This window comes from Biomphalaria glabrata, chromosome 2 (assembly GCF_947242115.1).
Source record: "Biomphalaria glabrata chromosome 2, xgBioGlab47.1, whole genome shotgun sequence".
Lineage (NCBI taxonomy): Eukaryota > Metazoa > Mollusca > Gastropoda > Planorbidae > Biomphalaria > Biomphalaria glabrata.
This window is the reverse complement of record NC_074712.1, coordinates 723,204-867,382: the sequence shown is the minus strand read 5'-3', so window position 1 is coordinate 867,382 and position 144,179 is coordinate 723,204. Positions and strand designations below refer to the sequence as shown.

Here is a 144,179-nt window from a genome sequence, read left to right as displayed (position 1 = left end):
TCAGTCAAAGGTCTTTTAAACATCAATCAATAAGATGTCACAGGTCTGTCAGTCAAAGATCTTTTAAACATCAATCAATAAGATGTCACCGGTCTGTCAGTCAAAGATCTTTTAAACATCAATCAATAAGATATCACCAGTCTGTCAGTCAAAGATCTTTTAAACATCAATCAATAAGAAATCACTGGTCTGTCAGTCAAAGATCTTTTAAACATCAATCAATAAGATATCACTGGTCTGTCAGTCAAAGATCTTTTAAACATCAATCAATAAGATATGACCGGTCTGTCAGTCAAAGATCTTTTAAACATCAATCAATAAGATGTCACGGGTCTGTCAGTCAAAGATCTTTTAAACATCAATCAATAAGATGTCACGGGTCTGTCAGTCAAAGATCTTTCAAACATCAATCAATAATATGTCACCGGTCTGTCAGTCAAAGATCTTTCAAACATCAATCAATAAGATGTCACCGGTTTGTCAGTCAAAGATCTTTTAAACATCAATCAATAAGATGTCACCGGTCTGTCAGTCAAAGATCTTTTAAACATCAATCAATAAGATATCACAGGTCTGTCAGTCAAAGGTCTTTTAAACATCAATCAATAAGACTTCACAGGTCTGTCAGTCAAAGATCTTTTAAACATCAATCAATAAGATGTCACAGGTCTGTCAGTCAAAGATCTTTTAAACATCAATCAATAAGATGTCACTGGTCTGTCAGTCAAAGGTCTTTTAAACATCAATCAATAAGATGTCACCGGTCTGTCAGTCAAAGATCTTTTAAACATCAATCAATAAGATGTCACTGGTCTGTCAGTCAAAGATCTTTTAAACATCAATCAATAAGATGCCACGGGTCTGTCAGTCAAAGGTCTTTTAAACATCAATCAATAAGATGTCACCGGTCTGTCAGTCAAATGTCTTTTAAACATCAATCAATAAGATGTCACCAGTCTGTCAGTCAAAGATCTGTTTGTTAACAATATATCGATGTTGTCTTTTTTTCTAAAAAGATTTTTTTACGATATCAACTACGGTACTAATTAGATGAATAGATAAGAGGTTGCATATATTGTATGCAGTCTACATCTTGGAAAAATAATTCATATTCTTATAAACCAAAACTGTGAACTATTCCAGTAAGTATAAGGTAAGACAATACTGAATGGACAGAGTGCAACATGAACATTATGAGATCAAGACACAAACATTGCAAGTAGGTGCGGAAAAAAAAGACAAACTAAAGTAAAAATGAGAATCACTGGAAATTTATTTCAAGAAAAGATTAATGGGGGCATTGATGAATAGTCAGTTAGTTGGAATTTAGTCTTTCAGTTCATGTCAATATTAATAAACCTATTTAAGTGGATTGATATATTCAAGTCTAATAAACCATTCAAACAAACCTAGCTCACATTTATTACATTGAAACATGGATGTTCTTAAGCATCTCAACGAAATAACTTTAAACTAACAGCACACATCTGCACACCATTCCACACGGTATTTAATTGCCTCAACCATAACAATAGCAAGATGGCCGAGTGATTATGCAGTATACGCTCTGGACTGTCATCTCAAAGATCCTGGGTTCAAACCCTACTTGTCACCTTCCCTAGCGTGTTGCAGGAGGTATGGGCTAGGATATACATTTCTTCTGAAGGAAAGTCCAAAGCATACAAACAAACAATAGACATATGATGTGACTGGTTTTAAACTTTCTAAAAGTGAAAACAGGACGTTGGGTTATAATTAATATTATTAGAAACACAAGTTACAAGTGGACACATTTTTCTATTATGTCACTTCAACAAAATAAAACAAATTCAAGGCACACACACAAAAAAAACAATCTCTGTTGAACTTGTCACTTGTATACAAATCTCCTCAATAAGCATTCAATAATTCAATAGCTCTAAAATGTTTACAAAAATTAGTAGCAGATAAAACCATTTCTACCCAAGATATGGGAGCATTTGGTAGTTTTTAACTAATTAACAGCACTGGTCACAGAACAAAGTACAATGGCATTAAGTGGTAAAGAATATTATAAACAAATACTACAGAATGTCATGGTTACATTAATGACATAATTCTTTCTTTCATAAGTAGTTTGTACAAGTTATTATCCCCCTTGCCCGGGGCTACAAAATGCATTGTACCGGTATAAAAAAAAAATTTACATGCACTGGTATCAACAGAAGAAAAGTTTATCAGATTACTTCATTCTGTGGGCTTGGATAAATAAAGGGGTATGTCACTTAGAAATATCACAAATAATATATATATATATGACACCTTCAATCTAAAGAAACAAATTGATTGGATCAGGTATGGTAATGTAGTATAGAGATAAGCTAAACAAAATTTTTATAAATATATATAATAATAATTTACATCAACTCCAAAATGTAATATTCATAGTAACAAATGTTGTAACTCTGTTTTCATTTCAACATTAGTAAAAAAAAAGATGTCAAATTTTTTTTTTTTGACATACCGGTATTAAAAGAAAATATACTAACCCCCATGGTATTATCAACAAATCATTCACATGTGTTTCATGAGAATCATACTTAATGGGGATTACTTAGAAAACTAAATGCATTCTTCGCTACTCAAAATTTATTTATATTCAGAGAACATAAACATTTCAGGCTTGCAAACAGCTTGAGACATTGTCTACTAGGTTTTAAATGAAAGCATTTCATAGAATACAAAAAAAAAAAAAAAATATGACAAAAATATGACCAAAATATGGAGTTTTAATGTGTGTTTTATAGGTTACGCTCAAGTATTTGGGGGTTAACATCATTTGAAAATAGGTCGACAACCAAAAATGGCAGCTGAATAAAAAGAGTTTTATTGTGATTAAGTGGTAACAATAGCTGTAGTTGGATTTATTTCTCTGGTGTGACCCAGATCTTGTATAGATTTAAATTGATGAAAAAAAATTGATTTAAAAAATTTTAGAATCTGGATCTAGCTAGAGTATACAATGGATAATAAGACGGATCTAATCCTAAATGATGGCAGTAGGTCCCCTCGAAAACTATCATACATGGCAGACAACAGTATTAGTGAACATTTTTGTTCATGTAAAAGACAAGAACTGTTTTTATTGTCACTAGGAGTCGTTGAGAAAGCAGACGAAAGAAGAAATATTGAACAGAAGCAATGTTAGGATTAGAAGGACGTATTCATGTAGCAGATTGTAGGATGGGACCTGTCCGAAGAAGAATATGAGAAAGACAAAGTAAAGAAACTTAAGAGAGAGTTGCAAAGAGATGTGTATGAAACTAAATGAACCTAACACTGTAGAAAAAAACAAAAACAAGTTTCATGGGACACTGCATTAGTGCACAAGGCATAAGACCTCACATGAAGAAGATAAAAGTTTTTCTCGACCTGCAGAAACCAGGAAAGAGTAAGGAAGTGAGAAAAATGTGTGGAATGGTGCAGAATTTGTCATAAATTTTTTTTTTTAAATCTAGACAATGTGTCTCAACCATTAAGAGAATCAAAGATTGCAATATGGAATTGACTAAAAATTGTTAAGAGACTTTGAACAAGTTAAAAACTATGATAACAACTACTACAGTCCTTATATTCTTAAAAATATTCAAGTATCAAATAAAAACAAGGCATGCATAATTGATATATACAATGTCATAAGCATCATTGATCATAAAACGTTTCAAAATATTTTTTTTTTAGAAAATACAGAAACAAATTTAATATTTGACTAATCTGCCAAAGGAAAAGACAATGCAACTTTCATATTTTCTTAATCAAACTCTATCACCGTTTCAATGCAAAAACAAAAAATTGCTTAGAGTTTAAAGAAGGGCTTTTTGCCCACTTTACCCTAGTAAAGAGCTTAGACTAAAGTACAATTGTAAGGATCAGTAATTATTGTAATAGGCTAGCCATGGGCAGCCATGTACACTTTACTAGAGGCTTGTAATTCTTTGCACTATAAATTGGTGTGAAATACTCTATGCAACATCAGTTACTGACATAATGTTTTCATTTACACATAATCATGCAAGTAAGCTAAGCCCTAGATAAATAATTGTTGCCTAAGAGGAGAAATCCTTGCCGGTTGTGAAAGTTTCTTAGAACAAGAGTGATGAGTGCAAGGTCCTCAAGGTTAATATATTTACATCTTGCGGAGCTGAGGTCGGTGTTAGTGCTCGATAAAATGAATGCTACACACAACCGCCAGTCTACGAAGGGAGAAGATATAAGAAAGTTCTTCACATGCTCTCTTTCATTTGAATCGACAGAGTACTGGGAGCAGAAAGAAACCTAAATATTAGCAGGAGCATCATGAATTAACTTCTTTTGCATGGTCTGTTGCTAATGCAGTCAGAAACCTTGCAGACTGCCTGCCAAGAAGCAGATATTGACTTCTACATTAAAACAGACAGAATGGATGATTCTGTGAAATTCAGGCTGCTGACAGAATCATAAAAATCTCCAGAGAATTACAAATTCCAAGCTGATTCAGTACTCACTGTGGCTGGCTTACTCTTCTCTCTTGAAAGGCCCACAATACTTAACAATTGTGCAGTTTCCTCAAGTCAGTTCACTATGGGTTGCAAGGCAATTTTATCATTACCATGTGCACAAAATATTACATCTTCTATGAATGTGCAAGAAATCGCATGACATTGTTGTGGCATAAAGGTTTTATCAAAGATGCTGCCAATTTACAAAGGACATGTCAGAAGCCAGAAACATCTGTAATTCCACTACTGAATGCACAAGGTAGTATGCTTTTGTCTAGCTCTTTGTACTAAAGGCACTTAGCTTAAAATATGCTGTTAAAACAGCTTTTCTCCTACAACTGGTACCCTTTTTAATTAGTTTCATACTATCATATTTTGCGTTTTGGTTTAATTTCAGACAATTGCTTAAAACTTTGGCATTGTTTCATAAAGCTATTGCAAGCCCTGTAATGCAATACAAAAAAAATATCCCACAAATGATATGGCACTATATATATAAAATAACCAAAAATGACCTTGGTTGAGGAAATACCAAACACCGTTCCTTTAAATAAGAAACGAAACAAAAGATTTAATTTCATCTTTACAAAAAGCTAAGCATTGAAACAAACTGAAGTAATCAAGGTCTGGTGTAGAGCTGTTAATACAGAAGGTGGACTTAATGTCACACCTAATAGACAGAACTACACTATAACATATTGATGACTCCTACTTGGGCAGCATAAATTTGATGTCAACTGTAAATGCTACAAGCTTTTTATTTTATTGACCAAATCGTTTCTACTCTCTTTTTTAAGAGCCTCAACAATTTTAGTTTTGGGTTCCATATGGCGTACCGAGTCCTCCCAGTGCCTGAGTGCTCGATGTATAACTTCCTTGATATCCCGAGGATAATCACTTCTGAGCCCGTCTAGAACATCATCATTAACACCCAGGCGACGCAAGACATGAAAAGCATCTCTGCCAAGATTGTCTTCTAAAACTTGAAAGATGTCTCGTAAACCTAGATTCAAGAGGCCAACACAAAAATAACATTTTAAATCAATGATTGCAGCTAACAATATGTTGTGATCTAACATTTAAAAATTGCATATCCTTTCAGTATAAATTTTCAAAATTAGCAATTTATGAGCATTTGACAAAACATTTAAAGATATCTTTCCAACAGCTTTTTATTCTGTTGCAACCTTTAATAGTCTTTATGTTTTGCTTTAATTTTTAACAATTTTACATACAGTACAACAGTAATAGTGGTTGACAGAATTATACCAATAACCCTCATATTTATAAAAAAAAAAAAAAAAAAAGAAACAGTGTATGTAATCCTAATGATAATGTCCAGTCTCTAGTAAATTTTTATAAGTAAACAGTACACTGTAAACCTAAGCATTCTCTTTATAAGAACTCTTTTAAAATTGTGCTTGTCTGCCTGTTGATACATATCTCTAAAAACTTTTAGTGACTACAGTTTATAAAGATTTCTGAAAACCAACTTATAATTAATTTAAACTGGGATTTTTTGTTTGTGTGTAATAATAAAATATACAATAAAAGAAAGATATTTTCTTGCTAACTATTAAATTTAGTTTACATCAAAGGATATTTACATCATTTAAAAAAAAAACATACAACAAAAAAATAACAGGCTGATGTGAATCTTTTTGGGGTTTAGGTTTTGATTAAAATAAAATTCAGGAGCATCCTACTGACAGAGTAACATTTGAATGACTAAGAATATTATGAACGAAATCTACTTAAAATAAAACTGTAAAGCTAGACAGGTGTGAAATAATAAATGAAGCTGTTAAAAACCCTACCTGATTCTTGCATTGGGTGTGTATCGATATCCATTGCCTGCTGTATGCACTGGTTGACGATCCGAACATTTCCCCTCTCAAAGTTCTCCACTATAAGTAAGACATCTTCACGTTTATTACATCCAGTTTTTAACAAGTGTTTTAAAAATTCAAGATTTGCGGCTGATAGTTTATTTCTCTCTTCGAGGGCTTCAAAAAGATGAAGCGAGGTGGCCAGGCTGTCCCTCACTCTGTTTGGGATTATCTCTTTACACAAAAACTTCATGCTGCCTAATTCTTTGTCTGTAAGTTTTGATGACAGTTCTACAATCATTGCTCTATAAGCAATCTGTCTGTCTTCTGTTCCCATTCTCTTCAGTTGATGGCACTCAATATCAGCTCAGTCGCTTGCTTTTTAGTTTGGCTAATCAAGAAAGAAAGCAATAAAATTAGAGCATCCATTAATTAGAATAATTTGTTCAACAGTTAAGATAGATAAACACAAACAAATGAAAAATTATTTGATGATTAAATATTTTTCTCAACATTTTAAGTAAACACACATTATAATACATACTAATGCTGCCTTCTTTTTGAGATGTAAAACTATGTTATTTATGCATATATGCTATCCCATTATTAAACTTGCAATGTACAAAAGCACTGGTCAGAACAGTTTGACATCATTTCAGCTAGAACTCTATATCAATTCCTTTAATCCCAGATTATCACATTTTTTCAATAGTAAAAATTTCAAAAATTATATCTCCATATTTACTTAATTATACTTGTACAAAGATAAATTCAAATTATTATACTATGTCACTGATAAAATAGTAATCTTCATTATATTTAATGCAAAAACTCATTTGTTCCTTATTCGATCAGGCTATATCTGGAAACATGAAAAGGACCAAGATGCCTGAATGAACTGTTTATGTTGTGTATGTTCTATTTATGTGTATGTTTCTGTTGTGTTGTCTTTGAGAAAAGAGTCCTTGTAATCACAACAAATTTCCATAAGGATCAATAAAGCTGTCTTAGTCTTAGTCTTAATATGAATTTTTAAAAACAGATTGAACATGTGAACACTTAGTTGTTGTTATTGACCTCCTTCAGTCATAAAGACTAGGGTTCATCTCATAGAACACTTTTTCATGTGACTGTGGAGCCCTATTTTGAAATGACACTCCCATTAATCATTTATCGCAGGTTAAGGTGGCTTTTGTTTTGGTGGTATATAAACCAGCCATTTTTTGTTAGGCATGCTTTTCTTTCAGAGCTGAGGCTCATTTTTTTTTTACTGTCCATAGCTTACTTGGCCGCCATGTCATTCCACACAGTGCAGTGTCTTCTCAGTAGACAGTATCAATATTCACCACTTTGCAATCGTCCTCCATCCAGCAAACATGACCAAGCCAATGCTCTACATTTGAGCTTATAACTAGTGGCTGCCACTACCAGTGTTTGGCAGATGCCAAAAGTGAAACTGGAGTATCCTCTCCAGTTTTTGAGGTTAGGGCTTTGAATAAGCAAGATCAAAGCCTGGGCATCATTTATGGTTGGAATGATGTCACCCATACAGCTGTTCACCCCTCTCCACGCAGCTGATGTGAATGCAGTGAACACTAGTTATGAAATTACAGAAGTACAAGTGAAAGGTAGAACTAGGAAGTTGAACAAAGAGTCAGTTGTAGATTTCAGTCAGTTAACATAAGACCCACGTAGAGCCATGTAACTGTTAAGATTTTACTAAGTATCTTTAGAATCACAGAGTGAAGACAATATGAACTCTTTCTCTCCTAACCAACAATATCATCGTTGATTTTATCCCATTATGCAGCCTAATCAACGATATTATTGTCTACGCTTAAAAGTCAGTTTTGTTATCTTTCCTTACAAAATGCTTTTAATTGCTTATAAATAAATCTTGAGTAGTTTCTCTTTGGAAAAAATACTGATTTTTTTCATTTTGATTATGTTTCTACAGAAAAAACGATGTTTTTAAAGAGTGGGGGCTAAAAAAGGCTCTATTTTTCTATATTAATTTTTATAGGGAGTGTGACAATGGGATAGTGATCTCAAGACAATTAATATGTTTTATATATGTTATATATTAAGTTTTGTGAGAATATAAATAAATAAATAAAAATTCTTTTTATTTAATTTGGATCATAAAATATTGCCTGAATCTAGTCGAGATCTAGTTTTAAGGGAGACTTGTCCACAGTCAATAAGTTGAAACTTTTGAAGTTTCACAATCCAAAATAAACTTTAATTTTCGTTTTATAAACATCAATATAATTTATCTAACAAGGGTGTGCATTTTACTTTAATTGTATACACCAAATATAACATTTTCTGATAATAAACAAAAAAGTTATTAAAGTTTAATCATAACAGGGTAGTGGAATATATATGAATAAAATGAATAATTCCGTCGGAACGTGGAAAATAATTACGGAGAGAAAGAGTTAAAACATGGATTATACATACTGATATTATTATGCCACCAATTGTTTGTGTCACATTCATTTTGGTAGATTAGTGTCTATTGTAATAAACACACACACATCTATATATATATATATTAGATCTATATATAATAATAATATGTTTACAAGAACAAGAGCTATCGAGCTATTCATTGATTTACAATAACTAGATTCTATTTCTAGATTAATCTAGATGTAGTTCTAGAATCTAGATGATGTAGACAATGTAGATTGTAGATCTAGACTCTAGATTCTACTATAACTATTAATTCTACTTCTAGTGAAGAACTTCTAAGTTCTAGATCTAGATGATGATCTAATCATAATAATAAATCATCTAGTCTAGGTAGATCTATCACTACTTACTACTATCAGCTATCTTAGTATCTAATCTACACTGTAACTGTAGTAACTATCTAGTCTAGTGAATCTAGTGACTTAAAAGTCAATTAAGTGACTTACATAAGTTACAAATGGGCAGACTAATTAGATCTATGTTTATCATACATTTTATTAATCAGTAATGAACACAGTTAGAATTGTAGATCTAGTCTAGTGTAAATCATGTTTAATTGAATGTTGTTTTGCATTTCTTTTTGATTGTTTAGATTTTTTACATCTAGATGTAGATTCTAGATCTATGGGAAAGGACCAATGGCGAACGCTTTTGTGCCAGTTTTTAGTTTAGAATTTATAACTCTGCAATGGTTAAACTTATTAAAAAAATGAAAACATCTGCGGACTCCTCAGCTATTGGGCGATAAAACTAAATTTGAATCTTTTTTCCATATCAGCTATTAAATTTATAATTCAAGTCAACTTGCGGTAGGGGTCGGACCTAATCAGCGAACGCAATTTTCGCGGGAGTCATAATGAGCGAAAGGCCGTAAAAAATAGCGAAATAGCATGTTAAAATATAGGAAATTATGCTTCAATTAGTTCTATCATCTAACTTCTTCCATGAAACATTATAACTATTGTCCTCCTTGTGACATTAGGCTTAAATTTGTTTTCACTTTTCTCGTGCTCCACATCTCCTTTCTCTGCTTGGAACTGATGTCTATATAGCCTACGAAACTTGCGATCAAATATTTTTCTTTTAGAGAAAGAAAGAAACTAGAAAATTCTATTTCGCCTCCTCCCTATAGGCTAGTCCACGTCATTTTACTCCCCATTTCATAAACTCTCGTTACTGTGACTATTTTTTTAAGAACACATGTTCAGTGCACTTAATTTAATAAACATCAACTCGACCACCCCCCCCCCCCCCCCGCTCGCTGATTGACCCAAAGGCAGATCCCGAATGCGATGGATTGATGATGTATGGGAGGTAGATCTACAACTTGGGTTTCGGACATGAAGACGAAAGGCTCAGGAGAGATCTTGTAATTTTATACATGTATATTATATGGTAATTCTTATATTTATTACTAAATATATAGATAGCGTTTTTTTTCCGCTCCTGAAATCGAATATTTTCTCCTGGAAAACTCTTTGAAATCCTAATCTCAGAATGGTGGGGGAACCCAGTGAAAATGAATTCTGATCTTCTTTTAAACATCTATACACATATTAATATCATTAATTAGTAACAAGAGGTTAACCAGCCAGTTAAAAAAAAGGAGGACGGCAAAACAGAGGTCCCCCCCCCCCCCGTATAAACCGTATAGGCCTAAGCGCTGTTAAGATCAAATGATGCGTCATTTCACCCTCACTGGCATAGAGGAAAGTAACTGCCAGCATATGACTGTTGGAGAGAGAGGTGTGAGTCAAACATTTTAGACGGAAAGAAAATGCGGGAAAATATGCTGGTCACAACTGGGCGTAGACATGTGAAACATGTAGGCTACTGCACTCATCCTTAATCTTCGAAATCGAAGACATTGGGTTAAGGTTAAAAATAGGCCTATTATTTTAATATTTCAGTTTACAAACAATAACGATAGATAAGACAAAAAGAAGAACAGATTAAATCGGTAACTAAATTATTATTAATGGCTTTTTAAGCTTATAATAGGGGTTTCGCTGAATAGGGTTTCAGTTAAAAAGGTCATTTTGAGCGAACACCCCATAATATTTTTTTTTCAACGGAATGAATAGCCTTAGCTATTCTAGCTAACTATTTCCTCATCTATTTAGAAGCATAATAGGCGATTTTTTTTCGGCCAATGTCCATTGGTACTTTAAAATCGCCTTAAGTTCGGACCTATTCTCGTTTATCCGGAAACGTTTTGAGAATGAAATTTCCATGCATGTCAACTTTGACCTTCAGCTATGCTTTATTTTATGAGGAAAAACGAAAGTGAATATGTGGGAAATGTAGAAAAATGGAGTCTTTGTAATACCATTTTAATAGTTCTGCAGTTACTTTTGAAATAAATAAGAATGGATAAAAATTACGGGGAGGTGTTCGCTTTATATGCCATTTCGCTGATGGGCCTTTCCTATAAATCTGCTTGTAACAGGAAATAGTGTTAACAGAACTGGCCTATATTTTCATGGCAAAGAAAATAAGGGCATATGGGTCATCCCAAGACCTATATATACTATATCTATTTTCCTCGATAAATATAGGGGCGAGATGACGACTTAAGCTAAAAAGATGAGTAACAAATTCATTAAATTAATGTAACTGACCTTGCAGACATATTCGAAGCCCTAGGCATTCCTAAGAGGAACCATATTACCTGTCACAGGGCAGTACTGCTGCAGACCTGCCACATCGTAAGAATTCTCTCAGTGAATTTTGTTTCTCTTTAACGAAGCTCGACCCTGACAGTGCCAGAGAATAAATCTGAATGAGCATTAATTAATTTAAATAATAATAATAATCTTTATTGTCAGCGAGGAAATTTGTTTTACAATTGTTCATTACAAAAAAAAAACAATAAATAATTAGAGCAAATAATTTGTTTGATATTTGGGGTTTTGGCACATCGACACAATTTAGGCCATGTCGTGCCCCAAGTAATTTAAATTGTAAGAAAGCACACAAAATATATATACATTCAAACCCAAATGTTTCTCTCATACATAAATATGAACTGAGTGTAGGCCTACGTCATTCGTATCTTATCTTATATAATACAGACGTTACTTCAAAAAAGAAGATGATTACGTCCTACGCGTATTGCATTCAATCACTGGTTTTCCTGGCTAGCTCAGGCAACCCATTCCATGCTCTAATTCAAAAGTTGTGCTTTATATATTTATATATTAGTAGTTTGTGTACAGCCATAAATTGATTTTTAAAAAAAAAAAGTCGAAGAGATAACAAGATTGAAATTGGCTATTGTAAGAACAGGAGTATGAACAAATTCTTCTTCTTATAGATTATAGCCTACAGACGATACTTCAAAAAAAAAAAATATATATATATAATTATATATATATAAGTATCAGCTGACAGATCTATATCAATATGTGTCAGTGACATTAACAAAATACTCGAGTAACGTCCCTTGAACCATCTAGATCTATACAGTATTTGTTATATTCATATTGTAATGTTGTAGAGCTAGATCTAGATAATTCTAGATCATTTAGATTTTATAAAGAGTCACAAAGTTCTAGAATTAAATTTAAGTCTATTAATAATTATTTTTCTTATCCAAGACAAGCTGCTTAGGTTAAGTAAGTAGTCTTAGTTTAGTAAGTCTAAGACTCTAAACTAAACTGACTGACTAAGTAAGAGTAAGACTAAGTCTAAGTCAGTGACAGTCTGAGTCTAACTTAGACGTCAAGTCGACTCAAGTGAATTAATGAGTTGCACACAGTTGGAGTTGGAGAGACTTGTCACTTTCACTCTTCACCATTGACATTGAATCGATTTCAAAGAGATTACAAAGTATTACTAGACTATTACCAGCACTACCGAACTGCTGTAACTGTAGCAGTGGGCAGTGGCATTAATTAGCTTTCCTTTGCTTTGTTTGCAGTTGCAGCCTACGAATAATATATTACTGTATTATTAGGAATATGTTTTCTATTGCATCTAAAACAGTACCTTCAGTACCATTAGTGGTGATGTTGTTTTTGTATGTTATTGTAACACAACTTATAGGATTCAGTAATTGCAAAATCAACAAATACTCAGAAGAAGCCAATGCACAATTTTTAGATCTAAGTGATAACAATTTGAAAGAACATGAAAATCCATTTCGGATGAAAAAAGTTAATGCACTGTGGACAAAAGCTAAAAACGTAAGTTGCTTTCAAGGTTTATCTTAAAATTGTAAAGCTTTAAGTTAGCATCTAGATAGATTATTCTAGATCTAGTTTATTAGACCAGCAAACTTTCTGTTTCAGCTTGTCTGATTCTGTAAGTTTTAAATGTTTTAAACTAGGTTAATATATATGCCATATGCTATACATGTCAAGTGGGTTGCGTCTCTAGATCAATGAGTAGTCATCTTCAATTTTTCAAGTAATATGTCATTGTAGTCTGTGTCTACATAGATATGTGGCCAGCACACCTTCAAAAACCAGCCTAAATCCAACATCATTTAATAAATCAAATTCCCACCATTAGCCTACATATGTAAAATACCCTTCCTTGTTCTTATAGCCTTAAGAGGATGTAATTATCTTCTTTTTTTTTAAGGAAAATCTGTAACTGGTAAAAATAAGATTTTTATATTTTAGAGATGTTCTGTGATTCTTATTTTTCATATTTATGCGAATAACTTTTTCTAGTCATTTGATGAATAGAACTAGAAAGACTCAGGAACATCATCAATCTCATATATTTAGTAAATATTTTAAATTTTTGAATTATTCACACGCGTTCCATTACTAATTTTTAGTCTAAAACTTGAATCAAGGTTCTTAAAGTGATGTCTCAGTGGTAATGGAAGTAAAGTTCAGCAATATTCACCTCAAATGTTATGTATGTTATTAAATGTCTGTATCACAATGACTTAGAAGTTGGGTGTAGATCTATTTTCTCTCTCTCAAAAAATATTATAAGTATATGTCACCGTTATACTTACTTCACTTTGATTGATATTATTTTCACATTTAAGGGGACTGAGGAAAATCTTAAAATGTCATTTCAAAATAGGATTCAAACCCTGTAAGATTCAGCTTGATAGCTCAGCTTTCTACTACTGAGTACTATATCCTCTAGTTCAAACCTAGATCTTAGATCTATAGCAGTGTTTCTCAAACTGTGTGCCGCGGCACACTAGTGTGCCGCCGAAGATTTGCAGGTGTGCCGCGGGAGTTTTCAGAACGCCACACGTGCAGCGTTACACAGGTCTGCCTACTATTACATTTTTATTTTACGTTGCGATGACATCCCCACTTGCAACGACCAGTAATAGTAGCCATAGCAGACGCACAGCAGTTCTTAAATTGGTAACGATAATAATAAGCGATGTGTTTCATGTAAATTTTTTAGGTGTATGCTAATAATAACAAATTATTACTAAGCATTATTCATTGTTATCCATTGAGAAATACGTTAGTAAGAATGAAACTGCGAAAGTGTTCAATGAAAAGCAAGGAACACAACGAAGGTAGAAAGAAGATACCATCGGATATGGTTTCATATCTTCTGGACCTGAAGATGCTCCATTGCTATTCTGTCTGATCTGCAATGCAACTCTATCGAATGAGGCGCTTGTTGAAGAGATAGTTGGAAACAAAATATCCAGCTGTAAAAGCGCAACCGAAGGAATACTTTGAAAACATCAGGGCACAACAAAATAAACAAGCTAAGAAACTTACGAACTACCTAAAGCTGCCAGAAAAGGGATTGATTGCAAGTTATAAGGTTGCTCAGTTATTAGCAAAACGCAAGAAAGCAAACACAGAGGCTGAATCAGTCATTGCACCAGCTTTAGCAATAGTTGCTGAAAAATCCATGGACCCGATGCCGCCGAAAAAGTTAAAAAAGTTCCTTTGTCAAAGGATACTATCTCGCGCAGTCTTATCGTCAGATTTACAAGATCAAATCTGCGAACACTTCAACGTGACTGATGATGAAGTGTCTCTGCTGTTGTCTATTAAAGTTGATGAATCCACTGACGTTAGTGGCAAAGCCCAGATGCTAGCTTTTATTCGGTTCATAAAGGATGAAAAATGTGTCAACGAATTCTTTTTTTTGCAAAGACTTACCAACTACGACCAAAGGCGAAAATATTTTCAAAGTGGTGAACGAAAACATTTTGCTATTCAAATTACAGTGGAGAAAGTGTGTCAGCGTTTGCACCTATGGCTGTCCTTCCATGCAGGGAAATAGAAAGGGATTTGTCACTCTTGTGCGTCCAGAAAATCCAAATGTATTAGTTGTTCTCTGCATAATCCACAGAGAAGCTCTTGCCTTCAAATCTTTGCTGAAAGAGTTGATGTCTGTTCTGGATCAAGTTATTGAAGTTGTAAACTTCATCGAATCTCGACCGCTTGCATCCCGACTTTTCTCAGAGCTTTGTGAAGCAATGGATTCAGACTACAAATGTCTCCTGTATCACACCAACGTTCGTTGGCTCTCCAGGGTAAAAGTGTTAAAGGTGTCGTCCAACTCAAGGCTGAGCTGATTTCATTCTTGGAGGCTGAAAAAAAAAGACTTTGGATTTTCTATTCTTGACGAGATCTGGTAGGTTAAAGTGACATTTCTCTCTGATTTATTTGACAAATTAAATTCATTGAATTTAAGTCTTAAAGGACCATTGAAAACCATCATCACTGCATCCTCAAAATTGAAGTCATTTGGTGAAAAATTGTCTTTGTGGCAAAGTAAGATTTCGAAAGGAGTCTTCAACTGCTTTCCTACTTACAATGAATGTGCTTCAAATAAAGAAATCCTCCCCCCCCCCCCCCCCCCCCCCCCCGAAATTATGGCCACTTTGACACACCTGCAGTCAGCAGTTTGAAATAATAAGTATGGATGGGTCAGCTCTCCATTTGGAAACAATGAAGCTACAAATCTTACAAAAAGAAGAAGAAGAGCAGCTCATTGATTTAAAAAATGATGCAGTTCTAAAGTCAAATTTTTGGGGAAAACAGACTGTTGCTCTTCGTGGTGTGCCGCGAAATTTTTGTAGTTTTTTTACTGTGCCGGCAGACAAAAAAGTTTGAGAAACACTGATCTATTGGAATCTTGTCATGGATTTCAATTATATACCAGAAGTATGATTGCTAAAACGTTTTGTTTTCATACTTTGCCTAATATTTCATACCTATCACTGCAATAACAAAGCATTTAGTAAGTAGTTCAACTATATATCGACAGTGAGAAGTACATATTCTACACACCAAAAATAAAACTAGTCATAAAGTTCTCAACTGAAGAGCTTCCAACATTTGGCTTTGCTATGGATAAATCAAAAGGACCTTGACAGAATGACTTTGTTAAAATGACATATTAAAACATTATGATACATTGCATCATAGATTGCAGTTCCTTTATAGTTCTCTCAATTTGTTGAATCCTATCTTATATAATACAGACGCTACTTCAAAAAAGAAGATGATTATGTCCTACGCGTTATGCATTCAGTCATGCTGTTACAAATGAAATGAGTTTGCTTGTAAGAGTACCCCATGTTACATATTAATGGGGATTGATTCTAAAAGGGCTTTGTAATGACTGAAATTAAGGTTTTTTTTAATGAAGCCATAGAGTGAAATTTAAATGTATTGGATCACTTCTGTTGTATTGTACATGTATAGAAAACCTATATATATATAGTTTATGTTGTATATAAAATTGTCTATTGTTTTGTTTGTGTATTGCAATATTATTTTGCAGAGAGTGTCAGGTCCGCATTTGGCAGAACTTTTTGCTGATCTCAAAGTTCATGACAAATATGAATTGCAATTGAAAAAGATGAAAGCAGAAAATTCAGATAAAGATGGATCATATGAAGCCATGGTTTTAAAAAACTATCTCAGTAAAATTTTCTTCTGAAATTTTTTTCTTCTTAACTCTAGTTTCTAGTATATTTGTATCAAATTTATTAATTCTGTTTTCATCAAATCTTCAGGAATTATATATGTATATAATATATATGTTATGTATATATATATATATACATTGGAAATTCTTTCTTTGTGCCCCACTTTAGAAATAATCAAACAATATGATCTGGAAAATGTCTACTTTGGCAATGATGTCACATCTGCGGACAAAAGAACAGATGTTGAGTTTACTGACAGCAAACTAAAGTCTCTGTGGAACAAAGCACAGATGGCAGGATTCTCTGGTACAGTTGATCATATTTTTAGAAACAGCTTTTGTTCTGTGCACAATCCATTATCACTGCATGCTCTTATCTCTGTAACCTTCGAATGTAACTATTCACTTTATTAACAAAGCATTAAAATGCCTACTACTTATTTTGTGTTTCAGTTGCCACAGTTAAAATATAAGCATGATTATCCTTTGTGATATTGACATAACAGGGCAAGCAGATTACTCTGTGATGTCTGACTTGCAGGACAAGCATGTACTCTTAGTCAGTGCTTGATTATCTGGGATAAATTCAAGTTGAAATTCTTCGGAAATAATAACCAAATGATAAAAAATAATTTGAAAAAGTGTAAAAGTGTGTATCCTAATTCAATGAAATAATCTTTCTGCTACCAACATAAAACATCCTTTCAATATGTCTAATTATCTAACTTTTTTTTTTTTTTCTGAATAATTGACAGTTTAAAAAATTGTTAATAATATTTTGTTACTTCTGCATATGAAGTGATAGTGGGACTAGGACTATGATGTTAGTTGATTAGTAACTGAGTAACTGGGATGATAGAGAGAAAAATCTCCTTTGTATGATTCCTTGCCAGGAACTATTAAAAAACCAATAAAAATTTAAATATGAGATTAAATCATACTTGATGTCATCAAGGCAGTAAATGTGGTCATCAAAATGAAACGAGTTTAGTATTTAATAAGGCTAAATAGAAAAAAGCTATCAGGAAGAGAGTTGGCTTTGATGACTAAAAGTTGTGGTCAAAATGTCATCAAAATGAAACGAGTTTAGTATTTAATAAGGCTAAATAGAAAAAAGCTATCAGGAAGAGAGTTGGCTTTGATGACTAAAAGTTGTGGTCAAAATGTCATCAAAATGAAACGAGTTTAGTATTTAATAAGGCTAAATAGAAAAAAGCTATCATGAAGAGAGTTGGCTTTGATGACTAAAAGTTGTGGTCAAAATGTCATCAAAATGAAACGAGTTTAGTATTTAATAAGGCTAAATAGAAAAAAGCTATCAGGAAGAGAGTTGGCTTTGATGACTAAAAGTTGTGGTCAAAATGTCATCAAAATGAAACGAGTTTAGTATTTAATAAGGCTAAATAGAAAAAAGCTATCAGGAAGAGAGTTGGCTTTGATGACTAAAAGTTGTGGTCAAAATGTCATCAAAATGAAACGAGTTTAGTATTTAATAAGGCTAAATAGAAAAAAGCTATCAGGAAGAGAGTTGGCTTTGATGACTAAAAGCTGTGATCATAGCGCAGAGACTGAGCTTTCAAGTACATAACTATAAATACAATTCTCACTTATCTTTTCAAACTCCTGATCATTAAGTTGGCATATTTTGGTTGTTATTTTTTAGTTTATAAAAATTCTGTTTCTGTTTGTTTTACATGTTTCGGATGTTCCTTCAGAGTTGAAGATAGTTTACTTCCTAGTCCAAACCTCCCGCAGGACGACGGGGGATGGGAGCGGGCAGGGTTTGAACCCTCGACCGTTGATAAATCCGAACGACAGTCCAGCGCGCAAACCGCACGACCAGGCAGCCATCATTGAACAAAAGACTGTAAGAAGCTTAATACTAAAAGAAAAGAATTTTTCTGTTTGCTACTCAAACTTTTATTTTGGAGATAGTATGTTTATACAACAAAGTTGCTGCAGTTTGAAGGAATGTGTTATTCAGTTAGTCCTTACTTTTTTTTCGTTTTTCTTTTGACAATGGAATAATACATCAGTATGTGCTGTTGACTAATGTATTTAATATATTCATTTAAAAAAAATCTAAACACACATTTACAGGTTTTACCAATTTGATTGAAGGTTAATGTAGTTTAATTTCCCAATTTCAATTCATGTGCTGTTATTTCATTGTAAATACATTTCTGTGTGTCAGCCCTGACCAGCAGAAGATATTAGTGTTTCTATCTCAGAAGTTTGTCTTTTAACCCATTAGCTCCTTCTGCAGTTGGAAACATTGTCCCGTTTTTGTCTTAACCCTTTGTAGAACGTTTCTAAAATCCCCTTTTTAAAATACTTGCTTTAAACTTTTTTAAAAGAAGATTTCTTCTAGTCTCGTTGCAAGCGTGATTACAAATCATTGTGGAGATTACCCATCAATATCATCAATATGTGCTGTTGACTAATGTATTTAATATATTCATTAAAAAAAAAAATCAAAATACACATTTACAAGTTTTACCAATTTGATTGAAGGTCTGTCTTTTTAATCCATTAGCTCCTTCTGCAGTTGGAAACATTGTCCCGTTTTTGTCTTAACCCTTTGTAGAACGTTTCTAAAATCCCCTATTTAATATACTTGCTTTAAACTTTTTTAAAAGAAGATTTCTTCTAGTCTCGTTGCAAGCGTGATTACATATCATTGTGGAGATTACCCATTCCATTTTGTAATCGGGAAGATTTTTATTGTTTAAATAATTTTTCAAACACAGGACCATGGCCCCAGTGTATAAGCCCCCATGTGGGAAAATTGGTATTTTTAAGCTTATTTATATTCTAATGGTATTAAAAGTATATATTTTTTGAAACTAGACATATCATTCTTTTTTTTTAAGTTGTTTGTTTGTTTATATGTATTAGATCTTAAATTTGATTATTTTTTCAAAATAAATATTTTTTAGGATTTTTTTTAATTCGGGGTTATCCCTCTTTGCTTAGGGCCTGAGAAGGGTTTTTCCTAACCAGAAATAGGAGCTATTTGGTTAAAGTTAAGCTGAACAAAATGTTTTTTTGTTTTTTTCTTAACATTCATGAAATATTATTTGACCAATGTTGTAATTATTAAATCATTATCAATCCTCTGATAAATATCCTAATTAATTTCTATTTATAAGCTGAAGATCTGTCTACATTAAAAGATGAGTTTTGGCATCAACAAATGAAAATTCAGGAATTAGAATTTATGAAAAGTCAAAAAAATGATATTCCTGGTAAGTTATAATTTAACTAAGTTTAAGTTGTTCTTTTGTTTCTTATAAACACAGCTGTAACTCTATCTGCCTATTACATCCAATATGCCTACTCGTCATTATGGCAATATGGGTATCATTTAATAATGTTCCTGTCAGTTCTAGTACACTGTGGATCTATAGGCATCACCCCACCATACTTGACCAACTCTAACTTTTCACGTGGGAGAGCAGATGTAGATTTCTGGAGAAATGACATAAATTGTGTAATTATTTAATCATTGAAGATTTTATGTTATTTATTGAATTGTTTTATTGGACTTTATATCTGTCCCAAAGACACTGGTACCGTAATTTGATCTTCATATAAAAGTAAAGTACTCCTTGCAGACCTTGCAATCTATAGGGCCAATGATGTAAAGGTCATCAGTTTCTACGGCTGACGGTTAAGGTTAGTCATCGAGTCCCAAACAGAGATTAATTGATTGTGATTGTGAAATCTCTATCAAAGGCTCATGATATTTGTCAGTTTATTGAAGTTTGTCTGTATTGTAATAACTTAAGTGAGGCAAACTCAACGAGGCACATCGATGTTTATTTACAGGACATCACAAATACATGTAGAACAACCTGGCTTGAGCACAGCATCTTTACATCAGCTTTCACTTGGGCGGAAATCGTTCCCTCTCCTCTCTTCCTAATGTTGACATCCTTCTCAGTCTAGTTTATCACAGTGCGCACCTTCTAGCTTAGATGGCGGTGCGCATGGCAGAGTTATAACAGTATGATATAGTCTTTAGTTATTGGTTTAACATAAGATGAATAGAGGTGATCACAACTTTTTGCTTGTCTTTGTCATTCATTCTTGGCTTGTATTTAGATTATCAAGATACAGGTATTCAACATGTATTATATAATGTTATGACCCTGCATTGCGCACTGCCATTCAGCATTAGATTGTGCACCATGAGACACAAGAGAGAGATTGATAAAAGATAGAGGAAGTGAAAAACAGAGGGTCTTGAGGATGTAAACTTTTTTTGCAGTATTTTCTTATTTATTATTAAACTAGTTGTTGTTATATATTTGTTTTGTTGAGGTTATTTGGTTTAGCTGTTGGTTAGATTACAGCAATGTTAATGGCACCGTTGAACATAATTGTACAGTTTCAGATTTGAAAATAGTAACAGGTGTTATGTGTTGACATATACTAACCTAAAGATAATGAATTTCTTTCTAATGTTTATATGAATTGTTTCACAGATCCTGCAGATAATTCAGTTGACACTAATGAACAAGTTTCCAACATTAAAAAAAGCAAAACAGAAATTAAGGACGGCTACTTGCGACTAGAAGAACTTGTCTCTTCACTGCCTAAAAATGACCCTTTGTTTAAAGATTCTAGAGTTCATCAGTTGTGGGCTCTGGCTAAAAAGACCAATTGGTCAGAAGATGAATTGAACAGTTTTAAGGCAAGTTTTTTTATTTGTATAATAGCTTATGAGTTTGTGGACATCCTCCCTTTTTATTAGTATAGCTTTTATATAGCGCTACTTTGATGCTTATAGCATGCTCAGATCGCTTTTGGTCCGATCTCATTTGTGGACCAGTGGGATCGGTATCTAGGAGTTGGTTTTATGTGTTGCCTTTAGGCGCTCAGTAAAAACAACTCTGCCCGAGTCGGGGTGTCGAACCTCGAGCCCCATTCTAGGTAGCCAAGTTCAAGCGCACTTGGCCTCTCGACCACGCTTCTCCCTTCAAGTTTGTTTCTTCTTTTAGTTTAAAAGGAAATTGAAACTTAGTTTTGGCATAATTGAAATAACAAATGAAACCAACGAGCTAGATTCGGCCATACTTGAAGTTTTCTTTAATTTTAACTATTCCTAACTTGGTCTCAGTATCCTTTCTAATGCATTGTAACATTTCAATATTCATCTTTGCCTATCTTTTTGGAATCCAATAAACAAGGACACAAATTAGTTTTTTTATGAACAAATGTGATGAACAAATTCCATCTCTGTAGTAGTGGTTTTAAATGTTGTTTTTAAATCACTCTCGCATTATATAACATTAAAGTGACATTCATCCCTAACATGCTAAGATGTTTTTCTGTAAATTATGCCATGTACATATCATCTTATCTATCATGACATGTACATCTACCACCAAAGTGAAAGCTGCCTTAACCTGCGATGTATGTGGATGGGAGTCTCTCTTAAATAAGGCTCCACAGCCACATGAAAAAGTGTTCAAGATGAACCATAGCTGTTCTACGACTGAACGAGGCCTGATGATACTGGGCTTTGTCCGGGAGGTGGGGCTCTCTACGAAGATTTGATTTGTGAAATAGTGAACATATAATATTTACAAAAGATTTTTACTAAATTATTAAATTTTTACTAACTTTACTATTTTAACTGTGAATAGACCTTGCTTTTAATAATCTAACTGTACGGAATTTCGCCCTTGTGATATAAAAGGGAGAGTAATCCTTGATGGACTACGGGCACAACATGGCCTAAATTGTGCCGATGTGCCAAAAAACTCAAAACTCTGACCCTGATGATACCATGTACAAATTGCCTATCATGACATGTACGATGGAAACCACTCATGACCTGTGGGATGGAAACACCTTTTGTAAAGATGACCTATAATGACCTGTGGGATGGGAACCACTCTTGTGAAGATGACCTATCATGACTTATGCAGTTGGAACCATTCTTGTAAATAAGACCTATCATGACCCATGGGATAAAAGCACCTCTTGTAAATCATGAGGCACTGTTGCACAAAGTAAAGCCTACTGCTATAACCTTCTCTAATCATTTGTAATATATTTTACTGACAGGAAGAATTGCTTCATTTTGAAAATCGACTGACTAAGCAATCATTTTATAAAGAGCAACTAGATATGTCTGCACAGAAAATAGAGTCAGATCTGAAAGATGACAACTATTTGGACAGACACAGACAACTAGAGGAGAAACATGAGGTTATCTATAAAAACGTGAGAATCTCTTTCTATGGTGTGACTACTTTCATTTTGAATTCCATTAACTAAACATTTTTATACTATGTACAGTTTCTCTAAGCACCTTCATAAGTAACTTTTTCTCAGCTTTAAGTAGAGTAAGTTAAATTAATATTGCAATTTTATATGATAATATCAAAAATGTACTACCGGTAATGTTAAAAAAAAAACATTATTTCATAACCAGTGAACTAAAATGTTTGTTTTGTAAAATGTTTTACATGTTTCTGATGTTCCTTCAGAGTTGAAGATAATTACTTCCTAGTCCAAACCTCCCGCAGGACGACGGGGGATGGGAGCGGGCAGGGTTTGAACCCAGGACCATCGATAAATCTGAATGACAGTCCAACGTGCAAACCGCACGACCAGGCAGCCATCCTGACGCAGACAACTTTCCTTTCCTAATGAAACTCTGCTTTGAAAGCAAAATGTTGCATTTAACTTTATCTATTATTTTATGTTTAACGATTTTTCTAATTGCATCTCTAATTATATCTATACTTGTGTGTTTTCTCAACAGATCAAGAAACTCCACACTGAGTTGAAGACCAAAGTGACAAAAGCTCTAAAACATTTAGAGTTGTAATTACGTTTTATTTAACATGTCTATTCCATTGACTTGTGGCTGGTTTAACTTATCTGGTGGTTTGATACACTATCAAAAAACAATCTTATGTCAATGTTTTTTTAATTTTCTTTTTTCATTGTTGAGTATCTCCTGATAAAACTACACAGACACCCAGCTGCCTTTTCTTCTTTATGGGCTATGATTGATGTTTCTTTTTGAGTCCCTTCCCCTCAACAGATGTAAACATAATCTCCAAAACATGTTGTCTCTATAACAAATTAAGATGGCTGATTGGATTTCTAGGTAGAAGCAAAATAATATGTAATGATTGACCTCTGTGCTTATTATTAGGTTGTGGAATGTCCTAACTGTAGAATGCATGTCTTACTTACATGTTATAAATGTATGATTATATTTCTATGAAATTTTACAACTGTTGTTGAAAGAAATCACTGGTAATTGATGTAGTACTTTGTAAAAGTAAGTAATGTTCCCCTTTTAGACCTTGCAATCTATGGGGCAGATGATGTATCTGTTTCTGTGGCTCACAACGATAAACCCCCTTTATTTTCACTAGCTAATGTCAGGTACTCGTTAGAGCTGGGTGGAATCAGAGGTGCACTAGATCCCAAAATTAAAAAATCCCAGTCTTCACCATGATTTGAACCCAGGACCCCTCGGTTTGAAAGCCAAGCATTTTACCACTAAGCCTCCATAATAGTGTGCGCATGTTGATATTTAAGATTATCATTTCATGAATGTAATGTTGTATTCATATTACATTGAAATAATGTGCTGGAAGCCTTTTCAATTCTCAAATCACACACACAGCGTACGGTAATGTAGAGAAATCCCACATTGTAGGGAAGTATTTTCCTCATTAACAAGAACAATGTGGGGTTGGAGATGGACTAGTTGGCAGCAAGTGTGCAATGGGGTTGGTAAGTCATGGGAGCTCAAATTTGGCTGGGAAATTTCTCTCTTCTTCTTCTTCTAGCCAGCTTTATTGCTGCTGAGCTGTGAGCTCTTTTGCAGACTGCCAAGGAAAAAAAAGTTCTGTTTTGTTCAGTTGTTCAGCACTGCAGTACAAGGTGTTGGTTATGTTGGGCTGTAGTGGAAGTAGGGAGGGGCATTCAAAGAGGATATGGTTTTGGTTTCAAAGGGGTGGGCGCAGTGTCTGCAAAGGGAGAGTTGTGTGGAGTTTATTTTGTTCAGGTGGTAATTTAATAGTGGTGTGTGTCCTGTCTTAGTTGGAAAATTGTAGATTGTGCTTTGCGGGAGAGGAAGTTAATACTGTCCAGTTTGTTAGGTGTAGTCATTTCTTTGTACATGGCTCTGCCTGTGTTTCCTGATGCCCATTGGTTGAGCCACTCCTCTTTGTGATTGTTGGAAATTTCTCTCTCAAGTTTTCATTCAAGAAGTCGGAAGGAAATACACAGGTCAAGTCGTACTTTTTTTTCCTGCATTTTTCGTATAAATGTCACGATTTGTAACCTCCGTTTGTTATCCTATGTGATCTTCAACACGTGTCAGATTCTAAAAGTATTAAGTTGAATCTCTTTTCCTTAACACAGTATACTGTATATAAAATATATATAATAAAGGTAAACCCATTAGCATTGTTATTTAATGTTATTTACATTGTAATCAAATTTCCATGCCTAAAGCATTAGATTATATTCTTCCTTGCCATGCAGTAGGACTATGCATTTAATATTATGCTTTGTAAAACTATGATGATGAATAAAAAAATGATTTCTATAAAAAGAGAGATAACTTTTGTTAACTGTTTCACTATATAACCAAAAGATTACACAACTAGAGGTATGGCCTCCTTCAGGGTCATAGGCATATTTCCTTTTTGGGCAGGGCAAGTACTGGGTATTTTTTTTTAATTAAAAAAATTTGTGTTTATCTGCTGCAAACAGTACTTGTACTACTGAGTGCTACTGTAGTCATATTCTTCTTCTTCTAGCCAGCTTTATTGCTGCTGAGCTGTGAGCTCTTTTGCAGACTGTGCCAAGGAAAAATAGTGTGCTGTTTGTCTAGTCATCTATAATGAATCTAATGACCCTGGAACTAATTCTTTCTTTTAAATATTCAAAACTTACTTTGGGGAGGGGATGTGCAGAGAATCAAACAAAATTGAATTTCAAAAATAAAAATATAAAAAATACTTTGTTGAAAAGACAATAAATGTACCTCCTTTTAAATCCTTTATACAAACAGAGTGACTATTTTGCTCTTAATAACTAAAGAACAATTATTTTGCTCTTAATAAATAAATGTTAAAAGATTTTTAAAAAAATGAAACTTTTTTTTTACCACTCCCTGAGAAAAATTCCTGATTAAAGCAAATGTATTAATCTACTTGTCTTTATAATACTCCAATAATAGGCTTTTATATCTAGACCTAGACGACTGCAAAAATGTTCTTAACATTAATTTATTAAACTCTTTAATGAATAGGGCTGTGGAATAAGGGCCCCACATGCGGAAATACCGGTACCCTAAGAGTAGTCTGTTCAAGATAAATATTTTCTAGTCCTCTGAGCCAAATTTAAAATTCATCTTTTTTTTTATACTTAGAAAAATTATAATGGTCAAACTTGAGTTTTTCCAGTGTGACAAACAAGCTAGTTATTTTTTCCTAATGAAAATCGTTGTAGCCGTTTTCGAAAAATCCTGTCCACCCACCCATGTCCCACTCTGAAAGTGTGACATGATAAAGGTATTGTAATAATGATAGATAACTCATGTCAAGGAAATCCTGTTCCAAGCAATTGTAGTAATAATAATAATAATAATAATTTTATTTATAAAGCGCTGTTAACAAACAAAATGTAGGCTCAAGGCGCTGTAATAACATTACAAACAAAAAACACGAGAGCTAAAATTACAGTTAATCTAAAAAAGTTTTAAACAGATAGGTCTTAATGTTCTTCTTAAAAGTGGTGTAGCATGTTGTCTGTCTGAGATCAATGGGGAGTGAGTTCCAAACCTTTGGTCCGTGAACTGAAAAAGCACGCAGACCGTAGCTTTTGAGAGAAACGAGGCACTACTAAAAGCGTTGAGTCCATTGAGCGCAGGGCTCTTTGGGGGACATATGGAGTAATCAGTTCTCTAAGGTAGTAAAACATTTTAGATTTTTTTTCTTTTGGTTACCATGTAATGCTACTTTTGGTCTAGTAAAGTAATGTACATGGCATTTGTAGATTACTATTGTGTCATGAAGTAAATATGATACTAGAGTCTAGTTACAAACTTGGTGTAGACTCCTTTAAATTCTGCTTATCAAAGTTAACCTTACTTCGAAAAATTATCAATCAATCCTGAACATTAAAAGGTACCCTTTCAGCTTAGGGTATCCTTTATCCTAATGAAGATTTTTATACAAGGTAGAAAACCTATTCTGTGGCATTTTACGTCTCGAGAGACGATCTTTTCCCTTTGCAACTTCTTGTGTGACTAAAGAGGCCAATCCTTGATACACACAGCTGCGATCGCAGGTTGGGCATATATAATCACCAGGCGCCGTTGCATTTTCACCCTTCATTCTGCTTCTGTTGTGTATGACATCTGCAATCTGTGACCCTTCCTTTATGCACTCTCTCCATGTGGAGATTTTTATACAAGGTAGAAAACCTATTAATAGCAAGCCGTTTGGTGTATCCAGTATACAAATAAGGATGTGTTGCTAAGGTATTTGTTTAAATAAGTTATTTTTAAGTTAATTTTAGCACTGCGGAATCTTTTTAATATTTTTTTAAAAGAGCTCTTCTGTTCGCAACTTTCAATTTGTTGGCTATTCTGAAGTTCAATTAAGCATCCTTGACATCGTTTAGTTTAGTGTGATCAATATCAGTGTGATCTGTCATCATTTATCTATAGTTTATTGTGATCATCAATATCAGTGTGATCTGTCATGTATCTATAGTTTATTGTGATCATCAATATCAGTGTGATCTGTCATCATGTATCTATAGTTTATTGTGATCATCAATATCAGTGTGATCTGTCATCATTTAAATATAGTTTATTTTGATCATCAATGTCAGTGTGATCTGTCATCATGTATCTATAGTTTATTGTGATCATCAATATCAGTGTGATCTGTCATCATTTAAATATAGTTTATTTTGATCATCAATATCAGTGTGATCTGTCATCATGTATCTATAGTTTATTGTGATCATCAATATCAGTGTGATCTGTCATCATGTATCTATTGGTTGTAGAAAGTCCCAATATGTAATGTTTCTAAATGAGGCAGCAAATTTTGTCAATATTTTAGTTTGCCATGCCATTTTTTGTTTGTTGTTTAAATGCTACTTACAGGATTATCCATATTAACTGTAGTATTAGGAGACAATAAATCAAAAGTGTCACTTTTATCATTAGATAGGAAAATGCAAAATTTTATGCCTATTTCTGTACATTTTTGTTGGATATTCAGAGAGTTGTCAAAGGTGTCATACAGCCAGTACAACAACCAAACGCCTTTAATTTCCTAAAGTAAATCATCCACTATGCCCCATTACAAAATTATTTGTACTTCTTGATATTTGAATTGGTACACAATTAGGTACTAAAGTGTTTTTTCCCCCCTAGAGATTGTACTTTAACAGTTTGAGGAAAAGCAGTTTCTTACTTTTTGAACCCATGAAAAGTATACAAGGAATTGTTTAAAAAAAAAAAAAAAAAAAGTTTAGTAAAAAAAAAAAAAATATCAGCCAATTATGTGAGGTAATTTTAGTTACATTTATTAGGACAATACAGAAAAAATATTTTACAGATTCATATTGGCCACCAGTTACAGCTCTAAAATGTTATTATTGCAGTAAGCACAAGTGTTCAAGGTTAAAATGAAGCATTTCAATATTATTTACATTTTTTTTAAAAGCTCATTATCCTCGATATTTTAAAAAAAGAGAAGAAAAAAAAAATGAACTATGGTAACTAAAGACTTGTATATACGCTGGAACTAGTCAGTATAATAGGTATAAACATTTACATTTCATAAGAAGTACCAGTACAAATGAAAAAAGAAAAAAAACAACAACAGAATGTTTTTGCTTTACTTGTTTATTTATTTATTTTATTTTTTTTTTGAATGTTTTCAAAATGTCATTAAGACCTTGTCTCTCCCCCTTCAAGCCTTGGCAACAACCAATAAGATGAAGAAGACCAAATGTTTTTGTTATAGTTTCAAACTCTGGCTGAGTCAAAGAAAGATCAATGTCACAGCTCAACTCTTTGTTCATGTCTCACACTGAGCTGCTGTAGCAAGTGGACTATACTCATACACTTGGACATTCAAAGGGAAATAATTCTCTGGATGAAAAAAAGGAAATAAAAAAAAAACAAAAAAAAAAACTAAGTCTGGCAGGTGAATGTCTTTTTTTTTTGTTTGAATAAAGAGAAAACTAAAAGTGCAGACCCAAGAAGTTCGACTGCTAGTTCATTCAGTCCAAGTTTGCCAATTCTGCAAGAAATAAAACAGTTGCAACAGTTAGACCATCTACATTGTCCTAATACTAGAGGGATTGAAAAACTCAATCTTTACTGGGCTCACAAGAGGGTACTTACAAACGATCACTGTGCATCAATACTAAATACATAGCAAATATACTATGAACTGAATCTAAAAAAACTCCAACTTTCATGAAGTTACACATTTATTTTTTATGTAGAAACACTGTGACAGCAAACAAACATAAACATCTGTCCTCTTCTACTCCAAGATAACAACTCCCCCTGTCATACAACAAACTAAGCTCACAGTTCACATTCATACACTAGGACTATATAAATATACACAAGGATATAACTTTCATACCTAAATAACAACAAAGGAACAATCCTAACACACAAGCCACTGACATAATCTCAAAGGCAAAATACAAGAAACTAAAATGGATGACATAAATTAAGATATATATATATGTATTTGTAGCATGATGCATTTATACTGGTAGAGGTCGTATTGATACTTAGAAATCCATTCAAACAGTTACCTCCAAATCATTTCGGTCAGATGGAGCTGATGTCATTGCAGTATTCCACAGATGACTTTGAGAGTCCCCTGCAGCACCCTTGGGAGGAAACATTGGACCCACATGGTAAGGCCCATTGCTGTACATCCCTTGCACCATCATTCTTGGAACCTAAATCAAATGTCACAAAACTACAATCGCAGACAAACTGAAACCCAGTAGGACAGGATGTAAATAAAACAAAATACATACTCCCAGACCTTTCCTCCTAGTCCTATTTCAAAATGATGTTTTGCTCTTTGTGCCAGTGCAGACCTGCCTACCGTTACGCAAAATATGTATTCGTTACGCAAAATCTCCCAAAAATGACTGTCAGTACACAAATACGCATTTAACCCGTCACGTATTTCATATCCTCCCCCTCCCCTCTCTTGCCTAGCTTACCATCGGTCACGGAGGTCACGCTAAGCCGTCCTGTTGAGGGGGAGGGAGAGCAGAAAAGGTGGGGGAACACATTGTGTCCAGATCTATACGTTGATTGGTTCTTAAAAGCAATTAGATTTAGTCTAGAAATGAAGAACGCGAGAGTGAGGGAGTGGCGGGTTGGTACCAGGTTGGTACCGTCAGTTAGCTGATACACCAACGTGACTTTTTTTTTTTGTAAGTTCATTAGTAGAAAATAATTATGTTGAATCCCTGATTCCCGTATTCATTTGTATAGAAAAAAAATATCGAAGTGCTATCAATTCAAAACACATTGAGTGACATTGTAGATATCTAGTCTAGATCTAGATCTGGATTCTAGATCTAGATAACTTGTTATACAGGAATAGATCTATCTAGACATTACGATTGATGATTACGTTATGTCATGAGTCTCTACATTACTCTACAATCTAGATACAATTTAGTTGCAGTATGATTTAGATTGACTAGATCTAGATCGATAACATCTACTACCATCTAGTCTAGATCTAGACTAGATTAAATTCTTAGTCTTAGTATAGAATAGATCAAGGATGAAGGTAGGCTTACGAAAGTTTGGAGTAGACCTACGTTTGTAGCGGATCCACGGCATCGGTAACACTCTTGAGCCCTGATCTAGAGTAGATTATATTCATTATATAGACATAGATCTAGATCCAAATCTAGTCTAGATATCATCTCTATTGTCGTATTGATTTAGATTGTAGATCTAATCATGACATCTAGATCTAATATTATATATATGACAAAATAGTGGTTCGCGTAAGTGTTACGCATTCTGGTGCCAAAATAGGCATTTTGACCATCAGCGTTACGCATTTTGGTGCCAAAATAGGCATTTTGACCATCAGCGTTACGCATTTGGACTTTTTTTGGTAGGCAGGTCTGCCAGTGCTTTTTAGAATGATCCACTTTATTAAGCACACATTCCACCCCCAGTTCCTTGAAACTGTTTCATGCATCTATTTTTTCCCTCTTGAAATGGAATCATAATGGGATATTTGGGAAAAGCATAACATGGGAGAAAAACCTCATGATGCAAGCAGGTCAGACAATACATTTTTAATGATCTCCACAATTTGATTATGGAAGGATGGTCATAGCTTGCAGCCAATGAAACAATATAAACATGACCCACTGAACTGTTTCCCATTTTGACATGTCTAAAATAGAATGCAACTTACTTGTGAACCATGGTCGCCATCACTACCAGGCAGTACACCAGAGTCATTATATGGTACTTGACTACTTGACATGCTACTATAGTCTTCTTCAGGTTCAGACAGTCTCTGATAGCTTAGAGGAGTACCTGCATATTTTATAATAAAAAGTTACAACAGAACACATTTCTAAGAACATGTTTTTAACTACAAAAAATTATTTTCGCTATATACATTTAAAATAGTACAAATGTTTATTAAATCCCTTGTTGCATTTTATGTCTCAAGAGACGTTCTTTTCCCTTTGCAAATTAAAAACTTGACTGGTAACTAATTTTAAAGGTAAATATTTTTTGTTTTATTTCTTAACAAAAAAAAAAAGCTATTTAAAAAGATTTAAATTGATGTAGATCTGGATGTAAAACAGAGATACATAATTCTGCAACTTGTTTGAATTTTTGTGAAAATACAACTTATATATATATATATATACATTTTTTGAGAGCTTAAACTACGTATTTTGTATCATTACTAGTATAGCAACAACAAAGGATTTAAATTTGCACTATTTTCACTCTAAATTATCGAAAAATGTTTCATGACTCAAATTTTCTATATGGGAACAATGTATTAAAATAAAATATTTATTAAAAAAAAAAAAAAAGTATTGAGTTGCTTTTTATTTAAATCTTTAAAAAAAAATGTTAATTTTTTAATTTACTTTACTAACCTGAATTAGTATAGCTCCAGAGATTAGCATTATAAACATTTGGACCCGGCCGTCCTGGGCCTTTCTTTCGTTCACCTCCAATAGGCTGAAGAAGCTTAATTTGTTCCCCTGAAGCACTTCGTACTGACATTGGCGAACCACTTCTTGGACCACTCAGAAGCCCAGCTTCTGAAATATAGATTTTGGTGGTATACTACTTTTAGAACTAAGAAAAAATTGTCAACTTTGATTCGCTATATATTGTGCTATGGACAAGACTACAAAAGTGTTGTAGAGCTGACCTTGCTGAACAGATGGTGCACTGTTTGGACGACCAGCTAAGTTCTGCAATGGAGACTGTGCTCTCTGTTGCTGAGATTGACCCATAAAACTTGGACCACCCGGTGACAAGCCTTGAGGAGGTGAGCTATGGGAGAGGGTATTGGCGCTGTTGGTGGACGCTAGACGCTGGCCACTAAGTTGTGGCGGACTGCCTCCAGCGTTCACATTAGCCATACTTGCTTGAAGTAAAAGATAGTGCATCATATCAGAGGTCATCACGGTTGGTACGGCAGGACCTGCACAAACAGTGGTAAAGAGTTGAATGGCACCAAATTTAGGAGAGAAATTTATTCTAAAAAAAAAAAAAAAAAAAATTTTATGCACTTCGTATAATTTCAAATTTGGGAAATGTTTTAAATGATGTGATGTAAGTCTCTGTGAGTTAATGTTAGCAGGGAAAATTTGCACTTAATTAGAGGAAATTATTTGGTAGTTTGACTCTTTCAAAGCTAGTTTTTAGCTTGACAGGTTCTCATGTTGTACACATTTAGTAATAAAACTAAAAATATTAGAAGATAAACAAAAACAAAACCAGTAAAATCATTAGTAAAAAGTCTGTATCAGCATGGAAGACTTAATGTGGAATAAATAAATATTTATCTTCTTTTTAATATTTAAAACAAATTTCAAGTTGTTTCTAATCTAAATATTCCATAAAAAATTTAAAAAAAAAAATAAGACTAATCTCGATAACAATGGTAATATGACATATTTGTCTCAAGAAGCATAATCTACTAACTGGAATAGTTTATAATGATTTAGATATTGCTATTTCAATGATGAAACCACTTAATGATTTCATGCAAATTCATGATACAGTTGTTTCCAGTGATTTTCAGATTAAGAAGCTTATATTAATAAATACAAAGTCTTTGTCTTTTCTGTTGTCCAGAAAGATGTAAAAGCACTTATTACAATTTATTCTAGTGTACAAGTAGCAAACATGATAATATTTAGTTTTGCTTTGAAATTTATAGCTTTGATATTGACATTTTTCTGATACTTTTGCAGAGCACAAATAATTGTCAAATTTGGACACAGTAAAAGCACAAATTTTAACCAATTTCTATGCTCATTAGAAATATGCATACATGGTGCTATTTTAACCCATTGAGGAAATTAATATTTTAAGTTCATGTACAAATTTAAAGAACACAGAAATGGATAAATCAACCAATTGATAAGCTAGAAAATTCTACGTATGTACACCACAGGAGATAAAGGTTTTCATCTATAAAAACTATATAATGTAAATTTATGTTCAGTTATGGATTGAAAAATGAAAAAGAAAAGAGATATAAACAACAGTAGTTATCTTTCATTAATTTATTATTTAGCCTACAAAACTATCTCATTTTGTATATAAATATATCCTATAAATTATAACAAAATAAATTAAAAATACATTGCACAAAAAAGGGGTGCATTTTGAAAGCATCAAGATTTTTGTTTAATACATTATGACATCCAGCTTATGGTTTAGAGCATTTTGAAAAAAAATTGATATTGTGCTGTGCCAACAAATGGCTAATTGATATTAATTTTTATTTTTACCATAAAAAAAAACAACAGATTCCCATAACAATGATTTTTTATTTTAATCAGTTCCTTTTCAAAAATTCACACTATTTTTCCCATCATTTTAGACATACAGTTCCACAGATGAGCTTCATTTCTAATCTGTTGTTTAAACATATTTAAAAGGCTCTGTGTTCTAGAATATTTAAAAAAACATTACAAACCACCATATCAATACAATTAATGAAGTTAAGGTTAGTACCAGCACCATTAGTATGTAGAATTTTAATTAATAAACTAAATGATGACTGAAATAAAATAATGTCAGATTCTTAAATTTGAAAAATGCAGTTGCATGAGTTTACATGTATACGACATCACAAACAAACAATCTTTCTGTTTCAGTCAAAGTTTCAGTTTATTTTGTTTACTTTGAATAACTTGCTAAATGAAAAGTGTAAGACATAACTTTTATGAACTGTTAGGAAGAATTGAGTTAAATTTGATAATTAAGTCAGTAGTACTGAAGAGAGAAAATGTGAACTTACCAGCTAGATTTGGTAATCCAACTCCAGGATTAGGACTTGCATTTGGACTGGACACATCAGTAGCTGGTCTTGCATCGACCATAGCCATTCCCATCATCCCACCAAACATATTGGCAGATCTGTCAAAACCATTGGTTAAATGAGGACCTGTACTCGGAAGTTGGAATTCTGGAGCATTGGGATTGAGAGCTCCCTTGATTTCTGGTAAGGTCATAGGTCTGTGTGGCTTGCTATATTCTTCTTTCTGCTGTTGTTGGCTGTGGGGCAAATGAGCATACATCCCATGATGCAGAGGCATTCCTCCACTGCCCATTAAAAAAGGTTGCATCATAGTTGGATCTCCTCCCCTATACATTTGTTGTTGGTTAACTTGTAAGAAATCCGTGTACGGAGAGAAGACTGGAGCGCCATGCCGCATGTTGGAAACGTACGGGTTGACATTGGACAAACGATAACTAGCAACACTTGCATCTTGAAGATCTGGCCTGTATGGTGGTGAGTTTCCTCTCTGGGGTATTTTAAAGCCTGGTGCCTTGGCCTGCAGTGCTGGGTCCACAATACTGTTTGTGATAACTGAAGTGGGTATTGAGGTTGTCTGAGGACTAGGACTAGTGGTCACAACACCTGCCGCAGCCACACTGGCAAAATCCATTTTATCTACTTGCTCTTCTTTCTTACTCAGAAAATTGGAAAATAAGGAATTGTTAAATGGGGAGTACTCTCCAACAGGAGGCTGGTTACTGTTTGACTGTTGGTTACGTTCCACATGGCTAGTGTTACTGCCAGACACAATGGGCAGCGGTAAAGGCTCACTTCGTGCCTGTGGAACCACAGGACGAGTAAATCTATTGGATTGAACAGTTGGACTGCCTACTGCAGATTTAATCTGAGCTTGCATCCGTTGATCTTGTGCTTTAGCCTGAACCTGACTGGACATGATGGTACTACTAGTGACCACACTCCTAAGGGAGCTAGTTGCTGCTGTTGTAAAACTTAAAGAGGCAGAGCTAGATGATGCAGTTGAAACAGGTGAGGTTGACCTTTTCCTTTCACCGAACATAAGCTGCCGAGCAGAGCCCTTTTCTCCACTAGGTGCTGATGTTCCCCTCCCACTAGATGTAGATGTATTGGAAGTAACTTGTTTCTGAGGACTTCGTCGTGGGGATGAAGGAATCACTTGACCTGGTACAGGGTTCTGCCAAGCTCCAATAGTTGGCCCCATGCTGTTGGCAGTGGAGTTGGATGACCGACTGGAGCCAGAATGATTACCTCCTTGCCTGTTAGATTTAGACTGTGATGGTGACTTGCTGGTTGTGCTAGTGCTACCACTGGTGGTTGTAGTAGGTATGGTAAAGGTGCCAATGGCAAAGTCTGCTATAGTCACTGGTGTTTTCTGTGTTTGGGGCTTTTCAGTTGCAGCTTTCTGAGCTTTATTTAACCTTGTTATCAACTCAGAGATGTCTTTCTCAGGCTCTTCCACCATAGCATTGATTAAATTGTTAGCTTGGCGAATAGCTTCTGGATAGCCCCTGAAAAAGTAATGGAAACCAATAAACAATTGGTACAATAATATAAAGTCTACAAAATTGAAATAGAGATAAACTGTTATAAAAACTATCCGTAGAATTAGGATTTTATTAAATGTAAACTTTCTTTAAAAACATACTTGATAGTAACAGTTCTGTCTGAGTTGCCTTTAGACTTCTCAACCTCTACATGGGCTCCAGAGATATCACGAATTGCATTTATATTACAACCACCTTTTCCAATTAAACGAGATATCACATTGGCAGGCACTGAGAGTTTCTTGGACCTAAAACAAAACATTATAGAGATATCACATTGGCAGGCACTGAGAGTTTCTTGGACCTAAAACAAAACATTATAGAGATATCACATTGGCAGGCACTGAGAGTTTCTTGGACTAATGCAAGCAAGAAACTTTGGTCACAGCAATTTGTCAAAACATACACACTGACAAATGTACAAGAAGTCAGTTCTTGTTTGTGTCTATTTGACAATTAGTATTATTACAAGATAATTCACTTATTCTACCTTTAACTTTATTTCGTTAAAAAGTAATTGGTTTGATTTTGGATTTTTGGCACATCGGCATGATTCAAGCCCATTAAAGTAATGATTTAGAGTTGAAATCCTATTGCACTATAAACAAAAGGAAGCATAAATAATTGAAACAACTAAAGAAATACAAATTAGCAAGCTAGAATTTCTACAACAATTGGCCAATTGAGAAGTGAGAAATGGTTTTTAACTATTTTCTTTCTTAATAAAATGAAACTTTTCACCAATTTTGTTTTGATAATCTCCTTTGATGGAGGGGGTAGTGGCTGAGTGGTAAAGAGTTTGGCTTTCTGAACCGGTGGTCCAGGGTGAAGACTGGGATTTTTAATTTCGGAATCTTTGGGCGCCTCTGAGTCCACCCAGCTCTAATGGGTAACTGACAATAATTGGAGAAAAGTAAAGGCAGTTGGTCATTGTGCTGGTCACATGACACCCTCCTTAACCATAGGTCACAAAAACAGATGACCTTTACATCATCTGCCCTATAGACCTCAAGGTCTGAAAGGGGAAATTTTAATTTACTTTAATCTACTTTTGATGTGGTCATTTGATTGTATTGTTGGACTCATAAACAAAATCAATTGTGTATAATATGTGATGTGAAGTCTGTAAAGACTTTGATGAAATCCTTACTAACAGTTTTTAAAGTAATCTTATTTTGTTATTACTTTATCGATTCCTATATTTACTATGCTGTAAACAGTTTCTCATTTAAATCATAAAAGGTTGCTATACAAAGTGCAATGTAAAATTTAATTCCCCTCCAAACTTCTAAAAAGGCTACACATGAATTATTATCATTAATGAGGTCATGCACAATGTTACATGGATTCAATAACTTGTCTGACCAAGACTTAAAAAGGTGCTTTGACCTATTGATAAACACACTTCCAAAATGTAAAAATTCAAATTATATCATTTTTAATTAAATCATAACTTTTGATTGAAATATTTTTTAAAACTCATTTCCTGTACTTAAAGTTTAGAGAAAAGTACAAACATTTTTATATATGGCTGAACAATGATGTGGATGACCTTTGAATATCCAAGTTTCTGTTGAACAGATTTTTTTTCCTCCTTTCATGAAATTACATAAATGTACAGACAACTTACATGTTTTAGACAACTTACATGTTTTTGCGTACCACCTCTTTCCACCCTTCTTCTTTCTTTTGGCCTTTTCTTGTGTTGGGTGCAGAAGACAATCGATTTACCACATTAGGCAGGTTCTTCTCATAATAGCGGTATTCTTCTATCCAGTCCTTTTTACTCTCGCTAAAAAAATACAAAATGATAATAATAATAGTAATACAAAAATTGTGGGAGTGTAGTTTAGACAATTATTTTAACTTAAACAGTAACTGTTATGATTGGCTCATATTGGTCCATCAAGAACTTACTTTAATTTCTTTATGTTGATATTCTTCCCATTCTTTTCAAACGTCTTGAGAACATTTGTGGGTATAACACCAAAGTCATCCAAGTCACCAATACCTGGAACAAGCACAGCTTCTTTTCAATATCACTAATCACTAAAACCATGCTGAGATCATGTGAAATAAACAGCTTTAAGTAAGCATCATTCTCAATACGACCATAGCAAGCATTCTAAAAACTAGTCTGTAGGCTTACCTGTGGTGCTGCTTTGTTTGATGATGTCATTTGAGGATTTCTTTGTCCGTGATTTGTTGCCATTCACATTGCTACTACTTGACACATCTTTGTTATTACTGCTTGAACCAGAGGTGATTGGAAGGGAGGAAGTGCTACAGTTCACAGATGCATTGCTAACAGATTTGGTGGAACTAGATACCACTAGTCCTTGACCACTACTACAAGTCACTGTCAGACTAGAGGACGAGGCCTGAGAGGCGATAGCACTTGCTGTCACCACAGACTCAATAAAGGTGGTGATTTTGGCTATTGTTACTTGAAGAGCTTGACTGACTTGTTTCTTGTTCAGTTCAGCTTTCACACTCCTTAGACCAGCATCATGATCACTTGCTTCCCTGCGATTTTCTCGTGCAGCTTTCATTTGTTTTTTGCGTGCTTCCCTGTTGGCCCTTGCTGCAGCAGCCGTGGATGGCCCATTAGCCCCCGAACTATTCTGCTGTGTCGCAGATGAAGCTTCAGATGTTACATTGGGAGGTAGCCTTAGTGGCTGCAAGCTATCAAAAGACTGTTGACTTTTGATTGTTGTATTGGCCAACTTTGTTTTAGTATTTTTGTTGGGAATTTCTTTTCTTCCAGTAGTAACAACTAAAAAGACAACAAAGTTAACAATTGGAGTAGGTTCAACAAACTAAAAATTACTTCATTTAGTTTCACTTTAAAGTTGGTTTGGGCAAACCTTTCACTCACCTGACATCACAGTAGGTTCAGAATGACTGTCCTCCTCTTCTTCTTCCTCCTCCTCCTCATCATCTTTTTTATTGCTACTAGCATCTCCATCTGGTTCTGGAGAAGAATTTTTGCCACTAAAACAGAAAAAAAAAAAAAAAAAATTCTCTAAAATTAAAAATGAATATCTTTTTATCACTGAAGAAGAAGAAAAAAAATTAGGAAAAATTATTTGTCTTTAAACCAAACTAAAAAGAAAGCTTGGCTAGAGAACTCTTTAGGACTGCCATAGTATAAAACATGACTCAAGAAAGCCTGTCCAGTTAAGTTTAACTGCCTACAAAGAAGGAAAAAAAACAACAAAGCAGAACCAGAAGATGGTATTATACAAAATTTTGACCTAGCATCATAGAATAAGGCTATTTGTAGGAATATAACAAATAGTAGGCTTTAGTTAAAATGGTTCAGCTGCCTGGGTTATGCATGTATATAAAAAAAAAAGGCAGTATTAGACTAAGTTTTAATCTCCTCAGTACACATGAAAGGATTCATCAATTATTCACCTGTCTTTCTCTCCCTTGTCATCTTTTTGTTTCCCTTTCTTTTTCCTTTCTCTTCTTCTCTCTCTTCGTTTACTGGCTAATTCTGCTTTCAGCGCTGCTTGTTCTTTCTCTTGCTTGATTTCTTCCAACAAACTCGCAGCATTCTTATTAGCCTCAGCAGCTTGTCTCTCCTTGGCAGTCACTATGATTTCTGCACACTGATTACATTTCTTTTGAAGTTCCTGTTCATAGAAGACAATAAGCACAAATACTTACCAAAACACCTAATATTGACATTTTAACATAAATTAGTGAGACAAACACTGGCTGTAAACCTACTGAGATAATGGCCTAACCTTATCTGTTATAGTGGCAATATATCTCTTGATTTCATTTTCAGAAGGGAATTGTGTTACTTTCTTTACCATCCACTTGACCACCTTGATGTGACCTCTTCTAAATGCAGCCATTAGACAAGACACTTTCCTGTTGTCCTGACTGTCAATGTCAGCCTCTGCTTGCACCAGTAAAGACACCACATCACTATGACCACCTGGACCACGGATAGATATATATACACTTGATGACTGAACGAAACAAATACTAATAACATTTGATTATTACAGAAGTCTAAAATTTCAAACCATCAAGGATGATTTTTTTCCTTACCATTACAAGCCAGCCAAAGTGGGGAGTTGCCTTTTTTGTTCTTGACATCAACGGAAGCACCCCTGAGAAGGTAACGTGTTAGAATGTGTCAATATGCTCTAAAATTTTAAAATTTAATAGTGACTTTTTTTTTTTACACATATTTTAAAAATAACATTTAGACCCTTTCTTGCATTTGCATCAAATTTTATAATATGTACTAGCCACCATAAACCATACACTATTTCCTTATGAACCAAACTTTTGCAAGAGAGAATAAAAAAAAAAAAAGAAAAAGAAAAAAAAATGCTCAAACCAATGTGTCTTCAGGATAAAGTAGAGAAAATACTTACACAGTCTTAGTTTATTAAATAGATATAACATAAACTGATGTTGCCTGTATAAATCTGGGACATACTTAGCATTTTTCATTATTCACTAGTTGTTAGACTTATAATTCTTCATATTTTTTTTCTACAATACTGGATAACAAGAAAGCCTGTTGATAAAAGCAAGTAACAATCTCACCTGTGTAATAGTAGTTCTACAAAACGATAATGTCCCTTGTCTGCAGCTATTGTAAGTGCTGTGTCTCGTGAAGATGGTACTGGTGGAGCATTTACATCTGCTCCTTTATCTAGGAGAACTCGACCAACTTCAACATAGCCACCTGAGGCAGCTTCCATCAATGGTGTAAGGCCAGTCTAACAAGAAAAATTTAATGACACCAACAATTTACATATGAAACTAACTAAATTATTTAGTAAAAGTCTCTTTAATTTGACTTAAAGTTTAAGAATAACAAGGGTGTGACTGATTTAGAAGATCTAGTGTAATGTAAGGGAGATATTTTCTACTGTAGAGTTAACCACATAAATAATACTTTACACATATTGAAAATCTTATGCACAAATATATTTCAAAGCAATTTTATCTTTTAATTTAAGTACATTTATAGTTATTAATCCATTAAAATATCGTTACTTGCAATAAAATTTTTAAAAAGTTTACTTTGATTATGTCTTTAATTAATGTACTTTGTTTTCATAGATACATATCCTAAAAATATATTTTCATAATCATTTTTTTTTTATTATTTACACTTTAGGGTTTGATAATCCATTTAAAAAATTTGAAAAGGGGAGGGAGAGAGAGAGAAGCATTAAAGGTGCTTTAGATGTTTTTGTTACAAAAATATTAAATACCAAATGCATACCTTGGCTCTATGCTCAATGTTAGCCTTGCGGTCAACCAGTAAGCTAACCACTTCATGGCGTCCTTGAAAACAGGCCAAAGTTAGGGCAGTATTTCTGTTGGTCTCAATCTGAGCATTGATATCACTTCCCATATCTAGTAATAGTTTGACTGCTGCCGTGTGTCCGTTCATGGCAGCCAACATCAGAGGGGAAATACCCAGCTTACTACCAGTCCTACGTGAAGGAAGCCATATTTTACTCTTTAATGTTGAAGTGAACAATTCACACTGCTTAATTCTTTGTTACTACTTATGACTACAAGAACTTACCTTGAGTTGATTTCCGCATTATGAGATAGTAACAACTTAATGATGTTGACATAGCCTCCAGATGCAGCTAAGCTAAGAGGTGTATAGTCAGAGACATTTCTATGTTCTTTATTAGCACCTCTGTTAAGCAGCAGTTCCACAACCTACAGAAAGATAAGCTCATTCAGAGGACATATCCAGTTAATTTTAACATAGAAAACACAACTACAAGAGCTTTCGTTTACCTCATATCTACCACCAGAACAGGCTAAAGAGAGAGGGGTATCCTTCGTTCTTTCAGACTGAGCTTCAATGTCTGCACTATGGTCCAAAAGGATTTCCACAACTTCAACATGACCAGCAGTTGCAGCCAGTATCAGTGGTGTGAAACCTGCAAACAAAAACATTTTTATGACATCATTGAACGAAGAGCTACAGGTCAGAGACTGATAAGTAGTTGATAGAGAAACTGCAGATTATACATGTTTTCATTTAAAAGATGACCATACTAAAACATTTAGATGGGCAAATATTTCAGTATGCAGACCACACCAAAGACTTAATTTTACAATCAATTTCAGAAGATGTTAAGAACATTTCAACAGTAAATATTTGATAAAAAGTAAACTTTCCCTTTCAAGCCTTGTGATCTATAGGGCAGATGATGTAAAGGTCATCTGTTTCTTAATGCAAACAAGAGCTACTGGCTGGAATTAATCCATACTTTAGGATATTGTATATCAGGGAAGAGCTCAAGCCCAAAATTTGATTTTTATGAAAGCTGAGATAACTTGAGAGAGAAATTAATATCTTGCTTCCAAATAAAATCAAAAAAGAATAGAGCATGTTAATTTGAATATTTAGCTGATGAAATGTGTCAGTACATTGTTGTAGTTGATAAATATTTATATGAATAGAAAAAAAAAAAGACCTTTTTTATCACGGTGTTCAATATCTGCTCCTTTAGCCAACAGAAGAGTCACTAGTTCCCCATGTCCCCCAGCACAAGCTAGAGTCAAGGCGGTGTCGTGGTTGCTCTCTGTTTGGGAATCGACATCAACAGAAGAAAACAAGCTAGCAGTACTAGGAACATGGTGAGATGATCCATCAATGGGCTGACTCATAGATGGAGCTGTACTTGGGATTACTCTCTGTTTGCGTATCTGTGGAGGAGGTATGGCAAACAATTAGTAAGTGTCAACTATTAAAATGTCTATTAACATGAATAGATACATTGACAATTAAAATATAAAAACTGTCTGGCTATAAGATCAAAGTTTGATTTGATTTAATTTTATCTATGTAAAATATTTGGACTTTGTTAAGTCCATTGTGGTGCTAGGTTCTTGACTCAAATGATGGTTGGATTTTAAGTTGGGATCTAAAAATAGTTACTATCTGGTTGTGTAAGACAGCTGACCACAACAACACGAGAACCAGTCACTTGACCCCTCAGGTTTCTTCAATTTATGTTTAATCTAATTTCAATGTCTTCTATTCTGAAGATTAAGGATGAGTGCAGTGTTTTACATGACAAAGTAAATCATGCTGTGACCAGCATATTTTGTCTGTTTATTATATAAAACAAAGGGAAAAAACAAGCATATAATGTATGAATATTTTGAAAGCAGACCAAGGTGAGTGACTATAATGGATGTTGTCAAACCAAAAAAAATTATTGCTGAGTTCAAGCGCATTAATGAAAAACATAAATAATTACATACAATGATTAATTATAATTATACATTTAGTCAGATGGTATCCCTTTTTTGGGGGACAAATGGGAAACAAATGTCTATCCTAGTATTACCTGTGGCTTAGTAACAACGGTTTGATTCGCAGAAGGAACTGCAGGTTTAATCTGTTGTAACTGTTGCTGTAAATACTGAGCATGTTGCTGCTGCTGTTGTAACATTTGATGTTGCTGTTGGGAGAGGTGAGCTGGAGAAGTGGTGATATTCTGAACACTGAGATCACTGGGCAACACTTGTGGAGTAGACTGAAAGAAAGTTCAACCTTTTAGACTGCAAGAAACTAAAACCTTTTCACTAGAGTCAATGTCTACTTAGTATTCTATTTAAAAAGCTCTGGAGTGCTCTAGACACTACCTGCTGGGATATCTGATGTAAATGTTGCATTTGCTGAACAAAGTGTTGCTCTTTCGGATAAATGAAGTGCTGAGACAAGTGAGCCAGTTGATGTGGCTGGACTGGTTCATTCAGATGTGACGTGGAGGCTACCAACTGGGACATATCCACATTCTGTGCCGCTGGAAACAAACCCATGCAAATTTGTACCTTATATCAAGAAAACAATGCTACTAAGTATACACAAGTGCTACTACAGCTCACATTCTCAGGACCTTAAGATCAATTCAAAATTGATTTCAACAAGATAAATTTGTTTTAAAATTAACTAAATGAAGATCTGTGTAAAGAAGTTGTAAAAATTGTGTCTAAAGTACTGTGACTAATTAGGGTCTTTGTTGAATAAATGTTATAATTTTGCAGGTAAATGATTCTTCTTTATTTTTTTAACTTGTATGAACTAAGTTAACTAGATTGACTAATACACACACACACAATATTGTTGAAAGATCAGACAAAGGAAAAAGCAGATTTGTATTGAAAGCTGAGAAACAGTTGTGTTTGAGTACAATGTTTGTAAAAAAAAAATAAAAAAAAATACCTCCATTATGTTCTGACTGAAATACAATTGGCTGAGCTTGGGTCAATAGGACCTGTGAAAAAAATGGATCAGTTGATGCAGGTGGTGGAGGAGGTGGGGGTGGTGAACTTTTTACAGTGGAACCATTTCTTTTGGTCTTTCCCCCACTAGACACAGCTCCTGGAGAACTAACACAGGCTAATGGTGGTGGGGCTGAGTGGCCTTGATGGTGGTGCTGCTGCTGCTGCAAATGAGCCTGAAAGAATGGCATGCAATTTAACAGTCAACCATGAAGATAATCTGACGCTGTTATCTCAATGGAATCTAGAGCTCAGGACAAGTTACTTAACAGCATTATACAATACATTGCAGAATTCTCATCTAAAGTGTTTAAGATTGTATGTCTTAAGCTTATTATATCCACTTATTTTATATAGATATATATATTTAACATTAGACTAAGAAAAAAAGTTTACCGGTAAGAATGGTTCATGGCAGGCAGTTGGAGTTGGTGATATATCAGTATATGCTAAAAGTTTGGCAAAGTCATCTAGATTAAGGGACTCTGTAATCCCTAATGTCTGACTAGGTAGTTCAAAAAGTTTAGCTATTTCTTCACTCTGCTTCACCTAAAATAAAAAGAACAATTGTTGACAGTACGGAACTGTGGCAAATATAAAGTGTTTTTTTTTTAAATAGAAATGTATATATACATATATAAATAGCTTAACAAAAAATCTGTGTGTCATAAACTAGTAAACTACATAACATTCTATCTACAAATGATATGACCTTCCACGTTAGATAAAGATGAAAAGTTGGCAGCTTTTTGGACTAGATACTTATGGCTTTCTTTAGACTTACTGGGCTAGATAATGGTGACAGAGGAGATGCAGAAACTTGTTTTAATTTTAGGTTCACATCTTGATTGTGTGCTTCTTGGTCAAATCTCATGTTCTGTTGTTTCCAAAGAATCTGTTCCTCTTTTGTGGCCTGGTTTGTGTTCATCTTGTCATCCTGAAGAATTGTTTACCATAAGAGTTGAAAAAAGCCAAGATCCAACAAAGAAATGCTAAGTATTGTGCAAAAAAAAAAGCCTAATTTCACTCTAAAGATAAATGACAACAAATTAACAAAGCAAAGTTAACATTAATACACACCTTATCAATTATCTTGTCTTCCATTAAACCAGAATTATTAAAAAATTGTGAGTAATCTGGAACTGGACTACACAACTTATTACCACCTTTTCCCTCAGTTTGTCCCCCATTGGTTCTTTTAGGTAAACTTTTGGACAGATTTTGACGAATTAGTTCAGAATTTTTAGCTGAAAATATTTTTTAAAATATATAAAAAACATAATTTTAACTTCAATTAATTAATAAACATAAGTTTCATAAAAAAAAAAATCATAATGAATCTATGTTCCTCGCAAAGTCTAAATTTGTTTAATTTCTATTTAGACAAATAGACAGGCATGTTTTTAAAATGTTACCTTGAATGACAGAACTCAAGCTAGGAACCGAGGATGGAACTTGTGAGTCTGGTTCACTGGGTGGGACTATGTTAGCCAAACCCTGAACAGGAACACGAGGCTTGGGAAATAAAAAGACTTAGTTAAAAATCTCAGCAAGCATAGTTATATAATGAATTTTATTAAACTGCCTAAAAAAAATTGGACTTAAGTTTGTAAAATATAAACTAATATTTCAGCAAACAAAATTAAGATCAGGTCACTTCGGTACATATGAAAGACATTTTGTTAAACCATAAATAGATATAATTTGTACAATAAATAATAACCCAGTTAACTGCAAGAGCAGTTGTTTTGTGTGAGAAAAGAATAATGCTATTGTTAGTCCCTTAATTCTAAATGTGAAGAGAATTGCAATAAAAGCTTCTAATAGTTTTAAAATATGTGGAGAATTAGAATCCAATCTTTGGGTTACATTTAATCAAAACATTTCTATATTTTCAAACTCCTAGTATGCCTGAAAAGTATCTACCTCATCCAAGGTTGGTTCAGCAACACTTAGCTGTGCCAATTGTTCAGCAGCTGAATTCAAGAGAAATCTATTGGGCCACTCTAATAACAGTTTAACCACTGCAGTGTGTCCACCTTTAGCAGCTTCTATCACCATTGTTGAGCCATCCTGAAGGAAAAAGAAGTGCATTTCATTAATAGTTCATAGGTTTCAAGTCAAATTAGTTTAATTGAAAATACCAAGTCAGTATTTGTATGCTTCTGTCATTCATGCTAAATGTTGTAACTGTAAAAAAAAAACAACAGCTTGTCTTCTTTTCAGTGCAGAACTTTAGAAATATAATATTGGCTAGACTAAAATAATTATGAAGAATTTAACAAATGGCTGAAACGTATTTAAAAAAATCTTTTTGGTTGAACTATTTAACTTTAAACTATTTATTTTCATGAAATGATAATTATACAATCTAGAGCTAGTTAATTCAGTTAAAACTTTAATTCCCGCCCCCCCCCCCCAAATCCCTTTCTCCATGCCATTAATTTATAAAGGAATGTATCTTTATTTCTTTAATGCATTCTAATTTCAAAATAGAATCAATTCACTTAACACTGCTCTCAATTTTTTTGTAGTCAGAAGCAAGATATATGTCTTTTTGGATAATCTGGAGTTCAGGACAGTGAACTATAAATTCAATAATTTATATGTTTTTAGAAATTTTCTTGAAGTCCAAACTATATAGTATTTTTTATTTGAAAAATAAGATTGTTATTTAGGTTTTTAAAAAATAATGACTCTGCTAAGCTAGTCTATAAAAATGCTAATTCCATAAGAATGTAGAAAATTCTGACAACTAAACAATTTTTTTTTAATTATGCTAAGATATAACCAGTACAGATTTAGCAAGACAGTAAAGTCTGCTATGTGAACTTTCAATCCATTTACCTTAAGCTTGTGGTTAATGTCAGCATTATGTTGTAGAAGCAACTCCACTACATTCAAGTGACCCCCAGCACAGGCCAGGGACAAGACAGTGTGATCATTGGAGGTAGTAGCTCTGTTCACATCAGCACCTGGACAAAGTGATTTGGTTATGTCAGTCTAGAATAGCTGAGAACTAGAATACACTAATTTAAGTTTTCAACTGTATCTAATATGAACTTCAAGATCACAAGCTAACACTATATAGTTTTATTTTTGCAGCAGATTTGTTTAATGTAAACACTTAACACCTAGACATACTTTTACCTTTACTAATGAGAAACTGAACTGTACATAAATGGCCAGCTCTTGCAGCTTTCATTAATGGTGTTCTTCCACCTTCTGATTCATGTTCCTAGAAAGAAAAAGAAAATTTCAGTACAACCTGCACTACAAGTGCTTTGAAATGTCAGCAAATTTATTTACATTACGATTTACCAGTTTAGCACCACACTCTAACAGGGCTTCTGCCACATCAGTATGACCATTCTCACAGGCATAGGTGAGTGCAGTATCTCCCGTACCAGTCTGAGCCTCAACATTAGCACCTGTAGGGACAAAGTAGTGATTACATGACTTGGACATTAGTTTTTACATTTGAAACATTAGCATTTTTGTCCCTAACACCATTACTAGAACAAGTCCCATTCCCTAAACCAAAGCAAAATTGTCTTCAAAATATTTTAAGTATTATTAGATAAATCATAAATTATTACAATTAAAGACTTCAAATGTGCAAATAAACATTCCTAGCTACCTGATTGAAGCAAGAAAGAGACCAGCTCTAAATGGCCTTCTTGTGCAGCTTCCATTAGTGGCGTACTACAACCCAACTCAATCAGAGCACCAGAGCGCAACAGGAAATCAGCAACCTCAAGGAAGCCACCACAACAGGCCAATGTGAGCGCAGTTTCCTGAGTCTCCTCAGTCTGGGCATTAATATCAGCACCTTAAACACACAAAAATGATTGAAGTCAAAACATATATCGGCACCTTTAACAAAACAAAAAAAATGGTTGAGGTGAAAATTAAGGTGATACACTACAATACTACAGTGTGAAGTAATTTACAACCTTGGGCAACTAAGAAACCAGTTTAGAATCTCTTCATATCCTAAATTACAAAACACTGCCTCCAGTTGGAGGCAATCTAAAGAACCATAATTTGTTATCTAAGAGGAGTGCCCCCCAACCCAACCTTTTGTGTTCATATCGAAGAACATGATTTTATTAACTGAAAGTTGAGGGGTTAGCAATAAATCCAAACATTCTCTGGAACATTAAGTGGAAAAACTAACAATGATATGGAAAAGGCTATCAATCAGTTTATCATTGATATGTTTCAAAATATTCCATTAACTAACCAACACACAATTTTTTTTCTCAAAATATTTTACTATGATTAAAAAAAGACACGATCATGAAAGTATAGTACTGTAAAACTAAAACCCACCTTGAGAAAGAAGCAAAGCCACCATATCCTCATGACCTTCTCTTGCTGCCTCCATTAGTGGTGTGTAGCCCTCATCATTCACTTCCTCAATGTTAGCACCTCTCTCAATGAGAAGACTTGCCAATTCCAGATGACCACCACAGGCTGCAAGTGTTAGAGGGGATTCAAAGCTGTCTGCTGGCATGTTTACCTGTCATAAATGAGAACACTTTATCACAATTCAAAATAAATGAATAGACATTTTATCCTTTGTTATATGCAGACATGCCTACCCCCAAGACCCAGAATGTGGAACACTCAGGTTGAAAATGTGGAATTTTGGGCCCCAATGTGGAACATAAACGCGTTTAGGTTTGTCAGCCATACTGTACGCAATATAAATAAAACTTCAATTATAATTACTTTAATAACAATACTAGTTTGCTTTTATAAATTAGATGTAAATAGTATACTATAATTAAAAGTAAGAAAACCTTTAATTCATAATTATATCCTTTGTTTGAAATCAATAGTTCTAACTCCTATATGATGAATTCTAAAAAAAATCTATTCTAATGACCTAGTTACTACTACTAGTACTAAATCTAAATATTTTAATTTCTAATGACTAGATCTAGATTATTCTAGATCTACTTGATTATCTATCCTTTTCTAGGGCTCTACTCTAGTCACTCTAGAAGTTGTCTCTAGTTCTAGATCTAAAATAATTTAAGAGTGTCTACTAGTCTAGGAATAGACCTACATCTAATAAGTCCTCTAAGTCTAAGAACAGATATTATAATAATTATATCATAGATCTAAATATTTATGTCTAGATCTATGGACTTATTGAGAACTAAATGTATTACATAATCATGATAATGATACATAGATATAGAAATCTAGAGATCTATCACCTTCAAAGTCTATTTCTGTAGATAGATGTAGATTTAGTTAGTATCATCTAGTTATAATATCTAGTAATCTAATCTAGTGCTAGGCCTAGCCCTAGATCCCAATTTAGACTTTGTAAATAATGTAAGTAATAAGTAGATATAATATAGATAGCCTTATTTAGGCCTTAGCATTACTGTGTCTAAGTTAATTATATTATTTAATTATTATCATTTAGGTGTAGATCTTTAATAACGTATTTTAAAAAAATCCTTTTACTTAGAAACCTAAGAAACCAGTTGAGTTAGTGTTACTAACTAGAGTTGACAGTGAGTTACTAGTGTTAGAATAGATCTAGATCTAGAGTCGTCTCTATATTGTATTGACAGTATTGTACTACTTACTAGTAACTAGAATCTAGATATCTAGTAAGTCTAGTAGTACAAGACGTCTAGAGTAAGGGTGATTCTAGACTAGTAGAGTCTAGACTAATACTAACTAATAGAGTAGAGCCATTGTCGGGAAAAGAAAGGGATTTGAATAGAACATTTGGCTTATTAGCACTTACTAGATTCTAAGAATAGATCTAGTATCTAGACCTAGAGTACTAGATCTAGATCTATGTCTAGATCTAGCTCAACCATGCCATATCTTCGTAAATTTAGGACACACCGGGTCCGGGAGAAGATGAAATGTAAACAATAAACACAGACCTATATATATTTTATTTTCATTCAGTATTTTCATTTCGCACTATTAATAAATAATGAAAAATCGGCGATTTTTTTTTTGTGTCGGAATTCAGACTTGGCGGAACAAAAAAACGTGAATGCGGAACGGCGGAACATGTGAGCTTTTTTTATGCTTTTGCGGGACGGTTCCGCATAATGCGGGACTGTAGGCATGTCTGTATATGTCATTATTTTAAATACGGGTACCTGAGCTCCACTGTCCAGCAATAGCCTAGCCACCTCCACATGGCCATCCATTGAAGCTTCCATAAGTGCAGTGTGCATCTCATCAGTCTTATGCTCTTGGTCAGCACCAGCTTCAAGGAGAAACTTCACCATTTCAAGGTGACCTAAAACAATGAAATACAGGGGACGACATTCACGACCTAATAAATTCAAGTTAGCAAATATTGAAAAAAAAAAAAAAGGAACATTATTAACCAAACAAAACATACTTTGGTTCAATATTTCATTTCACTAAATGAACCCAAAAGCTAAGTTCACAGCCCAAAATGTATATTACAGAGAAACTAATTGTTATATATAGTGTAAGATTTTATTAAATGTCAGGCTGTGTGAGCCTTTAATAAATAGCTCCAAGTTTGGTAGGATTTTATTATAAATAATGGCAGATCTCTAAATGCTTTAAAATGCAGTAGGAAACATCCTTATCTATTTTTTTGTTTACAACATTAATTCACTTTATAACTTTTTTTATTATAAAGTACAACTCCAATATTTACAGGTAGTTTTGTTAACTTACTAAACTTTTCCTGATTTAAACGTCATCAAAATCATTATGTATAAAAACTGAAAGAAGAGGCTTATTGTGTCTTTCAAAAATTTATTATAACTAAATATTTAAATTATTTCTTATAAAAGATATACACAAATATAAAATAGATTTTTTTTTTACAGTTATGCTAAGTCTTAGGAATTTAACCTTCAAATCTTAAAGCAAGATCTAATTATTTAAGCATAGTCACATTCTATACATATTAATTACAAGACTGTCTTATGAAGATTAAAAATATTTATTCCTAAAAATCACTCACAACTTTAAAGTGGATAATGTATCAATAATGTAAACTAAAAACAATACATTTTTAACTCTTAGGATGCTAAATTGAAATCTATAGCACAAATACTAACCTTTGTAGCAGGCCAATGTTAGTGCACTCTCTTTAAACTCATTGGAGTGAGTATTAATCCCAGCTCCATGATCTAACAATATTTTAGCTACTTCCACATGACCTGCAGAGGCTGCTTCCATGAGGGGAGTATGTCCATTCTCATTGTGTATCTCCACATTGGCTCCATTCAAGAGCAGTTCCTGCACCACTTCCTTGAAGCCACCACAAGCACCATAGTGAAGTGGTGTATTACCTAAAAAAATTTAACAGAATGAAGTAGCACAACCCCTAGAGTAATGTGATATGATTTAATGTATGATAACGAACAATTGGTCTAATAGTATGACTAATTATAACCCACAAACCTGCTGAGGACTGGGCATTAATATCTGCATTGTGAAGTAGCAAAAGCCTAACAATATCAACATGGCCACCACTTGCTGCCTCCATGAGTGGAGTACAATCTCCTTTGATTCCTCTATCTTCAACATTGGCTTTCATCGCTAACAAAACCTACACACAAAATCATTGGTGGTCACCAAGCAAGCGTAAAATAAAAGAACATACAATAAAACTTTCCTAACTAGCATCAAACAACATTAAAGTAACGGCTTAAGAGGATCAAATCTTCTTTCTTAAAAGCCCTAAATAGAAACCCTGCAGTTGTGCTTAGATAACCACTAACCTGTGCTAATTCATAGTAACCAGCTGAGCATGCCAAAGACAGAAGACTTTCTCCTTCTTCAGTGGCATCAGCAGCGTTGCCAGAGTTGGAACGATGCACCAACGAATCATTTTCTCCAGAAGCATCTAACTGCATTCTAGCAAAATTGAATAAAAGTTTCTATTACATGAAGGTAAGTTATTATAGAAAAATAAAGAGATACATGGTTTAGCTAGCAGGTTCAAAATAACAAAGGCCCATTTACCCATCAGCTGACACTAGCTGCCCCTGAGAGTCTCTCATGCGATGTAAAGCCTGAGCTGCTTCATCCAGGGCACTACTAACAGAGGATGTTAATGTTCTCAAGACTTCAGGATCAGACAGTGCTTTACCATCTTTGGAAGACAACTTACTTATACCTAATCAAACAGAAATAAAACATTTCCCTAGTCAAATACAAAATGTTCATCATTAGAATGTTTTATTTTGAAGTATGAATAACATTTGTTTAAATATGTACCAGCTGCTTCAAGTAATGCTTCTAATCTAGCTTGAGTTTGGGGATCTACAGTTTGGATGCCTTGACCCTCGGACTCAGCTGCCAAAAGAAACTTGGAAGCCTCCAGTCCCTGTTCACCTTCCAAGTCATTTTCATCTAAAATGAAAGAATCTACCTGTGAAATAGATTGTTTAAGATTTCATTAATTTTTTGTGACCTAGTAACAGCTTAACATGGAATATATTTTGCAGGGCAGGTAAATCATGTCACAATTTTGTTTCACTCAACATACTTTATAGAAATATATAAATATAAATAAGTTAAGTTCCACTTTCAGACCTTGCGGTCTAGAGGGCAGATGATGTAAAGGTCATCTGTTTCTGTGGTCTACATTAAACAAGGGTGTCATGTGGCCAGCACAATGACCAATCAGCTTTACTATTCCCCAACTAATGTCAAGTACCCATTAGAACTGAGTGGACTCAGAGGTACCCAATTTAAAATTGAATAAAAAAAAACAGCAGTCTTCATCAGGATTTAAACCCGAGACTTCTGGTCCGGAAGCCAAATGTTTTACCGGTAAACCACAGCACCTCCAAAAATATAGTACAAGTCCATAAAAACTTTAAAAAAAAAAAAAAAAAAAAACTAACTTAGCATGTTAGCAAGATAAAATAAAACAGTTAACTTAAGAAAAAGAGGAAAGTCAGGTTTATATCTATTGGCAATTACACATTAATTGTCACTGAAGTGGCCGACAGTATTTACAGGATGATAAAAATGAACACACCACCTAAATGAGACTGGCCATTTTTTTTTCCTGTGATGGTCACATCACTTCAACCTTTCTAGATTTAATGTCTTTATCTTTGATCTCTTTTTAACCTCTAACAGAGTGGCAGAGTATGTTAACTGAGCTATATGCATTTAAAAGCTATCAACTGACACATCTGTATATAAAATGGAGATTAGGCTCAAATCTATGCATGGCACTACAACCAAAGAAAACCCACTTGAACTTACATCACTGAAATTGTTGGGGTTTTCTTTTTAATTATCATTACTTTTTAATGCATCAGTAAAGAATAATTACAGCTGATGTTTTAGACTCATAACACAAAGCTTTTCAAAAAGAGACAATACTCTTCAATAGAACAATTACTTGTGTTGTGGTGTCAAGTCAATGCTTATCCATCTGATACATTTTATATTCTAATCTTATCCATATATGTATCTAGTTTAAGTTGTATTTTTTAATCTCTATTATTTTTACTCGGCCACTGTCAACTAGAGCCAATATGGTACTCTGTAGGGAAAGGTGATTGTTTTTATTTTAGTTAATATATAATACTAGCTAGAACAAAGAAAGTAAAAATGCCATTTAATTTGAATAAGGTACAAAATTTAAATATCTATTGTCTGCACTTCACTGTGTTGTCTCCCACTAGAAACATTGTATGGTAATCTAATAGAAGGCAGCAGAGCTGCAAGTCATCCACTTCTTAGATATACTGATGTATGCAAGGGTGACATGAAGCTCTTCAGAATCAACAATAGGATGGAAAAAAGTGCATGATAGATCCACATGGAGGGGTCCTGGATTGCAAATATTGCACACACCAAAAGTAGGAGGAAGACTGAAAAAGCTGCAAGCATCTGGTGATTACAAATACCTAGCCTGTAACCATGGATGTGTATCTAAGAACGATCTCTAAGTCACACAAGAAGTTGCAAAGAGAAAAGATCATCTCGCAAGCCATAAAATGTCACTGACAGACATCTAATACATACAAGTACCAAGCCTACAATTTTTTTTACAAATATATTATAAAACTATTTCTTTTAGAAAGTGCCACTGCCAGCTTTTAAAGTAATCTCTGAAAACTAAAGAGAAAAATCTTTTTTAGCAATAATCAGGGAGCGAATGAGAGAACTTTTTTGTCAGACACATTTTACACACAAGGATAGATAGAATACAGGAAGAAACTGATTGAATGAACATGGCATAAATGAACAATTAGTATGTCATGTTTCTTATACCTTTTGATTTTTTAGGTCTCCAGCATGCTTCCATTTATGACAAGAAATGTGGGAGAATACAAAATATTTTATTAAAACCACTTCTGGGATCAAAGTGGGTCATCCCTGATCATGTGTTATTAAGAAGTAGCTAACACCATAACACAACCAGAAAATCAATCAATATAGGACATAGTTATCAAGGCTTGACTAATAAAATTCAAAATTATAATCAGTTTTCTAGGGGGATTCATGCAATCCTTTCCATGCTCAATGGAAGTTGGAAAAAAAGTTCTAAAAATGAAGTTAAATGAAGTTACAAAGCTAAAGATTGTATTTTTTTTTTTAATAGATTTTTCAAATGATTTGACTTATGTTTTATTTTATTTTGCCAAGGCCCATCATTTATTATATTTTTTCTCTACATTTATTTCACTTTTACTATTTACTGCTTTTCCCTTCTATAGTGCAAAATACCAAAGTGGCTAAGGTTAGTCTAAAATAGAGATTTAAAAATATAAATAAAAACATATTAAATGAAAGTTCATTTCTAGATAATAAAAAAACATGGACTTTTAAAAAATGTGACTAAAAAGGTGTGGTCTGTGACACTGAAAATTAGAAAAAGTGGCAATTATAGTTGTTTAATTATGCCATGTGTCTGTAACCTACACTGCTTGAATGTTAATGCTATGAATACTCATGAGATAAAATTAGATTATGCCTATTAATAAATGAATTTAAAGATTTTTTTTTAAACTAAATTTGGCAATAATAGAGATTAATAGAGACTTTCTGAATAAAAACAATAAATTACTTTCAATCTTAAGTAAAAAAGACTTAAGATTAAAGTATATTGTTTTTAACACTTCAAATGCAATGATAGAATGACCAGCACTTTTTTTCTTTCATTGTCATTAGCTAATTTTTAAAAAAGTATGAGATGTTAATGCTATAATGATGGACTGTGTCAAGTGTGTCTGTCAAAAGTGTCAGAAAGAGGGATGGTGCAAGATTATTCATTGGTCAGCAGCAGCAGAAATTTTACAGAGTTTCTCCAACCCCTAACAGGGTTATGGGATTGATATGTGTCAATATAATAGAGGTTTGAAGAAATTTCAAAAATTGTTTTCACTAGCCCCTAAAATAGCAAAGATAATTAATCAACAAGTAAACAACTAGATAAACATTTACCTTAATTAACCTTTTTTAAAAATAGGTCTACATGAAAATTATATGAATACCAAACCTAAATAGTCTTTAAAAAAAAAAATGACTAGAAAAGTTTTGATGCAGTGCTGCCTTTCTATTTCCCACTTCCCATGACTGCTTAGAGGAGACATGATTATAAACAAAATAAGTATCATATATATAATTTATCTTTTAATCTGAAATTCAAATTTAAATTCAAATCTAGAGTGAGTTCTAGAGATAATCATAGACTATGATTTATTACAAATCTTTAGCTATAGATATTAAATATAAGTAGTCAATCTAGAATCTAGACTTAAGACTCTAACTCTAAAATCTAGAGTACAATTTATTTATTAAAACTGTAAATCTGGACTTTATAGATATAATTTCTATTAGTGACTTTGTATAAATGGTCTGATTAGTCTCTGAAGAAACAATATCTAGAATAACTTAGCACTAGTAGAGTCTAGATCTTGAAGATCTAGGGTTTTTTTTGTACATGTTTCAAATGTTCTTTTGTCCTTCAGAATTGAAGATTATTACATCCTAAGCCAAACCTCCCACAGGACATCAACGTTGAAAAGGGCAAGGGCAGTACAACAGGGGATGGCAGCAAGCAGGGTTCAAATCCAGGACTAGACAATTATAGAACGTAGATCTATAATCTACTAGTCCAGATGACATTATTAGGCATCAGCCACTGAGCAACAGCGTTGAACAGGGATGGTGTAGTGCAGCAGGGGATGGCAGTGGGCAGGGTTCCAACCCAGGACTAGATTTGACTAGATTAGTAGATTTAAGTAGATATATCTAGAATTAGAATCTAGATCTAAAATCTACTGATCCAGATGACAGCCATGGATACTAAGATAACTCAACTGACTAAAGGCAGAGCACATCAAAATTCTCAACATAGAGGTCTACATTATAATCATATAATTATAATGATTATACAACCAGGCAGAATACAGACTCTCTCCAGTACCCTCTCTCCTAGTCCTACCTATAAATAATAGATCTATAGTCTTAGTTTACTATACTAGACGTAGACTTAGACTAACTCTATCCTAAGAGCTTAAAACCGTGTCTTTTAATTTTAATCGGAGACTGAGTCAGATTCTGAAATTGAAATTCTTTTATTTTTTTAGTTAGTGAAGAATTTTGAAGTCATTTTATTAAAGATCTATACTAGATTAGATAGCAAATCCAGAATGAGCAATAAAAGACTAATAGATGAATTTACTAAGATACCTCCGAAGCTTCATCTTCATCATCCCCAGACGTATCATGTCCGAAATTGGCATGTGATTCTGGAGCAGTTTTTCCTGCAGACGGAGGAGGTGCGGAGGTTGATTCATTGTTTGATTGACCGATTTCTATGGTCTTAAGCTCCTTCTTACCACATTCGTCATTTATATCTTCCATTTTTATGACATAAACAATACAATCCGTTTACATTACAAGACAATAATCAAAAACACAGATGGCAAATCATTATTATTTTCATCACTAATCATATAACCACCTTGACCGCCATTAACAAAATACATTATGGAAAGGAAAATTGCCCGGATGGTAGCGTCTGCGCAGAAGCTGATCGCCATGCGTTGGCTAAAGTCTTCTTCCTAAAGAAATTTTTCATTTCGCAGTATTATGTAATAAAAACTGTGTTTTCTAATTAATCTATTTGTTTGGTAAACTCGTAAAAGCGACAAGATAGTTCAACAAGGAATAGGCCTACAAATTATTAATTTAAAAAAAATGATTTTTTATCGAATAGCCAACATAAGATCTATGTAGATGTGTAGCAGATTTTAGCATTAGGACTGTATCTCAAAGGCCTGTAACAGGCCTATATACGTACGATAGTACGTACCTATAAGAAAAAGAAGTTGAAGACACATCTAGACTACTACTGCATATTTTTGATGACTTTCATGAGGACTCAGGGCTTTCTGATCATATTCTACCGAGATGTGAGAACAGAGATGCATACAAACTTAACATGAAGTTTTTTTCACATTGATAGGCCTAATCAAGTTATCAACAGCTTTCAGACAATATACCTAACAAGATATAGGATAGAATGGATATGCCAACAAATATACATAGGATGAGAGGTTATCAATCTTAGATGATATAGTGAACTATTGTGACTCGAAAGCTAGTGCCTCTACTACGATTGCTCAATTGTCTGCTAAGGAGGAATAAAACCTCCAGATTATTGCCACAGTATTGTGTAAAACACACACTTGAGACCAAAAGAAAATCTGCTGTCGAGGACAGACGCAGACGGCGAAAAGAAAATCTAAATCGACCACCTGCAGAAAATGGTTATGCTTGCCCTGGAAGTGGCAAAGTATGTAGGTCACAGTTAGGGCTGCGCAGCCACGGGAAATACTGCATTCCTCACTGATCTTCGGACTCGAGGACAAGCCTTATTATTATTGTGTAACTATCATTTCTTGTTTAAAATATTTGTCTTAGTTTGATATTCGTCCATAAAAATGACTCGTCTGAAGTAAACTTAGTAAAACAGATCAATCTGCCTGCTCGTGGTTTTCTGTTTGAAGTCATCTCTCGTTACGAAGCGCTAAAATCCTCTATTCTGAATAATTTTTCGCCTTCCACAAGAAGGCCTACTTGGAAGCATAAAAACCTAATGTATGGCGATTGTGTAGGGCTATATGGATGGCTGCCTGGTCGTGCGGTTTTCGCGCTGGACTGTCCTTTGGATTTATTGATGGTCCCGGGTTCAAACCCTGCCCGCACTATAGGAAATAAATTATCTTCAACTCTGAAGGAACATCCGAAACATGTAAAACATTTTACAAACATTGTATATGACGGTATATTGTATGATAAGTGTCCATTTTCTCCGTGTGAGTCTGAAATCTTACGTTAACATTTTTTGACTGTGACAAAACTACGTTGATATTTGTATCAATAAAATTATCTTATTAACACGTTGTTGTTAGCCTCATTCATTAGCTTTTACGTTACAGACGTTCCTTCAAAAAAAGATAAGCCTAAATGATAAGTGCATCTATGTGTTACCGTAGTCTTAGGTTATGCATGCTAGAGATTGGATTCTTTCTCTCCGTAATTATTTACCACATTCTGGTGGAATCAACGCTGGAATCGTCAGTTAGGAGAGAAAGAGTTAACCCAACTATATGTAGAGGGTTTCCTAGCTGATTGCGGCAACCCATTCCATGTTTTAATGGGACTAGGAAAGCACGAGCAAAGTTATCAATGACTGTTTACTACATCGACCAAAGTTTATTTATATAGTGACATGCAACTCAGTGTTTAAATTGGTTCTCATATTTCCTTTTAACCCTTAAAACGCGTGTGGTACTTTAGCCTCTAATCATCAGAATTGCAATTCCATTTTGTATACACTCATTGTATAACAGCTCAGCACTCTAAGGGTTAATAATCACACTCTTGAAAATTGGCTACTAAAATAATAATACAGGCTATACTCGACATGACTGCGATCCACAAGAGACACCAGTTGTCTAATCTACTACCATAGAATTGTAGGTCTGCTTTGATCTTCATCTGGAAAAACGATCAATTTCTCGTTTTTATAACAACGTTTTAGAATGATGCAATCTTTCGTCAGTCGACAGTATTAAAAAGCCCAATTGTTTTTTTAGCTCGTAGCGCAACTCATAGGCTATATATGCTTTCTCGTTCTGAAATTGTATTTAGATTTAGGCCTAAATGTATATAGGCGGGCCGTAGTGCCGCCTAGACCCTCCTGTGGGAGTGTCCAAGAGAATGCGAGAGCTTTCCCATTGCACGGTGCGGAGTTGAAAGAGAGCTTCCACGTCCCTGTCGATAATCCATGCGCCGTTCCTCAAGGGACCGTTACTCTAATGGCGAGTCCTGCACGGTTAGCTTTGTACAACGTAGGAAAATGGCGGAGGTTCCCGGTGTACTCGGTCTTCGGCCATGCATTTTAGTCCATGCACCCGGAGTGCCAGATATATCGGAAATAGCAATGCTTTACACAGGCATTGACTTGGATCTCTTCCAAACAGAACGGTTGTTCAAGCAGGCTTACAAGCCTAGAGCTCGAAGAGCCTTCGGCTCATCTCTTTTGACAATTAAACGGCCTACTAAGAGATTCAGAGATTGGAAAAGATGAGTTGGATTAGCATTAACAAAAGTGTGGAGGTAAATGTAAGGAGGACAAAATCTTACAAAGAAGGACCAAAAAAAAAAAAAAAAGAGTTATTCAAGTTTAGAAACTAGGCTTACAACTTAGTTACTCAAACATATCACTAAATCATACACCGTAAAACTGCTTTATTAAGTATCATATTTCTCATTTTCTTCAGATAGGATTGTACGTTGAGAGAAGAAAGCCTTTCATTAAGACTATGAAGATTCTATTTGCTCTTTTGGTCACTGTGCAGCAACCGTGCGTTGATAGCGAAGACGCTGTTTGTAAAGAAAAAAACATAGATCTTGTGGTTTCACCAGTACAAATACAGAACACTGTTTATGAACGTGGTTGTCGAAAAAAAAAAAAGTCTTCTTTCTGTCTTGCAAGTTTCAGGTTTCAGTACTAATGAAATAATTGAATATTTTTCACAACAATAGGCCTACCTAGTTACCGCCTTCATGACCAATACATCATTTATGAATGTGTGATTGAATTTGATAGGTGGATAATACGAAGTGCAGTTAAACAAAAGAGGAAAAGCCGAACACTTTCAGTACCAGTATTTAGTTAAATGCCGTATTGGGGGGGGGGGGGGAGAGGAGGCGCGGTGGTGGATCGGTAGAGCGCTTGACTTCCGAACCGAGGTCCCAGGTTCGAATCCTGGTGTGAAGACTGGGATTTTTAAGTTCGGGATCTTTGGGCGCCTCTGAGTCCACCCGGGTAGTTGGGGGAAAAAAGTAAAGGCGGTTGGTCGTTGTGCTGGCCACATGACACCCTCGTTAACCTTTGGACTCATAAACAGGTGACCTTTACATCATCTGCCCGATAGACCACAAGCTGAAAGGGGAACTTTACTTCTTACTTTACTTATGGGTGGGGGTCCTGGGTTTGATTCTGGGATTTTGAATTTCGGGATTTTTAGGGCGCCCAATTGCAGTGTCCACCCAACTCTAATGGGGGGGGGGGTACCTGACTTTAGTTGGGGAAAATAAAAGGTGGTTGGTCGTTGTGGTAGCCACATGACACCCTGCTCTTTAACCGTCAAAGAAACAGATGACATCATCTGCACTATAGATCGCAAGGGCCTGAAAGGCGAACTTAACTTTACGTTGGGGGGGGGGGATTATTTAGACTTAGATCCTTCTGCACCATTCGGCGCATTGGAAGGAAATAGAAATCGGTCTCTAGCAATGTCTGTATGCAGTCTGTTCTAGCAATGTCTGTATGCAGTCTGTTCTAGCAATGTCTGTATGCAGTCTGTTCTAGCAATGTCTGTATGCAGTCTGTTCTAGCAATGTCTGTATGCAGTCTGTTCTAGCAATGTCTGTATGCAGTCTGTTCTAGCAATGTCTGTATGCAGTCTGTTCTAGCAATGTCTGTATGCAGTCTGTTCTAGCAATGTCTGTATGCAGTCTGTTCTAGCAATGTCTGTATGCAGTCTGTTCTAGCAATGTCTGTATGCAGTCTGTTCTAGCAATGTCTGTATGCAGTCTGTTCTAGCAATGTCTGTATGCAGTCTCTTCCCTGTCTGTGTCCACTGCCCTGAGGTCCTCCATGGAGGAGCAGTGGGAGGACGTCCGTGTTTGTGAGTTCCTCCTACTGGTCTCCGTGCTATTGCTACCTTTAAGAAGCGCGATTCAGTCTGTCGGAGGACGACGCTCTGTCCCAATCTGATTGTGATCTAGTGACTGTATGGTATACGATGTCTTTGTTTGCGTCCAGATCTTATCTCACAGACGTTACTACAAAAGAGAAGATGATTAAGTCCTACACGTATCCATGTATCAATCTAGTCATGTTTGTAAATCAATGGTTTAAACTCTGCCACACGTTGGTTTTCCTGGCAGATTTAGGCAACCCAATGAAATATAGGCCTAATCTAATCGGCCAATAGGCCTAGCACTAGGAAAGAAAGAGCATTTGTATAAATTTTTCATAGCTAATAGAATAAAAAATGTGATTGTAAGTGTGACTCCTAAATCCGTCCTAATCCTTTCTTTCATTTCTGTAGATGACTCTCATGTCTCGCATGACTAAATGCATGACGAGTAGGACGTCATCTTTTTTTTAAAGTAACGTCTGTATTATATAAGATAAGATAAGATATTGGGATGACGATTGTGGTAAATTAGTGAAAGGCACAAGACACAGCCCAAATTGTGCCGATGTGCTATAAAATAAAAAAATTAGTGGATTTAGTAATTTTGTCTCAAGATGAAAAGCTTGGCTTGACATATCTCCCTTTTGCTGGGAGTACGATAACCCGAGCAGTTGTACGGTGAGTCAATGAAAATTTTATTTAACGAAATAATTAGAGGAAACCGAAAAAAGAATCCTACTTTTGATAGATTTCCAGTATGACGTGTAGGCCTATACAACATTAATAATAATATATAACAACAACAAAAGTAGGCCTAATACTAATAGAGATAATTCAAAGAAAGGTATTTTTTTTAAAATAAATATGATAGATTTTTCTATTATTGCTAAAAATTGTAAACAAAAAAAAAGAGAAATTCAGTCTGGAAAAAAAGATTATAAAAAATAAATAGTAGACCGGTAAAATTTTAGTAACTATTTTTTTGTAAATTTTTCCATTAATGATAAACAATTCGAAGAGTCACAAAAAAATAATTTTTAAAAAATATTTTTGAAAAAAACTTTAAAAATATGTTCCCATGCCGGGAATCGAACCCGGGCCGCCTGGGTGAAAGCCAGAAATCCTAACCACTAGACCACATGGGAGTGTACCATATAAGGGATATAAAGGATCAGGTAAATGATATTAAAATACTACATTTAATCCTTATTTTACTTATTATTTATTCAATGTACAAATATGTCAAAGTCAGGCCAGGAGACATAAAAGTAATCTTTTGTAAATTATGTTCGAAATAATATGAGGGTATATGTAGGCGATGTCGTATGGATTGCTAATAGTCGTCTCACACACGTGTAAAAAAAAAAAAACAACCCAGTAACCTCCCTTGTATTTACATGAATCGTGATTCATGATTGTAATGTTTTTATATATTTATTTATTTATTTTGATTTCTTTAACCGCCGAGTTCTTTGCTTCAGCATAGATCTATCCAGTGGCGAGCGATGGAATTTATTAATGAGGACCAGTAATCTGTTACACTGTTTTGCATGTAAACAGCATCACACATATTAATTTGGAGAGGGTACAAAAAGAAGGGAAACAACCAACACAAATAAGAACATTTAATACAAATTCTAATAGGCTGCATTACATCCCTTTAATAAGCAATAGCAGACAGCACAATTAATTTACCAAAAATACAAGATTACATAGACAGTTTGTGTGGAAACACAAACTCAAAATCGACCCCAGAAGCGGTCCACCCAGGCAGGGAAAAAAGACAGGCTTCAATATTTACAGAAAGAATATCAGATTAAAATTCTATCAAAGGCAAATGACAGAGAAGAATGGGAAAAGAAGGTTGACAGATCTTGTGTGGTGCACCAATGGTCCAGCAGACCAAGGGATACGTGAAGGTGGAGTTCCCCTATTTGTAAGGTGGGGACAGTGTTGTAAACCTGGTGGTGACACAGATGGGGGTAGTGCTGTGTGTTTTTAGCCTACCCAAATCTCCTACTATCCAGGCTCCCTTCAGACTGCACCACACGACACATCGAACTTAAAGAACCTCACAACTCAGGGCTCCAAAGTATCAGTCAGTTTAATTTCAAATACATCACAATTGGCAACAACATTAACACTGTCTTTACAAAAACCTAGTCTTGCTCCGCCTGACTTCACACACCGTGCTGGTTCTCGCCTCGTACTGGTCACATTGCGAGGTAACGTGAAGTGAAGTCTTTCTAACACACTCGCTCTCATATAGTGTCTCTACTGGCCTACTCGAACCTTCTTGACCACTCCAGTTGATCACTTTCGCCGTGACTTGCGTGCGTAATATTTACGACACTGGTCCTTGCCGAACTGGCGTGTACTGTCACTGGTCTCGGTTGACCGCTCGTCCTGCGATGGACTGTGGCGATTTGGGTAGGCTAAAAACACACAGCACTACCCCCATCTGTGTCACCACGAGGTTTACAACAATATAATATTAATAATAATGATAATGATAATAATAATAATTACGATCAAAACTGCTCGCCTCCAGCAATCAATTTGTTTCCTTTCTACGCAAAATGACTCCGAAGCAACCCTTCTGAACCTACACAATGCTGATGCCAATGTCGGTTTGGACGACGTAGGGCATGAGATTCGCCAATGGAAAGAAAAAATCCTCCACGGAAAATTCCCGGCTTCATTACATGGGGACAACATCGACACGGCTGCTTCCTTAACATGGCTCAAAGCAGGTCATCTCTACCCTGAAACAGAAGGCTTTGTTACAGCAATACAGGACAGAGTGATCAGAACAAAAATTACGAGAAGCATATCCTGAAACTCAATGTAATCGACAAATGCCGAAAATGTGGAAATGTGGGCGAGTCTTTTGAACATATTATGGCAGGATGTCCAGCCCTATCAGAATCAGCATACCTAGGTCGCCATAACCAAGTTGCAAAGTTAATACGCTTTGACGCACAATTTGATCGGCAAGGACACTCCTCCTTATTATAAATACTCGCCACAAGAGGTTCTCGAGTCTACGGATCATCTGCTGTACTGGGATAGGCCTATTCTGACCGACAAAACGGTAGATTTCAATCGCCCGGATCTTCTGTTTGTTGATAAAAAAGAAAAAACCGCTACCATTATCGACATCGCCGTACCACTGTTTCATAACTTAAGAAAAATTGAGATAGAAGAACAAAATATGGGAACCTATTTTCAACCTAGGCTTGGAGATTAAGCGTATACGGAAATAGTCCAAAATAACAATATACCCCATTGTTATATCAACCGAGGGGATAATAACAACTGACCTCACAGACACCTTCAAGACCCTTAACATTCCTAGGAACATCCTCGTTGCCTGTCAGAGGGCGGTACTGCTGCAGACCTGCCACATCACCAGAAAATTCCTCAGTGGAAACTGTTAAAGGGACTACGATGAATTTTGTTTCTCTTTAGCGAAACTCGACCCTGGTTTGCCAGAGAATGACTACTCGTTCATTTCTAACATAATAATAATAATAATAATAATCTTTGTTGTCCGTATGGAAATTTGTTTTACAATTTGTGCATTACACCAAACAAAAAAACATTATAACTATAAGAAACCAAAGTGTACATTCACACCAGACTCACTCATAATTTACATGTGACAAAGTTTATATCAGAATGTTCTTATTTAATGATTTGATTGCCAGGGGAACAAAAGAGTGTTTGTGTCTGTTTGTCTTTGCTATCGGTGTCTTGTATCTCTTTTGTGATGGTAAAAATCACAAAATTCTGACACATATGGTGATTCTTTATTTCGAGGATCTTGTTAGCTTTTTTTTATTGATGTTTGTCTCAAACCCCAAATGGGGTTTGTTTTTTGCCAATGATTTTACCACCAGCATTTAGGATTCTATACAGTTTATTTTTAGATTTTTAGATGCTCAGATTTCCACACCAGTTGATACCAGGCAGTGATATTGAAACGTAAAATATAAATATTGCAGATGTGAGCGTGATAAAACATAGCCAAGGCCATTTCGCTAACATTAAACCAGGACAGTTTTCTTCGTAATTGTAATCTTTGCTGCCCCTTTTTTTGCTGATATAATCAGTATTTGCAGTAAAATTTAGTTTATTGTCTAGGATAGTACCAAGATATTTAAAGGTTTGCACTATTTCAATAGTCTCTCCAGCTACAGAAACAATATCATTTTCCTTCTTTTCCCTACGAAAATCGATTATCATTTCTTTGGTACAATTAGTACAATAAATCTAAAACCGTTAGCATAAATGTACTGAAAATATGGTAAATGGTCATCTCCCTTTCTAAATAGCCTCCCGTGTTTGTTACTATTAATAGTGAATAGTTTTAAAAATAGTGTATTTCATGTAAAAACTGCATGCCTAGTTGATAGATAATGTTAAACACAACTAATAGGACTAATTGATGAGTTTTCAAAAAGTTTAGATAACAGTGAGCAAATAGATGCTATCTTACTAGATTTTTCCAAAGCTTTTGACAAAGTTCACCACCATAGTTTGCTTAAAAAATTAAAATATTTTGGCATTGATGGTCCATTGCATCAGTGGGTTAAAGATTTTCTGATAGGGAGAGAGCAAGCTGTAATAATAAATGGCTCTAGATCAACTCCAATAACAGTAAACTCAGGCGTACCTCAAGGAACAGTCTTAGGTCCATCACTATTTTTAATTTACATAAACGATTTACCACACCCAATAAACGATTTACCACACCCAATAAACGATTTACCACACCCAATAAACGATTTACCACACCCAATAAACAATTTACCACACCCAATAAACAATTTACCACACCCAATAAACGATTTACCACACCCAATAAACGATTTACCACACCCAATAAACGATTTACCACACCCAATAAACGATTTACCACACCCAATAAACGATTTACCACACCCAATAAACGATTTACCACACCCAATAAACGATTTACCACACCCAATAAACGATTTACCACACCCAATAAACGATTTACCACACCCAATAAACGATTTACCACACCCAATAAACGATTTACCACACCCAATAAACGATTTACCACACCCAATAAACGATTTACCACACCCAATAAACGATTTACCACACCCAATAAACGATTTACCACACCCAATAAACGATTTACCACACCCAATAAACGATTTACCACACCCAATAAACGATTTACCACACCCAATAAACGATTTACCACACCCAATAAACGATTTACCACACCCAATAAACGATTTACCACACCCAATAAACGATTTACCACACCCAATAAACGATTTACCACACCCAATACACGATTTACCACACCCAATAAACGATTTACCACACCCAATAAACGATTTACCACACCCAATCTCGGATCAACTTAAAATTGTATACACTGTTATTTCTTGTACCTGACAAAACAAGACTGCATTTAAAAAAAGTTAATTAACTATTTGTAATTAATTATTTTGTTTGGTATTGAAGAAGGCAAGGCAAAAGACAGAGAGAGAGGAATAGAGAAAGTCCAACGGTCCAACAGACCAGTTACTAAGGGATAGGTGAAGGCCGAGAAGGTTATTGAATTAGGGAGAAAGAACTCGTACTTGAGAGGTGGTGGTGGAATAAGTTGAATTAGTTCCCTTTGAGGAGTCTTGCACCCTGATTAAACAAGTTTTTTTTTAAAAATAGATCACAGTAACATTGACACAGAAACTTAACTTCTCCCCCCCCCTCCCCACCTGGTCCATACAAGTAAAAAGATCATAGCGTTTTGAGAAAGCTAAAAGAGTAAAATAGCGCTAAACAAAAACAAATGGTAAAAATATTTCGAATCGCACAGATTTATTATTGTTAGTCTCTGTGGCATTTTACGTCTCGAGAGACGATCTTTTCCCTTTGCAACTTCTTGTGTGACTAAAGAGACCAATCCTTGATACACAGCTGCGATCGCAGGTTGCGCATATATAATCACCAGGCGCCGTTGCATTTTCACCCTTCTTTCTGCTTCTGTTGTGTATGACATCTGCAATCTGTGACCCTTTCTTTATGCTCTCTCTCCATGTGGATCTGTCCAGTGCCACCTCTTCCCAGTTGCCAGAGTCGATTTTGAAGAGCTTCATGTCGCGTTTGCATACATCCGCATAACGTAAAAGTGGGCGACCAGCGGCTCTCCTGCCTTCTATTAGATCGCCATACAGGATGTCCTGTGGAAGTCGACCTACTGGCATTCTACGAACGTGGCCAAGCCAGCCAAGGCGTCTGCTGCTGATAACAGGTTGTTAGTCTAGATCTCCATAAAACACTGAACCATAATCTTCAAATACAAAAACAAAATTTAATAAAATACTCAGAAAGACACAAAGATAAAGGCACATTCCTCGTCCCATATGCTTGGACAAATTTGTACAAACACTCCTTCTTCCCTAGTGCTATTAGAGCATGGAATGGCTTGCCTGAGCTAGCCAGGAAAACCAGTGACTTGGCTGAATTTAAGTCATTGGTTAATATGCATGACTGAATGCATGACGCGTACGACGTAATCATCTTCTTTTTTGAAGTCTATGTCTTTGTGCCAGTGAAGTATTACCATACCAGCAGGTGATGGCAAAATTGATTAGACTGCTGACAGTTGCTGTGTAGAAGAGTTTGATTATTGTTTTATCCATGTTAATTTTTTTAGCTTTCTGAGATAGAAGAGTTGCTTGTGAATTTTCTTGTATATGTTTTGACAGTGTTCACTTCATTTCAGTTTGTTGATAGATGTTCCTAGATATTTATATTCTTGTGCTTGTTCTATGGGTTGGTTATTTATCTGAATTTCTGCAATATGGTCTTTGTTTTTCCTAAAATCAATAATCATTTCTTTAGTTTTCTGAACATTTAAAAGTAGAAATTTTGATTCAAGAAGCACTGACATCTAAAAATAAACATTTTAACTCTTTAAGTCAGAAAAACAATACAATTAAGGACGGGGCAGAGATCTAAACCCTGTTTTTTTTTCTATCAGTCAAGATTGAAAACACAAAGGGGAAATCGGACTACAATAAAAAAGAGCCCAGTTATTTTTTTTACGATTGCATTACCACAACCGGTACCTTCGAAATAGTCACGGAAGTCACGCCCCAACAACCTATAGGCAAAGATATCATTAGAAAAATCCATCGTGAATAGAGGAGTAGACATTAATATAGAAAGGCTGTTGGCGAAAGACTAGTAGGGTAAAGTTAATTTCCACTGGCAATCATTCAGACATCTAACACCTTTAGAAAAATCACTAAATTCAGAAAGCCTTCAGGATAGAAGACTCAAAAGTAAAGTAGCAATTATACACAAATATAAAAACAAAATCTAATAAAATACTCTGAAAGACACTAAAATAAAGGCACATTCCTCGTTTCAAATGCTAGGCTAGGACAAATTTGTACAAATGCTCCTTCTTCCCTAGTGCTATTAGAGCATAGAATGGGTTGCCTGAGCTAGCCAGGAAAACCAGTGACTTAGCAGAATTTAGGTCATTGGTTAATATGCATGACTAAATGCATGACTAAATGCATGACGCGAAGGATGCAATTAACTTCTTTTTTGAAGTAACATCTGTATTATATAAGATAAGAAGATAAGATAAGAAGAAAGGATATAATTAGAACTAGCATCTACCTCCCTATGGAATCAGACAAATACCCCAAACAGTCTCAAGCGGATAAATGCAACTTCCATCCAAGACAGATAGAATGTTAAGTGACTGTCACGTGTTTATTGTGTTGGTTTGACTTGAAGATCTTGATGAGATAAACTTGTGACATATGCAGGTTCGGAGGTGCCTTATAGTTCAAACACTTTAATAAATAATGAAGTAACAGAGTGCTGATATGCTTTTATAGCGTTTAATTCTTTTAAGCTCAAACTTGAAATAATAAATGTATGTACAGTAGATATATGGTAGATACAGGATGCAGTAATAATGATCAATAAAATGAGTAACTATTTCTTATCTTATCTTATATAATACAGACGTTACTTCAAAAAAGAAGATGATTACGTCCTACGCGTCATGCATTTAGTCATGCATATTAACCAATGACTTAAATTCTGCCAAGTCACTGGTTTTCCTGGCTAGCTCAGGCAACCCATTCCATGCTCTAATAGCACTAGGGAAGAAGGAGTATTTGTACAAATTTGTCCTAGCATATGGGACGAGGAATGTGCCTTTATCTTTGTGTCTTTCAGAGTATTTTATTAAATTTTGTTTTTGACTTCTAAGTCTAACTTTCTCTCTCTCTCTCTCTCTCTCTCTCTCTCTCTCTCTCTCTCTCTCTCTCTCCCTCTCTCTCTCTCCCTCTCTCGTCCCAAACTACTACTACTCCTTTTATATCTTTCCTAAGAATAAAGAACCGTGACACTCTCAATACCCATCCTTGACTCCTTGACCCGTTTACATTTATTTTCCTTTTAATTGCTTTTGTAATTTAACATACGTTAATAATAATAATAATAATAATTTTATTTATAAAGCGCTGTTAACAAACAAAATGTAGGCTCAAGGCGCTGTAATAACATTACAAACACAAACACGACAATAGGAATAACAAACTAATCTAAAAAAAAGTTTTAAACAGGTAGGTCTTGATGTTCTTCTTAAAAGTGGTATAGCATGTTGTCTGTCTGAGATCAATGGGGAGTGAGTTCCAAACCTTTGGTCCGTGCACTGAAAAAGCCCGCAGACCGTAGCTTTTGAGGGAGAAACGTGGCACCACTAAACTATGTTTCACTGCTGTAGCACTGAACTAAGTTTCAATCGGCGTGTTTCTGGCATCTAAGCAAGCGTGGGTACGCGTGACCTAATTTGTGATAGGTACACTGCCCTCATTTTGTGAACAGTGAGGTGTCACTAGGGACGTGACAGAGACAAAATAGTATTTACAATAAATAGACGAATTCGGGAAAGATTAATACGATGCCGAGAACACCGAAGAATACTAAAGAAATATGCCAGGCAATCCAACAATAGCTTGAACTTGAAATGAATTAAAAATGTTGAACCACTTATTCACAAAAATCTAAAACTCCCAGCCACAGAACAAAATATAATATCTGAACCCTCTGGTTTAATATAAAAAAAAAAAAAAGACGGAAGAACAAGACGAATTAATGTAGCGTGACTGTTATTAGTTCATACCAAAAATTTGACAAAAATAATAAATAGACAGTGGCGTAGCTAGGGTGGGGTGGAGGGGGAAGAATTTGAAAATCCCACCGATCCCCACTTGAGGGAGGCACCCAAATGAGTGTTCAAAATTGTTTTTTTTTTACATTAAATATTCTTCTTCTATGCCAGTGCTACACTCTGGCCGAATCTGCGACGCCGCTGACCCCAAACTGTATCGGCACTGCCGTTCCTTTAAATATCAAATAGTACGCAAAATGCAGGGGCCCCAAAAGAGGTCAAGCCCCTCCCCCCCCCCTGGGTCTCCAAATGATGGCAAATTAGTAGCTACGCCACTGTACATAGTCTAGTTTAATAATAGATATGCCAACGAAAATAAAATGACCTAGATCTCTGCATCCTGTATGTTATTGTCACTAACACAAATTTTTCATAATATTTTCCTCACCATACTTCGTAGACGTGGCCAAAAGTAAGCTTCATTATACCCCCCCCCCTTTCAATACCTACTACTTTCTCACTGCACAAGGACGAGGCTAAAAATAGCATGGGAAATTTGAACAGACTACTCCGCATGTGTCATCCTGGTTTTTGGCGTTTTAAAAAAATCGGAAATTCCCCAAAATGACTTAAAATCTAATTCTAGACTCTTATGTTCTTACAAAGAACTTGGGATTTTATTCAAAAATTGAGCCTTATTTTTAGACTTTCAAATGTAAAAGACTTCATTGTAAATCAACATGATTGATTATTTAGATTTAAGTACACTTCTCATGGGGCTAACGGCTTTATTCAATAGCAGGTATGTACCGAATTTTAGGTGTTCATATTGAATATAATTTAAATATGGATGGCTGCTTGGTCGTATGCGTATCTCGCTGTCATTACAAAGATGGCTCCGAATTCAAACCCTGCCTGCTTCCATCCTCTGCCTTCTAGAAGGACGTTAAGTCTAGGAAGTAGTTCTGGTTATATTCATTTCGGAAGGAAAGACCAAAACTCTTTAAAATATATACTGTAATATAGATCTATATAAATAATAATCTAGCTCTCTACATACATTGGAACAGGGCCGTCCTTAGATAATGGACCTCATTCACCAATCGTAAATAAACACATTTAGCCACGTCATAATATTGATAAAATATTGATAAAACAATGAAAAATACGTATCACGTGACAGCCTTTATGGATTACATAATTTGTATAATAGTAATAATCTTTATTGTCCGTATGGAAATTTGTTTTACAATTTGTGCATTACACCAAACAAAAAAACATTCTAACTATAAGAAACCAAAGTGTACATTCACACCAGACTCACTCATAATTTACATGTGACAAAGTTTATACCAGATTGTTCTTATTTAATGATTTGATTGCCAGGGGAACAAAAGAGTGTTTGTGTCTGTTTGTCTTTGCTATCGGTGTCTTGTATCTCTTTTGTGATGGTAAAATCACAAAATCCTGACACAAAGGGTGATTCTTTATTTCGAGGATCTTGTTAGCTTTTTTTTTATAGATGTTTGTCTCAAACAACTGCCCAAATGGGTTTTGTTTTTTTTTGCCAATGATTTTACCAGCAGCATTTAGGATTCTATAGAAGATATATAGAATCACGTGACTAAATGTTGTTTGTTTACGATTGGTGAATGAGGTCAATGCAGCATTTAGGATTCTATAGAAGATATATAGAATCACGTGACTAAATGTTGTTTGTTTACGATTGGTGAATGAGGTCAATGCAGCATTTAGGATTCTATAGAAGATATATAGAATCACGTGACTAAATGTTGTTTGTTTACGATTGGTGAATGAGGTCAATGCAGCATTTAGGATTCTATAGAAGATATATAGAATCATGTGACTAAATGTTGTTTGTTTACGATTGGTGAATGAGGTCAATGCAGCATTTAGGATTCTATAGAAGATATATAGAATCACGTGACTAAATGTTGTTTGTTTACGATTGGTGAATGAGGTCAATGCAGCATTTAGGATTCTATAGAAGATATATAGAATCACGTGACTAAATGTTGTTTGTTTACGATTGGTGAATGAGGTCAATGCAGCATTTAGGATTCTATAGAAGATATATAGAATCACGTGACTAAATGTTGTTTGTTTACGATTGGTGAATGAGGTCAATGCAGCATTTAGGATTCTATAGAAGATATATAGAATCACGTGACTAAATGTTGTTTGTTTACGATTGGTGAATGAGGTCAATGCAGCATTTAGGATTCTATAGAAGATATATAGAATCACGTGACTAAATGTTGTTTGTTTACGATTGGTGAATGAGGTCAATGCAGCATTTAGGATTCTATAGAAGATATATAGAATCACGTGACTAAATGTTGTTTGTTTACGATTGGTGAATGAGGTCAATGCAGCATTTAGGATTCTATAGAAGATATATAGAATCACGTGACTAAATGTTGTTTGTTTACGATTGGTGAATGAGGTCAATGCAGCATTTAGGATTCTATAGAAGATATATAGAATCACGTGACTAAATGTTGTTTGTTTACGATTGGTGAATGAGGTCAATGCAGCATTTAGGATTCTATAGAAGATATATAGAATCACGTGACTAAATGTTGTTTGTTTACGATTGGTGAATGAGGTCCATTGGAGGCCCACGGCGAAGTAAATTTGGTGGACTCGGATAAAATACAACAACAACAAACATTTACTGCGAAAAAAAAATTTAACGCAATTTATTTAAAATCTAATGAACTCCATCTATAACATCTTGCTCTAGTTTCGCATTTTTCTTCTCTAAAAAAAATTATTATTTTTAGTCCTGTTGGAGGCCCCTGTTAACTATTGTTAAAAAAAAAAAAAAAGCGCAAAACTAAAACTCTATGACCATATTACAAGGTCTTCGGGGCTCGCAAAGACCTTCCTTCAGGGAACAGTACCAGGAAAAAGAAGAAGAGGCTGGCAGAGAAAGCGATGGGAAGACAACATAAAAGAATGGACGAGCCTGCCACTGTATGTGGTTCTATCCAAAGCAAAAGACAGATAGGAAAGGAGAATGAACCAAATCTTGCATGGTGCCCTAACGGTCCAGCAGACTAAGGGATAGGTAAAGGAGACCCCCCACCTATCGGAGGCCCTAGTTGGCTGCCTAGTTTGCCTATGCTTAAGGCCGGCCCTGATTGGAATAATTATAATGCCTAAGACTCGATGGCATTTAATGGGCTGCTTAAAATACAGGCGATGGAATGCCAGTCAAAGTTGATATCAATCTCCTGACAACCACTAGCATCCAAGACGAAGATTAGAATATGAAAAGGAATGAATCAAAGACTCTTCATCTCCGCCTCTGTATACAAAGACCCAGCATCCAAGATGAAGACTAGAAGCTGAAAAGGAATGAATCAAAGACTCTTCATCTCCGCCTCTGTATACAAAGACCCAGCATCCAAGATGAAGATTAGAAGCTGAAAAGGAATGAATCAAAGACTCTTCATCTCTGTATACAAAGACCCAGCATCCAAGATGAAGATTAGAAGCTGAAAAGGAATGAATCAAAGACTCTTCATCTCCGCCTCTGTACACAAAGTTTTAGGTGCCTCAATGGTAGCTCATTCTGATTTCGGGTCACACTATTGTAGCGGGGTGTCATCTCTCGGTTATTTTCGATATTGCTTTCAAGGGGGTCGCCGCGCACCCCGGGAACTACTTTACATCCTTATTATGTGACCACCGAGCTCAACCATAATTGCTCATGCTAAAGACTCATGATGTTCACCCCAAAGACTACAGCCCTTATAATTAAAATAAGTTTTCTCTTCTTGTTCATGGGCACTTTCCAATATAGGAGGAAATGAAGAGCATGAAAGGGAAAGTTAGAAAGATAAGTACAAGCCTCAAACTCTATATCCAAATACTAGAAAACATGAAAACCGACAAAAAGGGAATCTCCAAAATATATATATATATATATCAGAAAAAACAGAGCATAACATGATATCAGATTGAATTACAGAGAATGAAATACCGGTACATGACATGATATCAGACTGAATTACCAAGAATGAAGTAGACATCATGTCATAGCATGATATTAAGATCGAATGGGTCACTTTGTGATCTGCTACCATTAAAAAACGTGAACTCCTTACAAGGTGCGTAGATTATCATAAAAAAGGCTTTCCTACAGGGTACAGTACCAGAAGAAAAAAAAGAAAAGAAGGCATAAGAAACGATTAAAAAAACAACAAATAAAATTGATTGCGTGAGAAACTCGGGTATCGAATACAAACAGGGAGAAAGTGACAATCGGCTGAAATCTTGTAGTGTCATTAAAGTCCAACAGAGGATAGGAGAGCTAAATAAGTAATTACAAAGAAATAGCTTACTGTCAAACCTTAGAAAGCTGATAGACGTCACGTGATGACACTGTAGAGTGGAATCCACTTCACCGCCCACTCCGGGCGCCAGGGGGTAATCAAAGAATAATATGCTAGTGTCACACTTTTCAATTATACCTAGATACTAAGAAAGTATGGAGTTTTCAATTATAACAAGATGCAATAATTAATCTCTAGACTCTAGAGTCTTAGTAAGGCGTTACACGATTTTGATCGTACGGCAAAAACAAAAAAATGGACAAGTTTTTGCCGTGTCGGTGCAGCTTTCATATTGGACTTGATGCTAAGTGCTGAAACAATGAATGATGCATGAAGTAGCGGCCTTAGGGGCTGGCAAGTTCGGTTTCCGTAATGACTGCACCTAATGACCTGCCGATTCTAAGAGCTTATTATCGTTTAACAGTTCACTATAAAAAAAAAACCACGTAGGTGGAAGCAACCAATCCAAATAAGGCCCACAGCTTACAGGCGGAAATACTGTACTGTTATTGTTACAGCGCTAGAGACGGATGAGCCCGTTAGCGTAATGAGTTTACGGTATATATATATATATATATATATATATATATATATATATATATATATATATATATATATATATATACCTTTACGGCTAAGGGACCCGCACATAACGCTCGCCCAGGGCCCCGCGCACTGCTAAGGCCGCCCCTGATGCATGCATATTACTTATATAAGGCACCATTAGGGGCTACAATCTTTAATCAGACAAAATGGTGAATCAGAGACAGCTAATTAAAGTATACAGTATGAATAGCCCTATACTGAACATTTTATAAATTTGACTTGGCCCAGATTACTTTGTGTACCAAATATATAGTTTATATCTGTAAATGATGTAATCATGTGATAGCACATTACACGGTATAAATCACGTGATCTAACATGGCTTCAATTCCTCGGTCCATACCACACGACCAGGCGGAATGTCAGCCATTGGTATAGTTACTTGCCATTGCATGCATACACACGCTGGCTACTGATTTTATTCAAAGGTGAAGAAAAAGTTCTGAGGTTGAAGTTAAAATTTAGCTTGGCATAAATAACTATCAGCGGCTGAATACCACTTACATCTTCAATTGAGATTAGGGTCAGTGCTCAGGAATCTAGGATACGAGATAACTAAAGGTGAAGGTCACCAACTCCATTTTTTTTTTTTAAATATTGACCAAAGACGACTTTTCTCTTCTGCTGACATAAGATTTTATATTCTATTATAATCAAGCGCATGATGTTATAATAATAATAATAATAATAATAATCTTTATTATCCGTAAGGAAATTTGTCTTACAATTTGTGCATTACACCAAACAAAAAACATTATAACTATAAGAAACCAAAGTGTACATAGTCTAATATTATGAGAAATCAATGTTCAAGAATCTCAACAGCTGCTTCACAATGACCATAAATAATTCTTCTAAGCGTTCCATGTAAATGATAAATCCTTCAATTAACTGTTTCTCAAACTGTGTTCCGCTGATCCCTAATGTTCCGCGAGGTCTGAATAGGTTTTCCGCGAACTGCTGGAAATATTTACTAGTAGGCCACCAGGTGAATTAAGCTCTCAAAAAAAAAAGTGTTCCGATAAATACCCAGAATGTGCGATGTGTTCCACTAAATACACAGAGTGCGCGAAGTGTTCCGTTAAGGAAAAGGTTTGAGAAACACTCTTTAATCTGTACAAGGAAAATATGTCATCAAGTTTGTTTACTAGTAGCCTCTAATCTCTAGCCTAAAACAGTCCTCGACAGTTTCTGTCTAAACAAAACTAGTTTGGTTCTAGATTATGAGCTGCCCCACACATATGTCCGCATCCAACTCCGACCCATAGATATATTATTTGACTTACACACTCACACAAATACACGCTTTTATTTTCTACGCAGACGTTAAAGTCTATTCTATTGTCACGAAGTTAAAACAAAGATACACTCAGGCCTATGTCTATCTAAACCAATGTTTCTCAAACTGTGTGCCGCGGCACATTAGTGTGCCGCCGAAGATTTGCAGGTGTGCCGCGGGAGTTTTTAGAACGCCACACGTGCAGCGTTACACAGGTCTGCCTACTATTAAATTTTGATTTTACGTTGCGATGACATCTCCACTTGCAATGACCAGTAGTAGTAGTGGATCTTTCCATTATGACGGAAAGGGGTGTTAGCTATTCAGGCTATGGAATTGTCCACTATACATATATTATTATAATGAATAAAATGTTGGCCGCCTTAGCAGACGCACAGCAGTTCTCGAATTGGAAACGATAATAATAAGCGATGTGTTTCAAGTAAATTGGTTAGGTGTATGCTAATAATAACAAATTAATAATAAGCCTTATTCATTGTTATCGATGGAGAAATATGTTAGCAAGAATGAAACTGCGAAAGCGTTAAATGAAAAGCAAGGAACCAAACGAAGGTACAAAGAAGATTACACCAGATATGGTTTCATATCTTCTGAACCATTGCCATTCTGTCTGATCTGCAATGCAACTCTGTCGAATGAGACGCTTGTTTCAAGCAAATTGAAGAGACACTTGGAAACTAAATATCCAGCTGTAAAAGCGCAACCGAAGAAATACTTTTGAAAACATCAGGGCTCAACAAAATAAACAAGCTAAGACACTTACGAACTACCTAAAGCTGCCAGAAAAGGGATTGATTTCAAGTTGGATTTTCTATTCATGACGAGATCTGGTGGTTAATGTGACGTTTCTCTCTGATTTATTTGACAAATTAAATTCAAGGACCATCGGAAACCATCATCACTGCATCCTCAAACTGAATCATTTGGTGAAAAATTGTCTTTGTGGCAAAGTAAGATCTCGAAAGGAGTCTTCGACTGCTTTCCTACTTACAATGAATGTGCTTCAACTAAAGAAATCACCCCCGAAATTCTGGACACTTTGACACACATGCAGTCAGCATTGTGGCATTAATTTTCAACACTTGGAAGTAATGAATATGGATGGGTCAGTTATCCATTTGGAAACAATGAAGCTACAAATTTGACAACTGAAGAAGCAGAGAAGCTCATTGATTTAAAGCAACGATGCCGTTCTTAAGTCAAGTTTTGCCGAGAAAAGCCTGGATGTGTTTTAGATTTCAATCAACAAGTTATATCCTGCAATCAGTTTAAAAGCAATCAAAATAATTCTTCCATTTGCATCTTCATGGTTTTGTGAGTTTGGATTTTGAGCACTGACTGAAATCAAGTCTAAGAAAAGAGAGAGACTTCTTACAATAGACGATGAAAAGTGAGTTTGTTTGTCGACTCTGGAGCCTCGATTAGATCACATTTGCTCTCAAAAACATGCACACCCTTAACATTAAATATATTACTTAAAAACAGGTAATATATTTTTTTTCTTTTTATTATAAAACAACTGTTGCTCTTCGTGATGTGCCGCGAAACTTTTGTAGTTCTTTTTACTGTGCCGCCAGACAAAAAGGTTTGAGAAACACTGATCTAAACAGTGACTAGCTGGCAAGAATTGTTTGAATTATCGTGTATGTCGTCCAGAGGCGTATGTCGTCCAGAGGCGTAGTGAGCGAAACGTGAGTCCGGGCCAAGGTACTTTATTGCCCCCCCCCCACACACACACCATTTTCCATGAAAATCACATAGAAATATATGATGCGTGTGGCGCCTCCCTGACGGTAGCGTCAGGGGCATTATTTTTATTATTATTATTATAGCTTTTATATAGCGCTACTTTCATGCTTAGAGCATGCTCAGAGCGCTTTTGGTCCAATCTCATTTGTGGACCGGTGGGGGGGGGGGGGGGGGGAGGGGGTATCTAGGAGTTGGTTTTCCGTGCTGCCTTTAGGCGCTCAGTAAACACAACTCTGCCCGAGTCGGGTGTCGAACCTCGGGCCCCCTTCTAGGTAGCCAAGCCAAGCCAAGTTCAAGCGCACTTGGCCTCTCGACCACGCTTCCCACCAGGCATTGTGCGCCCCCCCCCTCACTTCGCATTTGACGTCGTCTCAGTAATTCCAGACTTTCACCAAACTGCTTCAACCGAGACCAATCCTCATAGAAGGCCGGAACACCGACCTGCGACGTAGCACCATGTCGTTACGACCTGTGGTGATCATGCGGCGACAGGCTATTGGTCTAAACTGCCCACAGGTTGGCGATTTCGCAGGTCAGTGTGCAGGCCTTCGACAACGATTGATTTTGCTTTAGCACATGATTTAGTCCAGCGGTTCTCAACCTTTTATGCTCGGCGACCCCTTTTTACAATCCCCCACTCTGCCGCGACCCCCCCCCCACACACACATACAGCAATAGAAGAGTAATCAATAACAATCTATATTTTCGATGGTCTTAGGCGACCCCTGGCTTATCGTCAATCGACCCCTAAGGGGGTCACGATCCACAGGTTGAGAACCCCCTGATTTAGTCCATTAAAACAGGCATATATATATATATATATATATATAAAACTTATTCCAACACACCTACTCCCGTTACGTGCCTGATTGAAAAATTAAAAAAAAAATGGGCCAATGAATGATTATAATAATAAAGCTCTACTTGAAGTCCGATCATTAATGAGGCGAAGTGTCCCACATATTTTGCCACATCCAGGGCAAGCATAACCATTGTCCGCCGGCGGTCGATTAGGATTTTCTTTTCGCCATCTGCTTCTGTCCTCGGCAGCGGATTTTCTTTTGGGTCTCAAATGTGTATCCCGCGGCCTTTGTAAGTGACCTCCAGCTGTCGCGTTCTGAAGCCGCATGCAACCAGGTGCTCTGTTTTATGTCAGCTAGTTTAAGGCAAGTTGGCGCCTAAGCTGGTCTTTGAAACGTTTCCGTGGGGCGCCTCTGTTAAGTCGACCACCTTTTAGCTCACCAAATAAAGACAGCTTTTTGGCATACGTTCGTCCCCCATACATGATACGTGCCCTGCCCAGCGTAACTGTTGGACCCTAAGAAGTCCCTCTATACCAGGGGTTCTCAACCTGTAGGTCGCGACCCCTTTGGGGGGTCGATTGACGATTTTCCATGGGTCGCCTAAGACCATCGATAAATGAATTGTTTTTGTCCATTCTTCTATTGCTGTGTGTGCATGCGGAGGGTGGGGGTCGCGGCAGAGTGGGGGGGGGGGGGTTGTAAAAAGGAGTCGCCGAGCCTAAAAGGTTGAGAACCGCTGCTCTATACAGTCCATACCGGCGTTCGCAAGGACATCGCTGTTTGTCGTACGGTCTTGCCACCCTTGCAGGTACAAGAACGCTTACGTTACAAAAAAAAAAGATTAACTATGTGTCAATATGAAAGACTACTCAGAAAGAATAAATACACTTAGTCACGTGAAAAGTAAATAAAATAATAATAATACACAAGCCAACACCATCTAGAGCAGCGGTTCTCAACCTTTTATAATCGGCGACCCCTTTTTTACAATCCACCACTCTGCCGCGACCCCCCCCCCCTACATGATACGTGCCCTGCCCAGCGTAACTGTTGGGCCCTAAGACGTCCCTCTATACCAGTGTTTCTCAAACTTTTTTGTCTGGCGGCACTGTAAAAAAAAACTACAAAAGTTTCGCGGCACACCACGAAGAGCAACAGTTGTTTTATAATAAAAAGAAAAAAGATTTTACCTGTTTTTAAGTAATATATTTAATGTTAAGGGTGTGCTTGTTTTTAAGAGCAAATGTGATCTAATCGAGGCTCCAGAGTCGACAAACAAACTCACATTTCATCGTCTATTGTAAGAAGTCTCTCTCTTTTCTTAGACTTGATTTCAGTCAGTGCTCAAAATCCAAACTCACAAAACCATGAAGATGCAAATGGAAGAATTATTTTGATTGCTTTTAAACTGATTGCAGGATATAACTTGTTGATTGAAATCTAAAACACATCCAGGCTTTTCTCGGCAAAACTTGACTTAAGAACGGCATCGTTGCTTTAAATCAATGAGCTTCTCTGCTTCTTCAGTTGTCAAATTTGTAGCTTCATTGTTTCCAAATGGATAACTGACCCATCCATATTCATTACTTCCAACTGTTGAAAATTAATGCCACAATGCTGATTGCAAGTGTCCAGAATTTCGGGGGTGATTTCTTTAGTTAAAGCACATTCATTGTAAGTAGGAAAGCAGTCGAAGACTCCTTTCGAGATCTTACTTTGCCACAAAGACAATTTTTCACCAAATGATTCAGTTTGAGGATGCAGTGATGATGGTTTCCGATGGTCCTTGAATTTAATTTGTCAAATAAATCAGAGAGAAACGTCACATTAACCACCAGATCTCGTCATGAATAGAAAATCCAACTTGCAATCAATCCCTTTTCTGGCAGCTTTAGGTAGTTCGTAAGTGTCTTAGCTTGTTTATTTTGTTGAGCCCTGATGTTTTCAAAAGTATTTCTTCGGTTGCGCTTTTACAGCTGGATATTTAGTTTCCAAGTGTCTCTTCAATTTGCTTGAAACAAGCGTCTCATTCGACAGAGTTGCATTGCAGATAAGACAGAATGGCAATGGTTCAGAAGATATGAAACCATATCTGGTGTAATCTTCTTTGTACCTTCGTTTGGTTCCTTGCTTTTCATTTAACGCTTTCGCAGTTTCATTCTTGCTAACGTATTTCTCCATGGATAACAATGAATAAGGCTTATTATTAATTTGTTATTATTAGCATACACCTAACCAATTTACTTGAAACACATCGCTTATTATTATCGTTACCAATTCGAGAACTGCTGTGCGTCTGCTAAGGCGGCCAACATTTTATTCATTATAATAATATATGTATAGTGGACAATTCCATAGCCTGAATAGCTAACACCCCTTTCCGTCATAATGGAAAGATCCACTACTACTACTACTGGTCATTGCAAGTGGAGATGTCATCGCAACGTAAAATCAAAATTTAATAGTAGGCAGACCTGTGTAACGCTGCACGTGTGGCGTTCTAAAAACTCCCGCGGCACACCTGCAAATCTTCGGCGGCACACTAATGTGCCGCGGCACACAGTTTGAGAAACATTGCTCTATACAGTCCATACCGGCGTTCGCAAGGACATCGCTGTTTGTCGTACGGTCTTGCCACCGTATATCCATGATGGTGCAGGTAGAAGAACGCTTTCGTTACAAAAAAAAATATTGATTAACTATGTGTCAATATGAAAGACTACTCAGAAAGAATGAATACACTTAGTCACGTGAAAAGGTGAAAAGTAAATCAAATAATAATAATACACAAGCCAACACCATCTAGAGCTATATTGTTCTCTGTCACCTTTTCTGTAACTTTCCACTATCCTCAATAACCTCAGTGGCTATGTTCACTTTATCTAGTACAGCGGTTCTCAACCTTTTATGCTCGGCGACCCCTTTTTGCAATCCCCCACTCTGCCGCGACCCCCCCCCCCCCACACACACACAGCAATAGAAGAATAGACAATAACAATCCATATTTTCGATGGTCTTAGGGCGACCCCCTGGCAAATCGTCAATCCACCCCCAAAGGGGTCGCGACCCACAGGTTGAGAACCCCTAATCTAGTAGGTTATCTCACAGAACTAGTGATAGGTGTGTGTCTCGGGGGGGGGGGGGGGGGGGAGAGTGGAGCACTGCTGGCACTGCTATCGAAAAGGATTCAGTAACACAGAACACCGTGTTATTCCGTTTAAATATAGCGTGGAGCCGTAGCCCTTCTCATACAACAGGATGTATATTCGTTTCTTCGCACTGATAAATACATAGACCCAGAGGGTGTACTGCTTTCTCGGAAATAGACCTAGACCTAGGCCTCTATTTACCATTAGCGAGTATCTCCACAGTAAACTGTGACATAGTCTCTAAAAGGCCTGCTGTAACCCCCCCCCCCACACACACACACACACAATAAAGTATTTTGATTCATATTTAGGGATGATGTCAGTTTACTGAAAATTGTAAACACGAAGTGTGTGGTCGGGAAAAAAAATTCTTGTGACGAGCTGTCTAGTAGACGTAGATAGCTTCCTGGTCGTGCGGTTTGCGCGCTGGACTGTTTGGATTTATCGATGGTCCCTGGTTCAAACCCTGCCCGCTCCCATCCCCCGTCGTCCTGCGGGAGGTTTGGACTAGGAAGTAAACTATCTTCAACTCTGAAGGAACCATCCGAAACATGTCAAACATTTGCAAGCAGAGAGTCTGTGCTGTTTGACATGAAATTGATAAAATCATGTTGTTTAGGTTATTTTTTTTTTTATAGAAGAGGGTTAGAAGAGAATCATGTTATGTCATGTCTCGATATTTGTTGAAGATTTTTTTTATATTGAATTTTATTTTTCTATTTTCCCAGGACCCCTCCCCCCCCCCCAACCAAATTATACTACCAAACCATAGAGCTATGGCCAAACTCTCTTGTGTGATTTGTTGTTTGCAGATATTTGGACTGAACATATCTATGTGTATCATTCAGTGAATCTCCCCCCCCCCCCTCTTTCTCTCGGTTGTAGTGGTCTAGTTTAGCTTAGAGAGTATATATTAGTTTGTTTATAAATATTGTGTTTTGTATTTAGTGATAGTAAAAAGCAGTGCAGTATTCAGACAGGCGTATGACGTTGCAGAATAAGAGTACACAAAAAGAGATTGTATGGTTTAGGCTTGAAAGCATGGAAAACAGACTGCTGGGAAATATCGACGGGTTTAGATCATCCTATTATGAAAATAAACATGGTTGAAGTCTTATCAAGTGTAGGCTAGCGTTGTTATCTTATCCTTGTGTCCCTTGAATGTGTCGATCTCGCATTTAGTATCAAGTAATAATTACCAAATAAGCTAATTCCGTAAGCTTGGCTGCCTGGTCGTGCGGTTTGTGCGCTGGACTGTCGTTCGGATTTATCGACCGTCGAGGGTTTAAACCCTGCCCGCTCCCATCCCCCGTCGTCCTGCGGGAGGTTTGGACTAGGAAGTAAACTATCTTCAACTCTGAAGGAACATCCGAAACATGTAAAACATTTTACAAACATTTTACAAGCTTGTTAGATGAAGTCAGGAGCAGAGAACAGATACAAACACATTAAAGTACCTGGACATTTTGGCGACCCCGGAAGAACAACGACCATGATCGACTAATTAGCCAATTATGAAGTCTGAATCGCTTGTATATATGGCTCCTTATGTCTCGGAAGACGATGGATGCGCCCAGGTGATTCAATGGCTTTGGATTCGTCTTGAGACGGGGCAGAATCTGGTGTGACTGATCAAGCCGATTCTGGAGGTAGATGCACAACTCTTATTTATCACGCGTTGGGTTTGGTCTTTTCCATATTGAGTGACATCCCAAAATGACAACTTTTGTCTATATATTTCCGTATATTTACGGACTTTTTCGTATATTTTGCAATTTCGGGAGATTTCCAGGAGCTCCTGGTAAATCGACAGGAGGGCGCGGGAAATCTGTTTTAAGTTATAAAAAGGTTTAATTTAAGAATTTATACACCTTGAATCAGCGCGGGTCTTATGAAAGTGCGGGGCCCACTGCGGTCGCATAGGTTGCAGTGGCCTAAGGCCGGCCCTGCAAAATAGCGGCGTATGCTACGCCGCCGTTCGACTAGTAGTTTTTATAAGCAGCCCATCCAAACGTTCTGGACCTGACCTTGCACATATATCTAGGCCTACCGCTCTCCTCCCGTTCCCTATAAAAAAAAAAAACAACAGTAGTGCTGTTTCCCCCCCCCCCCTCCCCCTTCCCCAATCATCTTCTTACTTCTCGCACCACACTAAATGGTCCAGTCTCTTTTGTGGACCAGGAGGGCGAGGGGGGGGGGGGTCACGTAGACGCTGTTCCTACAATACAATATTTCTGGTCAAGTTTGTCTGACCACAATATTTCAAATCATATTTTTTTCCTTTTGCTTTTCTACTGTAACCGGTTTTTTATATTTTTTATTATGTTGCATCAAAGTCAAAAGTATAGAAATAAGAATTGAGCCCACAGCTTGCCAATATAGTGGGATGCGTGGTCGAGAGGCTAAGTACGCTTGTACCTTGTACTTGGCTTGGCTATAAAGAGGGCTCGATGCTCGACCCCCGACTCGAGTAGAGTTGTGTTTACTGATGAGCGCCTAAAGGCAGCACTGAGGCAGAACGGAAAACCTTCTCCTAGATACTCCCCTCCCCACAAATGAAATTGGACCAGAGCGCTCTTAGCATGCTATAAACATGAACAGGGCTGGACTTATGTCACTGCAACCTATGCGATCGCAGTGAGCCCCGCACTTTCATAGGCCCCGCGCTAAGTCTTGGTGTAACTTATTAAATAAAAATATTAAAACTTATATATAATAGCAGGTTTTCCGCAGCTTCCTGTTTTTTTCCCCAGGGGCTCCTGGAAATCTCCTGTAATTGCAAACTATACCAAAACGTCATGGAAATCTGAAAACTCATAAAACTCTCCGAAAACTCATAAAAATCTCCTGAAAAATAAACTTAATTTTGGGGTGCCAATTTTACGCGCGATAAAAAAAAATACGGCATTATAAAGACGAATGTTTTATCTATTACAACACCTTAATTTTGAACTTATGCTTATCCCTACCCAGACTGGGCCCCGCGAAATCCGGCCGTTTCGCATAGAACCCCGCAATTGCTAGGACCGGCCCTGAACATGAAAGTAGCGCTACATATAGGGCCTACAAATAACAATAAACATAAATAAATGTTAGAGTCACGTAGAAGCTGTTCGTACAATACAAACAAGGATAAATCAAACTTCCAGCCTACAATTAATATCATCTTTGTTAAGAAAAAAAAAAAAAAAAGTCTTTTATTTTTATTCCGAAACTGAAACCTATCAACAATGACCTCATTTCCTGGAAAGATGTCTCCCGGATTGGCCCTACACACTGTTTGTAGGTCACGCTCTGACTAGTTATAACCTGCACCCCCTCTCCTGTCTTGCTCAGTGCGTGCAATCTTGGGCGAACTCTCTTTCACTCAACATCCATCACACACACACTCTCTCTTTCTTCCCATCTTTCCTTACCCCCCCCCCCCACCCAGCCCAACACAGTCTTTCTCTCCCAAGTATCAATCTCCGTTTTACACAATTAAAAAAAAATCTTAAGTCTGTAGGGTTTATTCTTAATTCTACATACACTATTTCAATGACACAAAATCCCACACGTTCTAGTATGACAGACTTTATTTGTTATCTCTAGGTGATGTTAGTGTAGTGTGTTATCAATGTGCGACGCTAGCACATATCCAATGCGGTTTTTTTTTTCAACCAATGTTGGCTATATTTCTAGCATAGACCATCAACAATTGGTGCGTGAGAAGGGTACGGCGAGGTATGCGTGAAGTCGCCACTTTATAGACGCTATAAAAACACACCAGTAATATTAATTTAAAAAAAAATGTTTAGCAATGGAGCAATGTAGGTCATACTGCAACAACCAATACGAGGCGACACTAGAAAACGCTTAGAGCTAGACCTACATCTAGGACTGTCACTCTTACACAGAAAACAGTTGATACAAGTGATCTTTTTTTTTTAGCTAGAGGGCTGTTATCCTGTCTAGCCCTAAACTGTTGCCTGTGTTGACCCATAAAAAAAAAAGCCCCGTCTACTGTTGGTAATTTCTGCCAAATGTTTACAATTGATTATTCTTTAACAGATCAAAAGTTTAGGATTAACTCCGCCCAAGGCACGCTTAAATGATCCATACTTTTAAATAGTTAAAGCAATTGAATGGGTTCAATCGATAATTTCAAGTTATTTTTCAACGCTTATCGAGTGACAATATCTATCAACCGAACAGAATGTCTGCTAAATCAGAGCCAAGTTTACACTGAGTGTGTTCCCCTAAAATTTTTTTTTCCGAGAAAATGAAACTAGGTCGTAATGTGATTGTGTGTTGCTGTGTGCGAAGACCTGCCATTTGTTATGTGTTGCAAACAGTTTCTATTCTCTAGGAAACCGAGCCGACAACCAGTGTCCGCTATTCATACTGATTAGGAATTAAATGGATATATTAGCAAAATGTGATGATAGTGTGCAATAGATATGTATATATATATATATATATATATATATATATATATATATATATGGATAACATCATGTAACAAAATGCATGTCAAGGAGCTTACGTTGATAATGATATAATGTCACGTTAACATTCATTGATCTCAGCAGGTGTGACCAATCCGACTCGAGAGAAATCTACATGGCTCCTAGCAAAACTAGGCGTGAGCTTAATGTAGAAGCTGCCAAGAAATCGTACGAAACGAAAAAAAAGGAACGCTCTAAATTACTAGAGGTAAATTAATAGTATTAATAGTTTATTTTTCTCACTACTCTTGTATTTTTCTGCAATTTTCTTCCTAGTTACGACTTTCTCCATCTGTCCAGCGACTTTCTGTTGTTTTCATCTGTCCAGAGACTTTCTTTCTCCATCTGTCCAGCGACTTTCTGTTTCTCCATCTGTCCAGAGACTTTCTGTTTCTCCATCTGTCCAGCGACTTTCTGTTGTTTTCATCTGTCCAGAGACTTTCTTTCTCCATCTGTCCAGCGACTTTCTGTTTCTCCATCTGTCCAGAGACTTTCTGTTTCTCCATCTGTCCAGCGACTTTCTGTTGTTTTCATCTGTCCAGCGACTTTCTTTCTCCATCTGTCCAGCGACTTTCTGTTTCTCCATCTGTCCAGCGACTTTCTGTTTCTCCATCTGTCCAGCGACTTTCTGTCTCTCCATCTGTCCAGCAACTTTCTGTTGTTTTCATCTGTCCAGCGACTTTCTGTTGTTTTCATCTGTCCAGCGACTTTCTGTCTCTCCATCTGTCCAGCGACTTTCTGTTTCTCCATCTGTCCAGCGACTTTCTGTTGTTTTCATCTGTCCAGTGACTTTCTGTTTCTCCATCTGTCCAGTGACTTTCTGTTGTTTTCATCTGTCCAGCGACTTTCTGTTTCTCCATCTGTCCAGCGACTTTCTGTTGTTTTCATCTGTCCAGCGACTTTCTGTTTCTCCATCTGTCCAGTGACTTTCTGTTGTTTTCATCTGTCCAGTGACTTTCTGTTGTTTTCATCTGTCCAGCGACTTTGTTATTTTCATCTGTCCAGCGACTTTCTGTTGTTTTCATCTGTCCAGCGACTTTCTGTTTCTCCATCTGTCCAGCGACTTTCTGTTTCTCCACCTGTCCAGCGACTTTCTGTTGTTTTCATCTGTCCAGAGACTTTCTTTCTCCATCTGTCCAGCGACTTTCTGTTTCTCCATCTGTCCAGAGACTTTCTTTCTCCATCTGTCCAGCGACTTTCTGTTTCTCCATCTGTCCAGCGACTTTCTGTTTCTCCATCTGTCCAGCGACTTTCTGTCTCTCCATCTGTCCAGCAACTTTCTGTTGTTTTCATCTGTCCAGCGACTTTCTGTTGTTTTCATCTGTCCAGCGACTTTCTGTCTCTCCATCTGTCCAGCGACTTTCTGTTTCTCCATCTGTCCAGCGACTTTCTGTTGTTTTCATCTGTCCAGTGACTTTCTGTTTCTCCATCTGTCCAGTGACTTTCTGTTGTTTTCATCTGTCCAGCGACTTTCTGTTTCTCCATCTGTCCAGCGACTTTCTGTTGTTTTCATCTGTCCAGCGACTTTCTGTTTCTCCATCTGTCCAGTGACTTTCTGTTGTTTTCATCTGTCCAGCGACTTTGTTATTTTCATCTGTCCAGCGACTTTCTGTTGTTTTCATCTGTCCAGCGACTTTGTTATTTTCATCTGTCCAGCGACTTTCTGTTGTTTTCATCTGTCCAGCGACTTTGTTATTTTCATCTGTCCAGCGACTTTCTGTTGTTTTCATCTGTCCAGCGACTTTCTGTTTCTCCATCTGTCCAGCGACTTTCTGTTTCTCCACCTGTCCAGCGACTTTCTGTTGTTTTCATCTGTCCAGTGACTTTCTGTTTCTCCATCTGACAGTGACTTTCTGTTGTTTTCATCTGTCCAGCGACTTTCTGTTTCTCCATCTGTCCAGCGACTTTCTGTTGTTTTCATCTGTCCAGCGACTTTCTGTTTCTCCATCTGTCCAGTAACTTTCTGTTGTTTTCATCTGTCCAGTGACTTTCTGTTGTTTTCATCTGTCCAGCGACTTTGTTATTTTCATCTGTCCAGCGACTTTCTGTTGTTTTCATCTGTCCAGCGACTTTCTGTCTCTCCATCTGTCCAGCGACTTTCTGTTGTTTTCATCTGTCAAGCGACTTTTTTTTTTCATCTATCCAGCGACTTTCTCTTTTTTTTTTCATCTGTCCAGCGACTTTCTCTTTTTTTTCCTCTGTCCTGCGACTATTCTGTTTCTTCATCTATCCAATTTCTCTAAACTTATTTTTGTTGCTATTTCTTATAATAAAAAAAAGTAAAGTTCCCCTTTCAGACCTTGTGGCAGATGATGTAAAGGTCATCTGTTTCTGTGGCCTACGGTTAACAAGGGTGTCATGTGGCCAGCACAACGACCAACCGCCTTTACTTTTCCCTAACTAATGTCAGGTACCCATTAGAGGCCCGAAGATCCCGAAATTAAAAATCCCAGTCATCACCAGGCTTCGAAGCTCGGTCACCGGTTCGGAAGCCAAGCGCTTTACCGCTCAGCCACCGCGCCTCCTGCTATTTCTTATCTTATCTTATATATTTCAGGCGTTACTCCAACAAAGATTATAATTATGTCGTACGCATTTCGCGTGTCAATCTAGTCAATCATGTTAATTAATGACTTAAACTCTTCTAAGTCGGTTTTCCTGGCTGATTCAGGCAACCCATTACGTTCTCTAATGGCACTAGGGAAGAAGTAGCAATTTTATGAATTTGTTCTAGCATAAGAAATACAAAATGTGTCTTTCAGTTCGTGTCTTTCCGAGTATTTCATTAGGTTTCATTAGGTTTTGTTTTTATATTTGTAAATTATGGTTCAGTGTTTTATGAATAATAGCTAATTTACTTTTTTCTTCTTCTGTCCTGAAGTGTCGGTAAGCTTAGTGATTTTACTCATGGTTGCTACTTTTTTTTTCTCTCATACTATTGCTCCTTTCTTCTGTTGAAGCAACTCTTTTTTTCTTCTCTCATTCTTTGTTCTTCTTCTCTTGCTCTCTCGTTTCCTCTAACCGCCTTTACATTTTTTTTATTGACAAATTATGTAAAAAAAAAAAATTTAAAAAAAAATGGAGAAACTTATAATTTAAGAAAATCACCAGAAATTATTAAAAGAAAGTGTGACTCGGATATTCTCCCCCCCCCCCCTTTTCTTTTTTTTTCTCAGAATTTTTTTAAATTTGCCCCATACGCCACCATTTGTTTGTTGGTAAAAACTCATGATAAATTTTATTGCTCCAGAAACGGCCCCTTAACTTCCCACTGACAGAACATAGCTCAGCATACAGTGTTTCTCAAACTGTGGGGCGCCTCCCTGTGTGTGTTTCCTAGGTGACCATGATGAGAGGTTACAATGATGAAATATGAGCTGATTTGTCGTTAATAAGACACAAGCGATTTAGAAAAGAAAGACGTGTTATTGTTTAGAGTTCGATTCTGTCTAAATATCAGGTACCCATTAGAGTTGGATGGACTTGGGGGCCCTAAAAAAATCACGAAATTTAAAATCCTAGTCTTCACAGAGATCCGAACCCAGGACCCCCAGGTTTGGAAGCCAAGCGCTTAAAATAAGCAAAGTGTTCCACTAAATACTCCGAATGTGCGAAGTGTTCCGTTAGAGAACAAGTTTGGGAAGCACTGGTCTAACCTTTCATCACAGTTATCTACACACAGACACACTCCATAACACTCCCCCCCCCCCACCCCAGCGTGTTGACAACGGGCACGAATGGACCTCATTCATCAATCGTAAACAAACAACATTTAGTCACGTGATCTTATTGATAAAACAACGGGAAAAAAAACTGTCACGTGACAACCATCGCGAATTAAACATGAGATCGTAAATTATATAGAAGATATAGAGCACCACGTGGCTAAATGTTGTTTGTTTACGATTGGTGAATGAGGTCCATTAGGTCTTTAACGTTCAGGAACTATAAAATCTTGTGTTTGCATTCGCAGCTGTGACGATAGGTGTATATTACGTCATCAGGCCTAGATGTTGTTGATGTTTTGTGAAAACCTTTAGTCAGGATGTGACGTAATAAAAGCGGAGCTTTTTTTTAAATGTGAACTAATACTAAACAGAGGTCTACTCCATATACATAAATAAATATAGACTGGCCGAAGGAAGTAACTTCATGTAACTTGAAAACATGTACATCTATTGTATTCGGATTTCCGAATTATGAAAAATTGCATGATCTTCATTCTTAGAGATTAAACAAAACTACACGGCCTCCTTATTTACAATATATATAGGTGTGTGGCTGAAATAGATATGAATAGTTAACTTTTATACTGCTCATAAATGCTGTAAAATAAAGTACACAAAATTGCAAGTCCCAAATTTTCGTTTCATAAAACTCTTTAATCGGCCAGTCTATATTTATTTATGTCTATGGTCTATTCTTTCTTGTGTTTACTAGTCTATAATAATTTATTTCTCTATAATAACAGGACAGTAATTATAACATTATTAGTAATTATAACTATTGTTAACCAATGAAAAACTTCATTATTTGGCGCTATCATATCATTGTTTGCAAAATTCAATTAATAAACTCGCTTCGTCATTTATATATAGGACATTTCATAATCTTTTCGCGACAAGATTCGAAGCGTTCTTTTGTAGTAGAGATTGCCATACTGTTTCGCTAAATCGATCTTAGACTCCACCGTCTTTTTAAAGTCAGTTGCCAATGGTCAAATTTCTCCCACGTGACGTACCACCATTTTTTTGACGTCATTTCCGTTAACAAAACAGGCCCGCCTCTTGCTGAACATGCGGAAAATGTTTACAAACGGTCATGCTCTACTGCCTCGAATGTCGCTGAGTGAACTTAAAGCACCCCGCGGACTCCCTAACTGGCGAAGGAGGGCGTGAACGTCAGTAGTACAATTTTGAAAAAAACACTGCCTTAAAAGATACTTTCAGACAGACCATATTGCCATCTCACTAAGTAGTACAATTTGAAAAAAACACTGCCTTAAAAGATACTTTAAAAAAGACAGACCATATTGCCAGCTCACTAAGTAGTACAATTTTGAAAAAAAACACTGCCTTAAAACTTAAAAGATACTTTCAGACAGACCCTATTGCCAGCTCACTATACAGAGTTTTTCAGACCTGAAATAGATAAAGAATACATCAGCTTTCACAGTCGGTCAGTGCACAGCGGCAGACCATTCTAGGTGGCGTTGCTAAGCAAATGAGACAGTTTGTTTATAAGACGAGCTATCATCTCAGACAAATGGCGCCATTTGAGCAGATGACTCAAGTCCGCCTTTGCACCCCAGACGGAAATTAAAAAAAAAAAAAGCTGACTCCTCTCAAGGTCACACAAATTCTCACAACGTTAACATAACATTTTACACCACTCACACAAAAGTGTTTGATTGATTTATTCAAATGGAGGAAAATGCTTCACAACCCTTATTCTAGTTTGATCACGTGATCTTTGAACTATCTAAGGGAGTTATGAAAATCTATCTATCTATCTATTGGTCAGTCAGCAAGTCTGTCTGTCTCTCGTGACAGAACATAGCTCAGCATTCAGTGTTTCTCAAACTGTGGGGCGACTCCCCCTGTTATGGAGTGTGTGTGTGTTTCCTAGGTGACCATGATGAAAGAGATTAGGCCATTGGTTGGAGGCTGTGTGTTTGTGTGTATAGGCGTGCGTGCAAAGTAGTTGGGCATGGAAATCGGTGCTGAAAAAAAAAAAAGCAAAATACTTTTTTGTGGACGAGATAGTACGAGATGTTGCATACAGTTGAACGGCCAAACCTCATAAGTTGATACATTAAGAAGCTGAATCATTTAAATATCTGAATCAAACATAACAAGAGATGGGAGATCAATACTAGAGATTAAAGCCAATTTACGCTTGACATTGACACCCGCTGCCAGGGCAGGATGGCTGCCTGGTCGTGCGGTTTGCGCGCTGGACTGTCGTTCGGATTTATCGACGGTCGAGGGTTCAAACCCTGCCCGCTCCCATCCCCCGTCGTCCTGCGGGAGGTTTGGACTAGGAAGTAAACTATCTTCAACTCTGAAGGAACATCCGAAATATGTAAAACATTTTACAATAAAACATGAGCAAAGGGTTAACAATCTGAAAGAGTTAAATTAAAACTCTATTCATTGTTTGTGATCGCTGTACTTTTTTTTTTATGGCTGTGAAAGTTGGACACTGAGCGCCGAGGCTAAAGGAAGAATTCAAAACCTTTGAGTGTAAATGTTGAGGGCACGACATGGCCTAAATTGTGCCGATGTGCCAAAAACCCATAATATCAAATATCAAAAACATAAAATTCTGGGTATCAGGAAAAGAGTTGGTTCTTTTTCAAGTCAACACTCTGGCTGGCATAAGGGAGGAACTCTTCAATACTGTGAAAAGAAAAAAAGCTGAGCTGGTACTGTCATATTGTAAAACATGGCTCACTTTCAAAAGTCATCCTTCTAGGCAGGGCCGGTTTTAGGCCACTGCAACCTATGCGGTCGCAGTGGGCCCCGCGCTTTCATAGGCCCCGCGCTAATTCTAGGTGTAATTATTAAACTGCAAAATATATACGAAAAATTCCTGGAAATCTCCTGAATTTATTAAAATCTCCTGAAAACTCATAAAAATCTCCTAAAAATAGACACAAATTTTCATTTGTGGTTGTCATTCATTGCGGAAAACGCCAATGCTACGCGCGATAAAAGAAAAAAAGGCATTGTCAGCTTTCATGTAATAAAATGTAATAATCGGGCGAATTTTCACCTTAATCGGAAGTTACAATACTTTAATTACTTTTATAGTCACTGGCATATAAATATGCCATAGGTTTGCAAGGTTCGTAAAGTAACGTTAATTTGATCGTAATTTTTGTACTTAGTAAAGAATGAATAAAATTCGAAGTCGAATTTTTTAAATTATAATCTTAATTTTCACTTATTATCCTTATTCCCACCCAGACTAGGCCCCGCGCTATCAGTTTCGCATAGGGCCCCGCAATTGTTAGGACCGGCCCTGCTTCTAGGTACAGTTGAGGGAGCACGACAAAAAGGCTCGTCCCCCCAAAAAAAGACGCCTGGACAAAGTATGGACTATTATCTCTCTTGATATCCTGCCAAGGACAACTATCCAACCATCCATCCCAGTGGCGCTACAGCCCATGGAGGGCTCTGGGCCTGCTTTAGCACATCCTTCCATTCAGATCTCTCCTGGGCCTTTCGTCTCCATGCCCTGACCCCAAGCTGCTTCAGATCTGCTTCTACATCGTCAATCCATCGCATTCGGGGTCTGCCTTTGGGTGGCCTGCCTTTTGGTTTTTTGCCTGTATACGATTTTCGCTCCTCTGTTGTCTGACATTCTTTCAAGGTGACCTGCCCAACGTAGTCTGTTCTTTTTTTTTTATTTCCGTCACTATTGGTGGGTCTTCATAGGGCTACAAGGGGTATCCTATATTTCTTTAACACTTCAGTAAGTTGGGCTAGCGCACCTGCTCAATAAAGGCTTAGCACATTCCATGTCGCAAAACAAAAATATGTCCTTTTCCAGGCCTAGGTCGTTTTCCGTTGAGATCTGTCCGGGTTTTCTTGTGTGTATTAGCTTTCGCAACATAATTTTTTTTATATGACAGAGTTGTTAGCCCTGTGCATAACCATCTGGGGGGCTGCCCCTTTCAGCTCTCTGGATAGCTGCCTTTATATTCGGGTAAGGTGCCCTAGCCTTTGTGGATCCCTCCACTTCCTGCAAGGCAGCAGGTTTGATTTTGGTCCACCCCGGGTATTTTATTTCCCCGGTACCCACCATATCTGGAGGGCATTCCCCTATCCGCTACCTGGGGAGGCGCTCGATGGGAGGTTTAAAAAAACTCCATACGAGCTAAGGACAACTCTGTGGCATTTTACGTCTCGAGAGACGATCTTTTCCCTTTGCAACTTCTTGTGTGACTAAAGAGGCCAATCCTTGATACACAGCTGCGATCGCAGGTTGGGCATATATAATCACCAGGCGCCGTTGCATTTTCGCCCTTCATTCTGCTTCTGTTGTGTATGGCATCTGCAATCTGTGACCCTTCCTTTATGCTCTCTCTCCATGTGGATCTGTCCAGTGCCACCTCTAAGGACAACTACTGACCGGAAAAGAGGTGGGATTTGATTGGGTTACGCCAATTATTTTCACACCACCACTACGACGAAAGTCAAGGCCAGTCAAGGGGCAGATGATAACAGTGTATATCCGGTGTCAGCCTGACACATGTGACACAGACCGGTGTACTTAAAAAGAACTGATGTAAACACTATACGCGTAGATCAACGATCATGTGTATCAGACTATGGACCATGTGTTTTTTTTCGAGAGGACCTTGGGTCAAATCAGACAGACACAAGACTAGCAGTGTTCAAACTGAACCTCAGACGACACTGAGATCAAGTACAAGTTGTGTATAGCTGTTATGGTCAGACGATTGATTGTTTAGTTTATTAATTACACTCATTAAAGTGTCTGATTATTCGGAGCCCAAGTTATCAGGTTCTTGACTTAGCCATATGTAAGTATATGATGTAAACACTATACGCGTAGATCAACGATCATGTGTATCAGACTATGGACCATGTGTTTTTTTTCGAGAGGACCTTGGGTCAAATCAGACAGACACAAGACTAGCAGTGTTCAAACTGAACCTCAGACGACACTGAGATCAAGTACAAGTTGTGTATAGCTGTTATGGTCAGACGATTGATTGTTTAGTTTATTAATTACACTCATTAAAGTGTCTGATTATTCGGAGCCCAAGTTATCAGGTTCTTGACTTAGCCATATGTAAGTATATGATGTAAACACTATACGCGTAGATCAACGATCATGTGTATCAGACTATGGACCATGTGTTTTTTTTCGAGAGGACCTTGGGTCAAATCAGACAGACACAAGACTAGCAGTGTTCAAACTGAACCTCAGACGACACTGAGATCAAGTACAAGTTGTGTATAGCTGTTATGGTCAGACGATTGATTGTTTAGTTTATTAATTACACTCATTAAAGTGTCTGATTATTCGGAGCCCAAGTTATCAGGTTCTTGACTTAGCCATATTGTTCTGTCAAGGGCTTATAGAGACTAGTAACTATATATATATATATATATATATATATATATATATATATATTATTTTTTAACGACCCCCCTTACATACTTTTCAGCCCGTGAATCATTGTATCTGTTACAGTGAAATGAAACGGCCCGCTCTCTCTCTCTCTCTCTCTCTCTCTCTCTCTCTCTCTCTCTCTCGTTTCACTCTGCATTTGACTTGATTTGGAACTAGATTCACTTCATAACGCCCCCGCCACACACACACGCATACATGCTTTTTGGCCGTGAATTCACTTAACTCATTCGCTCCTAACCGACGATACAAACGTTGATTCCATAATAATAATAATAATAATAATAATAATCTTTATTATCCGTAAGGAAATTTGTCTTACAATTTGTGCATTACACCAAACAAAAAACATTATAACTATAAGAAACCAAAGTGTACATTCACACCAGACTCACTCATAATTTACATGTGACAAAGTTTATACCAGATTTTCTTATTTAATGATTTGATTGCCAGGGGAACAAAAGAGTGTTTGTGTCTGTTTGTCTTTGCTATCGGTGTCTTGTATCTCTTTTGTGATGGTAAAATCACGAAATCCTGACACAAAGGGTGATTCTTTATTTCGAGGATCTTGTTAGCCTTTTTATAGATGTTTGTCTCAAACAACTGCCCAAATGGGGTTTGTTTTTTGCCAATGATTTTGCCAGCAGCATTTTGTTGACATTGTTTATATGAGTAACTTGAATGATTCCCCTTGACTAAGGGACTGAATGTTGGAATGTTATGTGTCATGTGTGTTTACAAAGTGTGTAAATAAATTCACTCATGAATCTGGTACTAGAGTGTTGGTGTTGTTTATTAAGTGTAGCGTTCCTAGTTTAACAAGTGGTAGCAGAGCTGTAAGTAAAATTATTTACTTTATTGATCCAATTCGGAGTAATAATGGCTACTAGGATAGAGATTCCATCATTTATTAAAGAAAAGCCATACGAATTGTATAAACAAGAGTTACTGGCATGGAATGAAATAACTGACCTGAAAGAAGAGAAAAGAGCTATAGCCATAGCCCTTTCACTACCACAAAACAGTGAATCAGGGATCAGAGAAAAAGTGTTCGAACAATTAGACCTATCAGAGCTCAAGTGTCGGGAAGGCTTTGAGAGACTTTTGCAGTTTCTTGACAAGAACTTGGCCAAAGATGACCTCGCAGATAGTATTCACAAATTTGACGAGTTCGAAGATTTGAAACAGGGGGAAAACCAGACAATACAGGATTTCATAGCAGAATTTGATACAAAATATAGTAGAATAGAGAAGAAAAAGATGAAACTGCCACCTGAGATTCTGGCCTTCAAATTACTAAGGAATGCAAGAATAACTCGAAACGAAAAGATGCTTGTTTTGACCGGAATGAATTACGCCAATCGTGACACCTTGTATGAGGAAGCTAAGTCATCTTTGAAAAAGTTTAAGGGAGAAGAAAGTAAGCTGAAGGACCAAGAGGCATGTATCAAACTTGAGCCAACGTTTTTGGCTGAAAATGAAGAAGCTTTATGGGCAGCGGGATACCAAAGACGTGAAAACTTCAGTAGCTTTGGAAAACGAGAAGATCAGACAAAATGTAATTATAAGCCTAAAGTCGGACATCAAGTGAGAGGTGGAGGACAAGGAAGGGGCGGCACCCGAGGTTTTGGACTCCCAAAAGTTCAACGAAGTTTGAAAAATATAAACCCAGTTGGTCCCGACGGAAATGTCTTAACATGTAAATCATGTGGATCATACAGACATCTTTTGTCCAAGTGCCCTGACAGTTGGGAAAACATGTCTAAGAGGGTCAATATCGTTGACCAGGAAGAAGAAGCCTGTTTGTTCACAGGAAATCACAAAGATGAAACTTCCCAATTAGGTGTCGAAGGTTTTAACTGTGCGTATTGGACAGCGCATGCAGTAGTACAGTGTGTGGAATGACATGGTTGGAGGCATTTTTGAGCTCTTTAGATGAAGAGGACCGCAACAAAGTGAAGTTAAGAGAAGGTCACAGAATGTTTAAGTTTGGTGGTGGGACAATAATAAAATCAAAAGGTGAATATGAGTTACCTGTCACAGTGGCTGGAAAGAAAGTTAAGCTTCTGACTGATGCTGTAGAAACAGACATACCATTATTACTCTCCAGATCTGCTATGAAAACAGCAGGAGTAAAAATGGATCTGGAAAATGATACAGCTGTTATATTTGGAAAAGAGGTTGCCTTAAACTTAACATCTTCTGGTCATTATTGCATTCCCATCGACAAGACAGAAATGATTCAAATTGAAGAGGTAAACACAGTAAAAGTATTCGACGAATCCCCTGAAAAACGCAAGGCAACTATTAGAAAACTACACAGGCAGTTCGCACACCCTCCGAAGGATAGACTTAAGGCTTTACTTCAAGACGCTAACATTTGGTGTGAGGATTTTGAAGAGGAATTAACAGATATAGAAAGAAGCTGTGAACTGTGCAAAGTATTTGCCAAGACACCATCTCGACCTGTAGTGGCCTGCCCTATGGCCAGAGACTTTAATGAAAAAGTTGCAATGGATCTCAAACAATACAAAGGTCAATGGATACTGCACATGGTTGATATGTGGTCGAGGTACAGTGTTTCTGTACTAATCAACCGGAAAAAAACGTCTAATGTCATTGATGCCTTGATGACAAACTGGGTAGGAATATTTGGAGTGATGAAGGCGTTGATGACGGATAATGGCGGCGAGTTCAATTCTGATGAGCTTCGAGAAGTAGCATCAATCCTGAATATTCAAGTTAGTACAACTGCAGCTTTCAGTCCATATCAGAATGGCTTGTGTGAACGAGTCCACGCTATTACCGATCACATGCTAATGAAACTTGAGGCTGAAAATTCAGATGTAGATCTTGAAACTCTCTTATTCTGGGCTAATATGGCTAAAAACTCTTTGCAAATGAGAAATGGTTATAGTAGCCATCAACTTTTGTTTGGGAGAAATCCTAATTTACCTAACATTCTGCAGGCGAAATTACCAGCTTTAGAGAGCAGCACAACAAGTGAAGTCTTCCATAAGCACCTGACCGCTCTCCACGAGGCACGTAAAGCTTACATTCAATCAGAGTCAAGTGAAAGAATACGACGAGCCCTGCGTTCTAAAGTTCGAGCGTCAGAGCAGGTGTTTCAAAATGGTGACAAAGTTTTTTACAAGCGTGAAGGCAAAGAGAGATGGTTAGGACCCGGAAAGGTGGTATTCCAAGATGGAAAAGTTGTTTTTGTGAGACATGGTGGTGTATTTGTCAGAGTGGCACCAAACAGACTTTATAAAGCGAGCATGGAGGAGGAAGAGAGTACAGAAGATAATGAGAAGAACACAAAAATGATTCATGACGTCATCAAGAGTGGTGTAAGCGAAATATTTGATGGAGATCGTGAACTTATTAGAGATGAAAGTGACACAAGGACAGACATTCATTCTGTAACTTGTTTGAAGCCAAATGAACAAATAGAATACAGAATGGACGAATCAGAACAATGGACAAAAGCTACCATTCTCGGAAGAGCAGGCAAAGTCACAGGAAAATATAAGTATTGGTATAACATAGAAAATAATGTGGACAAAGAAAGAAAAAGTGTTGACCTTGAACGAATTGAGTGGAAATATTCAAGGGGAGGCAATAGCGACAATGTATGTTTATCAATGGTTGAATCAAGCAAAGAGATAGATGAAGCCAAACAATTGGAGTTATTGAAATTAAAACAGTTTGAAACATATGAAGAGGTTGAAGACTGTGGACAAAATGCTATTTCTACACGTTGGGTTATAACAATGAAAAATGGTTCACCAAAAGCACGTCTTGTTGTAAGAGGATTTGAAGAGCAAGACTTAATACCAAAAGATAGTCCAACTGTTGCCAAAGGTTCCATGAGAATTTTTTTGTCAATTGTGGCTAGTAAACAATGGCAGATTAAAACCACAGACATCAAATCTGCATTCTTACAAGGAAAGCCCCTGGATAGAGAGGTACACATTATACCTCCGAAAGAGAGTAACACTCCAAGTAAAGTTATTTGGAAACTGAAGTATGGGCTATATGGACTCAAGGATGGTGCAAGACAGTTTTATTTAAGTGTCAAAGAAGAGCTTATTGAACTTGGTTGCAAACAGTCAAGCCTTGATCCAGCACTGTTCACAATAACGAGTGATGGAGTTGTATGTGGCATCATTTGTTGCCATGTCGACGACTTTCTTCATGCTGGCAATGACGTTTTTGAGAAGACTATGTGTGAATTGCGTCAACGATTTGTGGCAGGAAGGATAGAAGAGCGAAATTTTTATTACATCGGATTCGATATCAGACAAGTCACAGATGGGATAATCCTGGACCACACAGCGTACATCGAAAAACTTGATCGCCCAAAGTTAGACCCAGCAAGATGTTTGCAAAAGGATTTGCAGTTGAATGATACAGAACAGCCTTTGTACAGAAAACTCATTGGCCAGTTAAATTGGGTCGTTCAAGGCTCCAGACCTGATATGGCTTTTGAGTTAGTTGATCTCAGCACAAAGTTAAACAAAGCTTTGGTTACGGACCTAATGCGAGCAATAAAAGTCATCGGAAAGCTAAAGGACTTAAGACCCATACAATTGTATAGAGGTCTGAATGGAAAACCCGAAGAAGACTGGGAGCTGCTTCTGTTCTGCGATGCCGCTTTGGGTAACCTTAGTGGTGGTACAGGAAGTACAAGTGCTCATATTGTATGGATTAAAGACAAAGACGGGCATTGCTGTCCAATTTTTTGGAGAGCCTCGAAGATCAAAAGGGTAGTCAGATCTACCATTGCTGCTGAGGCATTAGGCTTGCAAGAAGGCCTAGAGTCTGCCATCTTTTACAGAACTGTAATAGAAGAACTCTGTGGTCTTGAGAAACAGTCGTTGCCTATCACAGTTTTCATTGACAACAAAAGTGTCATTGAAGCGTTGCAGACCACCAAGCTAGTGGAAGACAAAAGGCTGCGTATTGACATTGCTTCCATCAATGAGATGCACAGGACTGAAAGAATTGAAATTCGCTGGTGTCCTGGGAGAGCACAACTAGCTAATGTAATGACCAAACGAGGCGCATCGGGACTTCTACTGCTGACCATACTGCAAGAAGGAAGACTCCCGGATGAGTTTGTGTAAGCAGCACTGTTATTTCATTTTTTTTCCTTAATCACCATATTTCTATTTCTAGCAATGTAAATATATCTTTGTGTAAATGGCCCTGCCTTATAATTATTTTATAATATACCATTTTTACCTAGTTATGTGAATATGCCAACTATTTCATTTGTTATTCACTATACTTCTCTTGTAGTTCTAATAATATGTTTTTGGAAAAAAAAAAATGAAAAAAAACAGATTTTGTAACTTGTTTGCTTTTTGAGTTATTTTACGTTAAACTATTGTGACGTAAACAAAAAAAAACTTGTTAATATAATATGTACTTGTTATAATATGTACTTGTTATAATATGTACTTGTTATAATATGTACTTGTTATAATATGTACTTGTTATAATATGTACTTGTTATAATATGTACTTGTATTTCTCGGTTGATTTTCTTACATTTTTCTGATTCTTTTTTTTTTTGCCTTTAAAGTTGAAAGTAAGAATAGGTGAGAAAAAGAAAAGAGAAATTGTAATGAATGTTGACATTGTTTATATGAGTAACTTGAATGATTCCCCTTGACTAAGGGACTGAATGTTGGAATGTTATGTGTCATGTGTGTTTACAAAGTGTGTAAATAAATTCACTCATGAATCTGGTACTAGAGTGTTGGTGTTGTTTATTAAGTGTAGCGTTCCTAGTTTAACACATTTAGGATTCTATAAAGTTTATTTTTATTTTTAATGCTCAGATTGCCATACCAGGCAGTGATATTGAAACTAAAAATATTGCAGATGTGAGCGTGATAAAACATAGCCAAAGCCTTTTCGCTAACATTAAACCAGGACAGTTTTCTTAGTAATCGTAATCTTTGCTGCCCTTTTTTGCTGATATAATCAGTAATAATGTGGTAAATAATTACGGAGAGAAAGAGTTAAACCGAAAGTAAAATACATGGTTTGAAAGAAAGCTTGCGGTTTTTCGCGAACTGCGACGGGTAGATTGCGATTCTTCAACGTTCTCTAGACAGCTATGCATAGCATATGGGTAAATGATCGTTGGTGAGGATAACACATTCTCTAAACACCTGGTCACCCCAGTAGTAGTGTGCCAAAGTCCGCTGTCCTTTTGGTAATAAAGACTTTAAAAGGCATGCCGGGATATGAAGTTCAGAAGGCCAAAGGTCGTTAAGGTTTTTTTTTTAATAATGTAATCAGCACAGTTTTTCTTAGAACGCCGACAATTTTAAACCCATATAAACACGTGCGAATTATTTTACAGACATCAATATCACACTATTTGTTTTTAACCTCTCCTTAGTTTCCCGTTAAATTGAATTCTTATAATTATAATCATCTTTATTATCCATAAGGAAATTTGTCTTACAATTTGTGCATTACATCAAACAAAACATTATAAACTTTAGAAAACGAAACTATGCATTCCCACCAGACTAATTTGCATGTGAAATGTTTAGACCTATTGTGACGATCGCACTTGCCGGGGATTATATTATCAAACTTGATAACTCAATGAAGTGAAGAAAGAAACACCTCTGTATTTTCTTAAAACTTCTTTATTGATACTTCTTCAACTTTCACATAAAATGGTTTGAACTCGCTTCTAGAAACTGGTCGAAATAGGTCACAGACTCGACTCGTGACACCTATATCAGATAGTTGAATTTTATTTAGTAATTTGATTGCCAGGGGGGTTAATTTTTGTGTCCGTCTTTGCTAGCGATGTCTTGTATCTCTTTTGTGATGGTAAAATCACAAAATCCTAACCCAAAGGGGATTTTCTATTATCTTTTTAGCTTTCTAATGAATGTTTTTCTCAAACAGCTGCCCAAAGGAGTTTTGTTTTTGCCAGTGACTTTACTAGCAGCATTTATGATTCAATGAAGTTTATTTTTGTTTTTGCCAGTGACTTTACTAGCAGCATTCATGATTCTATGAAGTTTATTTTTGTTTTTGCCAGTGACTTTACTAGCAGCATTCATGATTCTATGAAGTTTATTTTTGTTTTTGCCAGTGACTTTACTAGCAGCATTTATGATTCAATGAAGTTTATTTTTATGTTTAATGTTGAGATTGGCATACCCAGCTGTGATAATAAAACTTAACATGTTTTCTTTCATTTTTTTTTCAATCAGAAAAATCAAGACTTAGTTGAACAGCAAAAAGAGTTACTACGAGAGATGGCGAGACTTCAAGAAACGTTCGACAATTGTCAGCGGGCTTGGGAGTACATGATGCATGCATGTGACGAGATGGACTATGAAGACGTCACTTCCTCTGCTATTAATAACTCAGCGTGCATTGACGTCACTTCCCCTGACATAGATAATTCAGTATATATTGAGGACACTTCCTCTACCACTGACAGCGCCACCTTCATACCGGAAGAAGATGAATTGGCGGGTAGCCGCTTGGAGACAGAGCTATCAAATGAGACCATCGCTCTAGATTTGTCCCTTAAAACCAGCGCAGCACGGGCTGATCTGGCTACGTATTGCCATAATGAATGCACCTTTATCCAGCGTCCAGTAACTTACGAAGCAAAAGAAGAGGACGGCGCTAGTATAGATCTTGGCTCCACTCTTGATCTCGGAGCCACTCAAGAAGTAGAACATCGGGTCCGTAAAAGGACAAAAAGGGTGACTTTTGCAGACGACAGTAATGTTAAGAAATATAAAAGTGACCTCTTTACTCCAAAGATGTGCCAAAGTGTAAACTGTTGATTTAATTACAAACAGGTATCAGTGTCGTAACAGCATTTTTTTACGACGTTTTGTAAACTCACCAATAAAGGCGTGAGCTATCTAATTACTCTAAGGCTAATTATCTCGATCATCCCGTGTCGATCTAATCACTGGCCTGTCAAGTTATCATTGTGGCAGCATTATTGACGCGAAGTAAAGAATAGCACAGTTGGCAGCACCAGGTAGTTTTTATTTGTTCTATTGGTGGGGTAATGTCTACCCAAAGGCAAGAATGGCAGCATCAACTAAGAGCTCAATTGATTTTTTTTAAAACTTGATTGGCATAACCAGTCTTTAATTCAGCAGCGCTGTGACCCTACCGCAGTCTGTGTCATTAGTGGCAGCCTTCAATGATTCATTTGGATTGGATTTTTATTCCGCCTCACCAAGTTCAGTTAAATAAAGGGATGTGTTCTATACGTTATTAGATAGATTTTCATTTGTACATAGCTTGTATCAACTCCTCTGTCTGTCTGTCTGTCTGGTAAAATGTTTGTACACGTTATTTTTCCCCACACCCATTCGCGGATCAGGTTGAAACTTTGCACAATTATTCATTGGCATAGACGGGATGAGTAAAAAAAAAAATTTGTTAATTAGTCAAATAATTATTGGTAATTAATTTATTTTGTGTGATAACAACAAGGGAGATTAATCCATCATTATTCATATATATGGCTAAATATGTAGGGTTCGGTCCCCTTAGATAATCGTACTCATTATTTCTGCCACATCCATTTTTGGATCAAGTTGAAGCCTTAAACAATTATTTATTGTACCTAACAAAACATGGATCGATTAAAAAAATTAACCAATTTGTCAATTAATTATTGGTAATTCATTATTTTGTTTGAGATCGAATGCAGTAATTAACTTCTACATTATGGAGAGATCGTTGTAATTGCGGAGTTCTTCTCCTTAAATAAGCTTTTTTTTTTTTTTTAACAGGATTTTTATATTTTGCTTGTTTTTCAATTGGAGTACATTGAATGTAAAGTTGGCAGTAACAATCTGCATTATTTTGTTGACAAATGGGGCGTTTTTGCCTCTTAGGTATATGTTTGATTCAAGTGTTCTTCATATGCGTTCTTCGTTTTGAAAAATTTTCCTATTAGACCTGTGTTCCAGGTTTAATACGATGGTGGTCATTCTCTGCTGTGTATGTGTTTTACCAAATTTTTAGACCCTTTCTCTTAATCCCTAGAGGCCTACCAGGCTGATGGCTGCCTGGTCGTGAGGTTTGCGCGCTGGACTGTCGTTCTGATTTATCGATGGTCGAGGGTTTAAATCCTGCCCGCTCCCATCTCCCGTCGTCCTGCGGGAGGCTTGGACTAGGAAGTTGATTTCTGCATTGTCCGTTGAAAGACTCAAGGTTTTTCTTACATTTATTTTGGCAAGATTCTGTTATTTGTAGCATTTCTGACTCTACAGATTCTGCCCTTTTTTATTTTTTTAATTTGTTGTTATACTATTAAGCGCATATGCATATGTGTATGTGTGTATTTGCGTGCATGCCTTGTGTGTAGTTTTTTTTTGTTTGTTTTTGACAAAGAAATGATTTACATTTGTTAAAAATCACCACTGAATAGTTATATTTGTTAAAATTGACCATTGAATATTTATGTTTGTTTAAAGTGACTATTGAATTGTCTACTTATGTCTGTTAAAACTATTGAATACTTATATTTGTTGAAACTATTGAATACTTATATTTCTTAACAAACTAATACCATTGAATACTTGTAACCTTTTTTTTTTTTTAACAAGCTGATATTTCAAAACGTATGTTCTAACTACGAAGACGCCACGTAGATCTTGGTACAAACAGTAGCAGAACGAGAAATCGGGGTCCCCTTCTAAGTACTAAGTTATGACCCTGGGCACCCCTTGGCCTAGAAAGTTCCAATGTGCCATAAGCCATCAGCCACATTTTATTGTGGTACAGACTGTGATTTATGTAAAAACAATATAAAGTATGCAGTGTCATTCTTAATTATTGTGAACATTGCCAATTTATTGTATTGTTGCTATGAATAACTTAACTATGCATAAGACTTAATTGACTATCACTATAGTAACAGAAGTAACACTAAAGTGGTCTTTTCCTTTCTAAAGAAGTGCAAAGCCTTTTTTTTTTTTTCATTGCTGACAAATCTCATCTGTCCCTTAACTTTCGTCGTAGGGGTGCTGTGACAGTTCGTCGTAGGGGTGCTGTGACAGTTCGTCGTAGGGGTGCTGTGACAGTTCGTCGTAAGGGTGCTGTGACAGTTCGTCGTAGGGGTGCTGTGACAGTTTGCGTAACCCAATCTCTTCACTTGTCCTGGCAAGCAGCTATTCTAGGATACCGGTAGAGAGGCCGGTCCATTTTTTTTACATTGTCCAGTCATTGTCCAGTCATTGTCCAGTCATTGTCCAGTCATTGTCCAGTCACAGTGGCGTAGCTAGAGAGGGGGGGGGGAATCTGAAAATCCCTCACCCAAATGAGTATTCGAAATTTTTTTTTTTTACATTAAATAATACACAAAAACCAGGGGCCCCCCAAAAAAAGGTCAAGCCCCCCCCCCCCATGGCCCCCAAATGATGGCAAATTCCTAGCTATGCCACTTTCCAGTCAGCTTTTCTTTGGATGGCCCTTTCTTTGTGCTCCCTGCATGTACATAAGCACCACTCAAATGTCCCCATTCTTTCAAAAGGCAACTCTGAGGAGGTAACTATTGTTTACGTCGTAACCACCATTGTTTTCCATTTGTTTTCTGGGCAATAAATGTCTTTTAACTTTGATTGCTTTACTTGCGAGTTGCCCTATTGTAATGGCCTACCACACAAATGAAAGCAATTTTATTTCTCTCTACTGTCTACTGGTATAACTCTAATCTGATGACCTACTTGAGTGCAATTTTCATGTGACAAAAAGTTTACTTGCTTATTTACATAAGTGGCCCTAATGTCGACCTGCTATAGGCCATGTTTAAATTGACCTTTTTTTTTTACATACTTGGCGCTAAATTGGCCTGCCATTCGCATTAGTAACGATACATTTGACCGGCTATTTATATAAAGGACGCTAAATTAACAGTTATTTACATATAGAACACTTTAGTTGACTTGCTTTTTACATATGTTGACCAGCTCTTTATATTAGTGACGCTAAATTTGAAGGGACACTAAATTTGTCCTTATTATTTAGAAAATCGCAAACCTCTCAATGTACATGACAAATCTATTTGTACAAATGTTTTTTATTTACATATAAATGTTATAAATGTTATGTTATGATCAGTTCTATGCACATCTGCCATATGTATGTGATAATGCAGCAAATAGTTGGCATTCATTGACCGCCATGTTTTTACACTATTTAACGATAATGAAGCCAACGTGTATGTTTTTCTTTGAAGAACATAATCAACTGTTCTGTAAACTGTAAACTGTCTAGAATCTAAAGCTCATCTGTTGCGTGGGCACGGATTTATAACTCATGTTTCATTTCGATCACTCACCATGATTGTTAGATCACAATTTAATTAATGAAGTCTGGATTAATTTATAAGTAATGAGAGAACATATAATAGAATACAAAAATAAGCTGGTCTGTTGTCTTAATGTCTATAATGTAGAAACAACACTCAGGTAGAAAGAGGTGGGAGTTAAAAAAAAAACAACAACCCAACTATTTGGCAAAAGGGGGCGGGAAAAAAGTGATAGGTTTTTAATGCTGCATTTTTTTAAAATTAAATATATTAAGCCTTAAAAAAAAACTTGAGTCAATCATTTGGAATTTATTTAAAAGTAGGGTTATATATATTTATATAAAATTTTTACCTTTACCTATCCCTTAGTCTGTTGGACCGTTGGGGCACCAAGCAAGACTCGTCGACCGTCTTTCTCCATTCCTCCCTGTCTTTTGCCTTGTTTAGAACCTCTTTCAATGGTAGGCCCGTCCATTCTTTTATGCTGCCCTCCCATCGCTTTCTGTCTGTCTCTTCTTCCTTTTCCTGGTACTGTTCCCTGAAGGAAGGTCTTTGCGAGCCCCGAAGATCTTGTAATATGGCCAAAGATTTTAAGCTTGCGTTTTTTATTTTTTACGATGCAGGTCATCATGGGGTCCGATCGCTGCAGTCTCTAATCTCTTGGTTTGTGGTGCGGCTATTTTATATCCCGCTGCGGGGAAGAAGAGGAAACCGTGCCTCATATTCTGGGAAAGCAAAAGTTCTCGACCTGTATGGTGACGTGTATGCACTACGCAAGACAGCAGGGTTTCTGTCCAGGGCTTTTGCAAGAGAGGATTTAAGCCTCTCAAGCCCTCACTCCAATGGAGTTTGATGATGATGGTGATGATATAGAATAGCCAGATCCAAGCTGAGAGTGGAACCAACAGGCTTGGCTTTGAAGATGTTCAAATCATTTTGATCTCAATTCGCAGTGCCGTATAAAGAAACAGCCGTGTTAAGAGCAAGAGACGTGTGGACGTAGCGAACGTCCGTGTTCTAATATGAAGTGCGCTATATTTAGTTGCACACCCTTCATACTGAGTGAACTGTTAGACAGCAGAGAACACGCTAAGTGGTATATATATATATATATATATATATATATACATCCATCCATCCATCCATCCCAGTGGCGCTACAGCCCATGGAGGGCTCTGGCCTGCTTTAACACATCCTTCCATTCAGATCTCTCCTGGGCCTTTCGTCTCCATGCCCTAACCCCAAGCTGCTTCAGATCTGCTTCCACATCATCTATCCATCGCATTCGGGTTCTGCCTTTGGGTCGCCTGCCTTTTGGTTTTTGCATATATATATATACATATATATAGGCCTCCTACTGTCGTAGAACGACTATGATTCATCTCGAACACTTTTTCATATGGCTGTGGAGCCCCATTTTGGAGAGGCACTTCCGTCCACAGATATTGCAGGTCAAGGTGGCCTCCGCTTAGGTCAGGGGTTCTCAACCTGTGGGTCGCGACCTCCTTGGGGGGTCGATTGACGATTTGCCAGGGGTCGCTTAAGACCATCGAAAATATGGATTGTTATTGTCTACTCTTCTATTTCTGTATGTGTGTGTTGGAGGGGGGGGGGGGGTCGCGACCCCCTTGGGGGTCGATTGACGATTTGCCAGGGGTCGCTTAAGACCATCGAAAATATGGATAGTTATTGTCTACTCTTCTATTGTATGTGTGTGTTGGACGGGAGGGGGGGGTCGCGGCAGAGTAGGGGATTGTAAAAAGGGGTCGCCGAGCTTAAAAGGTTGAGAACCGCTGGCTTAGGTGGTAGAGGAGCCCGCTTTCAAGTGGTAGATACAGAAATGAATAGACACGTCCCTCGCTACTTGTCAACAATGAATAAATACAATGCTGTAACGAAAGCTTAGGGATTAAAATAACAAAGGGGGAGATAAGTAGGCCAACAATCATGGAAGGCAGAATGGTGGTTTGAAGTAAACTTTCTAGGAAGTCAAGCCTTCCTATATTTGTAAATACGAGTTAACCCAGTTTATTTAAGCGCCATTTTTAGTATAATAAATAATATGCAAGCAAAGTTTTTTATTTTAAAATTGGCTTTAATATATATATATACCATGGCTATTGATCTATAATGTGATAATAAAATGGGTCATATATATATATATACATGTATATATACCTAGGTCAATCAATCACTCAATCAGGGCCCTTCTAAATATAATAGGCCTATAAATAGAGTTATGTCCATACACTGGGGCTAAATATATGGAGCCTTTTTTGTTATAGTTTGATACTCAATACAAGAACACAATGAAGATACCTGAACATAGTCTGTAAATATTTTCAATTTTATTGTAAGCCTATTAATTATACATTTATAGAAACTTCTTTTAGATTATATTGTTAGAAGTTGTTTGTTTTTTAGAGTAGAGTAGATTATAAAAAGTAATGGGCAAGACTCGACCTAAATATAGTGCCCAAGCGCAGTTCTGCCCTACGATTAGATCTGCGATTGGACTCGTTCATCAATCGTAAGCAAACACCCTTGAGGTGCTTCCCTATCTATTCTATTCAGCTTACGACGTAATTTGAATCAAACACGGTTATCACGTGACCGTTCCTTTCGGTGGAGGAGGGTTAACGTATTTTAGACTTCGTGAATTTATTTCATTCGACAGCAGGCAGGATACACAGGTCAAAGGTAGACATTTTTTTTAAATATATAATTAAAAAAAAGCTGGTGACTAGGCCCCAATCGTTTAAAACGACCCAGCCTAAAAAATATCCTTTTATCTTTGATTTGAGTTTGATGCTAAGATTGCGACAATGAGTGTGTGAAAGCGCACTCTGGTCATTTTTCTGCTAATAAGACTTGTCTGTAAGATTTCTACAATTTTTGATCTAACTAGGACACTTATTATAGAATGAAATGGGTTTCCTGAATCAGCCAGAAAAAAAAACATCGACTTAGCAGGGTTGAAGTCGTTGATTAACATGCATGATTAGATTGACACATGAAATGCGTAGGACGTAATTATCTTCTTTTTTGAAGTAACGTCTGTAATTGATAAGATAAAAAGATTAGAAGCGATGTCAGCCATATAAATTTTTTTCAGTTCTCCGGAAGTGGTAAACAAAAAGAGAATGATCGCAAAAAAATTCTGGAGATCAAATATTTGTTCAGGTTTAGAAGCAATCTGAACCACTGTTGATTATAAGTAGTCTAGAGTAGATTTAGTCCCAAATCATAAATCTAGAAGTTTCACAAATCTGCACATGTAATACTTAGGGTTACCAGACATCAACAAAAGAAGGTCATGTCCTCCTTTTCGGGGTCATGCTGTTCGTCACGCAGGCATAGGCATACAGTGAAAAATGTCCGGCCTTTACTCTTGTTTATTACAAATGCATTTTATCTATCAATCGAAATCAGCTTTTTAAATCCTCGGTCGAAAAACACTCACTCATACATAGCAGAAAGGTGGCAAGATTGAACGAATCTTTGTAGGAACAGATTTATTTCAAATGACCACACGAAACTAGTTGAGACATATATTTGACCACATCTAATGCAGATATACCTGTTGTCTTCTTAAGGGGCCCTTCTTTGGGTCTCAAAATTGTGTTCCGTGACCTTTGTAAGAGCTCCTCGCAGTACAAAATATATAAGGTAAATTGCGTGTCTTGTGAGAGGAGATATTATGTAGAAATATAAGTCTGCGTATTTATGCAAATTCGTTTTTTTAAATGAATATAAGAGAGAGTGAGAGTATCGAAAGAGATGATTTTGCTCTAAATGTTGATATATGTTGGCGTTTTAAGAAAAACCTTTACTATTTTATTAATAAATGTTAATGGTCCATTATTGTGTTTTGAAGCCTTATAAATGAATCAAATGTTGATGTTCATTGTATATTTTCCTTAACTTATAAAGTCACTTGATACATTCCTTATAGACTGATTACTCAAAGAACTAAGCAATGAGCTAGCCCCAGTGTTTAAATACTTTTTCAGGCATCTCTTAACCAGGGCGGAGTACCGAGGGACTAGAAAGAAGCTAATGTCACCCCTCCCTATTTAAAAAAGGAGAAAAATCTGACCGAGGAAACTACAGACCAGTATCACTTACCAGCATAATATGTAAAATCCTAGAACACATAATATGTAGTAACATTATAAACCACTTAGACAAACATAATGTCCTTACTCCATACCAACATGGCTTTAGGAAATATAAATCATGTGAAATACAACTAATAGGACTGATTGATAATTTTTCAAAAAGTTAAGATGATAGTGAGCAAATAGATGCTATCTTATTAGATTTTTCCAAAGCTTTTGACAAAGTTCACCACCATAGTTTAATTAAAAAATTAAAATATTATGGCATTGATGGTCCATTGCATCAGTGGATTAAAGATTTTCTGATAGGGAGAGAACAAACTGTAATAATAAATGGCTCTAAATCAACACCAATAACAGTAAACTCAGGTGTACCCCAAGGAACAGTCTTAGGTCCAATACTATTTTTAATTTACATAAATAATTTACCAAATTGCATTAGTTCAGGAACAAATGTCAGATTATTTGCAGACGATTGCATAATATATAGAGCAATAAAAACAAAACAAGATTCGGAAATTTTACAAAGAGAATTAGATGAATTACAGAAATGGGAATCAAATTAGAGCATGTCTTTCCACATAGAAAAATGTCAGTTTTTAAGAATAACAAAAAACTAAAACTATCTTACCACTTATCTTATTCATGGTTAAACAGTAACACAGACTAAAAACGCAAAATACCTAGGTGTTATAATAAATGAAAAACTGTCATGGAATCCACATATTGATGAAACTATCAAAAAAACAAACCAAAGCATTAGGTTTTATTAAAAGAAATGTCTATAAATCAAACAAGAACATAAGACTAAAATGTTATTTAATCTTAGTTAGGCCAATAATAGAATATGCATCCTCTGTTTGGGACCCCTCATCTCAAGAAAACATTAAGAAACTGGAACAGACAGAAAATAGAGCAGTGAGATTCATAACAAACCAATATTCACATTTGACTTCAATAACACCTTTAGTAAAATCACTAAATTTAGAAAGCCATCAGGTTAGAAGACTCAAAAGTAAAGTAGCAATTATACATAAAACACTGAACCATAATCTTCAAGTACAAAAACAAAATCTAATAAAATACTCAGAAAGACACAAAGATAAAGGCACTTTCCTCGTTCCATATGCTAGGACAAATTTTTACAAATGCTCCTTCTTCCCTAGCTCTATTAGAGCACGGAATGGGTTGTCTGAGCTAGCCAGGAAAACCAGTGACTTGGCAGAATTTAAGTCATTGGTTAATAGGCATGACTAAATGCATGACGCGTAGGACGTAATCATCTTCTTTTTTGAAGTAACGTCTGTATAAGATAAGATGACTTGATACATTATTTGTTTACACTCAGTGCAACTAAAAACCTTTTTGAAGAACTTTATGAGATTTCGAAGTTACTACTAATGTGAAATGTCAAAACATCGGGGGGGGGGGGGGGCGGGAATACAGAATGTGTTGAAATATAGAACATAATGATTAGTTAGTATTAATATTATTTTGTTAATTGTTTTTGTTAATATGTGACTAAAAGGTAATCATCAGACTGATCAGAGATATAAAATATATTACTAGAACTTGTATGAAAGATGTTAAGTCTTTTTTTTTTATCTTCAGGTAATAATTATGTAACGCATACAATATACTCAAAGACTTAACTTTGTTTACTGTTTCATTTCCAAATAAAGCCATTGTTTTAAAGCTGGGTTTTTTTGTGTATGTGTGTTTTTTAAAGTGTAGTCAAGTTGTTGTTTGTTATTATTCATTGACGATATTTTAAAAATAGAAGAGAGAACAACGATCCTGCAGAATTGCAATAAAATATTCTAATTCTAATTCACCTTCACCTATCGCTTAGAGCATTGGGGCACCATACAAGATAAGTTGACTGTCTTTCTCCATTCCTCTGGGCACCATACAAGATAAGTTGACTGTCTTTCTCCAATCCTCTGGATAGAATTTCATTCAATGGTAGGCCCGTCCATTCTTCTATGTTGACATCCCATCGCTTTCTCTTCCTCTTCTTTTTCCTGTTACTGTTCCTTGAAGGATCCTCTTTCTTATTACCTACGACAACAAAAAAATCAAAATGTAGGTTTCGAAATAAAGCGATGGGAGTTATTTATGACTTGAAAGAACACAACAGCTTTAGGCTATTCTATGACCTTGATCATGGCTTGTGTGTATTAGCTTTCGTAACAGTATTTTTTATATGACAGAGTTGTTAGCCCTGTGCATAACCATCTGGGGGGCTGCCCCTTTCAGCTCTCTGGATAGATGCCTTTATTTTCGGGTAATGTGCCCTAGCTTTTGTGGATCCCTCCACTTCCTACAAGGCAGCAGGTTTCATTTTGGTCCACCCCAGGGTATTTTATTTCCCCTGTACCCACCATATCTGGAGGGCATTCCCCTATCCGCCACCTGGGGAGGCGCTCGATGGGAGATCAAAAACTCCACACAAGCAGCTTGGGGTTAGGGCGTGGAGACGAAAGGCCCAGGAGAGATCTGAATGGAAGGATGTGTTAAAGCAGGCCAGAGCCCTCCATGGGCTGTAGCGCCACTGGGATGGATGGATGTATGGATGATCATGGCTTAGCCCGGCCAGATACTTTCTCAACGGCTCTCATCGATAATCGATAACGTCACCGCAGCAACAGTTCGATATATCACACTTTGATGTTTAACTTTCGTTACAGTTGAGACTGACTCCCTAGTGACGGGATCACGTGGTCACGTATTAAGATTTAGACCTAACATTTTGATTGTTCTCACAAGAAATTCTTTTAGTCGCCAAGCTGATAAATTACAGACATTATTTCATGAAGAAGACAATTACGTCTTACACATTTTGTGTTAATATAGTCATGCATGTTAAACTCTGCTAAGTCATTGGTTTTTCTGGCTGATTCAAGCAACCCATTCCATTCTCCATTCACTGAGAAGACGGAGCACTTGTACGAATTTGTCCTAGCATATGGAATAAGAAATGTGCGTCTTTGTTTCTTTCTGGGTATTTCATTAGGTTTTGTTCTTCTATTTTCAGTGTTTTATGTATTATTGCTACTTTTTTTTTTATTCCCCTGTCCTTTAGTATCTCTAAATTTAGTGATTTGATTTATGGTGTTACTCTGATCAAATGTGAATATTCTTTTGTTATACACCAAGCAAGGTCAATGTTGCTTATGTGGTAAGAGAATATGACCTGTCAGTTGCTGTTGTTTCTGAATGGACCTCATTCACCAATCGTAAACAAACAACATTTAGTCACGTGATCTTATTGATAAAACAATGGAAAAAAATTGTCACGTGACAACCATCATGACTTAAACATGAGATCGTAAATTATATAGAAGAGATAAAGCACCACGTGGCTAAATGTTGTTTGTTTACGATTGGTGAATGAGGTCCATTGATCTGAGATCTATGGCCTACTCCTTGAAAGTCTGGGCTGTGGTTTCCTTGGGCTGTTAGGATAATCCCAGCATTTGAAGGAAGTTTTGGTTCATGTATATTTCACCTATGTTGAAGTAAAAGCCGTGACTGGAATATCCATATGGAACAAGGTGGGGTTAGCCAATGGTCCATTTTCTGCCATTCACAGAGCTCTACAAAAGGATGCAAGCAGGTTGAATGGGAAAGACCCTTGGCATATGTGGAATCGTTACATCCGGGCTCCTTCACACTATTCCACTCTTCAGCTCCATAAATCCTCATGATGAGATTTACATCATAATGGACCTCATTCACCAATCGTAAACAAACAACATTTAGCTACGTGATTCTCTATCTCTTCTATACAAATTACGATCTAATTTTAATACACAATGTCTATCACGTGACCGATTTTTTTTTCGTTTTTTTATCAATATTATCACGTGACTAAATGTTTGTTTACGATTGGTGAATGATGTCCATTGTTACAACTCTGGCGGTGATCCTAGTAATTATGTGTGTGTAGCCAGCTGACACATATTTCACAGGCCAGCTCTAGACGAGCTGTCAATCATGAAGAGTGGCGACGGTCAGCTGTGGCGGGGACAGCGAGTCAAGTGTGAAGTCAGACCGGAACAGTTGAACCAATTGCAAGTCCGTGACGAGGCGGAGAGTCCAGTAGAATTTGATACAGCGGTACAGAGTTAATACAGTGGTACAGAGTTAATACAGCGGTACAGAGTTGATACAGCGGTACAGAGTTAATACAGTGGTACAGAGTTAATACAGCGGTACAGAGTTAATACAGCGGTACAGAGTTAATACAGCGGTACAGAGTTGATACAGCGGTACAGAGTTAATACAGCGGTACAGAGTTAATACAGTGGTACAGAGTTAATACAGCGGTACAGAGTTAATACAGCGGTACAGAGTTAATACAGCGGTACAGAGTTAATACAGCGGTACAGAGTTAATGCAGCGGTACAGAGTTAATACAGCGGTACAGAGTTAATACAGTGGTACGGTTATCAACGTTGAAACATTTGTACAGTGTTAGGACACGATTAGGAATTAGTTATTTGTTTCGGAAATAAGGGAAGTTGTGACTGTAGAGACAATGACTTGACTAGTAAAAACAAAAATATGGAGTTGAAGCTAGGTGCTGAAACAAATGTGATACATACATATATTAAACATAAATGAATAGCAGCACCAGAGACCAAGCTTTTAAGAGAGAAAGTAGTGAATTAAATGGGACGAAAATAAGGGACTGCACCGACCAAGGCTCGGATCAGTGACCCTGGAAACAACAACACCGCCTAGAGAGAACGCACTACGCGAACTTAACCTCTAGACCATCGGAATGTCCAAAAAACATTCTTCTGATCCAGAGTAATTTCGCCCGTATGCAAATTACCACCCCAGTGGTCAATGGTCACATGCCCTAGCTAGTCCCTCCCCCCACCCCGCAGCATCCGTTCACCAACAGCTTCAATAGAGCCGACACAGACAGCCGATAGGCGTGCGTTAGACAAACAATGGCTCTATCTAATTGTGTATCTCTCATAATGACAAGTGGACAACATAAACACATTACATATAGAAGTTTTTTTGGGTATGAGCAATTAAGCTGTGGACTCTGGACCAGAAGAATGTTCAAAAGTAGTTTAGACTTCATCACTATGTGTTCCCCTAATAAAATCCGTAAAGACGTCGATGTTTATATACAAAATAAATGATTTAGGATTGGTTGCTTCCACCTACGTTTTTTTTATAGTGAACTGTTAAACGAGGAAAGCTTCTTAGAATTTGCAGGTCGTTAGATGCTGTCTTTACCGAAACTGAAGGGTATTTCGAAACCAAAAATGTATGTTAAGAGCTTAAATGGTAATTGGTATCATAAAGATACTGGGAAAATATTGAGTAAAAGTCCTTGTTTATGACAACTGATTTGGTTTTCCAAGTTGGGGACAATAAAATCTCCGATCGCGGGGCCATCCTCCCTAGGGCGCGGGGCCTGGAGTGGTTGCCCTACTTGCCACCCCCTAAGGCCCCTACTGCTAGGTACTCTTCTATATAGGAAAGCAAAATGCTTGTTCCATACTACAGCAAATAACAATTTACAATCTTTCATGCTGCACATTCCTCGTTCCATATGCTAGGACAAATTTGTACAAATGCTCCTTCTTCCCTAGTGCTATTAGAGCATGGAATGGGTTGCCTGAGCTAGCCAGGAAAACCAGTGACTTGGCAGAATTTAAGTCATTGGTTAATATGCATGACTAAATGCATGACGCGTAGGACGTAATCATCTTCTTTTTTTGAAGTAACGTCTGTATTATATAAGATAAGGTACTCATATCTGACCAATGTTTACTTTTCCCTCATCAATATAGGTCTAAAACCAAGGTGTTGTTTGACCCAGGTCTAAGTGTTGGGCTTTGACAAGTAGTCTCTACCGGTGTGCCGAGTACAACAAAAGACACATCTTCCGCCATGACCAGTGCCCCCCCCCCCAAACGGATAGAGAGTGTATAAGTGTTTCTTGTGTTGTGAAGTGATGATTTAGTAGGATGACGACTTCTATGTGGGAGGGGAGGGGGGAGAGCACAAAACTATTGAAAAAGAAACGTCCTTAGTTTTTTTTTTACACACACACACACACAAAGTAAAAAATGGATACATTCCCTTTCTTTGTTTTATACTACCACAATGTCAAAACAAATTAGCTTAGCAAAAAAAAAACAACAAAAAAAAGGTCTCATTCTTTTGAAATATTATGGACACTTTTATAAAATGGAGACACATCCATAAATTGCAGATGTTTCGGTGTATCCTATGTACAGAATACAAACGTTTGTAATAAATACAGACACCATTGTTACAAACATATTTAGATTGTATAATTTGTTATCACTTCTTTTTTTTTTTTTTTTTTTTCAGCACTAATCCAAAAAGTACGAAATTACTATGCAAACAAAGATCAGAAGACTGCGAATAACCTTTACTTTGATACCTTCCAATACCTTTGTCTCCCCCCCCCCCCCCCCAATTTTATCTATCGAGGCCTAGCATCATAAGCGTGACAACCTTCAAAGATGTAATATTACGTATCTTAACGGTATCTTGTCTATTTCATGCTACGTATGATGGTAAGATGTTAAAGATAATATCAAACTGAGTTTGTGTTTTGGGTTGGTAGAAATATTATAGGCCTACTCTAGATAAGAGAAGTTGTAACCTTGAAATGATCTACATTTGTCCTAAATAAAAATTTTTTTTTTACTGCAAACACGAAGAAATAAAAAATATGCCCTCTCTCAATCCCAAAGTTTAAAATTGCCAGAGCAGACGATTAGCGGTAATACAATAGAGGGCGTTACTTTTCTTTACACCCAGTATTAATATTAAGCAACGTACAGTTCGTCTGTGTGTCACTTGTATATATTTCAGAGAATAATTTAGGGCAGACGTTATGGTTGAATGACTTTCAGAATCAGAAGTTCTCAATGCATTCCGAGAACCACCAATGTTTAAGTGTCGCAAAGATGTCAAAATATTTATCTTTTTAGCAGAAGCTAAATAAAATGGTGGTCAAATCCAAGGTTATCTTGCGCGGAAATGATTCTGTAAAAGAACAAAACAGTCGATACGGTGATGCTTTTTACAGATCGGGACAAGCAATGCGTTGAGAATCGCTGACTTTCTGAAAGTAAGGTATTCTAGGCTCCAGAACTAGGAGACGAACAACCAGGAAGTAAGCATAACAATTAGACTAGCGTAGCCAATCGAAGAGCTACTCTTTTACCATTCCTTTGGACAGCCAAACTATTGATTATGCCACCGCAAAGCGTTATATCCCCTATGTCTAGCCAACTTTAATTTTTGTCCTAAAAATAGGCTTGTATTTATTTGTAACTCGATTCTTGATCTAGTTTACAGAAGTGATATGGTGGAAACTCTCCCCCCCCCCCCCCCCGCTTTTTTTTCCATTTCTCTGTGCGTCTTAAGCGGAATAACATTTTTTTTTTTAAATCTAGTTTTGTCTAACCTATAAAGCTGATTCAGCCAAACTTATTGGATTCATGCATCACTTTCACATAAACTTGTTCTGAAACTTTGAGCCTGTTATAAATAATTGGAGCTTATAAATAGGGTTAGCAGACGCCTACACGACCACAGGAGTACAGTCCCTTACAAAGGAGGACAACTTATAAACCTAGACATACATAAAACACTGAATCATAACTTACAAATCCAAAAACACAACCTGATAAAATACTCAGATTGACCCAGAAAGACATAAAGATAAAGGCACATTTCTTTTTCCATATGCTAGGAAATATTCGTACAAGCGCTCCTTCTTTCCCATTGGCATTAGAACATGGAGCGGGTTGCCTGAATCAGCCAGGAAAACCAATGACTTAAGCAAAGATCAAGTTTCTAATTCATTAATACACGAAGGACGTAATTATTTTCTCGTTTGAAGGAGCGTCTGTAATTTATAAGATAAGATTCGATGAAACATGTACTATTTAATATTGAATGACACATTTCTCAGACAAAGTGACTTTTGTCAATAGTTCTTCATTTACACAAACATAAATTACTGTAAGTAAAGTAAAGTTCCCCTTTCAGACCTAAAGGACAGATTAATGTTTAGGTCATCAGTTTCTTTGGCCAAAGGTTAACGAGCAGGGTGTCATGTGACCATCTCAACGACCTACCGCCTTTTCTTTCCCTAACTTAAGTCAGGTTCCCATTAGAGTAGGGTGACTCTGGGGCGTCCTAAAAATCACGAAATTCAAAAGGTTCAAACTCAGGACTCCGGGTTCAAAAGCCAGACGCTTAATCACTCAGCCACCGCGCCCATGACTCATAAAGACACAAAGATAAAGACAAAGATAAAGGCACATTTCTTTTTCCATATGATAGGACATATTTTTGCTGGTTCTCTTTCTTCCCTATTGGAATTAGACCATGGAGTTATCTCTTTTGATGGAACTTCTGTAATTTATAAGATAAGACTTGATGAAACATGTCAGAAAATCAAGGGCTCTACAATTTTAATATATATATATATATAAGGCTTGTCTTCGAGTCCGAAGATTAGTGAAGAATACAGTATTTCCCGTGGCTTCGCAGCCCCAGCTGTGACCTGCATATTTTGCCACATCATGGCAAGCATAACCATTGTCCACAGGTGGTGGATTTAGATTTTCTTTTCGTTGTCTGCGTTTGTCCTCGGCAGCAGATTTTCTTTTGGTCTCAATTAAAAAGATTGAAGATGAATAGTTTAGTTTACTCTTAACTTAGAATAACCATTTCCTTATTGGAACTGTTATCAAAACACTAGTTGCTTGAATTCATACATAACATTAGCTAAATGTCGATAGCCTTAGATTTAATACACAATTTCTGTATTTTCGTTATATATATATATTATAAGGACCGCCAAAATGTTTCATCTAAGTAATTTGCCCGCTGAGAAAAGTTTGCCCATCACTGGTCTAGGGGTCACGGAGGTCACTGTCTAGTGCGCGTACCACCGTGACCTTCGTGACCTCGAAGGTGCCGATATCATACTACCAGGCAACCACAAATCTATTTTATGTAACACTGGTTCAGACACTATCTGGCAGTCTTAAAGTCTTTTGGTTAGCTCTTCACAATCGAATTAACGTATTGTCGTATTCTCCCTAAATTCATTGTGTTCGTTTTTGACCATAAGAAACCTGTTAGCACCGGTATCCGAAAGGGTCCAAGAATAATGAAGTTAATACTATACTTCTATTGCCAATAAAGAAAAATATTTTTTCCCCAGAAAGTTTTATTTCTTGACAAATAACATTGTTTGCTTAGTTTACGGAGAATGATACCTGTCAGATAATTTCCGGTGTGGTTTTCTTATAACTAAGGTTTTTGATTTGTTATAACTTGTTCTGGGTATTTACTTTCCAATTATTGGTTATTCCGACACTGTCATTGTGTTCTTTGAAGATTGTATATTTAATTAATTAAATGGATAATTTTAACTTTAAAAAATCCTTTTTATTTATTTTTTTTAAGTTAGTGGAAAATTTTTCCTCATAAGTTTCATTGCTGATTGTTGCTGTTAGCAGCGGGGAAAAAGTGATTAGTGGGATAGAGTTGTGTTATTTGTTGTGTGGTCATGTGAATTTCGGTATCAGTGTGAAAGGGAAGTAATTTTGTCCAGTAGCAGATCTGGTCCTTGATAAGCCACTCTTACGTGTGTTGCTGTTTGCTGTTTAATGGGTTGTTTGGTGGTTGTTTGGTGGTAAAGTCTGTGTTCTTATCTGGCAAATTGATTATTGTGTGGCCTGCGCAGCTTTTGTTAGACTGTACCAAAAATGTGTAGGCCTATTCATTACTATTGAGTGGCAATGTTCATATGTTGAAATTAATAAAAAAAATAAAATCTGCCAAATCACCAAAGCCGACTCTTTTTTATTTGTGTTATGTTTTTCACCTCGAATATTTTAAGATGTCTTTTCTTCAAAAAAGAAGATGATTACGTCCTACGCGTCATGCATTTAGTCATGCATATTAACCAATGACTTAAATTCTGCCAAGTCACTGGTTTTCCTGACTAGCTCAGACAACCCATTCCATGCTCTAATAGCACTAGGGAAGAAGGAGCACTTGTACAAATTTGTCCTAGCATATGGGACGAGGAATGTGCGTTTATTTTTGTGTCTTTCTGACTATTTTATTAAATTTTGTTTTTGTATTTGAAGATTATGGTTCAGTGTTTTATGTATAATTGCTACTTTACTTTTAAGTCTTCTATCCTGTTAATCTTGTTTAGGCTACTTGGGACTGAATTCTTCCATGAAGGGTCATTTTGGAGATAGGAATTAGATCATCTGCCCAGTTCTCAGATGACTTAAATTTCTAGCTTTCTTGTCATAAGACGTTCTTGCGCTCATCTGACGTTTTTTTTCCCTCTCAATGTGTTTTATTGACTAAGACTAAGACTGTTTTATTGATCCTTATGGATATTTGTTGTGATTACAAGGACTCTTTTCTCATATAAAGACAACACAAGAGAAACATACACATAAATAGAACAGACACAACATAAAGAGTTCATTCAGCGACTACACAGGCAACTTGGTCTTTTTCATGTTTCAACGGCTGGCGTTGATATAATCTGACCGAGTAAGGTACGAACGAGTTTTTGTAGCGCTCTATTCTTGTCTTGATTGACGGAAGTCGCCCACTTCGCGACGACGTGACGTAGTTATGATGGAGCGGGTGGCTGTTGTCTTCAAAGATTTATCCGATTTTTCTTAGACATTTCTGTTCAAAAAGTTCCTTTAAATAAGATAATGTTGTGCGTGTGATTTTTGATGTCCTTTTATGGTGCTTTCTAGGCGGCGCAACTGTGGAAATCTTTATTTTATTCATTTTGTTTGGTATCAGGGTTCGAGTCATCCGACCAAAGAATATCTGAACTGGACTCTTCTAAACTCCAGGAGAGTTCGTAAGCTTCGGACTTTGCTTCCATTGGCATAGCAAGGGGGGGGGTCAACACGCAGCATGAATCGGAATTTAGCCAATGTGGTTTTGAGTTTAAAACCCCCTACCAAAACAAAGCCAAAAAAAATATAAAAATCCCCAAATTCCAAGAGCAGAAAGAATAAAGGGTCAGGATGTAATAAAAGTGTAATTATGTACACAAACACATATTTTTTTTGCAGGGGGGGGGGAGGAGAGAAAAAATCTTTAGAATGTTCACTGTCCACCATGTTTAATAAGATCTAGGTTCACAGTCAACAATAAGCAAACAGCTATCAGTAGCGTCATGGCGGAGAACAACATCTTGATTATCTAGAACGAGTGCGCACCATTTCAACAATGACCCAGACCCATGCCCGGCCTTACATGCTGACTGTGTCTATCTGTATGGATATGCACTCTGTAATGTAGCGTCATGGTGAAAAACAACAACTTGATTATCTAGAACGAGTGCGCACCATTTCAACAATGACCCAGACCCATGCCCGGCCTTACATGCTGACTGTGTCTATCTGTATGGATATGCACTCTGTAATGTAGCGTCATGGCGAAAAACAACAACTTGATTATCTTGAACGAGTGCGCACCATTTCAACAATGACCCAGACCCATGCCCGGCCTTACATGCTGACTGTGTCTATCTGTATGGATATGCACTCTGTAATGTAGCGTCATGGTGAAAAACAACAACTTTTTTATCTAGAACGAGTGCGCACCATTTCAACAATGACCCAGACCCATGCCCGGCCTTACATGCTGACTGTGTCTATCTGTATGGATATGCACTCTGTAATGTAGCGTCATGGTGAAAAACAACAACTTGATTATCTTGAACGAGTGCGCACCATTTCAACAATGACCCAGACCCATGCCCGGCCTTACATGCTGACTGTGTCTATCTGTATGGATATGCACTCTGTAATGTAGCGTCATGGCGAAAAACAACAACTTGATTATCTTGAACGAGTGCGCACCATTTCAACAATGACCCAGACCCATGCCCGGCCTTACATGCTGACTGTGTCTATCTGTATGGATATGCACTCTGTAATGTAGCGTCATGGCGAAAAACAACAACTTGATTATCTTGAACGAGTGCGCACCATTTCAACAATGACCCAGACCCATGCCCGGCCTTACATGCTGACTGTGTCTATCTGTATGGATATGCACTCTGTAATGTAGCGTCATGGTGAAAAACAACAACTTGATTATCTTGAACGAGTGCGCACCATTTCAACAATGACCCAGACCCATGCCCGGCCTTACATGCTGACTGTGTCTATCTGTATGGATATGCACTCTGTAATGTAGCGTCATGGTGAAAAACAACAACTTGATTATCTTGAACGAGTGCGCACCATTTCAACAATGACCCAGACCCATGCCCGGCCTTACATGCTGACTGTGTCTATCTGTATGGATATGCACTCTGTAATGTAGCGTCATGGTGAAAAACAACAACTTGATTATCTTGAACGAGTGCGCACCATTTCAACAATGACCCAGACCCATGCCCGGCCTTACATGCTGACTGTGTCTATCTGTATGGATATGCACTCTGTAATGTAGCGTCATGGCGAAAAACAACAACTTGATTATCTTGAACGAGTGCGCACCATTTCAACAATGACCCAGACCCATGCCCGGCCTTACATGCTGACTGTGTCTATCTGTATGGATATGCACTCTGTAATGTAGCGTCATGGTGAAAAACAACAACTTGATTATCTTGAACGAGTGCGCACCATTTCAACAATGACCCAGACCCATGCCCGGCCTTACATGCTGACTGTGTCTATCTGTATGGATATGCACTCTGTAATGTAGCGTCATGGCGAAAAACAACAACTTGATTATCTTGAACGAGTGCGCACCATTTCAACAATGACCCAGACCCATGCCCGGCCTTACATGCTGACTGTGTCTATCTGTATGGATATGCACTCTGTAATGTAGCGTCATGGCGAAAAACAACAACTTGATTATCTTGAACGAGTGCGCACCATTTCAACAATGACCCAGACCCATGCCCGGCCTTACATGCTGACTGTGTCTATTTGTATGAATATGCACTCTGTAATGTAGCGTCATGGCGGAAAACAACAACGCCCCGCAGGGTTACATATATGCATGTTTATTGTATTTTCTATACAGTCGTTCAGCCCTGCAGCAGTAGATCTTTGTTTTTGAGTCTTTGAACTTTCAGATTTGCAGATTATTACATCCTAGCCCAAACCTCTCGCGAGACGACTGGGAATGGCAGAGGGCAGGGTTCGAACACTGGACCATCGGAGACGACACTCCAGAGCTCATACCACACAACCGGGTAGCGATTAGTAGTGCCAGAATTAGTGTCACCTTATTCTACTGACTTAACTCCTTATCTTCTAAAATATAGCATGCTATTTAGATATATGTATTTTCATTCATAAGCGGATCTTTATTCAAGCTTTCGAAATACTGTTGAGGGCCTACACAAAAATCCTTCCCCGGGGCTTCCACGAACTTAAATCCGGCCCTGCCTACAACCGAAACCCACGCCAAGAACAGAAGCGGTCCATAGTATTTATAATTGACCAGACGACGGGCTAAAATTCATTAACCCTTTGACGCCAACCTCACTTTATAGCTACCGTGAGTCATCAGCGTTAACCACCACCAATGGACAATGAAATAGCCATGGGATGATGAGAATGTGGGGTAAATGGAAATTCTAGCCATATTATCTCATGGGCGCTATAAACCGTATATCTGTGACATTTTACGTCTCGAGAGACGATCTTTTCCCCCGCGCTACTTTTCGTGTGACTAATGACCAATCCTCAACATACTTGCACGGTCAAAATGAGTGCAGTTAACATCGCCATAGGCTGCAGCGCTTTTTAACCTTTTTCCTACTTCTTGTGTGTTCATCCGCGATCCAGGACTCCATGCTTGTTTTTCATGTGTTTTTTTTTTTCTCATAAATGTTGGTGTCAATCTTGAAGTGCTTCATGTCAGGCTGACATACACCAGTATATATCTTAAGATTGACCTGCAGGTCTCGGGAAATTCATTACATCTGCAGACAATATATCCTGTAGACATCGGGCAATCGGAGCACATATCCACTATACTGTATATAAAAGTAAAGTAACGCAGTGCTAAATGTTGGCCTAAGTTAAACCACGATTCGAGTCTGTACAGTGCATAATGGGATACGTCCAGACTTTGTAACTTGAGTCCAGGGGAAACATTTTTACTGAACTGTTAAAGTAAAGCATGACGCGTAGGACGTAATCATCTTCTTTTTTTTTTGAAGTAACGTCTGTATTATATAAGATAAGAAGATAAGTTTATGATTATTTGGCACTTTCCTTTAATCCTTCAATGACTGAACTTCGCTACTCTGTAAATACGAATGTGGCAATAAAACCTATTTTAAGTTTCCATATAAGTAAAACCAGCTTACTTGTGTGTGTGTGTGTGTGTGTATATATATATACATGTCACCCGCATGCCAGATGGTAGAATCCAGAAAGAAATCTTATATGCTGAGCTTGTGGAAGGAGTCAGACCCAAGGGCTGCCCAAGACTAACATATAGAGATGTCTGCAAGCGAGACATGAGAGCCACAGGCATCAGCGAAAGTATGTGGGAAAACATAGCCAAAGACCGGAGTGCATGGAGACAGACTGTGCGTGCTGGGACAACCCTTGCTGAGAACAAAAGAATTGAAGCGGCCTTAATCAAGAGGGAAAAAAATAAAGCTGCCCTGTCTGCTAGCCCTAAATCAGAGGCATACACATGTACGAATTGTGGCAAAGTATGCCGTTCTAGAATTGGCTTGATTAGCCACACCAGATTCTGCCCCGCCTCAAGATTAAGCAAAAACCAGTGACTCATAAATATATATATATATAAGGCTTTGTCTTCGAGTCCGAAGATTAACAAGGAGTGCAGCATTTCCTGTGGCTACGCAGACCCAGCTTCGACCTACATATTTTGTCGGTTTTAACGCAGACATAACCATTGCCCAGCTTATTTATAATTCAAATATTTCAAAATTAGTTCTAATTACTAACATAATAAAAATTTAATTGTAAACACAGCCTATGTGTGTATATCTTCTTCTGTCGCAAACCAACTCTGGATCATCAATGATAAAGCCATGGCGTTAGCTACGGTAGTAACAATGTTGCCCACCCAGCAGTTCCCTCTCTTCACGCAGCTGATGTGTTCTAAGGAACAAGAGCCGATACAAGTTTGGGATGGGTCAGAGTTTCCGAATTCGGAAGTAAACTTTTGTATATAGATGATTATATTTTAGATTACAAAAAAATAAATAAATAAAATCTGCTGATCTTTCTTTAAAAATTATATCTACATGTTTATAATACAAAAAGAAATGATTATAGTGTTACGGTAGGTAGAGGTCAACGTGTGACCCCAGCAGCGATTGTTCTCTGGAATCTACGTGTATAAACAAAGACAGGAGGTGACGTGTACTCATGTGATGTTCCAGAAGGTACTAGCAGTGTTTGTGCAACATTGGAGAAGCGATTAGGGACTCTATCATGGGCATACCCCCCCCCTGACTACGCCCATGGACTCTATATAAACCTCAGAGTTAATGTGAAAAGTCAGTCGTCGGTAGAGTCGTTGTCACTGTTGTCTACTGTGCGAGACAGTAGAAGAGATGTGTACGACTCGATGCAAGTTAACTAGGGTACAGTTAACTGGAGTGGACTACAGAGACAGTAGAAGAGATGTGTACGACTCGATGCAAGTTAACTAGGGTACAGTTAACTGGAGTGGACTACAGAGACAGTAGAAGAGATGTGTACGACTCGATGCAAGTTAACTAGGGTACAGTTAACTGGAGTGGACTACAGAGACAGTAGAAGAGATGTGTACGACTCGATGCAAGTTAACTAGGGTACAGTTAACTGGAGTGGACTACAGTCGGGTCTATTCAGCGAACTACAGTGGACTTGAGCCGTCACAGACGATGTAAGAAGTATACGGCTTCGATTCGGTAGAGTTACGACTCGGAACAGCTGAGTAGAGCGGAATACGGCTCGATGCAAGCTGAGAAGAAATGAATCGCAACGAAGTGAAGAGATGAATCGCAACGAAGTATAGCTAACTGTAAACTGACAGATATTGTGCAGTCTTCTACGCTAGATGTTACAGTGACGAATTGCTAGAGTTAATAAAATATGAAGCTGAAAGTTGTCAAGTTCTTTGCAGTGTTTTTATTTGTGTGCCTACTGGTACATTAAGCCAGAAGATTCAGAATTACGTAACAATATGTATGATATGGTAGTTATATACAGGTCTACGAAAAGTTAAACACCCAAAAGCTCAAATACAAGTCAAGGTCATCCACTGGTACCCCCACCCAACCAAAAAAAAAAAATCCTCACAATTAATTTTTACTAATAGGATAAAAGATTGAATTTTTTTTCAAGGATACTTTTTGACATCTACTTTTATTCAACTAGGAACATAACATTTTCAAGATGTCAAGCTGATTATTTTTAAAATTTATTTTGCAGTCAATGAGATCCAATACTTTCATTAACACTTTGGCCATGATCCCCAAATGCCAGCCACAAGTGGTTTCCAACTATGTTTCTGAGCATAAGAATTTCAAAGAGTATTTGAGTACTTAACACATAACTAATTCTTTATAGTTTTATACTCAAAAAACTATCATTAGGAGAGGGAGGTGAGAGGCGGAGCAAGATATTTGTTATAACTTCTGTTTGGAGATAATTTACTGGTGTTGTTTTTTTTTTTACTTGAGTTGGAACAGCCTTACAAATTGCGGGCCCCAATTAAATGAATGCTTGGGAGGCCCCTCTTCTATTTTTTTTTTACAATAACAACTATTACTATTAATTAGATCATTATATTAACATTTATTATACAGAATGCATAGGAAGCATTTCAAACGCAATAGGCGCCAGTGGCTTACTTAAAGTAAAATTATAGGTTAACCCTTAAATCATAGACCAGAGACCAGGGTTCGAATCCTGGTGAGGACTGGGATTTTTAATTTCGGGATCTTCGGGCGCCTCGAAGTCCACCCAGCTCTGATGGGTATCTGACATTAGTTGGGGAAAAGTAAAGGCGGGTTGGTCGTTGTGCTGGCCACATGATACCCTCGTTAACCGTAGGCCACAGAATCAGATGACCTTTACATCATCTGCCCTATAGACCACAAGGTCTGAAAGGGGAACTTTACTTTTTTTTACTTAAATCATACATCTTTAAAAGCGTGTAACCAGAACCATAACTGATAGTGATATGCTAAATTTAAGATGGCTCAATTTGGAGCAATCGGTCAAATCTGCCTAATGCTGGTCTTGGATTTGAGTCAGACTTTGCAATCATGGACATTTTATTGAGCAAGTTTGGTCAATAGAATGGCTAGTCATCATGATAAACCTAGTTCAGAATTTACACCAAACTTTTCTGGTGGTGGCTGTTTGCCAACCTTCATTTGACAAATTGGCTGCTTTAGATAACAAACTACACATGATGTTCCAATGGAACCAATATGCTTTAGATGACAAACTACACATGATGTTCCAGTGGAACCAATATGCTTTAAATGACAAACTACACATGATGTTCCAGTGGAACCAATATGCTTTAGATAACAAACTACACATGATGTTCCAGTGGAATCAATATGCTTCAGATGACTAACATGATGTTCCAATGGAACCAATATGCTTTAGATGACAAACTACACATGATGTTCCAGTGGAACCAATATGCTTTAGATGACAAACTACACATGATGTTCCAGTGGAACCAATATGCTTTAGATGACAAACTACACATGATGTTCCAGTGGAACCAATATGCTTTAAATGACAAACTACACATGATGTTCCAGTGGAACCAATATGCTTTAAATGACAAACTACACATGATGTTCCAGTGGAACCAATATGCTTTAGATAACAAACTACACATGATGTTCCAGTGGAACCAATATGCTTTAAATGACAAACTACACATGATGTTCCAGTGGAACCAATATGCTTTAAATGACAAACTACACATGATGTTCCAGTGGAACCAATATGCTTTAGATAACAAACTACACATGATGTTCCAGTGGAACCAATATGCTTTAAATGACAAACTACACATGATGTTCCAGTGGAACCAATATGCTTTAAATGACAAACTACACATGATGTTCCAGTGGAACCAATATGCTTTACATGACAAACTACACATGATGTTCCAGTGGAACCAATATGCTTTAGATGACAAACTACACATGATGTTCCAGTGGAACCAATATGCTTTAGATGACAAACTACACATGATGTTCCAGTGGAATCAATATGCTTCAGATGACTAACATGATGTTCCAATGGAACCAATATGCTTTAGATGACAAACTACACATGATGTTCCAGTGGAATCAATATGCTTTAGATGACAAACTACACATGATGTTCCAGTGGAATCAATATGCTTCAGATGACAAACTACACATGATGTTCCAGTGGAATCAATATGGATTTCAACACAGAATGTGGGGAAAGGGAAAAACTTCTTTAAACACTTGAGTGGCTACAACAAATTCTCAAACTGTACATCAAAAGACAAAATTCATTCCTCACTTCTTCTTTTGGACGTAAACAATCATTGAAAGTCTTTAAAGAAGTTATTTTGGTTTCAATTTTAAGAAGTAATGAACTAAAAAAAAAAAAAAAAAAAAAAAAAGAAAACCAAACTAAAGTTTTCAAACTGTATTGTGATTCTATAGAAAAGAACATTTGCTTCTGGCATCAAAATTTTAATGCTTGGTAACAGAAAATAGACAACAAAAACACTGTGCACATAAGTATAACCTTCATCTCTTCCAATATTTATCTCTGAAAATAGAACGAAATTGAAACATTAAGATTGGATTAAAATGAAAGATATAATGACAAATATTCTCAAATACACACAAAAAAAAGCAAAATCTGTAATTCAATTGTGAATACTTAAGTTTTGATTTAAGAGAAAGACTAGATTAGCTGCTGAATGTTCTTATCATTTTAAGTAAATTGTATTACAATTCTTTTTTAATTGCCTTTTTTTTAATAAAGGAGAGGAACTATCTTTGAGCATGGTCAGTTAAAAATCACAAAAGCCAAGAATATCCACCTTTATACTGTTGTTTTATTGTTAACAAACAGCTAGGCTTTTAATATTGTTCTCATCAGTGTCTACAGTTAAGTCATTAATATTTCACTAAGTAACGCTACCTGAACTTTATGCACAAGATTCACCAACACAGCATCAATGTTATTGATCATTCCTTTTAACGTGGTTTCCATCCTGTCCACTCGTCGGGTCAGAGCCTGGAAACAAATCAAACAGCATCACAGTGAACTATTGGATAGTGTGAAGTGAACTGTATGGCTACCCCATAAACTATTGGATAGTCACTGTGAAGTGAACTTTATGGCTACCCCATAAACTGTTGGATAGTGTGAAGTGAACTTTATGGCTACCCCATAAACTATTGGATAGTGTGAAGTGAACTTTATGGCTACCCCATAAACTGTTGGATAGTGTGAAGTGAACTTTATGGCTACCCCATAAACTATTGGATAGTGTGAAGTGAACTTTATGGCTACCCCATAAACTATTGGATAGTCACTGTGAAGTGAACTTTATGGCTACCCCATAAACTGTTGGATAGTGTGAAGTGAACTTTATGGCTACCCCATAAACTATTGGATAGTGTGAAGTGAACTTTATGGCTACCCCATAAACTGTTGGATAGTGTGAAGTGAACTTTATGGCTACCCCATAAACTATTGGATAGTGTGAAGTGAACTTTATGGCTACCCCATAAACTATTGGATAGTGTGAAGTTAACTTTATGGCAACCCCATAAACTGTTGGATAGTGTGAAGTGAACTTTATGGCTACCCCATAAACTATTGGATAGTCACTGTGAAGTGAACTTTATGGCTACCCCATAAACTATCTGATAGTCACTGTGAAGTGAACTTTATGGCTACCCCATAAACTATTGGATAGTGGGAGGTGAACTTTATGGCTACCACATAAACTATTTGATAGTTAGAAGTTAACTTTATGGCTACCACATTAACTATTGGATAGTGGGAAGCGAACTTTATGGCTACCATTAATTCTAACTTTATAAACAAACTAAATGAGTAACTAAAAAATTAGACTTGTGATTATCAGCAAGTCAAGCCTAATGTTTATCATCTAGTCAAACTAAATGCCTACCATAAAGTCATCCATGCCTACATTATCTCCCCCTCCACCTGGATGACCAGCTTTCTCCTCATCACTGTCCTCTTCGTTGACTTCATCAAAGGCATGGGCTCCCTCTTTTTGTTTGCTGGCATCCATCATAGCCTGATACACAACAATGGAGTGGTACAATAAATCAAGTCAAGAGAGGTTAACTGAGGGTTGTCAGTCTAAAACAAACATTAGCCAAACTTGTACAAGAGAATAAACTCATGTTGAGTTTTTTGCACAATTTAGGCCATGTCCTGCCTGTAATCCTTCAAGGATTACTCTCCCTTCATATCGCCAGAGCTAAATTCCATACAATTAAATCATTAAAAGCAAGGTCTATTAGTTTATTAGGTCTACAGTTAAAATAGTAAAGTTAGTAAAAATTTAATAATTTAGTAAAAATCTTTTGTAAATATTATATGTTCACAATTTCACAAATCAAATCTTCATATACAACCCCACCTCCCAGACAAAGCCCAGCACCTTCCCAGGGTCACACTATCGAATAGTGTTTTTAAGTTGTCCGCTCTAAAAAATTTTCCCCTAATATCCTGGTATCTGGGGCAATCAATGAGGATATGTTCCACAGTGAGACGAGAGTCACAGTACTCACAGTGGGGGCTCCTCTCTCTTCAGGAATGAACTCAACTGGAAAAAAAGGTTTGTCCAATTCAGATTGAGTAACAAGATTTGTTTTTCTTTCAGGATTAGTTACTCTATGTGCACGCACATCATTAAGTTAGTTTACAATGATTTTTATTTTCAATGATGTTAGTGCAGTAGAATTCAAGTACTATGAATAACTTAAGAACTATCAACTAGAGAAGTACCTAAGCTGCTACAGCTATCTCTAAACCAAAAATTTAAAACTGCTACAACTATCTCTAAACTAAAAATGTATCTACATTTACGCATTAAAGTTAAAAGACAATGCTTAACTGTAATTTTCTGAAGCTCTTCCAACATTTTGGCTTGTTCCACTGGATCTAAGACTCTGTCTCCATCTATATCATACTTAGCAAACACTTCCTCAATCTCTTCTTCATTGTAGCCAGACCTAGACACATGAAAAGCAGTCAGTTCTAGTACAACATCTTTATAAGTTTCATTTGTTAATGCTAAATATTGAAGTGACACAATAAGTGCTCTGATGTTACAGCTAAACACAATACAAATAGTAATGTTCTTTTTTGAGACAGAGAGTGCATTCACCACAACTTATAAAAACAGTGTCAAAAACCACAGGCATAAACAGCCATGGACCATCCGAGTTTGAGGTTATGGAGAATGCAGTGAGTTATCCCAGCTGCAAATATCAGATAAACAGCCATGGACCATCTGAGTTTGAGGTTATGGAGAATGCAGTGAGTTATCCCAGCTGCAAATATCAGATAAACAGCCATGGACCATCTGAGTTTAAAGTTATGGAGAATGCAGTGAGTTATCCCAGCTGCAAATATCAGATAAACAGCCATGGACCATCTGAGTTTAAAGTTATGGAGAATGCATTGAGTTATCCCAGCTGCAAATATCAGATAAACAGCCATGGACCATCTGAGTTTGAGGTTATGGAGAATGCAGTGAGTTATCCCAGCTGCAAATATCAGATAAACAGCCATGGACCATCTGAGTTTAAAGTTATGGAGAATGCATTGAGTTATCCCAGCTGCAAATATCAGATTAACAGTCATGGACCAACTGGAGTATCCCAGTAGTTAGGATATTCACTAAAAACATCTAAAAAAAAAATCTAAGGAACTGATTGCATGAAGCTAGTATAGGGCAATTTAACTCTAAACCTGAGGAGATGAGCTAGGGATAGTAACTCATTCAGGAGAGACGATTCCCAAACTTAACAACTGCTCCCTTGCAGATGATCTTGGATGATCAAAGTCTATGGAAGCTTAACCAGAAAGAAAAGCAAGCTGAGTCAAAAGGCCTCCTGGGACATAACACATCAACACACAACCTCATCTATGTGTGTTGAATAAACTATAAAAACATTTTTACACCAGCCCATATGATGTTATGCACAGCATTACACTATTAGCCCCCTTTGCTAAGGGGAATAACAACTTGTATTCATAATGTAAGCATTTGCTATACCCAATTACCACTCACTTCTTGAGTTCTTTTTTCCAATCTTCAAAATGCACGGCCTTGCCTGACAGTTCTCCAGATAAAATTTTCTCATAGCCTTCCATCTTGTTGTCTTTCTTACCACCCAATTTACTCCAGATTCTTTGATAGCCCTGGTGTTATATGGATACATAGAACCTTAGTCACAGAATATACTACTAGATTTAGTCTTATTAGTTTCAAACAAAAAAAAAATCAGCTTAGCTGAACACCTAAATGATGTTATTAAAAGAAAAAAAGTAGAGTTCCCCTTTCTGACCTTGTGGTCTATAGGGCAGATGATGTAAAGGTCATCTGTGGGAAGGGTGGTCGAGAGGCCAAGTGCGCTTGAACTTGGCTTGGCTTGGCTACCTAGAAGGGGGCTCGAGGTTCGACACCCGACTCGGGCAGAGTTGTGTTTACTGAGCGCCCAAAGGCAGCACGGAAAACCAACTCCTAGATACCCCCTCCCCCCCACTGGTCCACAAATGAGATTGGACCAAAGCGCTCTGAGCATGCTATAAGCATGAAAGTAGCGCTATATGAAAGCTATATATATATATATATCTGTTTCTGTGGCCTAAGGTAAGTGAGGATGTTATGTGGCCAGCACAACAACCAACCGCCTTTACTTTTCCCCAACAAAATGTCAGGTACTCATTAGAGCTGGGTGGACTCAAGAGGAGCCTGAAGATTCCAAAATAAAAAATTCCAGTCTTCACCAGGATTCGAACCCCGGGACACTGGTTCGGTAGTCAAGCGCTTTACCACTCAGCCACCGCACCTCCTATATGATGTTATAAAGAGCACAGAAATGAGTTATGCTAAGTACCTGTCTGATGTAGTCTGACATGATGAACTGATCAGTTTGTTTGGCCATGTCCGACTTGACCTCTGAGTACGTGTCATTGATGATGGCCAAGAACATGTTGATCAAAACAAAGAAGACGAAGAAAACAAACAGCATGAAGAAGATAGGACCGAGAATCCGATTGGCTTGTTCCAGCTGGTGGAAGTCAAAATCTCCCAAGATAATGCGGAACAAAGTGAAGCTGGTTGAAGAAAAATAAAAAAAAACTTTTTAGACATTTTTTAAAAATTGATAGTATTTAATTGTTAATATTTAGCTACTCAACTTGAAAAAAGACTGCAATCAAATCATAATATGCATATTGAGCAAACAGCATAACAAACAATCAGCCTAAATTTTTTTGATAAACAGCATATATATATTTTTGATAAATATATATATATATATGTCCCGGGACATGTTCTACGTCAAAATGAATTACGCACACCAAGAGTTGCGATAACATGGAAGCCAAAACGAGGAAAGCGCAAACAGGGACGTCCTCGTATTACCTGGCAACACACCTTTATGGAGGACCTCAGAACAGTGGACACCAGGTGGGAGGAGGCTTCAGACATTGCCAGTGACAGATCATTATGGAGACAGCTTGCCGCCCAATGCGCCGAACGGCGCGGGAGGACCTAAGTCTAAGTCTAATATATATATATATATAGACTATATAGTTCTATTGTTACTCCTGGACAAAGCTGCAGGCAAATGTACATGCTTTCAATTTCACTTTTGTCAGCAAGAGATTTTTATTTAATTAATCACAGCAGACGTAAACAACCACTGAGAGTGCTCCATTTCTATATTTAGACTAGAACGTTTGTATCTGAATATACTTTAGGCCTACAGTGAATGGTTTCACTAAATGGTCTACACTTTATTGGCTCTTGAATTTGTTCTAGACTGTCATCTCAACGGTCCCAGGTTTGAACCCTGCCCACCGCCACCCCCCACACCAATTGTTTTGCAGGAGGTTTCTGCGCTAGGATATAATTATCTTCAATTCTGAAGATGCAAAGGGAATGTAAAACAAATTACTTAACATGAATTTTTAAATAATAAAATGCATAAGGTTTTATAGTAATACACTGATATTCACATTGAGATCTGCTGCACTGAAATAGTTAGTAAAGCAGCAAAAGTCCAGATTGTAATTAAATAAAACATATAGTGATAAGACCTTATTTAATAAACAATTTTCATTGTAAACCATTTATTAGTAGATTTAATAATTAACTCTTTCTCTCCTAACTGACGATACCAGCGTTGATTCCACCAGAATGTGGTAAATAATTACGGAGATAAAGAGTTAATTGTATACTGATTCATTTTTATAAGCTAGCTATCTGTATACTAATTATCAGGTAAACCAACTGCTGATAGACTATAGTGAAAGACTAAATCTAACAACTTACAATGAGTTCATAAAAGTACTGAAGTCATTGACCTGCGTGCCAAACAAAAGAAAACCCAGTTGAGTAAATGCTAGGAACACAATGAAAAACATGATGAAAAACCCAAGAAGATCTTTGGCACAACGGCTGAGTGTAGTGGACAACTGGGTCATCGTTTTATTAAAGCTGATGTACTTGAACACCTGAAAGAGAGAAATCTCTATTTAAAGCTGTTCCTTTCAGACTGTTCCATGGAAGGAAACAAACTTAAGATTTTTTATTCTTTTCTGTTACAGGTGATGGCCAAAGACGAACGTGTGTAAGAGGGAAGGACTATACTTGGCTGCCTGGTCGTGCGGTTTGCGCGCTGGACTGTCACTCGGATTTATCGATGGTCGAGGGTTCAAATCCTGCCCGCTCCCATCTCCCGTCGTCCTGCAGGAGGTTTGGACTAAAAAGTAAACGATCTTCAACTGTGAAGGAACATCCGAAACATGTAAAACATTTTAAAAACAACATTTTTGGACATGGAGGAATGTCCCTTGGGAGGAGCAAAGCAAAAGTGTTTTATCCTTAAGAGTCAATGGTCAAAAAGGAATGTGAAGTTCTATGAAAGGATGCAATGAAAACAAAATTTTATGGTTGAAATATAAGATTCTAAAACATACATACAATCAAACAGAACAAATAAAAACAACAGTATGCAAAATAGAGACATGAATGCCAATGTCCGTTTCTTTTTCAGTTAGTTCACACTGAGCATAGGCTGCTATATGTGCATTTTAATTTTCACCTATGCTGAGTAATGGTTAGTGTGGCTTGTAATATGAAGGTGAGAAGAAAGAAAATCAGAAATTTTATTGTTTCATATTCAAATCTAATAAATTCTTTCTATTGAATGTATTTATATTGCTACCTGACACTTTGTTTCTATCAGACATTTATTGGGAAAGTAAAGGAAATCTTTAATGGTACCTTCAATGACACCTTTCCCATAGGAGTTATTGGAATTACTACCACACTTAATGAGCAAGCTTTCTTATCTGTTATCACCTACAACCACAGATATATTTCAATTTATAGTATTCATACTTCTTTTCATGTTTAATCACAAAGCCAGGATCCAACATAGTGAAAACATTATGTGGTTATAACTTAACATTTAAAGTACACTATTAGAATACAGTGGTAGACTAAGGAAAGATTAGCTTAATATAGTTAAAACAATCTTATATAATACAGACGTTACTTCAAAAAAGAAGATGATTACGTCCTACGCGTCATGCATTTAGTCATGCATATTAACCAATGACTTAAATTCTGCCAAGTCACTGGTTTTCCTGGCTAGCTCAGGCAACCCATTCCATGCTCTAATAGCACTAGGGAAGAAGGAGTATTTGTACAAATTTGTCCTAGCATATGGGATGAGGAATGTGTCTTTATCTTTGTGTCTTTCTGAGTATTTTATTAAATTTTGTTTTTGTATTTGAAGATTTCGGTTCAGTGTTTTATGTATGATTGCTACTTTACTTTTGAGCCTTCTGTCCTGAAGGCTTTCTAAATTTAGTGATTTTACTAAAGGTGTTACTCTGAACAATGAACTTGTAAACACTAGAAATGTGATACCAAACAAGAAAACATAGAAGATATATATTGGATTCTCTCTTCACAAAATAGTGCACTCCAGTGATGCCATTATAGATGTTACATGTTGATTCCGAAATTGAGCGTTACGTTTCACATTTGTATTTGTTTTTAGTATAAAGATCAATTGAAATCTACATTAAAAACTGATTCATAGAGTGTTAGGCTCTATTGATATACATGTACACTATGACAGAGATTATAATGACAATATACATTTACTTATGCTCTGACTAAATGAAATCACATTGACACATGCTAATCACAGCATTACAGCTCACAATGACTTGTACTTACCAGAATTTAATTTCCAAAATATTGTAGCACTCTTATCTTATCTTATAAAATACAGACGTTACTTCAAAAAAGAAGATGATTACGTCCTACTACACTCACCTTAACCCATGCTATAAAGACTGTTATTGCCACAGCATTATTGAATCTCACTTCCCAGAATCCAATATTTTCAAAAGGAGCATATTGCAAGGGGTTGCTCAGAAGCTCTTGTAACTTGGACATGATGGTCAACGAGCGATAGACATTGAAAGTTATACAAACAATGGCGACAAACAGCAAGACCACGTCCAAGATATTCCAAAAGTCCAAGAAATAACGATATCCTGTAAAGCTGATCTGAAAACAATTGAATGAATTATGAAACATAACAAAAGAAGTCGAAGATCATTGATATCAACTTAACAGGTTTAATAAACACAATTTATTAGAGAAACAATTGGTATTCATCTAATTAGTTTTTCTTCATTTAATAACAAATCAATTATATATGCAAGCAGGCTCATTTCTAATTTTTTGTCCTAGCCTATACAACTAAAAAATATATTTAAATATCTCATATTCTGCTCTTTCTACTATAATCCTACCTCCATGATTTCCTCAATGATATAATACAAGACAAATATAACAAAAACAACTTCACATCCCAGTATAAACATATCAAATGTTGTCACATAACGAATTAGTTTGACTGTGTGGAAAGTCCAAGAAGGAATAGCACCTCCCGTTGCTGGAAACTCTACCAGAAGCCTGAGGGAGCACAACGATTCACATATACATCAATTAAATCAACAAAGTAGATTAATGAATTATTTCACAAAACAGTTTCGTTTTTTTAACTTACAGGTTGACTTACGTTATAACACAGAAGAGATTTATGTTTGCATTGTAAACAGTGAACGAAATAAAGACAGCTCTAGCCCCTCGCTGTATCCAAAGTTTATCAATAAGTTGGTTGATGATTTGATTGGACGTCTCCTTGTTGATGTGTAGATCCTTAATATAACCCCCGCCACTGTACAGATGAATTTTTCCCCAATACATGAAACCTTTCAGTGTGTCTTGAGACTGGTACTTCCATCTGGTTAAAGTATATTTGTGGAATTAGATGTCTATAAGCAAATTCTTCTATAAACACAATATACAAACAATTATTATAAACACTACATGCATTCATCATAAATACCACATGAACACTTCTAAATAAACACTACACACAAATATTCATACAACACAAAACATACAAACATTCATCAATAATCATCACTAGGCAGGTTGAACATATTTATCATCCAAAACTCTCTACCAATATAAACTTGATAAAAATATACAGAAAAACAGTGTGTTTTTTTTTCTACTCATCTTGGAAAAAAATAAATTTAATTCTATGTTAAAACTCTACAAGCAAACAACAAAAAAAGATCAAGTTAAGAAAAACAGAATTTAAATAACAAAAATATCTTTAAAATGTGTCAACAATAATAATATTCAAAGGCAATGGTTCCGGTAATCAAATGAACAGTAAAATGGAACAAGAAACTTGAATCAACTGTTCAAGTAAATGCCCTACGCCGTCTCATTAGGTTCTTGTGCAGCTCGGCCAAAGTCAGACGTGTCTTCGTCATCTTTACTGTACATGGCATAGCAGTCTGTGATGAAGGTCTCAAACTCTTCATTCACTGTACAGGAGTTTGTACTCACTCTTAGTTGGCGCAGACGAGGGACTCCGAGCAACTTATTCTCATAGTAAATATAACCAAATGTGCTGGCAGGAAGAGGCTCATTGTTATACCACTTCTCCCAGTATAAGCTGTTTAACAAGGGACCTTTAGCAAACTGGGAAGAAGGGTTGGATCAAAAGTTTTAGAATATATAAATACAGAAGGACGGACTGATTTCTAAGAGCTCTACCACAGCCAGTGACTTAAATCAAAATCTACAGATTTATATCTACACCAAGTTAGCCAACCTAACTCTAATGTATGGTTCTGAAACATGGAGAACAACTGAAGCAACAACAAAAAAAAGTACAGACCTTCTTCAACAGATGTCTGAGAAATATCTTAAAAATACACTGGTACGACAAAATAGAAAACACCAAACGGAGGGAGATGAGCGGACAGAAAAATATAGAGATGCAGATCTTAGAGAGAAAGTGGAGATGGATTGGTCATACCCTTAGAAATGATACCAACAACAGAGCTAGACAGGCTTTAGAGAGGAACCCCCAGGGAATAAGACGTAGAGGAAGACCAAAAAGAACATGGCGACGCAGTATACTAGATGAAGCTGAGAGGGCAGGAAAAACCCGGGAAGCCATTAAAGAACTAGCAAGTGACCATGGAGAATGGCATGTTTTTACTGAGGCCCTATGTTTCATGAGGAACTCATAGGAAAGATGATGATGATGAAGTTAACCAACCATTAGATTGAATGATTATAATGTTAATTAAGTACAATAAGATAAAAGTTTTTTCTTTAAAAGTCAATTTACTTTACTGAATGAAAGACAGATTTAAGAAAAAATCTTTCAAATTATTAGTTCAAAAATTTCATTTCTGAAGGAGCATCCAAAACTTGCAAAACAAAAAGCTCATTAGAAGTTTAACCACAATTTTCTATTCCCTCAATTGTTGTCAAGGGACACTTACAAATTATTCCCCTTTCACAGATGCTAGCCAGCAGTGGCAGCAAGATAAGCTACCTGAATTTAAAACTCTTAATAAAACTCTTAATAAAGGTACTAGCAAGATTGTGTTTTTTTTTTCAATTTTTGCCAGTGTGGAAACATCCAAATATTTATGAAAACAACTAAGAAAAGGAGAGCACCTCCATATTCCTTCATATACCTACTGTAAGAAGAATGCAAGAAGCAAACTTCTTTTTAACTGACAATCTATGTGATGGATTATAAAGTAAATTCACAAAAAAAACTCAGCATGCAAATTTAAAGCTAATTTTAAACAAAAACACAGACTGATGAGCAATACTTCCAATTTGATAGACTACATAAGATATTAAACACTTAATATAAAGTAAAGACCGACTGACTAATAATTATACTCAAGACTAACCTTCCAAAAATCATCCACACTAGAAATGGTGCGGAATGAAATACCTTCAGGACTCTTCACTTCAAGAAAAAGATCCATCATCACTTTGGTGTAATAGTACATGTTGGTTGAGGACATTCCAAAAGCAACTGCAATCCAAGAGGACTTAAGTTATGACTGGATAGACAATAATTCATGTTACTTATTATATAATCAATAAGTCTTTCAAGGATAGATCCAAGGAAAGTAGTGAAACCTCTTTAGAAAAAGAATTGGTGTGTAGTGGGGGGGTGGGGACGCTGCACTACTTGAAATAGACATGTAACATAGAGAAGCAGCAATGCAAGACTACAACTTTTTTTATTTTAGATATGGTCAAGGAGAAAAAAGACAGACCCCGTCCATGACATGAATCCCCAAACTCATCAACACTGTTTCTTATCTTTGCACAATCTGAAATAGTTCTGTTAAAAAAATTAGGCATTTGGCTTTAATTATATACATGCAGGGACTGACGTAGGGGCTATGTATTTGTCACGGATGAATGTCGGTATGTGTGTAAAATCGATTTGTCAGTTGGAATGTACGCGCTAATGACCGGAAGTGTGTTAGTTGTAGACAAGAGAGAGACCAGTGTGTGATATGTGCCATGAAGTATAATAAAGCTTCTGTGTTTTGATCGAGTTGTGAAGTGTTTGATGTAACTACAACTGAACCCAGGGACACCTAGACTTGGAGAGAAGCTAAGGTAGTTTCTAGAGAGCTATTGAATTAAAAATATAGTAGAAAGCTTAAACAGTATTTATGCAAATAACTCATACAATAAAGATATTAAGCAATTTTCATACAAGAGTAAAATACTTTTCCCCTCCATTTTTATTTAAAGTTTAGATTTATATTTGTTCAAAGTAATGTTACTTAGAGATAAAGACAATGTATTGTGTTACTTACTAATACAGACAAATATTAGAAATAAAACATAGATAACCAACTCGCGAAATGTTCTCTGGACCAAAAGTTCCTGGTCTTCTTTCACATCAGATGTGTATCTTGTATTCCAGATAGCTAGAGGAGACAAAGTTTAATTGTATTTCAGATGTGGAAATGTATTACATTATTTACACATTACTAAGCACAAAATTCTTTTAGCTTAAGATTATTCTTCATTTAAATACCTCTAACTATAATAAGACAATGATATTCTTCTGGTTGGATAAAAACAGCAAATGGAATAGCATCATAAGGTCACTTTGACTTACTCCCAAGAAGCCTTCTAAGAGGACTATCCTTTTTTCCAGTATCCTTATCAATATTGATATCATCGTCTTTATCAGCCATGGGAAAATATTTTTCCTGAAACAAAAAATTCTGACATTTCATTTTTTAAAATGTATTTTACAAGAGTCTTAAATATTCTCAATGAGTGTGTGTGATAGAAGTTTCTTTTTTTTCCCTACTTACACTGCTTCTGCTAGAACAGGGGTTCTCAACCTGTGGGTTGCGACCCCTTTGGGGGTCGATTGACAATTTGCCAGGGGTTGCCTAAGACCATCGAAAATATGAATTGTTATTGTCTACCCTACAATTCTGTATTTGTGCGGGGGGGGGGGGGGGGGGGGGGCAGAGTGGGGATTTTAAAAAGGGGTCGCCGAGCTTAAAAGGTTGAGAACCGCTGTGCTAGAAAATATGAGATGAAAATTACATGGCCAACAGAATGAACCCAATCTTTAATTATATCACTACCCGAGAAAGGAGACTTGAGACAATGCCAAAACTATAGAAACATAAGTCAGATCAGTCAAGGGTGCATTCTCTCTTCAGCTCTTTTTAACACATTTTTGGAGCATTTTATATTGGAAACTTTAAAAGGATTTACTCCTAGCTTGACCATAAATGTGTGGCCTATTTACACTTTCAGGTGTGAAGATGATGTAGACATCATTGGAGAAAATGCAGACCAGGTGAAAGATCTTACTTCAAAACTGGATGCTGCAGCTACAGCAGTAAGCATGGAAATCAGTGCTGAAAAAAGCAAAATATTAGTTTGCGGTGGAGATAGTTCTTGCATACAGTTGAAAGGCCAAACAATAGAAGAAATTGACTCATTTAAATACCTAGGCTCAGACATAACATGAGATGGGGTATCGTGGGAAGCGTGGTCGAGAGGCCAAGTGCGCTTGAACTTGATTTGGCTACCTAGAAGGGGGCTCGAGGTTCGACACCCGACTCAGGCAGAGTTGTGTTTACTGAGCGCCTAAAGGCAGCACGGAAAACCAACTCCTAGATACCCCCTCCCCCCCACTGGTCCACAAATGAGATTGGACCAAAAGCGCTCTGAGCATACTATAAGCATGAAAGTAGCGCTATATACAAGCTATAATAATAATCAATAAAAGAGAAAATCTGTTTAAGCTTGGCATGAGCAAACTGTGGAAAATCTAGAAGAGTAACATCACCTTCAAAGTAAAATTAAAACTATTCTTCAGTAGTGGTCTTTGTACTCCTATATGGTTGTGAAAGACAATGAAAGCTGAGGCGGAAAGAAGAATTCAAGCCTTTGAGAGTAAACGCTACTAAAAAATACTGGGTATCAGAAACCAGAAAAAGAAGACAAATGAGTTAAAACTTTTACAAGTCAACAATCTGGCTACAAAAAGGAGGAACTTCTCAATACAGTGATAAGACGAATGATGATGTGGTATTGATTGATGTATATTTTAAGACATGACTCACTGTTAAAAGTCATCCTTCAATGTAAATTAGAGAGACCATGAAGAAAGAGTCATCCAAAGAAACATACAAGTATGGATCAGACTCTCTTGATATCCTGGAACAGTTAGTACTACTGAATGGGGAAAGTGGAGGAATATATTTGGTTATGCCAACTTTCACAGCACCCTTAGAC

At 36.6% G+C, this 144,179-nt stretch overlaps 5 protein-coding genes and 1 non-coding gene across 15 annotated transcripts in view; 2 read left to right on the top strand and 4 right to left on the bottom strand.

Annotated features, from left to right (window-relative positions):
* Positions 1 to 1,255: 1,255 nt before the first annotated feature.
* LOC106062358 (FAS-associated death domain protein-like) lies at positions 1,256 to 11,469 on the bottom strand. Of its 4 annotated transcripts, none has more exons than XM_056018685.1 (3): positions 11,446 to 11,469; positions 6,335 to 6,737; positions 1,256 to 5,520 (listed from the first exon to the last, which is right to left on the bottom strand). In XM_056018685.1, exons 2-3 carry the CDS (start codon positions 6,681 to 6,683, stop codon positions 5,264 to 5,266), a joined length of 606 nt encoding a protein of 201 aa, XP_055874660.1. In that variant the 5' UTR covers positions 6,684 to 6,737; positions 11,446 to 11,469; the 3' UTR covers positions 1,256 to 5,263. The 4 variants fall into 4 exon arrangements, with proteins under 4 accessions (XP_055874660.1, XP_055874659.1, XP_055874662.1 ...); XM_056018684.1 differs by lacking the exon at positions 11,446 to 11,469 and adding an exon at positions 9,271 to 9,449; XM_056018687.1 differs by lacking the exon at positions 11,446 to 11,469 and adding an exon at positions 9,316 to 9,448.
* An 819-nt stretch (positions 11,470 to 12,288) lies between these two features.
* Positions 12,289 to 25,313, top strand: LOC106062921 (alpha-2-macroglobulin receptor-associated protein-like). Of its 4 annotated transcripts, none has more exons than XM_056018679.1 (8): positions 12,294 to 12,441; positions 12,872 to 13,011; positions 16,562 to 16,703; positions 16,878 to 17,015; positions 19,861 to 19,956; positions 21,199 to 21,407; positions 22,787 to 22,945; positions 23,490 to 25,313. In XM_056018679.1, exons 2-8 carry the CDS (start codon positions 12,973 to 12,975, stop codon positions 23,553 to 23,555), a joined length of 849 nt encoding a protein of 282 aa, XP_055874654.1. In that variant the 5' UTR covers positions 12,294 to 12,441; positions 12,872 to 12,972; the 3' UTR covers positions 23,556 to 25,313. The 4 variants fall into 4 exon arrangements, with proteins under 4 accessions (XP_055874652.1, XP_055874654.1, XP_055874651.1 ...); XM_056018676.1 differs by having other exon boundaries at positions 12,298 to 12,441; positions 12,747 to 13,011; XM_056018678.1 differs by having other exon boundaries at positions 12,301 to 12,441; positions 12,812 to 13,011.
* A 3,293-nt stretch (positions 25,314 to 28,606) lies between these two features.
* LOC106066391 (ankyrin repeat and KH domain-containing protein 1-like) lies at positions 28,607 to 57,175 on the bottom strand. Of its 2 annotated transcripts, none has more exons than XM_056018666.1 (39): positions 56,859 to 57,175; positions 52,416 to 52,569; positions 52,161 to 52,314; positions 51,917 to 52,052; positions 51,597 to 51,744; positions 51,251 to 51,484; positions 50,306 to 50,448; positions 48,495 to 48,684; positions 47,800 to 47,991; positions 47,481 to 47,590; positions 47,310 to 47,397; positions 47,007 to 47,134; positions 46,086 to 46,232; positions 45,575 to 45,674; positions 45,240 to 45,406; positions 44,944 to 45,096; positions 44,556 to 44,708; positions 44,101 to 44,335; positions 43,521 to 43,681; positions 43,223 to 43,411; positions 42,344 to 42,575; positions 41,658 to 41,803; positions 41,434 to 41,576; positions 41,125 to 41,338; positions 40,437 to 40,612; positions 39,930 to 39,991; positions 39,617 to 39,813; positions 39,282 to 39,502; positions 38,740 to 38,855; positions 38,011 to 38,637; positions 37,779 to 37,872; positions 37,510 to 37,653; positions 35,963 to 36,109; positions 34,297 to 35,825; positions 32,191 to 32,466; positions 31,910 to 32,077; positions 31,204 to 31,328; positions 29,555 to 29,704; positions 28,607 to 29,022 (listed from the first exon to the last, which is right to left on the bottom strand). In XM_056018666.1, exons 1-39 carry the CDS (start codon positions 57,030 to 57,032, stop codon positions 28,999 to 29,001), a joined length of 7,947 nt encoding a protein of 2,648 aa, XP_055874641.1. In that variant the 5' UTR covers positions 57,033 to 57,175; the 3' UTR covers positions 28,607 to 28,998. The 2 variants fall into 2 exon arrangements, with proteins under 2 accessions (XP_055874641.1, XP_055874642.1); XM_056018667.1 differs by having other exon boundaries at positions 44,101 to 44,152.
* A 5,285-nt stretch (positions 57,176 to 62,460) lies between these two features.
* Positions 62,461 to 62,532, bottom strand: Trnae-uuc (transfer RNA glutamic acid (anticodon UUC)). The gene has a single exon. It is a non-coding gene; the product is annotated as a tRNA-Glu (tRNA).
* An 8,661-nt stretch (positions 62,533 to 71,193) lies between these two features.
* Positions 71,194 to 113,355, top strand: LOC129924420 (uncharacterized). 3 transcript variants are annotated; one of them, XR_008776365.1, is made up of 4 exons: positions 71,194 to 71,376; positions 78,978 to 79,125; positions 87,117 to 87,240; positions 103,457 to 113,355. XR_008776365.1 is itself a non-coding variant. In XM_056018681.1 (3 exons), the coding sequence occupies exons 1-3, from the start codon at positions 71,315 to 71,317 to the stop codon at positions 104,042 to 104,044; spliced, it is 774 nt and encodes a 257-aa protein (XP_055874656.1). In that variant the 5' UTR covers positions 71,206 to 71,314; the 3' UTR covers positions 104,045 to 113,355. The 3 variants fall into 3 exon arrangements, 2 of the variants coding, with proteins under 2 accessions (XP_055874656.1, XP_055874655.1); XM_056018681.1 differs by lacking the exon at positions 78,978 to 79,125 and having other exon boundaries at positions 71,206 to 71,376; XM_056018680.1 differs by lacking the exon at positions 78,978 to 79,125 and having other exon boundaries at positions 71,207 to 71,376; positions 87,114 to 87,240.
* A 17,020-nt stretch (positions 113,356 to 130,375) lies between these two features.
* LOC106074030 (polycystic kidney disease 2-like 1 protein) overlaps positions 130,376 to 144,179 on the bottom strand; it is a 14,178-nt gene continuing 374 nt past the window's right edge. Inside the window, exons 2-15 of the mRNA XM_013234754.2 lie at positions 142,534 to 142,627; positions 142,226 to 142,339; positions 141,296 to 141,423; positions 139,792 to 140,057; positions 139,078 to 139,302; positions 138,809 to 138,971; positions 138,324 to 138,560; positions 136,305 to 136,486; positions 134,863 to 135,082; positions 134,034 to 134,164; positions 132,852 to 132,969; positions 131,895 to 132,026; positions 130,895 to 130,990; positions 130,376 to 130,516 (exon numbers count right to left, since the gene is read on the bottom strand). Coding sequence (XP_013090208.1) covers positions 130,511 to 130,516; positions 130,895 to 130,990; positions 131,895 to 132,026; positions 132,852 to 132,969; positions 134,034 to 134,164; positions 134,863 to 135,082; positions 136,305 to 136,486; positions 138,324 to 138,560; positions 138,809 to 138,971; positions 139,078 to 139,302; positions 139,792 to 140,057; positions 141,296 to 141,423; positions 142,226 to 142,339; positions 142,534 to 142,612 — 2,097 coding nt within the window. The 5' untranslated portion in view covers positions 142,613 to 142,627 and the 3' untranslated portion in view covers positions 130,376 to 130,510. The remainder of the gene's footprint in view (positions 130,517 to 130,894; positions 130,991 to 131,894; positions 132,027 to 132,851; positions 132,970 to 134,033; positions 134,165 to 134,862; positions 135,083 to 136,304; positions 136,487 to 138,323; positions 138,561 to 138,808; positions 138,972 to 139,077; positions 139,303 to 139,791; positions 140,058 to 141,295; positions 141,424 to 142,225; positions 142,340 to 142,533; positions 142,628 to 144,179) is intronic.

Coding starts and splice junctions, on each gene's coding strand:
- LOC106062921 (XM_056018677.1), top strand. CDS start 12,787: ATGTTTTCTATTGCATCTAAAACAGTACCTTCAGTACCATTAGTGGTG. Junction 13,012..16,561: donor TGTGGACAAAAGCTAAAAAC/GTAAGTTGCTTT, acceptor ATTATTTTGCAG/AGAGTGTCAGGTCCGCATTT. Junction 17,016..19,860: donor ACAGATGGCAGGATTCTCTG/GTACAGTTGATC, acceptor TCTATTTATAAG/CTGAAGATCTGTCTACATTA.
- LOC129924420 (XM_056018680.1), top strand. CDS start 71,315: ATGATTGATTATTTAGATTTAAGTACACTTCTCATGGGGCTAACGGCT. Junction 71,377..87,113: donor ACGGCTTTATTCAATAGCAG/GTATGTACCGAA, acceptor CATTGATCTCAG/CAGGTGTGACCAATCCGACT. Junction 87,241..103,456: donor AACGCTCTAAATTACTAGAG/GTAAATTAATAG, acceptor TTTTTCAATCAG/AAAAATCAAGACTTAGTTGA.
- LOC106062358 (XM_056018685.1), bottom strand. CDS start 6,683: ATGGGAACAGAAGACAGACAGATTGCTTATAGAGCAATGATTGTAGAA. Junction 5,521..6,334: donor ACACCCAATGCAAGAATCAG/GTAGGGTTTTTA, acceptor TCTTGAATCTAG/GTTTACGAGACATCTTTCAA.
- LOC106066391 (XM_056018666.1), bottom strand. CDS start 57,032: ATGGAAGATATAAATGACGAATGTGGTAAGAAGGAGCTTAAGACCATA. Junction 47,591..47,799: donor CTCTTTCTTGCTTCAATCAG/GTAGCTAGGAAT, acceptor TTGTCCCTACAG/GTGCTAATGTTGAGGCTCAG. Junction 29,705..31,203: donor ATGGCGACCATGGTTCACAA/GTAAGTTGCATT, acceptor CATTTGATTTAG/GTTCCAAGAATGATGGTGCA.